The sequence below is a fragment of the Halichoerus grypus genome, chromosome X (assembly GCF_964656455.1).
Source record: "Halichoerus grypus chromosome X, mHalGry1.hap1.1, whole genome shotgun sequence".
In the NCBI taxonomy this organism is placed as follows: Eukaryota; Metazoa; Chordata; class Mammalia; order Carnivora; family Phocidae; genus Halichoerus; species Halichoerus grypus.
In genome coordinates this window covers 12,442,630-12,586,808 of record NC_135727.1, presented here as the reverse complement: position 1 = coordinate 12,586,808, position 144,179 = coordinate 12,442,630, and the positions used below count along the sequence as shown (strand labels likewise).

Sequence of the window (144,179 nt, the reverse complement as noted above, 5' to 3'; positions counted from 1 at the left end):
TTTTCTTAAATAGGCTCTACACCCAGCATGGAGCCCAACGTGGGGCTTGAACTCATGACCCCCGAGATCAAGACCTGAGCTGAGATCAAGAGTCAGATGCTTAACCGACTGGGTCCTCAGGTGCCCCCCCACCTCTTCTTTATCCATTCATCAACGATGGACACTTGGACTGCTTCCATATCTTGGCTATTGTAGATAATCCTGCTATAATCATTAGGGTGCATGTATCCCTTTGAATTAGTGTTTTGTTTCCTTTGGATAAATACCCAGTAGTTCTATTGCTGGATCATGAGGTAGTTCTATTTGTAACTTTTTGAGGAACCTCCATACTGTCTTCCACAGTGGCTGCACCAATTTGCATTCCCACCAACAATGCAACACGGCCCTTTTTTCTCTACATCCTTGTCGGTACCTGTTGTTTCTTGTATTGTTGATTTTAGCCATTCTGACAGGTGTGAGGTGATACCTCATTGTAGTTTTCATTTGTGTTTCCCTGATGATGAGTGATGTTGAGCGTCTTTTCATGTGTCCCCTGGCCATCTGAATGTCTTCTTTGGAGAAATGTCTGTTTATGTCTTCTGCCCATTTTTAATTGGATTACTTAGTTTTGGAGTGTTGATTTGTATTAGCTCTTTATATATTTTGGATACTAACCCTAATTACTAACTAATTATTGGATATGTCATTTGAAAATATCTTCTCCCATCCCATAGGTTGCCCTTTAGTTTTGTTGATTGTTTCTTTCACTGTGCAGAAGCTTTTTATTTTGATGTAGTCCCAGTAGTTTATTTTTGCTTTTATCCCCCTTGCCTCAGGAGCCACATCTAGAAAAAAGTTGCTACAGCCCATGTCAGAGGTTACTGCCTGTGTTTTTTCTAGGATTTTTATGGTTTCAGGTCTCACGTTTAGGTCTTTAATCCATTTTGAATTTATTTATTTTATTTTTTTAATTTAAAAAATTTTTAAAGATTTTATTTATTTGAGAGAGAGAGAGAGAGAGAGCATGAGCAGGGGGGAGGGGCTGAGCAGGGAGTCCGACACAGGGCTCAATCCCAGGACCCAGGTATCATGACCTGAGTGGAAGACAGACACTTAACTGACTAAGCCACCCAGGTGCCCCTATTTTTTTATTATTTTTTAAGGATTTATTTATTTATTTTAGAGAGAAGCACATAGGGGGAGGGGCAAAGGGAGAGGGAGAGAGAGAATCCAAGCAGACGCCCTGCTAAGCAGAGTCCGGTGGGGGGCTTGATCCCAGGACCCCGAGATCATGACCCAAGCCAAAATCAAGAGTTGAACACAACCAATTGAGCCACCCAGTTGCCCCATTTTGAATTTATTTTTGTGTGTGGTGTAAGAAAGTGGTCCAGTTTCTTTCTTTTGCATGTTGCTGTCCAGTTTTTCCAACATTATTGTTGAAAAGACTGTCTTTTCCCCATTGGATATTCTTTCCTGCTTTGTTGAAGATTAGTTGACCATTTAGTTGTGGGTTTATTTTGGGGCTTCCTATTCTGTTCTGTTGACCTATTGTCTATTTTTTGTGCCAGTACATGCTGTTTTGATTACTGCAGCTTTGTAATATAGCTTGTGATGCCTCCCGCTTTGTTTTTCTTTTCAAGATTGCTTTGGCTCTATGGGGTCTTTTGTGGTGCCATACAAATTTTAGAATTGTCTGTTCTAGTTCTGTGAAAAATGCTCATGGTATTTTGATGGGGATTGCATTAAATGTGTAGATTGCTTTGGGTAGTACAAACATTTTGACAATAGTTGTCCTTCTAATCTATGAGCATGGAATGTCTTTCCATTTCTTTGTGTCATCTTTAATTTCTTTCATCAGTGTTTTATAGTTTTCAGAGTACAGATCTTTTACCTTTTTGTTTAGGTTTATTCCTAAGTATCTTATTATTTTTGGTGCAGTTAGAAATGGAATTGACTCCTTAATTGCTCCTTCTGCTGCTTCATTATTGGTGTATAGAAATGCAACAGATTTCTGTACATTGATTTTATATCTTGTGACTTCACTGAATGCATTTATCAGTTCTACCAGTTTTTTTATGGAGTCTTTCAGGTTTTCTTTTTTTAAAATTGTATTTATTTATTTTTAGAGAGAGAGTACACAAGAGCGGGAGGAGGGGCAGAGGAAGAGAGAATCTCAAGCAGACTGCTGAGTACAGAGCCTGACACAGGGCTCAGGTTCACGACCCTGAGATCATGATGGAACCAAAACTAAGAGTTGGATGCTTAACTGACTGAGCCACCCAGGTGCCCCTCAGGTTTTCTATATAGAGTATCATGTCATCTGCAAATAGTGAAATTTTTACTTATTCCTTACCAATTTGGATGCCTTTTATTTCTTTTTGTTGTCTGATTGCCATGGCTAGGACTTCCAGTACTATGTTGAACAAAACTGGTGAGAGTGGACATCTCTGTCTTGTTCCTGACATTCGGGGAAAAGCTCTTCTTTAGATGTTTGGTATCATTCGCCTGTGAAGCCATCTGGTCCTAGATTTTGTTTGTTGGGAGTTTTTTGATTAGTGATTCAATTTCTTTGCTGGTTATTAGTCTATTCAAATCAACTATTTCTATTTCAGTTTTGGTAATTTATATGTTTCTAAGAATTTATCCATTTCTTCTAAGTTGTTCAATTTGTTGGCATATAACTTTTCACAGTATTCTCTTACAATTGCTTGTATATCAGTGGTGTTGGTTGTTATTTCTCCTTTCTCATTTGTGATTTTATTTGAGTCCTTTCTCTTTTTTTCTTGATAAGTCTGGCTAGAGATTTATCAGTTCTACTGATTTTTTTTGAAGAACCAGATCCTGGTTTCATTGATCTGTTCTATTGATTTTTTAAAAAATTTCTGTCATTTATTTCTGCTCTAATATTTATTATTTCCTTCCTTTTGCTGATTTTAGGTTTTGTTGTTCTTTTTCTAGCTCCTTTAGGTGTAAGGTTAGGTTGTTTATTTGAGATTTTTTTTTTGGGGGGGGCTTCTTAGGGTATGCCTGTATTGCTATAAACTTCCCTCTTTGAACCACTTTTGCTGCATCCCAAAGGTTTTGGACCAATTTGTTTTCATTTTCATTTGTTTCCATGTACTTTTTTATTTCTTCTTTTATTTCTTGGTTGACCCATTAATTATTTTGTAACATGTTATTTAACCTCCATGTATTTGTGGTCTTTCCAGATTTTTTCCTGTGGTTGACTTCTGGTTTCATAGTATTATGGTCAGAAAATATGCATGGCATGATTTCAATATTCTTGAATTTGTTGAGGCTTGTTTTGTGGCCTAATATGTGGTCTATTCTGGAGAATGTTCCATGTGCCACTGTAAAGAATGTGTATTCTGTTTTAGGATGGAAAGTTCTGAACATATCTGTTAAATCCATCTATTCAGTGTCTAATTCAAATCCATGGTTTCCTTGTTGATTTTCTGTTTAGATGATCTGTCCATTGATGTTAATGGGGTGTTAAAGTCCCCTACTATTATTCCATTATTATCAATTATATCCTTTATGTTTGTTATTAACTGTTTGTTATTAACTGTTTTATATATTTGGGTGCTTCTGTGTTGGGTGCATAAATATTTACAGTTGTTATATCTTCTTGTTGGATCGTTTGTCCCCTTTATTATTATATAGTGTCCTTCTTTGTCTTGTTAGTCTTTGTTTTAAAGTATACTTTGTCTGATATAAGTATTGCTACTCAGGCTTTCTTTTGACATATGTTTGCATGATAGATGTTTCTACATCCCCTCACTTTCAATCTGCAGGTGTCTTTAGGTCTAAAATGAGTCTCTTGTAGGCAGCATATAGATGGGTCTTGCTTTCTTATTTATTCTGTTACCTTATGTCTTTTGGTTGGAGCATGTAGTCCATTTATATTCAAAGTAATTATTGATAGATATGTATTTATTGTCATTTTATTATTTGCTTTGTGTTGTTTTAGAAGATGTTTTCTGATTTTTCTTGTCTTTCTCTCTTTAATGGTTTTTTTATTTAGTGACATATTTGGATTTCTTTCTCTTTATTCTTTGCATATTTATTGGTGTTTTTTTGATATATGGTTACCATTAGGTTTGTATATAACATCTTCTGCATATTGCAGTCTACATTAAGTTGATGACTGTTAAAGTTTGAACCCATTCTTTCCTCCTCTCCTCCCCACGTTTTAGGTATATGCTGTTATATTTTATATCCTTTTATTTTGTAAGTTTCTTGACTGATTTTTTTTTTTACAGAAGTATTCATTTTTATTGCTTTTGTGTTTCCTATCTTTATACTGTCACTTTTGGTCTCTCCTTTCCAGTCAAAGAGTCTCCTTTATTATTTCTTGCAGGGCTGGTTTAGTGGTCATGAACTCTTTTAGTTTTTGTTTGTCTGGGAAACTTTTATCTCTCCTTCTATTCTGAGTGATTACTTTGCTGGGTAGAATATTCTTGGCTGCAGATTTTTCCCATACAGCACTTTGAATACATCATGCCACTCCCTTCTGGCTTGTAAAGTTTTTGTTGAAAAATCTCCTGCCATCTTTATGGGTTTTCCCTTGTAAGTTACTGTCTTCTTTTGTCTTGCTGCTTTTAAATTTTTTTCTTTATCACTATATTTTGCCCATTTAATTATAACCTGTCTTGGTGTGGGTCTGCTTTTGTTGTTTTTGGTGAAAGTTCTCTGTGCCTCCTGGATGTGGATATCTGTTTCCTTTCCCAGCTTAGGGAAGTTTTCAGCTATTATTTTTTCTTTTTTTTTAAGATTTTACCTATTTATTTATTTGAGAGAGAGAGAGCCAGAGAGAGAGAGAGAGAGCACAAGCAGAGGGGAGGGGCAGAGGGAGAAGCAGACTCCCCACTGAACAGGGAGTCAGACGTGGGGCTCGATCCCAGGATCCTGGGATCATGACCTGAGCTGAAGGCAGACACTTAACCAACTGAGCCACCCAGGCACCCTCAGCTGTTATTTTTTCAAATAAATTTCCTGCCCCCTTTTCCCTCTCTTCTTCTGTGACTCCCATAATATGAATGTTATTACATTTGATGAAGCCATTGAGTTCCCTAAATCTGTTCTCATTTTGCATAATTCTTTTTTCTCTCTTTTGTTCCACTTGATTACTTTCTGTTACTCTGTCTTTTAGATCATTAATTTGTTTCTCTGCTTTTTCCAGCCTGCTGTTCATTCCATCAAGTGCGTTTCTCTTTCATTTATTGTGCTCTTTATCTCTGCTATGTTATCTCCGTGTTAAGGTCTCCCTCATGTCTTCCACTCTTTTCTCAAGCCCAGTGAGTATCCTTATGATCATTACCTTAAATTCTCCATCAGGCATGTTACTTGTATCTGTTTTGCTTAGATCTCTGGCTGTGGCCTTGTCCTGTTCTTTCATTTGGGATAAGTTTCTCTGTTTTCTCATTTTGTCTGTGCCTGTTTCTGTGTGTTAGAAAAGTCAGCTATGTCTCCTGTTCTTGAGGGTAATGGCCTTATGAAGACGAGGTCTTGTAGTGCCCTGCTGTGTAGTGCCCTCTGCTTCCTAGGGCCTGGTGCTTCCAGGAGGGTCTCCAGTGTGTGCTGCGTGTGCTCTGCTGTTGTGTCCTGGCTGCTTTGTCCTTTAGGCCAGTCGTCTGCAGAGGCTCTCTTTGCCTGTTGTGGACAGTGTTAGATCCCTGTTGAATGTGGCATGCTTTAACTAGGTGAGCTCTGGTCTGTTTGTGAAATGAGACCCATCACCACCACTGCTGGAGGTGATGCTCCACAAAACTACCACATTGGGAGACATGGTGTTGGCAGGGGTTTGGGCCAGTCTTCTGGAGGAGGGGGCTGGCCATGCTGGGCCTCAGACAAGCATGAATTGGAAGGGTGGTTCTTCTGGAATTTGGGGGGTGGGGTGGGGGCAAGACTTGGTGTAAACAAGTTAAGTAGTGAGTGTCAGCATTGCGCTGGTCCCCACAGGTGGCCCTGTGCTTATGCTGAGGGGTGGGGGAGGGAAATGACCCTAGCCAGTTCCTTGTTTTGGGGGGGGTCCCTCTGTGAATGCTGTCTCTCTGGGATACACTCAGAGATGAACAAATAACTTACCCACTGTGTGCCCCAGGCTCACTTTAGATCTCTGTCTTCGTGCTGTGTCTCCATGGGCTGTTTGCCCTGCATTTTCTCTGAGAGCAGCCCCAGTGCCTCTGAGCTCTCCCAGAGCCAAGCACGACTGACCTTAGAACCCCAGGCTTTAAGCCCTGCTAGTTGCCAGAACTCAGGAAATTCAGGCCCTTTCACTTTCTAAAACAAATTGCTATGGAGATTCATTTTCCCCATGCACTCCCCTGTGTGCTAGTCTGTCTCTCACCCTTCTCTGTGACCACGGCTCCCTCCCACAGCAGTGGCTATGATCCATTTCCCTCCCAAATCATGTCTTCATACTTCCTACGTTCTTCAATGTGGACTCTTCTCTACATTTAGTTGTAGTTTGTTCTGCTGGTTTTCAGGTCAGTTTCTGGGGCATTTAGGATGATTTGATAGTTATCTAGTTGTATTCTTGGGATGAGGTGAGCCTAGGGTCCTCCTACTCAACCACCATCTTCCTCAACTCCCAGTAGTTATTCATTTTTTATTGCTGAGTATTATTCCACAGCATCACAGTTCCTTTAACCATTCGCCCATTGAAGGACATCTGGGTTGTTTCAAGTTTGGGGCTAGTATAGATAAAGCTGCTGCAAACATTTGATTAAGCATTGTGTGTGAGCACATATTCCATTCTCTGGGATAAATGCCCAGAAGTACAGTTGCTGAGTTTAATGGTAATGGCATGTTCAGCTTTGTAAGAAACTGCCATAGTCTTTTCCAGTGTGGCTGTAGCACTTTATATCCCTACCAGCAATGTATGAATGATCTAGTTTCTCTGTATCCTTGACAGCATTAGGTGATGTCCCTATTTTTTTGACAGCTCATTGTTTTTAATGTGTAATACTTGAGGTACAAGACAATTTCATCTCACATTGTTATAAATAAAAGAGAAATCGGATCAGTCATCAAGGGCTCCTGGGTGAACAGCATCTTCATAACTTCCATGCTTATCATCTTTGCCTCCTGGGTATAACTTAATAAGATCATCAATTCAAAGAATGGTAATTGTAGCTTCCATTGCAATTATACCCATAATTTTTAACCATGGTTGATTCAAATACCCCTGTTTGTTTGTTGTCCAAAGGTTTACCATTGACTAATCAAGACATACCCATTTTAGATTTTTGTGTTCTGGGTTTGGTGTCACATTTTATTATTTTAGCCATTCTGATAGGTGTGCAGTGATATCTTACTGTGGTTTTAATTTGCATTCCTTTGATGGCTAAAGATGTTGAACATCTTTTCATGGCCTTTGTCATCTTCAGTTAAATGTATGTTCATATTTTTTGCTTATTTTGTAATTAGGTTATCTTTTTGGTTTTTTGTTTTACTGTTGAGTTTTGAGAGTTCTAAACTTATTCTTCATCTAAGCCTTTGTTGGATGTGTAGTTTACAAATATTTGCTTCCAATGGGTAGCTTGTGTTTTCACAGTCTTCTCAGAATCTTTTGAAGCATGAAAGTTTTAAATTTTGATGAAGTCAAATTTATTAATTTTTTCTTTTATTGTTCATGCTTTTGATGTCAAATCTAGGAATTGTTTGTCTAACCCTAGGTATCAAAGTTTTTGTCCTATGTTTTTTTCCTCAAAGTTTTATAATTTTATATTTTACATTTAGGTGCATGATCCATTTTGTATTAATGTTTGTATAAGATGTGAGGTTTAGGTCAAAGTTTGTCTTGCCTATGGCAATTCCTTTTTTTGGAGCTTCTAAATTATGAATTTAATTCCTTTAATGGATTATAGGACTATTCCAATTGTTTATTTCATCTCGGTTGAGTTTTCAAAACCATCTGTTCTATTTCCTGAATTTATGAGTGTAAAGTCATTCATTTTCCCTTCTTATCCTTTTACTGGCTGCAAGATCTGTAGTGATATCCCCATGTTTTAGTCCTGATATTGCTGATTTGTATCTTCTCTTTTTGTAATTTACTTTTAGTAGTTTTTTTTAGACAAAGAGAGAAAGTAGAGGTGGAGGGGCAGAGGGAGAGGGAGAGAGAATCCCAAGCAGGCTCCACACCCAGCACAGTGCCCAACACGGGGCTTGATCTCATAATCCTGAGATCATGACCTGAGCTGAAATCAAGCTTCAGACACTTAACCAACTGAGCCACACAGGGGTTCCTAATTTTTTGTTTCTGTTTTTTTGAGAGAGAAAGAGTGCAAGTGGCGGGGGGAGGGGGAGAAGGAGAGGTAGAGAGAGAATCTTAAGCAGGCTTCACGCCAAGCACAGAGCCTGACATGGGGCTCGATCTCACAACCCTGAGATCATGACCTGAGCCGAAATCAAGAGTCGGACACTTAACTGACTGAGCCACACAGGTGCCCCTATCTTCTCTTTTTTTAAAAAACCTAATTAGCCTTGTTAGAGTTTATCAATTTTAATGATTTTTTTAAAGAATCAACTTTTTTCATTAATTTTCTCTATTTTCTTATTTTCAATTTCATTGATTTCTGCATTTGTCTTTATCATTTCATTCTTTCTGTTTGCTCTGTGTTTATTATGCTTTTCTTTTTTCTAGTTTCATGGGGTAGGGACTTAAATTATTGAATTGAGTCCTTTACTTATTTCTAACATAAGCATTTAGTTCTATAAATTGCTCTCTCAGTACTACTTCAGCTGCATTCCACATACTTTAATAGGTTGTATTTTCATTTTATGATGAAAATTGAGAGGGAGGCAAACCATAAGAGCCCCTGAACTCTAGGAAACAAAATGAGGGTTGCTGGAGGGGAGGTTGGTGAGGAGCAGGGGGATGGGGTAATTGGGTGATGGGCATTGAGGAGGGCACTTCATATAATGAGCACTGGATGTTGTATGCAACTGATGAATCACTAAATTCTACCTCTGAAACTAATAATACACTATATGTTAATTAAATTGAATTTAGATTAAAAAAATTTTAAAAAGTGGGATTGCTGGATCATATGGTAGTTCTATTTTTAATTTTTTGAGGAACCTCCATATGGTTTGTCATAGTGGCTGTACCAATTTACATTCCCATCAGCAGTGCATGAGAGTTCCCTTTTCTCCACATCCTTACCAACATTTGTTATCCCTTTTCTTTTCGGTAATATCCACTCTGACAGGTGTGAGATGATATCTCTTTGTGGTTTTGATTTGCATTTTCTTGATTTGCGATGCTGGCCATTTGTCTATCCGCTTTAGAAAAATGTCTATTCAGGTCCTTTACTCATTTTAAAATCAGATTTTTTTGTTTGTTTGTTTTTTACTGTCAAGTTGTAGGAGTTCCTTATATATTTTGGATTTTAACCACTTATCACATATATGATTTGCAAATATTTTCTCCCATTCTGTAAGTTGCCTTTTCATTTTGTTGATCATTTCTTTTGCTGTGCAGAAGGTTTTTAGTTTGCTGTAGACTTACTTGTTTATTTTTGCTTTTGTTGCTTGTGCTTTTGGTGACATATCCAGAAAATCATTGTGAAGACCAATGTGAAGGAACTTTTTTCCTCTTTTCTTCTAGGAGTTCTACAGTTTTAGGTCTTGCATTTAAGTCTTCAACCCAACTTGAGTTAATTTTTGTGAGTGGTATAAGGTAGGGGACCACTTTCATTCTTTTGCATGTGAATATCCAGTCTTCCCAGTGCCATTTATTGAAGAGACTATCTTTTCCAACATTGAGTGTTCTTGACTCCCTTGTCAAATATTAGTTGACTATATATGCGTGGATTTATTTCTGGGCCCTCGATTCTGTTTGTCTATTTCTGCATCTTTTTCTTGAAACAGGGGACAAGCTTATGCTTTTACTATGGTATCAATCTGTTCAGCTATCCAGTTTCAATTTCATCTTAAATTATATTTTTAAAGAATGAAATCTTGTCATTTGCAACAACATGGATGGAGCTAGAGAGTATTATGTTAAGTGAAATAAGTCAGTAAGAGAAAGAAAAATACCATCTGATTTCACTCATATGTGGAATTTAAGGAACAAAACAAATGAGTAAAGGAGAAAAAAAAAGAGAGAGGCAAACCAAGAGACAGACTCTTTTTTTTTTTTTTTTAAAGATTTTATTTATTTATTTAAGACAGAGAATGAGAGAGAGCACATGAGAGGGGTTAGGGTCAGAGGGAGAAGCAGACTCCCTGCCGAGCAGGGAGCCCAATGCGGGACTCGATCCAGGGACTCCAGGATCATGACCTGAGCCGAAGGCAGTCGCTCAACCAACTGAGCCACCCAGGCACCCCCAAGAGACAGACTCTTAACTATAGAGAACCAATTGATGGTTACCAGAGGGGAGGTGGGTGGGGGATGGGTGAAATAGGTGATGGGGATTAAGGAGTGCACTTGTCATGATGGGCACCGGGTGATGTATGTAAGTGTTGAATCACTATACACCTGAAACTAATATTACACTGTATGCGAACTAACTGGAATTTAAATAAAACTTAAAAACAAATAAAAACAAATTCTGAGACATAAAATGTTGAAATTCGGGGTTCTTACTAAAACACATTCCTAAGGGTTCATATTCTATCTCTGGACAATAGTTCCCAAAAATATTCTGATAGGGGACTAGTGGGCTTCCTTCAGGGGAGTGGATGAATGAGGGATATTCCAAGAATTGAAGAGAGTTTGCGAGCCCAAACCAAATTGTACAACTATGGCTCATGGCTGTGGATTCAGGTCCTAGAGCACCAATATCTGAGTCACTTTGGGCAAATCATTTTCCTTCTCAGAGATTCAGGGAAGAGTTTGGTGCTCTTTTTTTCACCTAATAACATGGGATAATAATACTTGCTTTCTTTACAAGGTTGTTTTTATGCACAAAATCATATAACTGAAGTGCTGTGTGCAAAAGCATGTTACTGAAATGTGTGTGTGTGTGTGTGTTCAAATGCTCTCCATATGATGCCTATGTGGTGTGCACACTCAGATTTTCACATCTAGAGTGTAATTGCTATAGCCAAATTGGCTCACAGTGCTTTCTTTTCTTTTCTTTTCTTTTTTCTTTTCTTTTCTTTTTTCTTTCTTTCTTTCTTTCTTTCTTTCTTTCTTTCTTTCTTTCTTTCTTTCTTTCTTTTTCTTTCTTTCTGGCTCACAGTGCTTTATGATACATGAGATTCATGTCACAGAAGGTACCATGTGGCTGTAAGGGGAAAGGGTGGTTGATAGATCCCTGTGAAAGGAAACAGGCCAGTCTGAGTCCTCTTGATAGAGTAGAAATGGCTCTGTAGTCCAGTTGCTTTGGGGAAGTGATATGGAGTATTCCTGCTGTCTCCCCTTGCCATATGACAAGCTTTGTGGAAGTATGCCATTTACTGAAATGCACTGTGGCCTGGGTCTCAGGAATTTCCCACCCCTGCCTTTCTCTGTCTATGTTGTTACTTCTGGGGAAACTGTGTCTGAGATATAATATTGTGCTCTACTTTGGTAATACCAAAGGAACCCAGAAAGAAATTCCAAAGACTCAGAAACAAGATGGTTGGGAGACAGAAACTCCAGCATTGCCTAGGTAGCAGGCTCAAGAAGGCTTTTGTGCACATGGTATGGTTTTAGGGCCATCTGGCCATATAATACTCACTGTCTCCCCTCTTCTGGCAAATACCAATTTCTTTTAATTTTGAGAACACTGAAAAAGACCTTCCTTACACGGAAAAACCCTTCTCTAGCTTTTAACTTTTATGTAAAGTGTTGAATTCCAGTTCCGAATAGGAGTATAGGTGATAGAGAACACTTTTCCCACCAGTACTTTGAAACTCATCTTTTCTTCCACATCTAAACCTTTTCCTCTTATCAACTTACCTTAGACCCTAAACTCTGTGGGGTCACCAGAATTCTCTCCCCTACATTGCTTAATATTGTGAACTTTGAAAAGTATTTTCATTTATATTAACTCATCTGATTCCTAACCCAGAGTGATATAGTTATCCCAAATTTTCTTTTGCTCTAACTTTTGGATTTGTGCCTTCCTATTCATTTCCCACGGCCACTCCTTTCCCCAGATCTTTATCACCTCATTTATATGGGCTCAGTGGCTCCTTTGGGAGGACATTGACCACTGAGATGCAACCATTCTATTCTGAAATCTGACTTTTAGCTATATCTGGAATGGTTCACATCACCTCCTTAGAGGCATCAGGCCTAAAAGTCTGGTTGCCCTTCTCTTCCCTCTGGTATTGCTGACACTTGAGTATACACACACATATATGTAATATTTTCATTCACCAGATGTTCGTACAGAGATTCTGTGATTGTAGAAATGAAAAAGGCTTGAATGGCTAAATCATAACCACAGAGGTGCAGAAGCGAGTATTTTGATTTGAGTTCGGCCATTCTGAACCTTTGGCCTCTGATAGTGGTTCAGTCACTTAGCTGTTTTATGTCTCTCCTTATGCCTGGTCCCATTTCAATTTTGAATTTTCTTAGTATCACTTAACTCACTTCTCTTTAAAAGCTATTTTGTAATAATATGTCATTTATATGTAAACTTATGACTTTTTCTTGTTTTCAATAAAAGAATGCTCATTGGTATGTATCAGCTGAAATATGGTTTTTGTCATTCTACTAAGAGGTAAAGAGTCCCTAATATGGTCTCTAAGTCCTAAAAGACTTTAATACTTCTTTGCTTATCTTTGATCAACTTGGTTATAGAACTCTAATTATATAAAAAAATGTAACTATCATAATGTCAACCACATTTAACCTTCTTGATATCCCATGATTCTTTGCACTAAGGGCACAAGGCCAGGTCTTTGCTGACTGCTTGATAACTGAATGAGTGATTATTCTCCTTGTTAATGGACAATGATATAGAAAACTCTTCCATATGTACAGAATATTAATGAGAAGCTGCACAAGCTGAGATAAGACTATAAGATGCTGCAAGCAATCACTTATAAGAACATTATAAAAAAATATTACTCGTCAAGGATGTAGCCAGACTGGGGGTCTCTGTGTGACGAATGAGGAGGAAAAGGGCAGGGCACACTCTTACCCACATGAATGAGTAATTTGCAAACAACAGTCTTTCTTCCATGATTTCTAATATTGAGTTTTCCATTAAAATTTAAAAAAGTACTTTGTGAGATAGCATTGCAGATTTTGAAATGGGGAGGGGAAACATCTTGCTTCCTTCTCAGCCTCTTTAATGCTTTCTCTGCCAGCTACAGTGTGTCAAGCATTTGTCCTTCATGAAAAATGTCACGAAGAAGACTGCTAAAGAAATTTCGACCAACCCCAAGAAACTGGTCTATCCATTTTGTTTTCATTTTGGGGTATTGTTTCTAATTGGAAAACTTAGGAAAGCCATTCTTCTCATCTGTTTTTTTGGGATGATACACCAAAAAAAAAAAAAGAGGGAATGTTCATTGGATGTTGTTTAATTCTCCACTTCACTTCACTTGGGCTCTGTAAATAAGATCTCTGATTTAGTTCTAATGGATGCATGGGATGTCATAGCCACAAGGGGCTGAGAGACCATCTAAGCCTGTTTTTCTCAATTGAGTAATGTAGAGACCACTTTTAAAAGAGGAAAAATTCTGACTGACCCCCAGTGTCACTTAAATTATTTTTAGAATGCTATTAAAGTAAGAATGTAATAATATAAAGGAAATTGTAGTTTAACATGTAATATATTGATACATATAAATATGTATCTTTGGTAATGCACATAAAACTAGGTATAAACTTAGAACCTGTGTGATAATTGCTTTCTCCCACTCCTTTCTTCTAGTCAAAGGAGGACACCTGCATCATATATAGGGCCTTTGTTTGGCAGGAACATATCTTTTGTCTAACACGCCCACCTTTGTGGAGTTTTTGTCTGGCTTTTAACAATTACAACAACACTCTACTCAGTTACCATTCAACTGCTAACACAAACACATAAATGGGCAGAAAAATAGCATGGCAGTACTTCATTATAAGACTATACCTTTGGAAACTTTAAAATAAATGATCATAGTAATGGAAAAACAAAATTGGAATATTCTAATAGCAACAATCGCCCCTAATACATCTGCAGAGCCTGGTCTGAGAAACATCAACCCAGGCCAGTCGTCTTCTTTTACAAAAGGAGAACTGTTAAGCAAAGTCATAAACAAGCCAGAAGTAGACCTGGAACCAGAATCTAGAACTGAACCAGTTTCCCGACCCTGGTGCAGTAAATTTTCTGCAAAGCAATACTGCTTTTATTTGTATAATTTAAATTTATTGCATCTAAGAGTAAAGTCAGAATAACACCACTTTGCGTTATCTCCCCTGACGCTGGGAGTTTTATATCACTTAGGGACTCACGAAGTTTAGTCTGTTTACTGTTGTTAGCTGCTTCTTACGTGAAGTTGTATTTGTTGTAGCAATAGAATTGATGTCTTATTTTTATGTTGATGCTATTAGTATTCAAAGTATGAGGACCAGGTGATAATAGGAAATGTTTCTGCAAAAAAAACAGGTTAGGAAAAAAAGATCATGGCTTCTGGCTGAGGCATTGTGCACTTGGCCAAAGCAATGAGTTTAGCTAGTTGGAACAGTGACAAGTTCTAAGACTTGTAGATACTCGTTATTATTGAGGTCCTAAATCCCACCTTTGGGTACAAAACATACAGGTCGCTAGATGAGGAGCTAACCACATTTCCTCTCTCGACCTCAGTTTCCCTATGTGTAAGATGAGGCTGTTGGTGAAGTGGTCTTTTAGAACTTTCAGCTCTGCTATTATATGATGATATAAATGAGCAGATTGTTGCTGCCCTGCCCTTTTCAACTGCCCCTGTAATTTGGTTCATATGATATATAGCATATGAAATATGATATATCCAAGCAAAATACAGTTTGCTCTGAGATATTTTCTGATGCCCTTAAAATCAGAGAGATATAAATTGTTTCATGCTTCATGATTAGGTAGATTGATCACAACTTCAAGTGGATTCAATTTTACTTGCTATCCCTCCTATCTTATTTTGGTTTTTAAATTTAATTTAAAGTTTTGAGTGAAGTACTATGTTCTACATGTATAAAGGCAGAAATTACAAGAATAATTTGTTGTTGTCACCATCAAATGAAACACGCAGTGATGTTTATGTGACACCTTGAAGGATGGATAGGATTTGGAAGACCAATAGATAAAAATGGAAGGCATTTGAAATTGGGGAGGAGGCTGGTATATTCGTGAAATACCAAAGAGCAAGGGAGTGGTGGAGAGTAGGGAGAAAGGCAGTAGGGCTTTTGGAGAGGAGCCAGGCTGCTGAGGGCCTTGAATGGCAGGCAGAGGAGTTTGAACTTGATAAGTAGACAAAAGGATTCATCAGGGCTCTCTGCTGCCTGCATATAGATGTTCTCAGAGAAGCTGAGCATTAAATATTAAGTCCTGGTCTAGTGCCGGTCACATCAGTTGGTTTTGTTTATTCTTTGAGGATGATGTGTTTTTTCCCTCCTCTAAAACTCCCTGAGCACTTTGACCCCTCTTGAGGACTGCTTTGGGTGGCCTTAAAAAACTCACTTGGACTTTAGTTTCCTCATCTGTAAAATGAGGGCATGAGAGTAGATCAGATGGTCATGATTCACTCTCAGTCTCTCTGTCTGTGTCTTTGCTAAGCAGCTATCACCTCCCTGTGTGCAGGTGGGAAGATACGTGTCGTTTGGGAAAACAAATCCTGCAGATGATTCTCCTACCAACTTTAAAATCATTAGACTCCATAAATTATAAAAGTTTTTCCCAGCTCTGGCATTTCCGATATACAGTTCTAGTTAATGAAAAAAGCAATCTATTTGGTGACTTTGGAGAGTATAGATAAAAAATGAATCATGTTTTTAAAAGGTATGATCCTTTTGGCTGCAATTAACAGAATACCCATCTAAAAGTGGCTGAAAGAATGAGGACATTTTATTATGTCACATCCAGAGGTAGGTTGTTCTAGAATTACTTAATTCAGTGGCTCAATACTGTCCTCAGAGCTGTGGGTTTTTTTTTTTCAATCTTTCTACTCTTTCAGTCTTTCTACAATCTTTCTGACTCTATGTCATCTTCAGCATCTTCAGGGTGATGGTGTCTCCCCTCTTGGTTGCAAAATGGCTGCAGCAGCTCCAGATATCATATGCAGAAAAAAACTATGTCTGATGAAGGGAAAGAGGGGGCATTTCTTATTTTTTCTTGTATTATGCAGGAAAACCTTCCCTAGCCAACTTCCCTCAGGTTCCATTGGCCAGATAAGCGATAGTCACATACTCATTCTTAGCTGCAAGAGAGGATTAGAATGTGGGTATATAGTGAGAGGTAATTCTGCCTGAATAGGAGAAAGGGGGAGGAAAATGGGTGTTGGGAAAGCAACTAATAGTGACTGCCACATATGTCCTTTTTCCAACACTTATCTTATTACCACCTCCCCCCTTCCTTTATGTAGCCGCTGGCTAATTAAAGCTAGATATTTAGCATAAATCAGAGCTTTTGTGAATTATCTGAATAATTAGAGTCATTGTAAGCCCAGGGCCCTTATTTTATTTCATCTAAAAGTTTAATGATAAATGGGCTTCTGTTGCCCAAAATGAGCTTCTCTGGTGCCGAAACCGGATGTAATTTTTTATTGAATTGGGCTTTAGGAAAATAACTTAAAATGTACAGGGATTGTGATAAAGAACAGCTTAAATTCTCAAAAATTTTTTTTTGCTTTACAAATCTCTATCAGCTACCAAAAATAAGACCAGATTAAAGGGGTATGTGAATATTTAATGTAAAATTAGGAATATGTTGCTAAAAATCAGGACAGAGTTTAGAGCTATGACCATGAATAAATTGTGAAATATCAGCTTACTTCTCTGCTACAACACTGACCTAAAGAAGCTTTTCTGTTTCCCCAGCAACCTCAGAAGGCATTAGCTTGCTTCCCTCAGAGTAAATTAAATGTGATTTTCAAGTACTACACTTCATTATTTCAGAAATCACAATACCTTGCAGAAATAAGAACATTTCATAAATCATGTTGGAGTTTATTTTTAAGCCAGAGCAGATAAAGTATTTATTTGGGAAATTTTTTTTTTTCTTTTAAGTCTACTAAATTTCCAAGAACTTATAAATTATCTCCATGAGGAAGTGGTAAATGGGACATAGTATGTTCAATTTATTTAAAATACATTAGTGATTGCCCAATCATATTTTTTTTAAAAGAGTTTTATTTACCAGGTACACGAGAAAGATAAAAACCACATCTCAAATAACTACCTAACTTTATGATCAAAAGCTCCAGAGGATAAAAATCGTATGAATGCTAACAACCCTTTTCTACAGTCAAGTTCTCTTGTTCATGCATCCTATCACTTGTGAACAGTGTTTCCCCGAATTTAGTGCCTATCTTATGTATGTCTTATACACACATGGGTACACCCACATACACACATTCCATGTAGTGTGTACCCAAAAGTGTTATATTTTAAATTTTGGATAAATGATTATTTTAACATCTGAGCTATCTCTATCCAGGTCAGTTTTTTAAAAATCTTATAACCAACTTATTTTTTAAACTATTTAATAATCAGTTTTTAAAGGGCTTTTGAATTTAACCTGTATCTCTAATACTTATCCCAGTCTGCCTTAGATGGGATTAATCCAGGTACACAATTGGCTCCTTACTAGACTGTGAGTAACTTGAGAATGGGGCGAGTATTCTGTTTATGCACCATCTGTGGAAGCAAGCAAGGTGTCCTGAGACGAGTAAGTCATCAATAATGGTTCTTTAATCAAACTGCTTAGTATGTGGCTAGAGCTAAGACTTTGCTTTCTCCAGAGCAGTGGTCTCCAGAGTGTGTAAGATAATCCATCCAGGAAGTAGAAAAGAAATATTAAAACTTGCATTTATTTTGATCTTAACAAGAAATAAATGGATCTTCAGTAATAGTTAATATGTGATTTGCTAGTAGTCTGAGCTTATAATTTAATATGTATAATGAAATATGCCCATATTGGGAGCACATGCTCAGATTTCATCACTGGTAAGGGTAGAGATTACAGAAGTTTGGAGACCACTGCTTTCATTGTAGAATGTGCAAGTAGGCTAGATTCCTGATGTGGGAGGCACACTGCCCTCCAAACCTTCCTAAACTGCTGACAGATGCCCTGAATTCTTCCACATTACCTCTTTCTTTAGTATAGTCAGGAGTATGGACTGGGGAGTCAGTCACATCTGGACTTGAATTCCAGTGCTGTTACTTAGTGTTATATGACCTTAGATGAAGCAGTTTACTTCTCAGGCTTCTCATCTTTATTTTTTTTTTTAAAGATTTTATTTATTTATTTGACAGAGAGAGAGACAGCAAGAGACGTAACACAAGCAGGGGGAGTGGGAGAGGGGGAAACAAGCTTCCCGCTGAGCGGGAAGCCCGATGCAGGGCTCCATCCCAGGACCCTGAGATCATGACCTGAGCCGAAGGCAGACGCTTAATGACTGAGTCACCCAGGTGCCCCAGGCTTCTCATCTTTAAAATGGGCATAAAAATGGCTATCTTACAGGGTGGTTGTGAAAGTCAATAGATATCAAGTAATTAATATATGGTTAAAACTCAGCAAATTTTAGCTGCTTTCACCATATGTTAAAATGTTAAAACATGTAGGGGCGCCTGGGTGGCTCAGTCGTTAAGCGTCTGCCTTCGGCTCAGGTCATGATCCCAGAGTCCTGGGATCGAGTCCCGCATCGGGCTCCCTGCTCCGTGGGAAGCCTGCTTCTCCCTCTCCCACTCCCCCTGCTTGTGTTCCTGCTCTCACTATCTCTCTCTCTGTCAAATAAATAAATAAAATCTTTAAAAAAAAAATGTTAAAACATGTAAGCTGTTAGATATCAGTCATCAGTACTTTTGCATAAATGAGTTTGGTATTCTTTTTTTTTTAATTGTGATAAAAACACACATAACATAAAATTTACCATTTTAGCCATTTTAAAGTGAAAATTCAGTGACATCATACTCTGAATGTGTCTTCCAAAATTCAGATGTTGAAATTCCAACCCCAAAGATGGTGGTATTAAGTGGTGGGGCCTTTGGGAGGTACTTTCAATCATAAGGATGGAGCCTTCATGAATGCGATTAGTGCTCTCGTAAAAGAGGCTCCAGAGAGATGTCTAGTCCCCTCCGCCATGTGAGGACACAGCGAGAAGGCTATGAACCAGGAAGAGGGCCTTCTTGAAAATACAGCCATGCTGGTGCCTTGAGCTCGGACTTCCAGCCTCCAGAACTGTGAGAAATAAATTTCGGTTGTTTGTAAATTACCCAGTCTGGGATTTTGTTATAGCAGCCTGAATGGACTAAGACAAGCACTGAGTATATTCACAGTGTTGTGCAGCTGTTACCGCTAGCTAATTCCAGAACTATTTTATCACCACAAATGGAAACCCCATACCAACTAAGCAGTCACTTCTTAATCCCTGGCAACCACTAATCTGGTTTGTGTCTATATGGATTTGCCTATTGTGGATATTTCATGTAAGTGGGATCATACAGTATTGTGGTCTTTTATGACTGGCTTCTTTCACTTACATGTTTGCAAGGTTAATTCCTATTGTAGCATGTATCAGGAGTTCATTCCTTTTAATGGCTGAATAATATTCCATTGTATGGATATACTACATTTTGTTTATTCAACCATCAGTTGATGGACATTTGGGTTGTTTCCACCTTTTGACTATTGTAAATAGTACTGCTGTGGACATTTGTGTAGACATTTTTGTGTGGACATATGTTTTCAACATATATATACCTAGAAGTAGAATTGCTGGATCATAGTGGTTGGAGCTTGAACATTCAGTCTGGGGTCTCCACATGGGAGGACATGAGGATCCTCATGTAAGTGGGACAGCCTGGGTAGGAGTGGGAAGAGAAGAGGGGGTGGTCTGGGGACAAGGGGCTGGTGCTCCACTCACTGCCACATTCTGACTCAGCACTCCTAGGAATTTCAGAATTCTGTATATGAAACTGGCCTTCTGTGATGCTGCAGGTGCTGTCCTTTCATTTGACCAGGAATCTCAGGACACATCTTTTTGCGCAGGGCACATCTTCAAGGAGGCTAAGTGTTTCCCTTGTAAGATACTATATCACAAACTCCTTCTAATCCAGGGGAGGAGGTTATCGATGTTCATATTCTACTAGAAGAAGAAGCCTCATCACATTGTTGAGGTGGGTGTTGGGGGAGGATAGGTAGCACCGCCAGGAAGAGACTCATCTCATGTCTCTGCTCTCCTAGTACAGTGAGTTACCATGATCTATTATCTCCACCCGAGCGCAATGGCCTTGAACCAGGAGTTCCCTTGAATTCCAGCCCCAGGATTATTTTTCGGAGACAGGTAGATAAGTTGGACCATTCTACATTATTTTCCAAAAACCTATATATTTTTTCTTAATTGAGTAAAACTGAAAGTCCCACTCTAGGGGCACCTGGGTGGCTTAGTTGGTTAAGCATCTGACTCTTGGTTTTGGCTCAGGTCATGATCTCATGGGTTGTAGGATCAAGCCCTGCATCCGGCTCCCCACTCATTGGGGAGTCTGCTTGAAGATTCTCTCCCTCTACCCCCACAATTCATGCACTCTCCCTCTCTCTCTCTCAAATAAATAAATAAATCTTTAAAAATAAGAATTAAAGAAAGTCTCACTCTAGCTACTATAAAATTAAAACTTCCCTGATAACTTCAAGCTGATATCTGGCTGAAGATAGGGACAGAAGTCTTAATTTGTTCTTCAATCTCCTGAAGTCTTTTTGCTTTTTGTACTCACACTTAGGGTTATTGAAGTCACAGATAACTTTTTGTTATTTTAAAGGAATTTCCTATTATACCAGGTACCCAAACCATGGACTTTACATTTGTAAATGTAAGATGGGATTCCCTTCACCTACTCAGGACTCTTCCTGAGTACTTCCTGCTCCCCTGGGACCTTGAGGAATAATGGGGTTTCTTGGTCAGTGATGAGATGATTTCCTCACAAATCAGCTGAGTTTGTGTGAGTCCTTCCTGGGGCCTGAACTTAGCTAACTAAGCTGGGCTTGAATGATTCCTTTACCTCTGATACTTTCCTAAAGATTGTATTGATCAGTTATTAATGTCAAAGGCATGCATCTTATAAAACAAAACAATGCCAAATACAAAATAAATCACCTCATTTATTCATTCACCATACATGTGTTTGGCCCCAGGCCTCAGCTAGGGGATGGGTATCTAGAAGATGAAGGCATGAGTCTCTGCCTAAACTAGGAAGACCCTGCAAGATTATGTCATTTAACAATTGTGATGCCTATCTTTAAATTTGTAAATGTAAGAATTTACAAGACCTGGAGCAAAACAAGACACAGTGTCTCATCGTTGCTGAACTCTGTGGGGCACCCCAAATGCTTAAAACGTCAAAGGAGGGGGGAACTCCTCCGAAGGTATGAATTTGGTTTAGAGAATATTTGAGAGAGCATATGCTATCAGGGCAGTAAATGGTTTGACTCAAACAGCTACATGGACGCACAATAGTTGTGGATGCCTTCCTGTACAGAGCAGTTGTGTCTGTAACGTCATCATCCACGTGCTTGGGGCTGTTTTGAATCTTTTAATCTTTTAAGTGTGCTGTATAAAATACAGTATTTGTGTGTGCCCTGTTCACAGAACCCCCGGGAAACAGTATTCTAGTGAAGCTTGCTTCTGCTTGCTGATGAACTATTGTTGAAGCCTCATGGAGTGTCAGGAGTGAATTCAGAGAAGAGAGAGAGGTGCTTTCTGGCTGGGATAATTAGGAAAGCTTCATAGACAGGCTGAGATCTGAGCTAGATCTGGAAACCCATTGCACAAGTACAGGATGGAAGAAATGGGCCTAGCAACCCATGTGAAAAGGGGTTGGGGGTTTTTAGTCCATAGTAAGACCATGGTTTAATATATTCCTTAACACTTTAGCATACTTATATTGGGGGAACCGTGCTGGAGATTGGGAGCTGAATTAGGCATGGTAGTGCCCTGGGGGTGCTCACAGTTTAGTTGGGGAAGATATGCTAATAGATAGCTGTTAGAGGTGGGAAACTATCACCTGTCACCGGTAAGTAATTAGAAGGCCTGGAGCATAGGGCTCAATCACTGAGGGCCTTGTCCAACATTATAGGGCTCATGCTTCATCATACATGAGTCGAGAGTGCAAGATGTGATTGCCCAAGAATTTATCCAATTTCCACTGTTTAAAGATGTCATCTCTTGCTTACAACTTGCATCCCTGATCCAAAAAGATCTATGTTGGAAAAGAAAAGTGCTTTACATTAATTGTGTACAGTTACTTCTCAGACATTAAAATGTAAAAACAATACCTCAGAATTGAGGGAATATGTGGTTTGATGTAGGGGTGAATTAATTGAAATTTAGGGTCTGTAATGATAGAGATGGTGCTTGTTGGTGGATCATAATACCCCCGTGTGTCTTTTCTGGTTCATTTTAAAGGGACCATTTGGACAAACTAAGTGCATGGGGAGAAGAGTGACGAGACTAGGGAAGGACTTCAGCATTTCCTAGATGAAAAGGATGCAGGCATCCCCCGTGCTCCTGTGTACTCCACACTTCATCCATCTGCAGCACTCTCTTGCCGCTCTCAAGACCCAAGTTTTATCTGTCTTCTCCACTAGATTCTGAAATTTCACGAGGTAGCGAGTGCTGTTCCCCGCTGTATCCCTAGCACCCAGCACACCGCTTGTGCTGAAATTTGGCATTTAATAGGTGTTGAATGAGTGACTGGGGGAACGAGAGCCTGAGGCGTGGAGGCAGAGACGAGGAGTGCAAACTGCTGGTGGATCTTGGGGAGGCTGGCACGCGGAGCCAGAGAATGAGGCCCAGTAGGTATGGAAAGAAACTGTAGGGAGATAGAGTGGTCTCCAATAAAGAGAATCCTTATCTTCCCAGTCACCTAAAGATAAAACAGTATTTATGTACTGGAGCAGTTTTTAACCTTCTTTGGGGGCAGTCTGATGAAACCTGTGGTCAGTCTTCCCAGAAAAAAAATGCACGTACACATGTACAAGCAAAGCTTGCAGATAATATCAAAGGGTTCAGCCGACTTCCCATAGCCTGTTTGTGGACCCCATGTGAAGAATCCCATTTCCATCACTTCGCAGTTAACAAAACACCTTCATGTACATTATCTCAGGAGTAGTGACACTCTGGGGAAAATAAGGCTGGACAACGAAACCCATAGTGCAGGTGAAGAAAATGAAGCCCAGAGAGGTTAAGCCATTTGCCCAAGGTCACATAGCCAATAGATCCTGGAACAAGGATGTGAGTCTAGGCACATTGGACTCCAGATTCCAGGGGCTCTTGTCTCCGAGTCTCCGAAGCACTCACACAGGCTGCTTAACCTCTTGGCCACCAGAGGTGATGTGAGCATCGACAGAGTGGCTGTGAAACACTTGATGAATGTAGAAAATACTTTACAAGTCAGAGAATACTGGGTGCGCGTTTGCCATCAAAGAGGCTGAAGAGCATGGCAGGAAAGGGGATGGACTCTGGAGACAGACTCTCCAGCCTTGAATCTCATTGTAGCCACTTATTGGATGTGTGATCTTAGGCTATTTAAGCTTCAGTTCCTTTATCTGCCAAATAGGGGTGATAATAATATCTTCCTGTGTTAGTGACAGGCTAAAATGACACAATACGTATACGTGCTTAGTACAGTACCTGGCACTTGGTAAATACCCAATAAACTTTAGCTCTTCTCAATAAATTATAACTAGCGCTGAAGTGGTAACTGAACCACTTACGATTTGAAGTAATTTTTATTTCCGTTCATCTCTAAGGAGGGAATCCTGTCCCTCATGACTGGTACTGTAAGTCATAAGGGAATTTTTCTCTATCTTTCTCTAAACATGAATATGCAGCTTTAACCTTTGCCGCACTGGATACTGGCCTCTTCAAGTTGGGGTTTTTTCTTTTAAGAGTAGGTGTAGGGATAAGAAAAATGAGCAGAAATGATGACCATAATTTTTATGGTTTCAGTTGACAAAGAAACTTATATTTAACATTTGTATTTTGAAAATAAAATAATGTGCCCATATTTTCGCCAATGTAAAGTGGCCTCAAGAAAGAAAGGGCACACAATGCAGTTTCCCCTTCAAAAGTAAGGGTTCCATTAAATTGGTTAAATGTTTAAAATATCTATAGAAGGGGGCGCCTGGGTGGCTCAGTCGTTGAATGTGTGCCTTTGGCTCAGGTCATGATCCCAGGGTCCTGGGATCGAGACCCGCATAGGGCTCCCTGCTCAGTGGGAAGCCTGCTTCTCCCTCTCCCACTCCCCCTGCTTGTGTTCCCTCTCTCGCTGTCTCTCTCTCTGTCAAGTAAATAAAATCTTTTAAAAAAATAAAATATCTATAGAAGGTTTAGAGGTATTTGTAGAATAAGTCAAGAATTGTCACTTTGGGAATGCTGAGCATCAGGAGAAGATAAAGAGTGGGGTAGCAGCCAGTGTGCTGGGAACTGTGTAAAACGCACAACTTCTGACATCCTACAGTAAAACAGAAGAACCATTAGGCCTCCCTTGCTGATTTTGTCCTTGTCACTAATATCTGTAAATTTCCTTTTCTGGCAGATAGTTGTTAGATTTGGAAAGACAGTTGGTTAATAGGCACCTTCAGATTTGTATGGCAGATAACATTTAAATCGGAGTGGGCACAAGGATGTTTTGACAAAGTGTACATTATCTCAGGAGGACGGTTACCACTTTTTCCAGCAATAGTTTTCTAAGCTTTTTTCTTTCCTCCTAATAAAAGCAGTTGGAATGTTGTTTGGTTATGTGTGGTATTTGTAATTACAACCTACTCTATATGTTTTTGTACACTACTGAATTGTATTAGGCAAACTACTGGCAAAATTCATTTGGCTTAAATTCCAACTATCTTTAATTTTATTGGGTTTGAGAACAATTCTTTTAGGTTTTGAATAACATAAACCACCAACCAAGATGTCAAATTTACTAGGTGATACTTTATTTTTTCCTTCCAGACTGCAAGTTTCTTCACTTTTCGAACTTTCTATAGCTCTCGCAAGGGAGACAATCAAAGGCAGAAAATTCATCCATATTTTATAAATGGAGTGGAGACTTAGAACTCCAAGTGTTGGTTATTAAGATGATGGCATAATTTTCATCTTTCTATGTAAAGTGAGGTGGAAAGTTCAGACAATTATCTAAGAGTGGGGAAGTCCCATATTTACCTCAATTATTTTGTTGAAAGGCTGGCTAACTTCCTTCCTTGAATGTCATGATCTGGGCTCCCTTGATCAAGGCCAAGTTTACTTATTCTGAAGTATAAAGTGAAGTATTCAGCTATGCTCTCTGAATTCAGTGTCTTTCCTAGCTTGATTTCAGTGCTTTATCTGTATAGTGGGAATACCAGTGAAGTTCATAATAACTGCCTACATTTCTAGGAAAAATACACAGCAGACATTTAGTATTTTAAAGCAACCTGTACAATGATTCCTTAAAGTTCAAAGTGCTGTTGTTTCTGTTTGGTTTGGTTCTATTCCGTAGCATACAAAATAGTGCAGATATTTAGAATGAAAAGTGCCTGACTGTGGCCTATGTTGGAATCATCCTTGAGGCATCATTGTTAATTAAGGGGACTGACTCTTGAGCTCCTCTATTTCTCAATCTTCATATGAAATAACAGGTGAAATGATGAGTACTCAGGGGCAAATGGACTCTGTGCTTGTTGAGTAGAATAGTGTTTTGTTTACCTGGACTTACTTAATTATTCCTGTCTCTGTTGCAGATATTACACGATAGAATCATTGTCTTATTTTTTCTTTCTCACCCCACCCAAATTTAGTCCAAATATTTTGGACAAACTTTGGTTTGTCTCTTATTTGGACACCAAAGCTGTAGAGTGACGTGGGTTAGGTGGTTTGTCCAGAAGTTTCACATCCCTTTAGGAGATTCTCGGCAAGGACTGAAGTCACGATTTCCTTTTTCCTCAGTTTGAGGGGGAGATGTAGCATAGGTTACTTGATATATAGCTGGGAATCTTGTGGTCTGTTGTGCCATCCAAGTTGGGAGATCAGTTTAATTCACTTCAGCTATAAGTAATTCTGGAGAATGTGCTACCTGTCCACCTCCCATCTGTTTCCCAAGCTCAGCCCTGTGCACAGTAGTGTCTCTTCCCATCCCAGATGCAAAAGACACTTGCCACTTGCTGAGAGAGGGTGTTTGTCACTCTGCAAGGAGAGGGCCAGAGTTGGAGGTGTGTGGGGTGGGAGGTCACTCTTGGGTCAAGATTACCTAAGCATTCTCTGTTTCAAGACTCAGCCAAGGATCCTGATAAGGTGTGGGGGGAAATGTGGTGAAGGAGTTCAGAAAGTCCTCTTGCACTCACCTAGGCTGCTCTCATGGCAGTTGGTGTGGAGCATGGCACAGCTCTTAGAGACTTAAGGTTGGGGGAAAGCCACACGGAGCTGTGGAAAGGGCTTGGGATTTGGGGTCACTGGGCCAGTACCCAAATCCCTCCTGAGTGACTTGAAGCAAGTCACTGCATCTCTCTGAGCCCGCTAACTTCACAGTGCTATGATGAACATCTAATCCAACGATAAACTTCAATGCATTTTTTTAAGATTTTATTTTTAAGTAATCTCTATACCCAAGGTGGGGCTTGAGATCAAGAGTCACATGCTCTACCGACTTAGCCAGCCAGGCACCCCCTGCAAAACCTTTTCTAAAACCACTAAACATTAAACCAATATTAATTTTTTGTGTGAGAGCTCAGGACTGGAAATGTACATTTGAGCCATCAATATAAATGTAAGAATGAAAGCCTGAGGGCAGTCTTATGAGCTTTTTCTGTCATTTTAAATCCTTAGATTATCAGATTTTATAAAACCAGATTTCTTCTATCAGTTTTGCTTCTCGTGTTGTTGACCTTCCTTAACAGTCTTTCCCCTTGACGGTGATTTTGGTCCCTTGCCTTATAAAGCCATAATCCTGGCAGGTAGACTCTACATTTATCAGTTCGAAAAGAGATTTCTGCTGTTTGGCCCTGCCTCTCTGTCCTTTTGCTGTATGAGACACCTCTTCTTGAGCCTGCAAAGTTAAGCTGAGGAACCAGCTAGCCCAGCTGGCCTTCTCTGCCCTGATACCTGAAAGGACTTGCCCAGCAGTGTGGGGCACCAGGGAAAGAAACATAGGCACCAAAGAAGGGCTGGAACTTGAGGGAACTCCCAGTCATTCTTGAGTAAGAGTGGCAGAGAATGCCATCCCACTGAAGGTGGCTCAGGGACTGGGGCTGCAGCTGGGGAAGGGTGGCAGGTGTATAGTCCGCCTGCTGTCCAGGCTGAGAGCAAGAATGAAAATGAGAATGGAGGATTAAGGTTGTAGATTTTGGCTCTTCCTTATTTGGGACTTAAAGCTCATAAATTTTAGTGATTATTTTCAGTGGGTCAAATAAATGATTGGGTGTGGGGGCAGGAGTTGCTGAAAAGTACAAACTACAGCTAGATTAAATTGTCTACAATACATAACTTGAAATGGTCATTTCATTTCAGACTGTGGCTTTTGTCACATAGCAGGCAGTGATTTGTTAAGTTATTTTAATGTTAGCTTTCTGAAAACATCATAAATCGATAATTTAGACTAAGTATTTAAAATTGCTAAGAATCTTCTGTACAACAAAACAAAACAAAACCTGGGACATGCTAGTGAACAGCAAGAAAGGCTATAGCTGTAAGTGTGGATGCTTAGAAGTAAGTTAGAGGAATATCTATTCTATTCCCTGTCATTTTTACGTACTATGAAGATTCAGAGTGGTATTATTTGGCAGGCGGTATTATCTGGAGGCAGGTGTTAGACATGCAATTATCATAAAGACTCTATGAGGAGGATGACCACATGATACAAATTTATCTTTATTCTAATATAGTTTACAGAGTTTTTTTCCTGACAAATTACACTACACTTTATGGAAATGTAACATTTTGTATGAATGGAAAGGATAAGCCTGGTTGCATGCTAATGAGGGAGACAAAGTAGCCTCACTCTTATTTGCAACTGGCCCAGACCTTTCCATTAGCAAATTAAAATCTGTTCAAATTTATTTACTAATATATTAGGAGAAGCTTCAGGCTAACCCCTTGACCTATATTATATAGCAAACAACTGTAGCAGTGAAAATAATTAATAGCATGTAATGCACCTCCTGTTTATTTCTTCTTCATGTCCAGGGGTCAGCTGTATAGTGGGTTTGCCATCTGCATTCGGTTACAAGCGTATATTTACTTAAAAATTATCAATTATAGTTTTAAATGGCTTTCCTTAATTGCAGCCTTCTTATTCAAGTGTGATACATATCATATGTATGCTTTGTGTTTATTTGTATATTATATCACCTGCTCCTGACCAATTCTGAGAGGAGCCTATTCATTTGAAAATAATGTCTCCTGAAGCCTGTTATGTTGTTTGTGTTTACTGCATAATCACAACAGCCATGGCTTTGTTCGTCTTCATTATACCAATACTGAAGCGATTAGTGATGTTCACTTTATATATCTAGGAGAAACCTTCTCTTGATTATTTTGTGGGTCCATATAAGAGAGGTTTGGTCCATTAGCAAATGGACCTGAAATTTGCAATATGAATGTCAGAGTCTGCAAGTCTTTCCAGGGGTAGATGAGCAGACTGGGCTTTGCTGACCTCTGCTGTCTATTTTTAAAGGCAGCGGTAGGTTTTCTTGCTGGAGTTGTTTTGAGGCACTGTTGGGTGTCTCATTCTACCGAGAAGCTGCTGATCACAATTTGGAAAGAAAAAGTGCTGTTGGGATAACAAGCGCATATAGATAGTACCAGAAGGACTACCAGAGCGCATGTAGATAGTATCAGAAGGACATGATCTCGGTCTCACCCGAGAGTCAAGCTCATGCACCTTTCACAAATATCATTCAAAATTTGGGGCCAGGAATTCTCATACAGGCAGTGTTATCCTTTTGTGGCATTTTCCCCAAGATCTTTGTGAGAAAATTTCCCAATATCTCGTTGGTTCAGAATAATATCTATGCTGGGATGGTTTTATGATGAGAGGGTCCTCCAGGTAAAATCAGTCTCAAAGAGAAGAGGCAGACATAGAAGTATAGCTTGTGGGAGTGGCTGGGGTGATTATTCCGATTGAGTAGCTGGGGGACTGCGAGACTTCCGATTTCTGTCTGACAAAGGTGAAAGGTGTATTTCCTTATAGTTATGATCCCAGGGAATTATATTTTCCTTTCTCTCTGAAATTCTCCAGGTGAAGTTTTTTCTGGCTGTAGTCTACTTGCTTGTGAAACTTGGAAGCACTCATAAGTCGGGGTGATGATAAGTCAGGGCAGGTTCTTGGATGAATGCTCTGCAGCGTCCATCATGTCAGTAACCCCCACATTTCCAGATGCCAAGAAGGAGGACTAAGGATGGTTGCTTTTTTTCTTGTCCACAGAAGCAAAATCCTGTCACAGGGTAAGGATAGGTGTGGTTCTTTTTCCTGTTTCTGCCTAACCCAGGCTGGACAGATGCCTTGAATCACAGCAGTCCATTTTGTTGTGTAATATTCCCGGTCTACAGGGATTCCCCAAATACCCTGTGGAGTGTTGGCCGAGGTAGTTATTGGCCTGTTTCACAGGTCGGCGAACAGGTACAGAAATTAAGGGACATGGATAAAAGTCCCTGGATGTAAACCTGCCAGATGTGAAATAGAACCTGAACCCACAACTTCAAAGGTTTCAAAAAGACATTTAGACCTGGGAGGATTCTGAAGTAAGAGATCCTCGGGAAATGCATGTCACACGCTAGTACCATCTCTCTCCCTGGCACCCCTATCCCTTTGTTCCTTTCTTCCCTTACCACCCTCCTACTCTGTCCCCCAAATTTCTAGCCAGTGCCTTTCATCCTGCTTCTCTGTGGCAACCACGACAGGCTCTTCCCTTGACTCTGACTACTCAGAGCCCAGGGAGCCATGACAGGCCCCTTCCAGGTTTGGATCCATACTCTTCCTCTTTTGAGGTGAAATTCAAAGACTTGCTTCTATCCTATGAGAAATGACTCTCTTGATAATTAAAATGCTGTGCTGCTGCCGTAAGTGAAACTACTTTTGCTGTCAGATTTCATCCCCTTTCCCTAATGGCTATCAGCTTCCTCTCTACCTGTAGGATTAAGGTGTCTATTGAGAGGTGGCATAGGAATATAGGCTCTTAGGTTGTTCCTTGACATGTTGCAATCAGTCTTTTGATTATTCTGATTGAGTGCTTTCTCTGCAGTAATGAACTAGAGCATTGGACCTAGTTTGGTGGTTCTTACTCTCGGGGCTATACCAGGCATTTACTGTGGACTGAATAAATATTATCGCAGAAAATAAACATACTATAGTTTTTTTTTTAATGTATATAAGTACTGTCATGCTTAGTTAAATACAAATTGACTTTAAAAAAATATTATTGACTTGGGGCACCTGGGTGGCTCAGTCGGTTGGGTGTCTGCCTTCGGCTTGGGTCGTGATCCCGGAGTCCTGGGATCGAGCCCCGCGTCAGGCTCCCTGCTCAGCGGGAAGCCTGCTTCTCCCTCTCACTCTGCCCCTGCCCCTGCTCCTGCTCTCTTGGTCGCTTGCTCTTTATCTCAAATAAATGAATAGAAATCTTTAAAAAAAATTATTATTGACTTTATAGTAGCAGTCTATCAGTTAAGAGTTTCTAAATGAATCAGTACCACTATTATGTGGAAGACAATGAAACATTTCACTGTTAAAATGACATCCTAATATTAAAAGAGAAACAGAGAGAGAGAGGAGAGAGAAAAGACAGAGAGAGAGAAAATCTAAAGCAAAAAGACGAAAAGAACTGAGCTGGAATTCAGAGGACTCAGTTTCTAATTGTGGTTTAGTTACAAATTCTGGATTCATTATTTTTTTTCTTCCAATTTTTTATTTACTTTCTAGTTAGTTAACATATAGTGCAGTATTGGTTTCAGGAGTAGAATTTAGTGATTCATCCCTTACATAGAACACCCAGTGCTCATCATCACAAGTGCCCTCCTTAATACCCATCCCCCATCTAGCCCATCCCCCACCCACCTCTGTCCAGCAACCCTCAGTTTGTTCTCTATCATTAAGTGTCACTTATGATATGCCTGCCCCTCTCTCCTCTCTTTTTCCCCGCCCTCTGGATCCATCATATACTGAGTGATGTGGAACAAGTGAGTTCTTCTCCAGTCCTATGTTTTCCCAGTCTAATAAAAAAAAATCATTATTAATAGATATTTACTGAGATTCCATTATACTGCTAAAATGTATTCAGTACTTATAAATATGCCATTCATCAGCCTTTGAAATATTCATAGTGGCCCTGTTAGGTGCAGGTATTACTATCTCTTCTTTCATAAAAGGAAAAAGAGGTATATAGAGAAGGTATTTGTTCTTTCCTGTTATTTTAGAATTTTTAGAACAAGATCTTTACTTCATTTACAATTCGCCACGGCATGCAGTTAGGATTTCAGTTAATTTTATTTTTCCAATTAAAGTTGATTCTATGATTACTGTTGACTGAATCCTTTTATCACTGATTTTAAAATCAACCTTTATCATATGCTTAAATTCCTAAATATCCAGGATCTGCTCCTGGACTCTATTCTGGTCCATTGATCTGTCTTCCAGTCCTGTGCCATTTCCCTGTTTCAATGACTAGCTTAAAATGTTTTGATATTTTGTAAGGCATGTGTAATTTATTTTTTCTTACTATTTCTAGAGGTTAAAAAAATACAGGCCATTCTCGCCCATTTTCTCTTCTGGATGAATAATTAGACTGAGATTTTCAAGTTTAATGGGGAAAAATGCATTGAATTAAGATTACTTTGTGGAGAACTGACTTTTCCAGACCATGGTAGATGTCTTCATTTATCCTTATCATCTTTCCTGTCCTTCAGTAAAGTATTATCATTGCATTCATGTATGTCTTAAGCATTTTGTGTTAGGTTTATTTCTGGAGATGACTATTATTGCTATTGTGAATAGATAGAGCTAGCTTTTGAATGGTGGATAAAATTTGGATTTGGGAAGCAAAATTAGCATAACTGACGGTTTACCGAAGCAAATAAACATGTAGTGTCTGGGAAATGTTAAGGGTTAATTATTGGGTGGTAGAACCTATATGGGTGGGTCCCTATTATCTCCAGGATAAATTTTACTGATAATACTTATGTTACCTCCTTGATAGGGCATTTACGAAGGTTCTTGAAATGTGTGATATATATGGAAATTAGTCTAGACTAACGCAAAATTACCAGAATAGTTACTTGAGGACTGTTTAAGTGTTAGATGAGCACATTCTGACACCTTGTGGTCATTTAGGGGTATGTGTGATGTTGTAATTCCATTGGTTGAACTGAAGGCATATGGATTGTCCACAGAATCATATTTAGAGCTAAAAGAGAGGTTTAGAGATAATCTAATCCAATTTTCTTGTTTTACAAATGAGGGAAGTGAGGCCCAGAGAGCAAATAGACTCTTCCCAAGCTCACACATCTGCTTAGTAACAGAGTTGGGATCAATTTTTCTGACCTCTTGCCTATTATTCTTTTTACTATATTATGTTCCATTTGCCGATTTCCTACAATTACAGAAAAAAGGGAAGGAACTAAAATAAAATTATTATAATTTTAAATCCCAGAGATATAGCTCTATATAATTTTGATGTCATCTCTGAGTGATTTAAATAATTTGTGTGTATATGTGTTGGGGTGGCGGTGGTGGTGTTTTCTGAGGTTGAGAGGGAAGAGTAGGACTGGTTTCTGGGTGTTCTTAAAGCTGAGCTGATTGTAAGCCCTGAAAGACTCAGTCATTCCGACACAGTGCAGTGGGTCTATACAACACTTGGAGCATCAGGGACCTAGGATATTTTTCAGGTTATTCACTGGGTTTCCTTAAGGAGGCCTCCATCTTCCAGGAATGGGTCTGCGTTAGTACACCTGCTGTTCTCAGCCATTGGAAGTGTAGTCTCGGCCTAAATGTAGCATTGGCTTCAGAGCATAGCAGCTGGGGCCATTTGTCAGTTTCACTCTCTGGTGATGTGAGTGGTGCATTTTCATGACTGCTGGAGTCCTCCTGTTGCTTCGCCCAAATCTACTTCTCCACACAGTTCAGGGAGAACCTGCCCTATGGTTCTCATGTACTTTTTTCTGAGAACTCAAAAGAGGGAGGTTAGTGGGATAACCTCCAGCCCTACCCACTGCAGCCGATCTTGGGGCCATAACTGTCACTCATCTTCGCCCTCCTCCACTATCCATTCAAAATTCACCTCTTCCTTAGTTATTTCCTCAGCAGATCTTGGTGGCTTACCTGGTGGTGTGAACCAAACCTTCACTCATGAGGGCTCTGAGACCTTGGAAATCACACCCGTCTCAACCTGCACTTGTCCATTCACAGTTATAGTGGGGCAAGGGTACCCAAGGGGATCACGTGAGTTCCACACATAATTCCTCCTGGCCCCCTTGTGTAAAAGCAGTCCTACCTCCTTCTGCCGATAAGGGTCAGTTATCTCTGCCAATATCATGACTCTTCTTGTCTGCTGGTCCTTTGGCACCAGTCCAAAGTGCCCTGGCATCAGCTCTGTCTTGTAGTTCAACAGGACCTTTGCTGTGTTCCCTGGAGTGTGTCCCCTTTGGAAAACAGGACCTCCAACCCTGCAGAGTTCAGAGTTGAGGAAATAGAAAGTACTAAGTTCCCCATTCAGTCACTGGGAGTCATATTAAGTGGGGCCAGACCTGCTTTTACTCCTTAGTTCATGATCCATTTATTCTTCCTAGTGAGGACACAGCACTATATTGAGGTCTTTAATTAATACATACACTGCATTTCTCAGGGTGGCACACCATCCTTTCAGAGCATTGTCTCCAAGCTAGTGTTTCAGCTATGTCTTTAGAAAGCCATTCCAGCGCTCTCTGTGGCTGGCTGCTTTTGAAAAGTATGGTATATTATATAACTGGTAGGTCCCATGGTTATGGGGTCCACTCCCACACTTCCTTCCTTGTGAATTGGGTCTTCTGGTCCATGCCTGTGCATTCTGTAAGCCCCAGGATAGTGGTGCTGGCTGAGGCTCTGCTAGCAGGAATGGAAAACTCATTGCCAGAATAAGTATCTATCCGTGTGAATGTGTATTGTCAACGCTTCCAGGACGGGAGGGTCAGATTATCGTCAATTTAAAACCAAGTGGCTAGTTGCTCTCTTTGAGGAATAGTACCATCGCAGGAGCACAGAGTTGGTCTCTGTTGCTGACAGTCTGGACATTGAGAGGTAGTGATAGCTAGTTTGGCCTTGGTAAGTGGGAGTTCATGTTGCTGGGCCCATACGCAGGCTCTGTCTTTGCACTGTGGTTATTCCGTTCCTGTGCCCATCCTGACAATTCTGGGCTGGCCAGTGACAATGGATAGCTAATGTCAACTGATAAAGTTATTTTTCTACTTAATAAGTGTAGTTTCCTAGTAAATTTTTTAATTGGGAAGTATAAATCCTCCAATTTTGTTCTTTTTCAAGACTGCTTTGCCCATTATGGGTCTGTTACATTTTCATATAAGTTTTGGGGTCAGCTTGTCAGTTTCTGTATTTTAAAAAAAGCCTATTGACATTTTGATAGAGATTGCATTGAATCTATTGGTCAATTTGGGGAGAATTTCCCTTTAATGATACTGTGTCTTCCAATCCATGAAGATTGAATGTTACTTCATTTATTTAGATCTTCTGTAATTTCTCTCAGCATTGTTTTGTAGTTTTTTAAAAAGTTTTTATATATTTATTTAAGAGAGAGAATGAGCGAGAGAGCACAGCAGGGGGAGCAGCAGAGGGAGAGGGAGAAGCAGACTCCCCACTGAGCAGGGAGCCCGACGTGGGGCTCGATCCCAGAACCCTGGGATCATGACCCGAGCCAAAGGCAGATGCTTAACCAACTTGAGCCACCCAGGAGCCCCTCTTTTTTTTTGTAGTTTTTAATGTACAAGTCTTACACTTGTACAAGTGTTTTTATCATGAGGTTTTTTTCTTTTTTTTTTTTCATGGAAGGGTTTTGGATTTTGTTAAATGTTTTTCCTATGTCTGTTGACATGATGTGATTTTTTTCTTTATTCAACTAATATGGTGTATTACATTGACTGATTTTTCCTATTTTGAACCAACTTTCATATCTGGGATAAATCCCATGGCCATGGCAGATAGTCCTTTTTGTGTGCTTCTAGATTCAGTTTGCAAGTATTTTGTTAAGGATTTTTGCATCTATATTTATAAAGGATATTGGTCTGTAGTATTCTTTTCTTATGATGTCTTTGGTTTTGGTATCAGAGTAATATTGGTCTTACAGAATGATTTAGGAAGCGTTTCCTCCTCTTCTAGTTTTTGGAAGAGTTTGTGCAGAATTGCTGTTAATTCTTTCTAAATGTTTGGTGAAATTCACCAGTGAAGCCACATGGAACTGGACTTTTCTTTGTGGGAAGTTTTGGAATTACTAATTCAATCTCTTTTCTGGTAATGGGTTGACTCAAACTTCCTATTAATTCTTTAGTCAATTTCAGTATTTTGTATCTTTCTAGGAATTTTCCCATTTTATCCAAATTTTCTAATCTATTTGCATACAGTTTCTCATAGCATTTTCTCATAATCTTTTAATTTCTCTAAGGTCAGAGGCGATGTCCTCTCTTTCATTCCTGATTTTGGTAATCCACGTCTTCTTTTTTCCCTGTTTAGTCTTACTAACGGTTGCCAATTGTTGTTCATCATTTCAAAGAACCTGTTTTGATTACATTGATTTTCTCTTATCATTTTTCTGTTTCCTATTTCATTGATCTCTACTTTCCTCCTTATTATTTCCTTCTTTTTGCATCCTTTGAGTTTAGTTTTCTCTTCTTTTTTTTAATTGAACTATAATTAACATACAGTGTTATATTAGTTTCAGTTGTACAAGATAATGATTCATCAATTCTATACCTTACTCAGTGCTCAACATGTTAAGTGTACTCTTGATCCCCTTCATCTATTTCATCCATGCCCCCCACCCACTTCCCTTCTGGCAACCACCAGTTCTCTGTATTTAAGAGTGTTTTCTTGTCTCTTTTTTTCTTTATTTGTTTTGTTTCTTAAATCCCATGTATAAGTGAAATCATATGGTATTTGCTTTTCTCTGAATGACTTATTTCACTTAGCATTATACCCTCTAGGTCTATTCATGTTGTTGCAAATGGCAAGATCTCATTCTTTTTTATGGCTGAGTAATTTTCCATTGTACATATATACACCACATCTTTATCCATTCATCTATGGATAGACACTTAGGTTGCTTCCATATGTTGGTTATTGTAAATAATGCTGCAATAAACATGGGGTGCATATATTTTTGAATTTTTTTTTTGTTTTCTTTGGGTAAATACCCAGCAGTGGAATTACTAGATCATAGGGTAATTCTATTTTTAATTTTTTGAGGAACCTCCACCCTGTTTTCTACAGTGGCTGCACCAGTTTGCATTACCACTAACAGTGCAAGAGGGTTCCCATTTCTCCACATTCTTGCCAACACTTGTTGTTTTTTGTGTTTTTGATTTTGGCCATTCTGACAGGTGTGAGGTGTTATTTCATTGTAGTTTTTTTGCATTTCCCCGTGATGAGTGATGCTGAGCATCTTTTCATCTGTCTCTTGGCCATTTGTATGTTTTCTTTGGAGAAATGTCTAGTCAGGTTCTCTGCCTTACTCTTCTCTTTTAATTTGTCAAGGTGGAAACTTACTTTAATGTTTGAGATTTCTCCTTTTCTAATATGATGTTTAAAGCCATAAATTTTTCTCTAAGCACTTTTTTGGCCAGATTCCACACATTTTGATATATTGTGTTTTTGTTCTTGCTCAATTAAAAATATATCCATATTCCCTTACAATTTATGATTTGACATATGACCCGTGGGTTATTTTTAAGTGTATTATTTAATTTCCAAATATTTGTTGATTTCCCAAATTTTCTTCTGTTGTTGGTTTCTAATTTAATTCCATTTAGTTGAAGAACATACTTTGTGTAATTTCAGTCTTTCATTTATTTATTTTTAAAGATTTTGTTTACTTATTTGAGAGAGAAAGAGAACAAGCGGTGAGGAGGACCAGAGGGAGGGAGGGAGAGAGAGAGAGAGAGAGAGAGAAAGCAGACTCCCTACTGAGCAGGGAGCCCAATGCGGGGCTCAATCCCAGGACCTGGAGATCATGACCTGAGCCGAAGGCAGACACTTAACCAACTGAGCCACCCAGGCACCCCAATTTCATCTTTTAAAATGTATTGAAATTTGCTTCATAGTCTAGTATTTGATATGTCCTGGAGAATGTACTGTGTGCACTTAAATTCGGTTTTCATTTCATCTCAACAAACTGCTGTTGTTAGGTGGGGTGTTATAGATACCAGGTCTAATTTATTGATAGTGTTATTCTCATCTTCTATATGCTTGTTAATTTTCTATCAATTATTGAGAGGAAAGGAGGGTACTGAAGTCTCTATTACTATTGAACTGTCTATTTTTCCCTTCAATTCTGTCGTGTATATTGGGTTGTTAGGTATGTATATTTATTTTAATTGTTATAACGTCCTGCTGAATTGACATTTTATTATTATAAAATGTTCCTCTTTATCTCTAGCAATTTTTGTCTTAAAGTTGCTTTTGTATTATATTAGAATAGCCACTCCAGTTCTCTTTTGCTTACTGTATATATGGTATATCTTTTTTTATACTTCTACTTTCAATCTGTTTGTGTCTGAATTTAAAGTGCTTGTCTTGCGGGCACCTGGGTGGCTCAGTCAGTCTTGATTTCGGCTCAGGTCATGATCTCAGGGTCATGAGATCAAGCCCTGCATTGGGCTGTGTGCTTGGCATGGAGTCTGCTTGGGATTCTCTCTCTCCCTGTGCCCCTACCCCCCTCGCTCTCTCAAATAAATAAATAAAATCTTTAAAAAAAGTAAAGTGAATGTCTTGTAGATAGAATACAATTGGGCTGTATTTTTAAAATTCAGTCTGAGAATATGCCTTTTGATTTACGTTTAATCCTTCTGCACTTAATGTAATTATTAATAGGATTGGATTTACCACTGCCATTTTGCTACTGTTTTCCCTATGTCACATATCTTTTTTGTTCTTCTGTCTCCTTTACTATTTTGTTTTGTGTTAAATACTCTCTAGTGTACCATTTTAATTCATTTATTGATTTTTTACTGTATAGTTTGAATTATTTTCTTAATGGTTTCTCTGGGGATTACAGTATGCATCTTAATGTATCACAACCTACTTTAATTAGTGCTAACTTAATTCTAGTAAAATATAAAAATTTTCCTTAATGTTGTTCCATTCCCTCAGTACTCCTTTGTGGTATTTTTTTCATATATATTATTACATCTTTATATGTTATAAACCCAACCATGTAATTTTATAGTTATTATAATTTGGCTGTTAATCTTAAAGTGTTTCCCTATGTGTGATGAGTCTTTTTCTTTTTTTACTGCTTTTAACACTTTGATTATAGGAGGCACCTGGGTGGCTCAGTCAGTTAAGTGTCTGCCTTTGGCTCAGGTCATGATCCTAGAGTCCCGGGATCGAGGCCCCGTGTTGGGCTCCCTGCTAGGTGGGGAGCCTGCTTCTCCCTCTGCCTCTCCTTACCCCCTGCTTGTGCTCTCTCTCTCTCTCGATCATTCTCTCTCAAAAAGCAAAAACAAAAAAACCCCACTTTGATTATGAAGCATTAGTTGTAAATCTCTCTGTTTATCCACTTGGAGTTTATTGAGCTTTGTGGATATGTATCTTCTGAGGGCAAGCAGCCTCATACGTGTATAAAGCCTTCCAGGATACCAGAGATATCTGGTAGCTTATCAAGGCTCACTATGACTATTTTGTTTCTCTTTAAATTTCTGGCTGGCATGTTGCCTGTCCCATGTAGGATTGCAGCCTCGAGCAGCTGTGATAATGGCCTTCCCAGTTGTTTACCACTAAGGTCTGTTATTTTTGTCAGCGCCCCCAGGCTGTGGGCTTATTCTCAAGTTAGTGCCCTCTGGCCACAGGGCAGTAATTCTACAAGAACTGGTTGGGGATAGGAGCTCAACATCCAGGACCCAAAAGTTCAGTGCGTTCTCTTATATAAATGCTTTTCAATCTGTTGTGTGCCTTTGGTCAGTTTACAGAGTTTTGAAATGACTGTTTTTGACAACTTTGTCCAGTTTTATCATTTCCTTTGGGGAGAGGATTTGCTGAGCTCTTCACTGTACCATTCCCACAGTCCTGCTCCCTCCCACATCCCCTTTATTCCTTTTTCTACCAGCTCAAATGTTTCTTTCTTGTCAAATATTGGCCATAGCTTTCTCCAGGCTACTAAAATACCCCCAGTAACATATGTGCACCCACAGGATCCTCACTAGGGTGTTAAATCTTGTGTCTTAAGAAAGTACTCCCAAGTCACTGAATTTCCAATGATTAAGTCTTATATTCCAGCCCCCTGGAACAAATAGCCTCAGAATCCCATCTCAGGAATACACCTCTATGCATCTCATGGATCGTACAGATATATAGAGGCTAAGTTTTGCATCATTTCAGCATATAGTCACATTCCTCACTTGTCAGGCTTGGCACATCATCATCTGGGTTACACTGGAGTTTAACCCCAGCTATTGGTCTCAGGAGGTAGTCAGGAGAGGAGGTGAAGGCAGATCCTTAGCATAGCATCTGTAATCTTGCAAGGAAGAAGCCTCTGCGGCATTTTCTAGCACAGCAGAAGCACCTGCACGTACTAGGGACGGTTAGGCCACCTCTGCAATCCCATGTGTTCAAGGCAGGGGGCTGCAGAGCTGACATCTCCAGGGACTTCCATTCAGAGAGATGCTCTATTTTCGTAGTTCAGTGTCCCAGGTTTTCCCCCCACCAGGTCCCTAACATTTACATAACTGATCTTATCTTGGCCAAGCATCTCTGACCCTGCATCTTTAACAGTTTTTAGTTGTGTTTGCTCTTCACTGCAGGAGCTAACAGCCTCTTTGTGAGCTACTGCTTAGGCTTTGTTCTCACACTTAGCCATTAACTGCTTGTTAGAGGCCCACAGACTCTCATTATCCCTCTAAAGGGCATCAGTAGAACTTATCAGTAACTGGCCAACTCTTCTTTTTTTTTTCTTTAAGATTTATTTATTTGAGAGAGAGAGAGCGCGCATGCAGCCAAGGGAGCCCAGAGGGAGGGGCAGAGGGAGAGAAAGGGAGAGAAAGGGAGAGAGAGAAGCTCTAGCAGACTCCCTGCTGAGGGATTGAGGGGCTCAATCCCAGGGCCCTGAGACCATGACCTGAGCTGAAATCAAGAAATGGCTGCTTAATCAACTGAGCCACTCAGGTGCCCCTCCTCTGTGTAGGCACTATTACACCCGTATCTCTCAAACGCCTGAACCATTACGGCTGCATTTCCCTCCGCTAAGACATTTCTTGGGTCAGCACTGGGGAATCTTCAGGAATTATACCACCACTATCCGTGTTCCGTCTACCAACCCGGATGGTGTCCTCCTCTACTGGGTAGTGAGTGAGCCAGTCCCCAAATCCAAAGCCTCTTGCCTGTTTTCTCAGACCACGCTTGGGACCATTGGTGCAAGTTCAGGTCCCCAAGAAGCAGATGCCCAGATGGGATTAGACAAGCAGAGAATTATTAAGAGGAGGCTGGGAGAGCTGAAAGATCACAATGCAGGTTTCATCCTTATGAAGGAACTTGATTAGGAAAAATGAATGAGAGAATCTTAGACTAAGAACAGTTCTAAGGACGTGTGGCAAGGCCAGTGGGTGGCGATGGGGGTTTTTGAACTAAAGCTGGCTGTCAGAGGTGTTCTGCATCAGTCAGGAATGGGCCTGCCTTGCTCAGTCACTGCCTCGGAGCAGCTTGCAGAAAGTGTGGCTTTGGTGTAAATACAGTGATAGACTGCGGAGCACAACAGATGAGCCATCAGTGAAATGTACTCCCGGTGGTCGGGAGTTCTGAGAGGCACAGTAAGGAGAGATTTCATGACTACCACACCTATTCTTTATGTTCCTTTAAATAACTTTTCCAGCTTTTCATTTTTACTTCATCTCTTCTTTTCAATAGTAATCTTCATTTGCATTTCATAATTAATATTTAGGCAAGGTGTTACTGAGTTACTAGTTGTTAGGAGTAAAAGTGGAAACAAAAAGAGTCAGAAAAAAGTACGGAAAGATAAAGGTGTGAACAGTGGAATTTCAAGGGAATATATGCTAATTGTCAAAAAGGATGCTGAAAATTGAATTTTAAAATTGTTTTCCCACTTTCCTCAAAATTTATAAAGAATATAGAAAAGGTTTTTTTTTAAGATTTATTTTTATTTGGGGCACCTGGTTGGCTTAGTCGGTTAAGCATCTGCCCTCGGCTCAGGTCATGAACCCAGGGTCCTGGGATCGATTCCCATATAGGGCTCCCTGCTCAGTGAGGAGCCTGATTCTCTGTCTGCCCTTCTCCCTACTTGTGCTCTCTCTCTTTCTCAAATAAATAAATTAATTAAATCTTAAGAAAAAGACATTTTTATTTTAGAGAGAGAGAACACGCACGGGGGGCGGGCAGGGGCAGAGGGAGAGAGAGAATCTCCTGCAGACTCCCTGCTGAGGAATTGAGAGGCTTAATCCCAGGACCCTGAGATCAGACCTGAGCCGAAACCAAGAGTCAGACGCCCAATCAACTGTGCCACCCAGGCGTCCCAAGAATGTAGAAAAGTTTTTAACATATGCTAGAAATAACATTTAAAATTTTTTTTCTATAGAGTATGACATGGGCCATCTATTGCAGTAAATATCCATTATCTCTTTGTCTTTTGGGCCCTTTAGTCCTTTTGAATGCCCTTCTTTTTTGTTGTTGCTGTTAAAGATTTTATTTATTTATTTGACAGAGAGAGCGAGAGAGCACAAGCAGGGGGAGCAGCAGAGAGAGAGGGAGAAGCAGATTCATCTCTGAGCAGGGAGCCCGATGCGTGGCTCAATCCCAGGACCCCAGGATCATGACCTGAGCCGAAGGCAGATGCGTACTGACTGAGCCACCCAGGCGCCCCTTGAATGCCCTTCTATGTATGCCTTGAATTATCAGCGGTAACCTGTGCATGACTTCACTACTTAAATGTTTTCACTTTAGATTTTCTTAAACAGGTAACTGGAAATCTTAGAACTTTTACACAATCGGGTTTATATGATCATACTGCATTCCTATTGCTATTAATAATGTAGAATACTTTTATTATGACATGCCTCTAAAATAGGGGTCTTTCACTGGTCTTTCGTTGCATTCACATGTTTTCCCTAACATTCTCTGATGTTGTTTGCACAAGGATGCACTTTGGTGGGCTTGGGTCACATTTCTTCATCAGATCAAAGCAGTTGGCATGGGTGGAAGAGGGGCCCATCTGTGTGTGTTCCTATGTGCAGGAATAACACAACTTCCATATGTCTGTTTATGGGAAATATTTTGTCTAAGGAAACAGTTTGTTCACAGCATCCTGTTTTAGATGTTTAGAATTTCCCTGCAAAATGAAGCAACCCAATAAGCTGTTTCTCCCTCAGTATAACTTGATGAAAACAGTTCTTTTTCTGTAGCTGTGAATATCTTAATATTAATCTTTATTACCTTTAACTGCAATAAATCCCATTTAACATTGTCATTGAAAAATCAGCTTATCATTGCTAGCTTAGCTTTCATGTAAACTTGAATCTGATAACTTAAATTGGTAGCTTTACTACTTGAAAGAACTTTTCTAGCAACTTCTCAGTTTCTGCACTTTACATCTTTGTCTTCCTCGATATCTTCTTCCACCGCTGATAATAGTGTTTTAACATTTCAATAGAGCCAGTTAGGTGGAAGTCTTTCCTCAAACTGTTCATGACAACTAGATACATAAATATATATAAATTTAGGAATAAATTTTAACTGGGAATTATCCTCTTAATCATGTGGCCATTTTACCAGAAGGATGTACAACCATCTGTATGAATCTCTAAGTCTCTTGTGGGTGTGGGTTAGTGGGGAAGGAGGGTAGGAATGGACCTTTAAACCATTATAGTCAGTTCTCAAATTTATGTGCTAAGTAAGAGGGGAGTGGCTCTGATAATCCCAAGGTGTGGATCATCTAACAGCTGTTTCTCATTATTCACTGTTTAAGTGGATAATGGAAATTTTTATTTTTTCCTCACATACTTATGTTCTTAATTCTGTTTGGCTATGTAATAAAAAATATAAATTTTTGACTTAACTTATTTGAGTTCCAAGAACTAGGAGTGGGAGGAGGGCAGGCATTCCAGAAGCATGCTGGTTGGTGGGAAGAATTGAGCCTGTATTAAACCGTTAAAAATACTCAAGAAATTGGGGGGCGCCTGGGTGGCTCAGTCGTTAAGCGCCTGCCTTCGGCTCAGGTCATGGTCCCGGGGTCCTGGGATCGAGCCCCGCATCAGGCTCCCTGCTCAGTGGGAAGCCTGCTTCTCCCTCCCCCACTCCCCCTGCTTGTGTTCCCTCTCTCGCTGTCTCTCTGTCAAATAAATAAAATCTTTAAAAAAAAAAATACTCAAGAAATTGGGTAAGCCAAATAGGAAAACTATAAGAGATTCCTTTAGCTCACCTCCTTATTTGAGCACTGAATGATCAGGGGAATGTTCTTTCAATTTATTTTTTATTTTTATTTTTTAAAGATTTATTTATTTATTTGACAGAGAGAGCGAGCGAGCACAAGTAGGGGGAGGAGCACAAGTAGGGGGAGCGGCAGGCTGAGGGAGGGGGAGAAGCAGGCTCCCCACCGAGTGGGAAGCCCTATGTGGGGCTCGATCCCAGGACCCTGGATTCATGACCAGAGCCGAAGGCAGACGTTTAACGTCTGAGCCACCCAGGCGCCCCCTTCCAATTTAAATGTTAGGGAATTACTTCTGAAAATTTTATATTTATTTTGATATTTGTGCACACTAATGAAATGTACATTTGAATAAATTGAGTCAACGTAGATTGAGATAATCCAGATAGCTAGATAATCAAACTAGATAACTCAGAAACAAACATTCCAGTTACTTTTTGTCAACAGCAGGGTTTCTTTGAGTTTGTTTTCCATTTTATTTTGTCTATATTTGCTTACTTCAAAGTAGTCCTAAAATGGCTACATGAAAAAATAGCTACACTTACATGGCAATATGCTCTGTTTTTTTCTACTTAATTTTAGTTGGACAGATACGATATACATTTTTAATTAATTAATTAATTTTAAGATTTTATTTATTTGACAGAGAGAGAGAGCACGCAGGAGTAGGGGGGACAGGCAGAGGGAGAGGGAGAAGCAGACTCCCTGCTGAGCAGGGATCCCGAGATCATGACCTAGCCGAAGGCAAATGCTTAACTGACTGAGCCACCCAGGTGCTCCTGTGATGTGATTATATTTGAATGCTGGAGTAAGAATCAGAATATGTGGGTTGTATTCAGAGTTCTACCTCTTCCTCCTGGTAATATGAGGAGACATCATGGCTCACTTTTGTCTAATGCTAATTTCAGTTTGATAATACTACTTGAAAGAGCTTGAACTTGGCCACAAGCTTGATATATGCAAACAGTGTGATCTATATTCCAAAAAAAACCCTCCTAATATTATCACAGGCTGAGCTAATAAGAATAAGTATCTAGAGAAAGAGAAGGTGGTCATCCTTTTCTGGTCTGCACTGTTAAGACTTCAGCTGGAATAGTACGTTCATTTCGTGACACCACATTTTGGGTGGGTCATTGGGAAGATGTTCGGCATCTGGACCCATGGCTTTCAAAAATTTTTGACCATGATCCATGATAGGAAATACATTTTATATCACAACTCGTGGTGTGTGTGTGTGTGTGTGTGTGTGTGTGTGTGGTATAACAGAAAAGTATCATAAAATATCTATACATGTTATGGTTTTTTTTTAAAGTTTTATTTATTTAAGTAATCTCTACACCCCACATGGGGCTTGAACTCATGACCCCAAGATCAAGAGTCGCATGGTCGTGCTTCACTGACTGAGTCAGCCAGGTGCCCCAGTGATAACAATTTAATACATGTGATATTTTCCATTCCACTAAGTAATGTTACGTTATGATTCATTTTTAAGCAATTGATATTATGAAACAACTCAGGAGCACATCCCAACATTTTGGAAAACACTAATCTGAAACATTTATTTGACTGTAATAATTTAGTGATTATCATCATCATCATTAGTTGACACTAAGCAGCACCTTAGTTAATATGCAATTGCTTATCGAATAGTGTATACTGTTCAGTATACATTTATATATTGCAAAAAATAGTCAATCCAACTATCAGAGGAAAGTAGGTGGCTAGCTACATACACAATTAAAATGACTTCAGCGAGAGCTAGTCTATGTGGTTCCACTGCTTAAAAGGAAGAAAGTATTGGAGTGCCTGGGTGGCTCAGTCGGTTAAGCATCTGTGTTCAACTGGGGCCATGATCCCGGGGTCCTGGGATCCAGCCCGCATTGGGCTCCCTGCCCAGCAGGGAGTCTGCTTCTCCCTCTCCCTCTGCCCTTCCCCCTGCTTGTGCTCTCTCTCAAATGAATAGATCTTAAAAAAAGAAGAACGTCTCAGAATTTTGTCTTAACTTTGTATATCAGTGATGTATTTGTCAATCATATTGTTATTCCCACAGGGGAAGAGAAGAAAAAATCAGATACACCTAAAAAAATCAGAAATACCATTTTGATTTATTGATGGATGTTATTTATTTGAGAGAGGGAGAGCATTTTAAATAAAAATTTAAAATACCATTTTAAACAAATAAAGAATGGAGACTACATTGCAGTCAGTGTAAACAAATACAAATTAAATTCCCACTTAATGCCTGGCTCCCTTATTTCATGTGCCTCCTGTCCCTAGTCAAAGCACCTCTCTCCTGCATTGTTGAGCATCTGAATTCCTGACTCAGAATGACACTTGCTACAAATTTGGTTGAAAAAACAGCAGCCATACTTTTCTGATTAAATGATGCATTTATTGTTTCAAGTTGTGTAGTGCCATATGAAAGGGGATTACAGGGCACTTTTGGATTGAATTTTACAAATCCGTATTCTCTATATTCCATTTGATGTATCGCTTTGGTATAGCATATGCTATATCATCATCTCTCTGGGTTTTTGTCTCTTTGATAATACTTTCATTTTTCATTCCACCTGAAATGAAAAAAAAACACAGGAATTGCTGTTGGTAAACATTGAACCCAAGAGCAACAGATGAGGTAGCACGTTTTAGCAGCACTTTGGAGGAACCTTACCATAAAGGGACAACAAGTTTACTGGAAACGGGGCATATAGGGGGCACTGAGGGAGGGGGATAATGGCAGATGTGCTGATGGAAGTGATCCAGTAGAGAGGAAAAGGATAATGTGTTGGGGACAGAATTTTGTGCACGGGTGGAAGGGTTGGCCTTAACGTGGCTAGCTCATCTGTGACAACAGGAGGGAAGGCAGAGGATAGGTAGAAGGGGGGGTGGAGCTGTGGGAGCTGGGGAAGTTCTCTCTCTTAGTGAAAGAAAAAAAAAAAAAAACAAGACCGTCACTTGAGTGGGAGGCTGTTGGAAAATATACTAGGGATTTGAGAGGAGAGGAAAATGCATGAGGATTCTAGATCAGGAGAGGAAATGGACTGGGAAAATGGACTAGTATATTTCTTATGAAACAAGTGCTAGAATTTAAACGCTGGGGCAAAAATAGTATGCATTCTTTTCTTTTGAAAGATACAATTTACCTCTATAAAAGTTGGACCCATTTCTACTCTTATAAATATGAGCTCACCTGTTTCCCTGTTCCTTTGCCAACACAGTATATTATCAAACATTTTGATCTCTTTCAATATAATATTTGAAAACTCTTATTTTGGTGTACTTTTAAATTTTAATAGTATACACGAGGTAAGCATCTTTTCATATGATTACAAGTCAAAAGTTACGAGAGACATTTGGATTTTTCTAGGGAACTACCTCTCAATCTTATGAGGCAAACAATTCTACTTTCTGTCTCCATGACTCAACCTACACTGGGACCCCCAGCAGCTCAGGGTAGCAAAGATCTTAGAAGAGGTGTTTGGTTTTGTCTAAGCTCACAAGAAACAAGTAAGTGTCAGAATAAGGACCATAACCCAGTCCAGTTCTGTGCTTGGTGCGTGGGGAAGGCAAAGGTTTTGGAGCAGGCAAGTGGTGAACCATTCACGTGTGAGCTTTAGGAAGATGAACAAGCCTGTGTGTTTGTGATGGATGATGATGGATGAGGAGCAGTGTGGCTTGCTCCTAGCCAGCAGTTAGCGAATACACAAAGGAGAAAGAGAAAGGACACCTTCCAGGAGGGGAGCAAACTGGCAGGCACAGTGGTGGCTTCCTGGCTCTTCGTACTCCGAGTCAAGTGGTCTTCTAGAGTTTCAGGAGAGTAGGCCAAGACAGAAGAGAAACTGCCAGAAGGGCTGCTCTTAGGACTGCTGTGTGTGGTTGTGTAATTTGTGTGCAGCACAAAGGTACCTAGTGGGGGAGAGTGGACAGTAAGGCTTGAAAACCAGCCTGTGTTCTGTCTGCTATGCCAGGAGCCCACAGGGCTATGTAAGTCCGGAGAGGGTTCTCATTTCTTAAATGTCCAACAAGAGGAGGGGTATGTGTGACTCATTCGTTAAACCAGCCACCTTCTCCCAAATCAATTTGTCCTGAAGGGGTACATTTCTCTAATTTGCACAAAAGTGCTGTGTACGCTAGTGGTGGCCACATTGGTGCCCTCTGCAGTCATGCGGCAGTGATCTTGGCGATGGCTGTGGGTCCTCACCCACCCTCCCAGGTCCTCAACTTCCCCTGATGTCCCGAGAGGCAGGGCTCCCAGTTAGAAGGCTGTGGAAGGAGATCTGAGGGAGGTGACAGGTTAGAGATAGGTTTAGGGAGCTTAGGAAATAACTTGGAGTCATAGAAGGAGCCGGAAATGTTTTCCTGTAGCTAAAATGTTAAATGTTAATGAAATTAATGGAATCTACTCCACGTCCAGTAGAATAATTTTACGGTATTTGCAAATATTCACATCAAATATTTGCCATCATTAATAAAGAACAGTAAGGATAGAGTCCTTTTGGTTTCTGGTCTGCTTTATTGTAGGTTAAGAAGCCTCTTCATCAGAAGATAAGAAAATCGGTTTCAGGGAGGGGTCAAGACTAACACTAGTTAAATGTTATTATATCATGTAGATATTATTTACTTTATAAGAAATTGAATCATTTTTGCATGCTGCATATCTCCAACAAATATTCACCTTCAGACTGTACAGATTTTTGGGTATTGATTCCTGTCTTTTGAGATAAACAGAATTCTCACTAGCATTCAAACAAAAAAAAGCAAAGCAAAGCAAAAGACAAATAACTTTAAAGAAAGCTGTACACTTGCAAATCATCTATGTCTGGACTAATATTCTCTGCTCCCAAAATATGTGCATCAAATTACAATTATAGTCATGTTCGTATGGGCAGGTTAGGAATGAAGATTTTGTGTGTGCCAACCAAAAAAAAAAAAAAAAAAAGGAAAGAAAGGAAAGCAGTAACCCCTAAAGAGAATGTTCAGCTTAAAGACACAGAAGATTATAGTATTTAACTTCTGAGCAAATACTCATCTAATTTTTATGACCAAGGCTGATAAGCAATACACAGGCAAAGACAGAATCACATAACATACAAAAGAAGAGTTAGCCTTCATTTTCTTTTGAAATAACTATAATCCCACTGGATGTGAATATCGCATTGATTTGCCTGAGTATTTTGATGTATATTCACTGTCTTCATAGCTTTCATTGTTTTCATTTGGTTCATTTGGCAATCCGTTGAGTTTTATGGGTACTGCAAAATATTTGTGTCTGCTTACTATTTTGACTGCTTACTTTTACCAGGAAAATGTAATTACCCCAAGATACAATTTTACTTCCCCAGTGGCTAGTGTTACTTTTTAAGCTTATTGTTCAGTTAATTTTCACTTACTGGAATAAGACGAGTGTAAATGAAGTTGGCATTCCACTAAAAACACAAAAATAAAAAAATAAAATAACTTCGGCATTTTCTCCATCATTTAAATATTTTAATTCTACTATCAGAAAAAGTTTAACTGTGGTCCAGTTATCTGCCCTTTCTCTATCCTTTGATCAAAGGTGCTCTGCTCCCTTCAGGATTCTGAAGTACAGCCACTACTAATATGAGGTCAGCTCCTATCACCATAATGGTATTACCTCATAGAATCAAGCCAGCCAATGGGGTGCCTGGGAGAATGAAGGGGCAGGCCTAAAGGGTTGCGTAGGGCCTGTGGATATAGGGTAATGAGACTAGACTGTCCTCAGATTATAGTTCAGTAACAGAAGGCAGACAGGTAGCAGTGATAATTCACGATGACACACATCACAAGAATCAGATAGAGGAGGGAGTAGAATGTCAAGAGGATGGATTCTATGCTCAAAATGCCTGGATTCCAATCCTCGTCCCTCACTTATTAGTTGACCTTCCGCTAGCTATTTGCTCTCTGAGTCTCAATTTTCTCATCTATAAAATGTGATAAAAATAGTACCTCCTGCATATGGTTATTGTGATGGTTAAATAAGATAATCCATGTGAAGTTCACAGAGCACTGTCTGACACTGAACACATGTCAGCTGTTTCTATTATATATGGAAATACTTACATGCATAGGAAATCAACAACTCCGTGCACTTTTAACCTCTGAGGTGTTATTCAGAGACCTAAACCCAAGTGGCTACCTCCCAGTTTATTTTGTGGCAACAAATTGGATAATCCCAAAATGTGAAACTGGAAATGAAAAGTGGATGGCACCCAAGGAGGTTGTTGGCCCTTACCCTGGCCCCATCCAGAAGTTCTCATTATGCCCAAAGGAGTTTCAGGCCATGTAGAAGGAAGTGAGCCAGTAGGTCTTTGGACCCTTCCTCCAACACCCCATTCCTGTCTTCTTCCCCTCATTCTCTGGCTGTGAATGACCTATGTGAGGCCTTGGTCCTAACTCTGTGTCTGGCCTGAATTCTCAGAATTACACCTCTGACTCATTCCTTCCACACTGGTTTGCCTTTAGACCTGGACTGATCCTGCTCTTTGTTCCCTTTTGACTTAATCAGTGCATAAGTTAGCATTCTACCAGAGAAACAGATGTCATATATATATATATACATACACACACACACACACGTGTATCTTCTGTCTACATAGGAGATATCACATATATATTTTCTATATCTGTACCTATCTATCTATGAATTGGCTTACGCAGGTGCAATTTTTTCTTCAGAGAAGCCCCAGTTTTGCTCATAAGGCTTTTCAACTGATTGGATGAGGCCCACCCACTTTGTTGAGAATAATCTCTTTTACTTAAAATAAACTGATTGTTAATCATATCTACAAAATACCTGCACAGTAGCACTTAGAGTAGCGTTTGATTAGATAGCTAGGCACTGTAGCTTAGCCAAGTTGACACATAAAGCTAACTAAACATGATACTCAGTTTCTCCAAATTCCTCCAAGGTCCAGTGAGCACCTTGCTCCCCTTAGACTTGGTCCGTCCCTTGGCTTTAATATGCCATGCCCTCAGCCTAGCTGGCTAGCCCTACCTACCTACAAGGATATGACTCTGTATTAATGATATTGACAGAGGGGTAGAGAGAAGCATGGGTTAGAGGGCCATTTGATTCTATTATCTCATTTTATAATCCCTCTGTAGTTAGAAGCAAGGCTTTATTTTTTTAAAAGATTTTATTTATTTGACAGAGAGAGAGAAAGAGAGAGCACAAGCAGGGGAAGTGGCAGGCAGAGGGAGAGGGAGAAGCAGGCTCTCCGCTGAGCAGGGAGCCCGACGCAGGGCTCGATCCCAGGACCCCGAGATCATGACCTGAGCCGAAGGCAGACGCTTAACCGACTGAGCCACACAGGCGCCCCAGAGGTAAGGCTTTAGTAAACAGGCTTGAGATAAAGTAATGCTGTATAGGTGATATATAAAACAGTTCACTGCAGATAATAGTATGTTGGGAATCTTCTAGTCCAGTGATTTCTGAACCTGCCAATACATCCTAATCCTGTAGAGAACTTTAAAATATAGATTCTCCGATACCAACCACCCAAGACCTACTAATTCCATGTCTTTAGGGAGATACTGCATATATGTACTTGAAAAATACTTTTCCTAGTGATTTTGATGCCCCTGATATGGTCTGGCCTCTTTGTGTGACTGATGAGGAAACTCTTAAAATAATCTTTCAACTTATCGGTGCAGCTTATCCATTCTGTCTTTCAAAGCACTTCTCTTATTTCTAGGAAAGGGTTCCCTTTAGGGTAAATTCTCTGCCATAAGATTAATTATGCATTTTCCTTTCCTTCACTCTCTCCAGTTGGGCTACAACCTCCCACAAACAGTCTCAGCTGCATTCCAGATTCGGACCAGTCTGGCCCCCAGAGAGGGTACTAGAAGGGCCTCTGTACCCCTATGCAACACTTGCTAGCTTCAGTACAATTCGGCTTTTGACCATAAATCTTGGCTATTTTAACCGAGCTCCTATCTGTTCTTTGTGCTACTGACTGAATCCATGGCCTGGCTTCACCACCATCAGGAGTAGGGTTTTGCCTTTTTCCTAAAAATTCTTCTTCTTTAACAGAAGTCCTGCCCATGAACTAAAGTCCATATGGCTGGACCTAAACACTACTCTTTCCTTATTCACCTTGCTTCCTTCTTGTTTCCTTACTTTTCTGCTTGTTCGGTCTCTGTCATCTGGCTCCCACCCTCTTTTTGCCACTATTACTCTTATTTCTATGATCTTTGCACCTTCTGTCCTATGGGAGGATAATACTAATTCATACCTGTGCCTCACTAAATTGCTATGAGCAGATTAAGCGTTATAGTCTGGAATTGTTTGGATATGTGCCCAGCTCTCCTGGGTTGTTGGTGTTTTGCCAGGCTGTGGCTGAGCCCACTGTAGTGCATTTGTCTGAAGTGTGGTCCATTCTGCGGCCAGAGGAGGGGGACCATAGGCAAGACACCTGAGCCTGCGGCGTGTAGGAAAGGAGAGACCGCAGGATCTGGCCTAAGACTGAGGCCGGAGATGGAGGAGAGGCATTGGTGGCAAAGAGGAGAGGCATCATCATAGATTGATGAAATAAATCAATTACACTAGTACAAAATGGAGGAAGATAACTGTTTTAACAGAAGGGTATCATGAAAAAGCTCTGGAAATTTGAGTTCAACACAGATCTACTTACGTACGTACAACAGCACAGCTACTAAAAATAGTTTAAGCAATCCTAGGCTACATCGGTTTTCTTTAATCTTTACAACAATTCAATATGGCACAAACATTAATAGGTATCAACTCCCTTTTATAGATGAAGATACCGGTGTTCAGAGAGGTGCAGTGACTTGCCCAAGGCGTGCAAGGTATCCTCAAATACTCCTGTGGTTTTCATTATCATTTATAGGGTGATGACTTCCAGTTTATATCTCTAGTTTGCACCTCTCCTGTGAAACTCTATCCAGCCTTTACGTCTCCAAAAGAACCTCAAATTCAGTATTTCCGAAAGAGAGCTCTTGATTCATACCTTCCTCCCTCAAATCTCTTCCTCCTCCGTCTCCCCATCAATGACCTGGCACCACCATTCACCCAGTTACTTATGTCCATAACTAAGAGTCATCCTACATTTCTTTCTTCCTTTACCTAGATTTTATTTTCCCTTATTACAGTGCTAGCACCCCATTGACTCTGCCTCCAAAATATGTCTTGAATTTGAACTCTTTTCACCACTCCTTCTGCTTCTACCTGAATTGAGCCATCAATATCTTTTGCCTGGACTTTTGAAAGATACTCTTCACAGATCTCCCTGCTTTCACAACTTGCCAAGATATAGTCTGTTCTCAGCACAGTAGCCAAAATTATAATTTAAAAACATAAATCATATCATGCAGTTTCCCTGCTTAAGTCCTTGCAATAGATTCCCATTGCAATTAGATATCTGAATTTATTACCATTTCCATTAGGGTGCTGAGTGATCAGACCCTTGTCCACCTTTTTGGCCTTATTTCCTACCTTTTCCCATCTTTTTGTTCCTGGACATGTCTGGCACATTCATTCTCAGGACGTTTGCATTAGCTCTTCTCTCAGTCCAGAAAACACTTCTACATATAATTTCTTGCTTTACTCCTTACCTTTCAGGTCTCACCTCAATGACACGTTCTCAGAGTGGCCTTTCCTGACCACCCAAGGATGCCCTGTCATGTTATTCTCTTTTATTTTCTTTCTGCCACTCATCATGATCTTATGTTCTTATTATTTGTTTGATTCCTTGTATTGGTTTCTCTTCTCTATTAAACTTGTAAGCTCTTTTGTGGGCATGGACCTTGTCTGCCTGATTTATTGTACCACAGCACCCAGAGCAATGCTTGGCTTTCCCCACTATCCCGTAATATTCTGTCCAGAGAAGAATATTCAACATGGTAAAAAATTTGGAAACTTAATGAGGAACAGGTCATGAAATTTCGGCGTTTAGTCTGGAGAAGGACAGACTGAGGAGAGCCATGTCAGGTTCACCACCAGTGATATTACTCTCTTGTTCATTTCTGCTCTCTTACTTCCTCCCCAATGTTTAGTCATTGATGCTTCTAGTTGGGTTAAGAATAAACTCCAGGGGCGCCTGTGTGGCTCAGTGGTTAAGCATCTGCCTTCCGTTCAGGTCATGATCCCAGGGTCCTGGGATTGAGCCCCGCATCGGGCTCCCTGCTCCGCAGGAAGCCTGCTTCTCCCTCTCCCACTCCCTCTGCTTGTGTTCCCTCTCTCGCTGTGTCTCTCTTTGTCAAACAAATAAATAAAATCTTTAAAAAAAAATAAACTCCAATTCTGGGCCTTCTTTTCTCCTTATAATGAAAACCTTTGAATTCAGATGAAAAGTGCACTTTTGTCTAAATGCTCAGCAGAAGAGTTGAGCTTCCCTATGCAGCCTTCTGTGATTTTATTTATGCTGTACTTGCACTGTATGATCTCATGCTAGAGACTATGTTCTGATAGATGCAAATAACTGGAAAATTCAATTGAATTTCCTTTTATGCAAAAAAGTAGTTAAGTGTATTCTCCTATTTCCTAGGCATTAGGTTGCAAACACCATCATCTTTTCTCATATCTCCTGATTTAAAATAAATTAGAGCCATTTTCATAGCAGTAACGGGTGTGGGAACATCAACAGCACAGGATACAACCTCACTGGAATGTAGTTCCAATTCTGCCAGTCCTTCTCCAGATACTGGTTCCTATTTTTCCACTGAAATATGTCCTGACTAATCCTTGCAGTGGGCGTGGCGAGTGTGGCTCTGTTGCTGAGTCTGTTAGTGTGATCCAAGGGTCAGCTCCAAAGACCCATGTACCTCACACCATGCCGTTGATGACCTGCCTGAACAATCCAGAGTCCAAAATTACTCTCTTGACAATCCTTCCTAAACAGTTTATTTCAAATATTTTGTTTAAATTGGATTGCATTTTAATCAGGAAATGATTTAGATCAGGCCTAGAATAGAGTCACTCCTTTGGTGTAAATATTCTTTGCAGAACTCTCCAGTGAATATATTTATAGCTTACTTGGAAATGGTAACACTCTAGAACACAAGATAAAACTGTAATTTCCCTTTCTCCTGCTATCTGTTCCCAGAGTCGATATCACAATTGTAATACCATAATAAAAGATATTGGGGAGGTTGGGCCTGAGAAGTTATTTTTGTTGTTTAAAAAGAAATTTCTCATCAATCATTCACTGAATGGTTTTGGCAGCTACTGAAAATTGTTGCCTGGATCCACTGTTTTGTTGAGGGTTGCAAAATGATGAGTTTTTTTTCCTAATTTTTTCATTCCTTCCGTATATATTAGCTGGAAATTTGCTTAAAAAATGAGCTTCCCCTTATTAACTACTTGATTTTGTTGAAATGCAGTCCACACAGGAGAGTTAAGATAAATCCTCGAATAGTTCCCTTTAGTTATCAACTTTTAAGAGTAAGGGGATGTTACCTTAGTAACTACCAATGCCGACCAATGATTTGAAGGGGTTAATTATGATTTTTACATATTTGATGCATTGCTGTCATTTCAGGCATTTTTTAATGTTTATTAGGAGCCCCTTCATGGTGGCTTTTGAATGGGTCTGGAAGTTTCCATCAGGTAACCAAGCAGGCAGGTCAAATCAAGAGCTACTACAATGGGATGTCTGGGGGGGAAAAGGGGTGGTTGCTGAGGGCCAACTCTACTTACTTGGCCTGAAGCAATATGTTGGACTCACAATGAAGCCATACAATTTTTTCTTCATGATTTGTTACTCTTTTATTTATGACTGAGTGATTACTTGGGTGCCTATGTTTATCTCTTCATATTTACTCTTCATTTACCTCTCTATGTAATTTTACTACACTGAGCACTGTCCGTACCCCACCCTCCCCCTGGCACAGTGTTGAACAGAAGTTATTAAAGTGGACATCACTCATCATATTTCCAATTTCAGGAAGAAAGCTTTTTGGCATTTCAACAGAATGTATGACTTTTGTGTGCTCTTTCTATGTACACACAACACTACCCCTACCCCAGCCCCCATGCACATTTGTAGATACTTAAAAAAAAATTTTTTTTTTAGAGAGAGACAGTGTATGAAAGTGAGGGGGGCAGGGGCAGAGGGGGAGAGAGAGAGAGAATCTTAAGCAGGCTCCACACCCAGCACACAGCCCGATGCGGGGCTCCATCTCACAACCCTGAGATCATGACCTGAGCCAAAATCAAGAGTTGGACACTTAACTGACTGAGCCACCCAGGGGCCCCTGTAGATACTTTATTGCCAAGCAATGATGAAGGCTTGGTGACAGACAGTGAGCCAAATGGACAGACAGTGTGTTACGAGTACAGCAAAAGCAAGATCAGAAGGTCAGCATGGTGTCAGCTCTACACATACCTGATCCCACAGAATGATAACCAGAGGGACAAGATGACAGATGACAGGAGCAGTGAGGCACTCTATCATGGAGGAGCTGTTTCCGTATTACATCTAGTGGGTTGTATAGCCTGAAGTTGTACCCTAAGGGAGGAAGCAAGGAGGAAAGTCCCATGCCTCACCAAAATTGGGGAGATGGATAAGAAACTCCCTCTTGGCAGCCCCCCACAAAATAGGAAGGTAGTGAGAAACAGTCTTCACAAGACTGCTTGTCTTGCCCTGTTCCAGGGAGGATCCCAGGGCATTTCACCAAAACTTAGGTCAGCTTGCAGCTGAGCTTTGCTGATGGGACCGATATGGAGATGTTCCAGGTTGTTAGGACACCTGAGCAGAGGCATTCCCCTCTAACCAAAGACAAATAATGAAAATTAAGGAAAACTTTTAACTGTATCGATAAACAGTAATAAAATACTTTTACTTTTATTTGTTTATTACAGTAACATTATAGTAATATTTAATGGGTCAGTTGTCAAATTGTGTTCTCTAGAAATCCTTCAATGATGGTAAGTCAGAATTTTACCACTAGATGGCGCATGACAAAATTCATCATCCAGTTGGTCAGTATGGAAAGCTTTCTCTAAATGAGAGATTATAAACAGTTTTTTGTTTGTTTGTTTGTTTTTTAAGATTTTATTTATTTATTTGACAGAAAGAGAGTGAGAGAGAGAGGGAGGGAGCAAGCGCAAGCAGGGGGCAATGGCAGGCAGGGGAGAAGCAGGCTCTCTGCTGAGCAAGGAGCCAGAGGTGAGGCTCAATCCCAGGACCCTGGGATAACCACCCGAGCTGAAGGCAGCTGCTCAACCGACCGAGCCACCCAGATGCCCCTAAATGAGAGATTATAAACCTAATTGTCATTGATTCCAAAATGTATATGAATTTTAACTTTAAATACAATTGTTATGCAATAATAATTTTTTAAAAGATTTATTTGAGAGAGAGAGAGAGAACGAGTTGGGTGGGGGGACAGAGGGACAAGTAGACTCCCTGCTGAGCAGGGAGCCTGACGTGGGGCTTGATCCCAGGACCCTGAGATCATGATCTGAGCCAGAGTCAGATGCTTAACTGACTGAGCCACTCAGGCACCCCTGCAATAATTATTTTTAAAAATATTTTATTTTCCAGGGGCGCTGAGTGGCTCAGTCATTAAGCGTCTGCCTTCGGCTCAGGTCATGATCCCAGGGTCCTGGGATCGAGCCCCACATCGGGCTCCCTGCTCAGTGGGAAGCCTGCTTCTTCCTCTCCCGCTTCCCTGCTTGTGTTCCCTCTCTCGCTGTCTCTCTCTGTCAAATAAATAAATAAAATCTTTAAAAAAAGATCTTAAAAAATTTTTTTTATTTTCTGGATTTTAGACCAAAGAATAATACAGTAAAAACTTGTGTATACTTAACCTAGATTTACCAATTATTAACATATTGCCACATTTGCTTTATCTATCTCTCACTACGATTTTTTCTAAAGCATTTCAGAGTAATTTGTAGACATTATGGCACTTCACCTCTCAGTACTTAACATGTATCTCATGAGAACAGATCCATCCTCCTATATTATTGTACCAAACAACTTTTACATTGATCTAATATTATCTAGTCTGCATTAAAATGTCTCAGTTGTTCCTGAAATGTCTGTTATAGCTGTTTTATTTTCTATACAGGATCTAATCAAAGATCACATAGTGCATTTGGTCATCATACTTTTTTTTTGGCCATATCTTTTTAATCTAGAACAGGTTCCCTTCCCATCCTTTAAAAAATATGACAATTTTATACAGATGGGTGTATATATTTATTTACATATTAAAATACTTAATAGCATATTCAAATATTTAATATGTATTTATTTACTTCCTCCACCCCCTGGGAGTCCAGTATTTTATAGGCAAACAATGTAACAACCCTAATTATAAATGTTACCCAAAATTGATGAAATAGAAAAAATATGTTAATAAAATCTCTCCATTTCTAAAGGCAGCAATTCCATATGTCATGTATGATAAAAACCCATATAGAAGTTTTTGGGGTAGTCGTTCATTAGATTATGAGCTTTTAGAAGGGAACAGACTGTGTTTTATTCATTTTTATAATCTCTGCCCACCACACAGTATGAGACTCAGTACATGTTTGTGGAGTGAATGAATGATTTGCTCTTTTTTATTGTGGTAAAGTATATATAACATAAAATTTAACATTGTAACTATTTTAAGTGTACAGTTCAGTGGCAATAAGTACATTCACATTGTTAGGCATGGTTCTTTTTTTTTTTAAAGATTTTATTTATTTGACAGAGAGAGACATAGCGAGAGAGGGAACGCAAGCAGGGGGGAGTGGGAGAGGGAGAAGCAGGCTTCCCGCGGAGCATGGAGCCCGATTCGGGGCCCAATCCCAGGACCCAGGGATCATGACCCGAGCTGAAGGCAGACGCTTAATGACGGAGCCACCCAGGCACCCCGGGCATGGTTCTTTTTTAATAACCTAAGGGATATGTGTTAATTGCAGAAAAATTATTAAATAGACCACCAAAAAGAAAAATGATCTAAACTCCCATCAAATTCTACCATCCATAGAAAACCCAGACATAATCACTCTTAACATTTTGGTGTAGTATCCTTCCAGACTTTTTTGCGCACATTTATTCCTATCCACATAAGTTATGTGATTGCATTGTACATATTGTATAATAACCTGCCCTCATTTCCTTAACATGTAGTCAATATTTTATCATATTAATGTTAATATTTACAGATAAGTGGGTTTTGATCTAGTTATATTTCATCCACTGTTTTTATGCCATATACCTCTAGTAGCCATGCTGATGGGTGGGAGTCATGATAACAGAGCTAAGGACGCAGGTGAATTCTGAGCATTTTTTTTTTTTTCTGAGCATAGTGGATAATAACACACTGGTTTAGGGCCTGAATTTCTGTGTGTAATTTGGGGATTGCAGAAGGGGTTAGGCATCTTTTGCTGAGGCCCATCTTAAGGTCAGGGGTCTAATGAGAGTATTGCACCAAGGGAGGGCAGAAGAACAGTCTCTGTCATTTGAATGGAATGTCATTCCAATCCAAAATCTTCCTCTGGAGAAATTGTTACTGAAGGCCTGACACTCCTTATTACTTGCCTGGGGAAAACACATACTGAACAACGAAATGCTCCCGGAGACTAGACCTTATCAATGTTCTCTGATGCCTAGTAGGACCACTGCAGAAAAAAAAATATTAATGAGACTGTTGCTAGGAGACAGGAGAGCCAAAAGCCCATGACATTGTAGGGGTTCCACTGGAAATCAAGACAATTTAAGTAGGTTATAGATCAGAGGTTTTGCTATTAAAATCTGTTCTTTGATGAACATGTACTTTTTAGCATGTAACGTTTAATATGATTTTATCCTTTCGGAGGAATTTGAGGATAATTCCAGGGCATTTCATTTCTTTCCATAGAGCGAATCCCTTCTTCAGAGCACAGCTCATTTTCAAGTGGTTGCTGCTCCTTTTCCCCCCTCCCCTTCGGCGCCACGGCCTCAGAGCTGGTGGAGAGGCAGAGCGCAGGCAGCGGTAAGTAGCTGAGAAATCTTTTGTAAAATAGATACCCAAAATGTGCTTTTAAAGTGGCAAGTTTTGATGGAATAGAATAATACAGAACTGTGTAGGAATTCCTGATTCTAATCAGCAGTATTGGGAAAACGAATTAGTTTAAATTCTAAATATTCCATGGTCACTTTACTAGTTTAAAGCTCGTTTCTTAAATGGCAAATGAGTTGCTAGGAGGAAATATAGAGATTTCCCCTTGTGATTCTGGTAAGATATTTCCCAACGCATGACTTGATGAAGATGTTACCAAAATGAGAAAGTGCACTCGGAACAGTATCTCAGCCTTACGATGTTTGAATTAGACTTGATAGAATGGGTTACGATTGAAAATGTGCTCAGATCTGAGTTCCTGTCCCCATATGGAGAGAGCATGAGAAAACTGTTACTTTGCAATGGGAAGGATACCATACCTCATTTTTTTTTTTTTAATGAAGAAAATCATGTGACTGGATGTCTGTACAGGAGAGAAAATGAGGAGGGTAGCCTGTAATGTTCAGCTTAATTGCTTCATGTGAGAGATGAACATGTGTTGAATGGGAAAGATTAAAATTTGGTTTTAGGATGAAAAATCATGAAAAAGAAATAATGAATATTGTGACTGCCTTTATTTTGAATAATTGATTTGTATTCATGGACATCAATTTGTACAGTAAAGGCAGAATATTCTCAGTGCTTCTTTATTTGTAAAGGGCTGTGAGAAGGATAGCAGAGATTCCTATCAGAAAAGCTTTTATGTTTGTTTCTGAAATGTGCCTGAAAATGCGTAAGCTTTTGTGCCCCCTTTCACCTGGAAATCACATTAGTAGATCCATTTCTGCAAGAAATAAAAAGAGCTGAAGTGGTGGTCTTTTTATTTCTTTGAAATTCAGGTTTTTTGTTCCTTCAAGAGGACGGAGAAAAAAAAGGCAGATTTTTGAGTTAGATGACAAACAGCAATCAAGGAGGAAAAATAAGAAGGAAACGCTTAAAAGAAAGCTCACAAGATGGGCCATTTTCCAAGCCAGAAATGTCTACGGGTAGCATGTTTTGCAGGGGGAGTGGAGGAAAGCTTGCTAAATGCAAAGGGAGGGGGAAGTTGAACTGAGCACTGCGGCAAAGAGAGTGACTGACGCATCCAGGGACATGTGACTATTCTCTGGTGTAGTGAAGAAAATTTTCCAGGAGTCCATCTTGTATAAGAAATTCTGTACCTGCTAACATGCAAATAATACTGTAATCTTCATGTAGTACGTACTGAGTTTGCTTTGCTGGGTCCTCCATTGGTACATAGGTACATTTAGGCTGTTTTTATTCTCTTTATTCCTAGACTTTATCTTGCTCCCACTGCTTTTCTAGCACTTATTAAAGTAGCTTCTTAAAAAGGCTATCTTTCCCCTTTATCATAAAAAAAAATCACACATTAATTGTTTAAAATTTGGAAAAATTACTCTCAGTCCCTCTTTCCTGAATACATACAAATAAATGCATAGAAATATATATTTATATACAAAATGAAAATTATATGTACATGTAGTTTTCAGCTTGCTTTAATAATCATTCAACAATATATTGGGAGCAATTCCTCATATTTTTAAGCATTCCACAAGAAGGCAATGTTTCGTGGATGCATAATTTCTGATCATAGAGTTGTCCCACTAAATGTCCAGTTATTGAATGTTTAATATGTGCAGTTTTTGCTGTTATAATTTAAGGAATATCTTTCCATAGAAACCTCTGTGTGCTTTTCTGTTTTTTTTTTTTTTCCCCTAGGATAAATTCGTAGACGTGGAATTTCTGGATCAAATGGTATGAACCAGTTTAAGATTTCTCCTCCACCACCACCTTATACATTATCACCTAATTTATTTATCATATGTGGTAAAAATATTATTTCCCAGTGGTTTGCCTATTGATTTTGTATCATTTATGCTGGTTTTTTTTTTTTTTACATGCTGCAGCTTTACATTTTTAGATATCCACAGCTATCAATTTTTTACTTTATGATTTATTTCTTTCCTTTGATGAGTATATTGACCTGTATTTTTTTCAGTTATTTCATTGCTTCATTTTTTACAATTAACTCTGATTCATCTGGAATTCATTTTGGTATGTGGTATGAATATGAAGTAGGATCTAATTTTGTTTTTTTTCCAAATAGGTCACCAATTGTTTCAGCATCATTTATTGAATAATCCAACCTCCTTCCACTGATTTGAAATGGCAACAACTGCTCTCCCATTAGCTAGGGTATAGTGTCCACAGGTCGGCCATTTTCTTTCTACCCAAGATGGTCACATTCCACAATACCACTCCTACCTTCTTGCAGCTTCTGGCAGCATTCTAAAACATCATGTTCGTGCTCATGCCTTTCAAGAATTCTAGGCACATGCAGTTTAGGGCAGTGGTTTTCAAACAGGATTTTTAAATTTTAAATTTTCCAAAATTGTATTTTTATCAGATGCTTTTTACAAATTAAAATTGAGGAATCCGAATATATAGAATCACTGTTCCAGATGTGCTATTCCTCTTGGACACAGTTGGTATCCTAATTGTGTGTTTAAAACTTCCCCCCGGGGTTAGTGTTACTCCTAAGGTTCCTCCTTCAACCTCTTTTTCTACTTCTCAGGTACTCAGAGAATTAAAGCTGTCTGGACTCATTCCCTGGAATTTTCTAGAATGGTATAAGAAGGAAATGTAAGAAATGTATGAGGAGCAAAAATAAATAATGTTTGCCAGCCTGTTGCTGGCAGTAGTCTGATCTAGGGATTCAAAGAAGGTAGGATGAGTCCCAATCCATGCCATCACTGCCACCATCTCTTGTAGGTAGACACACCCCAGTGGTTCACCTCTGTTCACTGTAGGCGGAAGGCTCCAGCATGAAACACAGACTCTTAGTGGGGGAAGAGTTAAATGTTGCTCACAGAAATCTTTGATTATTAAAATCACCTGCCACCCACTGTTGACCGCCCCACCCCCATCCCCACTCCCAACACAGCCTTCTTTCTCTATTGACTTCGGACTCTGGCCTCTAGGCTTTCCTGATTCAGGAAGAAAAATAGGGGATTTTGGGTGGAAGGATGCCTTGCCCGCCCTTATTGCAAGGGGCTCATTTGGCTCACAACCAGAGCCCCGGTCATTTCTTGACTTGTGCATTTAGGCTGTGATTTGTTTGTGACTGGAGGCTGGTTTCCCTGGCAACAGCAGCTTGCCAGGGCATGCGCATTTGCTCCTCTGCAGTGGCTGAATGTGGCTGTGGCGGCGGCGGTGGGGGGGGGGGCTGTTGTGGGGGCCGACGTCACTGAAGGAGTTCTCCTGCAGTCGTGATGTCAGTTTCTCTGGGCTAAACTGCCATCATTATTGTATATAGAGCATTGTGTTATTTTTTAATACTTGGAAGGCTTTGAGCTACTCCCTTTTCTTCCAAATTCCCTGCTCTCAGTATACCCAGCAGTGACCACGAAGTATTCCCAGTGTTTGAGGCCACTGACACCCCCAGGGCCCGAAGGGAATTCATGATAGTGGGGGCACAGGAAACAAACTGCCTGGTTTCAAACCTCTACCTCTTGCTAGTTGCATGACCATAGTATGTAGTGCTTCCATTTTCTCAGATGTAAAATGGAGATTAATAATAGCACCTTTAGAACAGTGTCTGTTACATAGTAACCACTGTGTAAGTGTTGGTATCATTTGTAGCTATTAAAGGAGAATTTGCCCTGAAACAGACTTGCGCTGCAATGTACAAACGTACCCTCTATTGTCCACTGGTCAAATAACACACACACACACACACACACACACACACAGACTCTACCCATGACACATGGACAAGTACCGCAGCAGAAGGACTTGCCCCAGAGCACACAGACATCCCCCATATCACTCAGATTTACCCAAAGGCACACATATTCTCCGCAAGGCAAAAAGCCTCACCTAAGGGACACAGACCTGCCCCACGTGACACAGACTCACTGTTCCATAAAGACTCTATCCATGACACACACACAGTCCCTGACATCACAGACTGCCCCGATATCACACAGGCCCTTTGCCTAGCACAGTCTCTCTAGCGAATACAGACTCACTTCACACAGACAGGCCCTGCGGGATACAAACCCCCACCATAGAACATGGTCTCTGCCCATGGCATATAGACTCCCCATGGCACACAGATTCTCCCCACAGCACACAGATTTCTCCCAGTGCCCCACTGACTAAACCCATGGCCAAGATTCTCCCCAGGGCACAGACTCCCCTCACATCCCAAAGATACTCCGTAGAGCACGCAGATTCCTACCCCCGCCCAGGGCACACAGCCTTACCCCATAACACATAGATGCACCCTAGAGCACCTGGACTCTCCCCAGAACACAGTTCCTGGCACAGCTTGGAGACCCACACAGAGGGACATACTCTCCCACAACAGACTTGCTTCATGGCACATAGACAAGCACCACAGGACACAGACCATCCCACAAGGACCCAGACTTGCTCCATTGGTTACAGACACTACCTAAATCACACAGACTCACCCCACAAAACACAAACTAAACCCATGGCATAGAGAGTCTCCCCACAACACACAGATTCTCCCCACAGCCAAAAGATTATTCCCATAGAACAGTCTGCCCCACAAACTGAGATGTCCCACAGCACACAGACACTCCCTACAGCATATAAATTTGCCCCACAAACTTTCTCCACGGGACACAGGCCCTCCCCACTTCAGGCAGACTGGTCCCGGGGTGCACAGCTTCTCCCCAAGACACAGACTTGTCCCACAGCACAAGGACTTGCCCCTAAGAACACAGACTCACCCCACAGCTTGAAGACTTACCCCATGGCACACAGATTTAACCTACAGCCCAGACACTCTCCACAGCCCTCAGACAAGCTCACCCCACATCACAGAGATGCAGTGGTATATCTTACAGCACATATATCCCCCCGTGGTGCACAGGAATTGGGCCACAACACCCAAGCTCATCCTACTGTGCACCCGTTCACTTCACAACACATGCAGCTCCCACGCGATATAAATACTTGCCTCGTGGTGCACTCACTTGCCCTCCCGCATCTCGACCTCCACCATGAGACGGTCTCCACACAATGCGCCCTGTGGCCTGGTGTCCACAAAACATGCCCCCAGTTCCTTAGACACGCTGCAATAAATAGACGCCGCCCACGGTGCCCAGCAGCGCACCACAGCATGCACATTGGACAGACTTGCTCTATGACAGACACCCCCATGCCACAGCCGCGCTGAATCTGTCTCCAGAGTGTCCAGATCCGCCCTTCAGGGCACAGTCACGGGCATGATCCAGACTCCGCTCGCTCATTTCACAACACAGATGCAACACACAAACACATCCCACAGCATAGTGCTCCACCCCCACAGTGCACGTAATTGTGTCACAACATGCGTTTGTCCTGCAGATTCATCTCCCAAAACCCACACTCCTTATGGTGGCTGTACGTTGCGAACATGTGCCCCAAACATGTGCAGCCATTTGCTCTACGACCCCCAGAGCTGCCTCAAAGCACGTAGACTAGTTTCACTGCTGCCCATAAACAAGAGATGCTCAAGCTGTGCACAGAATTCCATCAAAATGCACAGCTTCTCGCATTCACATGCATACTTGCCCCGCAATGCACACAAACACCACTGAACACTGAGACTCACCCTAAGTGTGCAGGCAAGCCCTTCAGGGCAGAGACTTGTCCCACAACATAATCACAGTCACAAAACTTACAATTCATGGGCGTGCCTAGAAACACATAGATTTCTTCTGTAGTGCACAGATTTGCATCATAACACGGACTTACTCTAGAATGGAAAACCAACCGTTCACATAAACTTTCCCCAGCATATAGACAGACACACAACACACATATTACCCCTGTAATGCAAGTATTTCCATCATAGTTTACAGACCTACTTTACCATATTATTGAGCTACAACTCTGGCCTGCGACAGAGATACAACTTCTGTAGTGGTTAAGAGCAAGGCCTCTGGACACAGACTACCTGGGTTAGGATCCAGGTTCCACCCCTTTCTAATTGTATCACCTTGGGTAAGTATGTTTCTCTGTTCCTCAGTTTGCTCCTCTGTAAAACAAAGATAACAATAGTACCTACTCAAAAGGGTTGTTGGTGAGGATTAAATGAGTTATGATATGTTAAGTGCTTAGTACAGTGCCTGGCACATAGGAACTCTTGGCAGTTGTTAATTTATATTACTATCACCCCTCCCACCCCACCACCATTACTATTAAAGGGAAAAGGTATTTGATCTACCCCAAATACCTAGAACCTGACAACACAAAGACTCACCACGTGATACATAGACTAGCCCCAGAACACGTACAAATACTCTATAGCACACAGATAGCTCACCACAATCCCCCCCACACCCTACAGAACACAGACAGAACCCTAAGCCAGATGCCACTCACACAAGACAGAACTGTATCACAATCAAGAAATTTGCTATACAGGGCACAGGCTTGCTCCATTTTACACAAACTCATCCCACAATATTCAGATGCACAACACCCAGCCTCACCCTGCAAGGCACGGACACACAATACAACACAACACAATGCAACACACACACAAACACGCATGCATGCATCCTGCAACTCAGTGATGTACCGTATATCACACCAACACACCCTCCCACACTCAGATTTTTGTTTTATAATGTGTGGATATATCTTCTATTCACAAACATGCTCCTAAACTCATGCTCCTAAATTTACAACACTGTGCCATGATCCAAAGACTCCTCTTGCAACACACAGACACAGCCAACAATTCAGGGGTTCCCCATGATGCAGACTCATTACAATACACAGACTCATCCAAAGACACCTAGACATGCTCTACAGTACACAGATTTGCTCCAGAACAGCTCAGCATGTACACATATACCCTATACGATGCATGGAGTCACATTATAACACACAGACTAAACCCACAACATAAGGCCTTTCTATAAACTAAGGCTTGCCTCACGAATCACAAAAACACTCCATGATACAGATTACATAGCCCAAGACACCTAGCGGTGCCTCACAGTGCTCACCATCACATAACACACACCCTCACTCCACAACGCACACACTCATCCCCCCACAACATGCTTGCTGGCCTCTATTGCACAAACATGTTCCACAACATGAAGACACTTCCCATGAGTGCAGAAAGGCCCCAAAATGCATAGATGCATTCCATGAGGACATACCCATGCACGTGCACACACACACACACATTACAACACACAGAGGCATCCAACAACGCACAGACCGCCTCCCCCCCCATGTAGCAATGAGCCTCAGAATACCTGGAGACCCCGACGACATGGACACATTTTGCACAGCGCACATGGTCCCCCCATGACTCACAGAACTTCATTGCCATGTACAAACTTCCCCCATAAAGCAGACTTGAGCAATAACACCCAGACTCACTGCACAAGGCATGGATACGTGCCGTAATCTAGGGACTAGACTCACAAGTAAGCACACCTTTCAAAATAGGTACTCATGCAAACACACAAAATCCTTTGACAATCACAAAATCGCATTCCCTCACAAGTTTCCTTTAAAGCAGAGGCTTGGCATACCACTTACACAGTTGGCCCACAATAGAAAGCCTCTCCACACAGGGCAAACATTAACACTTCGACATCCTAACCATATAAAAGAATGCCCTTTCAACGAGACCATCCCACAATTCACGCACAAGTCCCATATTACTTGGATGAATGTTATAATCCCTAGCCGTTCTGTAACCCAAGACATGCCACCACACCTAGACATACTCCACAAGGCCCAGAGACATGCCACAAGGACAGCGCACCCCCAAACAAAGGGGCGGTACAGATTGTGGTTAAAAGCTTACACTTATGATTCAGATTGCCTGGGTTCCAATCCCACATGTGTTGTTTACTAACTGTGTGACTTTGGCAAGGTTTTGTAACCTCTCTGTGCCTTATTTTTCTCAGGTATAAATTGGAATAGTAATGGTACCTACTTAGTAGGGCTGTTAAGAGTAAGAGAGTGAATGCCTATACAGTGTTTAGAACAATGCCGGCACAGCATTAGTGTTATCAATGTTAGTTGATCTTGTTGTTGCTATTATTGTTGTTGTTTCTACACAAGGACCTGGACTATGATGGTAAGACTTAATCTAAAATCATTAGAATCAACCCACAACACATGGAGTATACCCCCATAAAGCCCAGAATAACACCATAACTCACACTGTCACCGCCCTTTGCTTACAGTTCCCATAATGAGGGCACTTAGCCCACAATACCCAGAAGCAGCCACCACACAGAGTCTCTGCAAAATGCCTAGACTCATCACACAATACCTAGACACACATCGCAGTGCATAAACATACCCATGATACAGACCAATTAGCCACACAAAGACTCATCAGCTGAATGCACCCTACCATATATATATATATATTACATTATTTATATATATATATGTACATTATATATATATATATATACACATTATATACAATATATACATTATATATATATATATATATATATATATATATATATATATATATATATAAACAGGCTCTACAATACACATACTCACGACACAGCACATTGGCCCCTCAACATAAAGAACTCACTTTAAAATCCCTAGAAACAATCCATAATGCATAGACTTCTCCAACACACAGAATTGTATCACGCCATCCCTGTCAAAACCCACAAGTATCACCGGTATACCCCAAATTGCTCACAATGCTCAGACTCACCCCATAATGCAGATTATCTTTCCATAGGATTCAGACCTGCTCCACAACCTACCAGCTTGTGCCTCAGCACACAGATAGCCCCAAATCCCACAAACAGATCTTCTATATGCAGAATCATACGACAAGCAGATGCACCCGGCAATGCCTGTATTAGGCATAGAACTGGCTCCAGTAAATACCTTCATTTCACAATACCTACAACATACGGAAACACACAGAGCCAACACACAATACCTTGACATGCCCTACACTGTACAGACCCAGCATTACAGTGCGGATTCCTCCCACACAGTAGAGAATGGCGTCACAGGGCGCCATCTTGTCCCACTGTGCACTCTAGCACCCGCACAACCCACAGCTCCCCAAGGGAACAATTACATCACAGTGCAAAGGCCCCAAACACTTTCAGTTGTCTCCACATAGTCCCCTGAAAGGTATGCAGGACCCATAAACCTCAAAAACAACCTATAACCACAGACTTATACCACAATCTGCAAACATGTCCCATAATGCATTGATGTCTCCCACAATGCAGATGTCTGCCTGCATGTCCCACGCTCACATCATAACATTCAGAGTCAACTCACTGTTCACAGATTACAACCCACAAACTTGCCCCACAACATACAGACATGCCTCTCAAAGTATGGACATAACCCTAATCCACAAACTCGCCCCCTAATGCACAGAATAGTCACACAGTGCCAAGGTATGCCTCACAAAGCCCACACTGCCACATGATACACATAGGCTTTACACAGCACAGTCATGCACCACAAAACCATGTATAAACCCCAACAAAGTCCAGATAAACCCCACAGTGCATAGGCCTGCCTCATAACACAGGTGTGCCGTGCAACACAGACTCTCTATGCAGAGGTTGGAATCACAGTGCATGGACTCACTCTACACAGCTGATTTGCTCCACAACGTATGCAGTCACTTCACAATGAAAACACTAGAACCACAACACCAAGGCTCACAGCAAAGCATCCTCCCCGCCCCCACTTCTCTACCACATAGAGGCCCTATAATACATAGATAAGCCCCTTAACTCACAGACTTGCCTGTCCACACCTGGACATGCCATACAATGCATAGACATGCCCCACAATCCAGACAGATGTCAGACCACTTCGTATATGACACACACATGCCTCATATAACTTTTAATCCACAATGTGCAGACTCATCCCGTGCAGCGCAGGTCCACCCTCCTCAGTTTGATCTAATATCACAACCCTAGATTTGTCCTCGGACACAAAAACATATCCTAAAGTGCACAGACATGTGTCACAACATCCAGAATCACCTCATGATACCCAGATTCACTCCACAGTACCCAGAAACACCATATCATTAATGCACAGACAGAAATACACAGTATGCAGACTTGCCTCAAAAGCACTTAGCTGGGCAACAGTGCACAGACGTGCCCTACAACAGAGACGTGCCTTACAACATACCCTCACCTTGCCACGAAAACACCTGGCTTACAGGGAGGATAGGAGCAACAGAGCCCCTAGACCTGTTTTACTGGACAAAGACACATCATACAATATGCATCCACAACCCATTACACAGACTTTCTAGCTCCACCAACAACTAGCTCATTGTGCAGCATACAGAATTGCAAAAAACCCAATGCACAGACACAAATGCACAACTCAGACTCTTCCCAAAAAGCACAGAATCATATCACAAAGCACTGATATGCCCCCTACAATGCACAGTATCAAGTCACAATGGGGAGATGCATCTCATGTCCCAAGACTCTTCCTACAATGCAGAAACATGCCCCCCCATGCATCTCTTCCATGACACGGTCATTCAGACATTCTTTACAATTCCTAGATATAAGCCAAGACTCTGCTCACCACTCATAGACCCACACCAAAGCACACAAAACCACCCAGAGTGTATAGATTTGCCATGCGTTGTATAGGGTCAACTCATGACACATAGATGTGTCACACAATACTCAGAGTTGATACAAAATACACACACACACACACACCCCTCAGCAGAAGACGGATCCCAAAACACGTTTGGGGTCAGTGACAAAACTCAACCTCCTCTCCCAGCAAGGCATGGAACAGCATCACAAGACACAATCCATCCTACAATATATAGAACAACCTCACAATTAACACAGTTACTCCATGGTGCAAAGATATGCCCAAGCACTGCACACACATACACTACAACACGTAGACACACCCTACAGTGTGGAGATGTGTCCCAAGATACAGACTTCTCTCACAGCACATAGGATTACATCACAGCACATCAACTCATTATTCAAGATATAGATCAGCGTGACACACTTTTGCCCCACAGCACACTAACCCTACAAACCCCAAACTTGCACCAAAACCCAAATTTGCACAGATTTGACCCATAGCGTTTCAAACTCACAATATGACACACAGATTCTAAAAATAGCTGCCAAATCATATTAAAATATAAAAATATGCCCCCACGGAAACACCCTCACCAAGCCCATGGTTGCCCTGAAATGAATAGAAAGGAACAACGGCACTCAAACTCAGCTCACAATTTTTTGAGTTGTCTCACAATGTACAGAACTGCATCATAATGCACAACCATGACCGACAACTCACAGACCTACCCCAGAGAACGAAGGCTCCCCCATCACACACTTAGCACACAATTTCCAAATTTGTGCCAAACATGCACACTCAGCCCAAAATACACAAACCCACCCTGCATCAAACACCGCATAGCACATAGATTTGCCCTTGCTTAGAGCCAACTGACAGCTCACATTTGTCCCACAATGCCCAGACACACAATACAGTGTATAGACAACAGTCACAGCTTAGATACCCCCCAAGCAATTCACAGAATCCAATAACACTGCAGAGCTTTCCCTATAATGTCCACCTCACAGCACCCCAAATTGCACAGAAACACACACTTGTTCCAAAATGGACAGCTTCTCCCACAGCATACATCCCACAATACACAGATACACCACATAAGATATGGACCCCCCAGAAACACACAGTATTGCATAACAACTTACAAACTTTTCTCAAAACATACATTCCATAATCAGTGGACTCCTTCACAACATCCAGTCACATCCTCAAATGCCTAGACTCAACCCCACCCCCACCAGCATCCTTGTCCAGTAGCCCTAAAACGTACCACAGAAAACAGACTTGACCCACAACTGTATAGAAATTTCTTCAACTTCCAGATTCATCCTACAGTGCACAGACTTTACCCCTACGCATGTCATCCCACAATGCAGACTCAACCACAAAGCAAATAATTAGCCCATCACATACCACAACCGCCAGATATGTGCCCAAACACACAGACGTGTGCCACCGCACCAAGAAACACTCCACAACATGTCTATGAGCCTCACAATACCCAGACTCTCCCACAACCTCCACACTCACCCCTCAATTTTTAGACCAACTTATTATGTCACCCATGCTGTATGACATAAGACTCCTACCACAGCCCCTGGAATTCCAGCACAATGCACAAATTTACCTCACAATGTAGAAATTCTCCAAAAAATGCCAAGACTTACTCCATAGGCATTCAGTATTACCATAACACCTAGATTGGCCTCAAAACTCAGTTTTGCACCATAATACTACAGAAATGCCTCACAATACATACAATGAACTTACAATGAACAGACTTGCACTACAATGCCCAGACTTACCCCATAACGCCAAGACATGCCCTAGAACCCATAGTTAAGTTCCACAATGCAAAAATCTCCCTACAATGCACAGCTTCACTCTACAACATAAAGTTACTCCACTGTGGTAAGAATAGACGGCATACATCCAGCCACACCCCCAAATTCACAGTCTTGCCATACGACACTAAGACATGTTTTACATGTAATGCACAAAATGGCTCCACGATACGTTGATGCAGCTAGCTTCCTATGGACCGATGTACTCTATAACACATAGGTTTCTCCTACAAACACAGAATTGCATTCTGATGTAACACACACACCCCAACACACACACACAGTCACTCCACAAGACAAATACCTCACAAAGGAAAACTATCTCCAAATGCAGAATTGCCCGAGGATACACAGACTTAACTCACAAGATGAAGACATATTCCGCAGTTTTGTTTCTCAACAGACATGCTTTACTACATAGCGTTGCCCCACAAGGCACCCTCGATCCACAACCTAGACACGGTCTATGGTGCACATACTCACCCCCACAACACCTTGGCAAAACCTCCAATGAAAAGATGCATCCTACAATGTACAAAATACCTTGAAAATACACAGACGCTCCCCACAGTCCCACAATGGCCACATTATGCTCAGACTTTATCCCAAATGCAAATTCACTCCTAAACATCTAGAATCAAATCACAGGATACAAATTCAACCCATACCAGGTTTTCCCCACAATGCACTGATATGCCCCATAGCACTCAGATTCTCCTACACACACAAAATCTCATCACAATCTCACATCACCCCACAAAATCAATACATGACCCACAATGCTGCAGATAAACTTTACAATATGCAGACTTGCCCCACACCACTGAGAGACACACCCCATGATACATAGACCTGCCCGCCACACAAACTCACCCCACAAAACAAATCATCACCCAACATAAAAATCTCCAACTCAAGACACACTCAATTACACACTGGCCTACCCCATCACACACAGAAATACATCATAAAGCACATATGCCTTACAGCACATAGAGTAGTCCTACAGCACAAACACAAGCTCCCCCACACCCAGACTTGCCCGTAACAACCCGTACTCTCTTTACAACCCCAGAACACACTCAACACCACATCCGCAATCAGTGTGTATCATACACACTTGCTGCACGATACTCAGCATTGGACCACAACCTATAGAAATGCCATACCATGTACAGACACAACCCCATACCTGAGAGACTCCCCCTGCTTTAAAAAAAAAAAAAACCACACAGATTCCCCATAAGACACAGACGTACCCTACAATGCAAAGACTGGCCCTATGACAAAACAATTTGCTATGAATCTCTAGAATCAACCCATGACACATAGTCTCACCCCATTACTCCAAGATATATCTCAAAATGTACAGACTGCGATGTCTACATCACAACACCTAGACATGCCCTATAATGTAAGGACATGTTCCACAATCCCAACTTTCCTGACAGTACACCCAAAAAAATCACAGCCATGAAATTCAGAACACCCAGAATCACTCCCACAAAGCACAGTTACTCCAAATCAGAAGCTCGGAACTCACAGGACCCATAATTCATAGAGACAACCCATAATCCACTGCTTCACCTCGTCTGCCCTTGCTATGCTTCCCTTAATGTGCACTGAGACCAACCTCCCAGTGCACACATGAATCATACTAGTCGCAGACTGACATCACAAGAAACTCACTCATAGGACCTACAATTTACTAATACTTCACAAAACCCATACACTTGCCCCAACACCTAGACCCACATTCCTTCAGACAGACTCACCCTACAACATAAGACTTATCACCCCCAAACATGTAGCATCCACCCACAGGTACAAAGAGATTTCCCCGTAACAGAAAGATTTTTCTCCACCACACTCAGACTCACTTTACCTCACCAGACTCCCCCCACACCTAGCCTCATGCCATAGCACAGAGACTAGCTATACAACAAGACCCCTAACCCACGATGCATTTCACCACATAACGTCTAGCCTCACAGCACTACCCAGAGACATGCCACCTAACCCAGAAACTAGCCCCGGAACCCTCAGACCTGCCCCACAGTCCTCAGAGACTCAGACCACAACCCGGAGAAGAGCCATATGCAGAGACTCGTAATCCACAACACACGTGTTCACCCCACGACGCCCAGACTTGCCCCAGACTTCACAGACACCTCTAATAATACCCAAACTCACTCCACAGTACTCAGGAGGCCTCACACACCAAGAAGGACAGAGCAATATGTATGCTGACACTAGAACATTGAGCTGCACTTCACGAGGCACATACTTACTCTATCACATTTAGCCTCAACATGTTGCTCCACAGGGTTCGGACAGAGGGCCCATGTGCTCCCACAGAACTCTGGCAAGTGACTTCACTTCTTTGAGTCTGCATACTCACATGTAAACATGGACAGGGCACTTCCTTTGAGGTCATTCCAGGAATTAAATGAGGTCATTTCAAGAAAGAACCAAGGTTTAGAATATAGTATTTGGAGGCAGACGCGCCTATTTACTGGTTGCTGGGACCCGGGCACATTCGATAGTAGAAATGGTCAGTGGTAGAGCAGAAGGGATATGGATTTGGTGTCCATCAGGCCTGGTTTTGAATTCTGCCCCTGCCGTTTGTTGGCCATATGACCTACAGAATGCACTTGAATTCCCCCATCTTCAGCCCTCCTTTGTAAACTGGGGTTGACCCTGGTTCCTGCCTCCCAGGCTGTTGTAAGGATTAAATAACACCAGGTATCTTAATCTGAATTTCTAGCCAAAGCAAAGTAGAATGAGGAAGAAAGTCGGAGTCTTAACTTTGGGGCCCTTTGTCATAGGCAAGCCTGGGGAAGCGGAAGGTGGGATGGAGGCGATATGACGTGGGCTTGGGGCAGCCAGGAGGCAGCGTGGGGGCTCCGGCTGGGGCCAGAGGTGAGAGGGAAGGTAGGTGCAGGCCAGAGTCTTTGACAGAAATGTCTGCAGTGGCAGCAGGATTTGAAGAACTGAGCAGCCACCTGCTTTTTGTCTTCAGATGATAAAAATCCTCTGTGTTATTATACCATAATTACATCTTCAATCAGCAACATTTTCCAAAGAAGCCCATATTTTTTTTTTTTAAAGATTTTATTTATTTATTTGACAGAGAGAGACACAGCGAAAGAGGGAACACAAGCAGGGGGAGTGGGAGAGGGAGAAGCAGGCTTCCCGTGGAGCAGGGAGCCCGATGTGGGGCTTGATCCCAGGACCCTGAGATCACGACCTGAGCCGAAGGCAGACGCTTAACGGCTGAGCCACCCAGGCGCCCCCAAAGAAGCCCATATTTTAATGTTTATTTTCTTGGCTACCTCAAGAGTAGGAAGAAAATCTTGAGCGCCTTTGGCTGTATCATAGAAAAACAGGGGTGGAAATGACCAGAAAAGTCTTTCTGGAACAAAGTGCTCCCATCTACACACATATATTCATCCTAGATAAATATACACTAGAACACCCCCCCACACACACACACAGAGTGCCAGGGATGTTCACACTGACCCAGACCTCCAAATGTATCATAATCCCACAGACCATATATTCTTACAGCCACAGCCAGAGACATAGGTTGGCACAAGTATGAACATAAAACTCAGAGTCCCGACAGGGGTCATTTCATGTACACACAGATACTCATATGCATACACATGGATCCACGCAAGTGCCCACAGTTCTGTATGTAGGCACAGAGCGACACATAGTCATAAATACATAATCCACATTCACACAGACCTAGAGAAGCATGCAGACATATATGTTGACCTGGCTAGCATCCAGAGGATATATTTACTGATTCAGAACCTCAAAGTTGCAAACACACAGATGCACACACATATGCACATACAAAAACTCATAGATGCCTCTAGAGGCTCATGAGGCCTAGACACATTCTCAGGCATCCCCAGACATTTATGTAGACATGTAGACAGGCATTCTTGAACCCACACAAACACATATGTGTTTGCACGTGTGCACACATACCCATAGACAGATGCATAGAGTCATCCATACAAAGACACAGGTGTATGTGTTTTTACTGATAGGCAGACACAGAGGCATTCGCCCAAACACTGGAACATAGAGATTCATTCATAGGTAGATACATGTGTTTTAAACATGTGTTTACTGGCATTTTCCTGCCCAAAGAGTCATATGCCTGTGCACACAGAAGCATAGTTGTTATCAGAACACACAGGCATAAGCACGTTCATGCCTGCACATGCCACATAAGTGCCCCTGCTTACCATGAACATTTAAGTGCGCACACATGCATGACAATGCAGATGAGGGTACACAGAGGAATAGTCATGCATGTGGGTGTGCATATGGAAATCCACAAGCACACAGGTGTGCACATATAAATGCACTTGTACATGGAGAAATATACATGCACACAGATACAAAACAGAGATGGATCCATAAAGAGATTTCTACATGCATCCACACACAGAGATAGTGGTATATGCATTGAGAGAGATGCTTTTATAGAGAAGAGAGATGTGTTCTATATAGATCCAGAGGGAGAGGCAGGGAAGAAACAGTTTAGCAGACATGCTTTTCTATGCAGAAGCATATACCTACCCACAGAGACACAGGCCTAAAGACCCACACAAAAATATATGTGGGCAAACACATCCGCACTCACAAAGGCTCGCTCACATGCACGAGAGGCGCGTGCAGGGCCACACACACATACAGAACCACAAAGAGATGGCTACAGAAGCTTGGGCAGACGCATGCGGAAGCATACATACAGAGCTGCACGCATGCAGGAATTCTACATGGATGTACAGATAGACATGGAGGCCCACAGACACACACCCGAACACAGAGGCACACAGATGTACACAGAAGCATGCATGTCTGGTGATCTGCACAAATAGTCATAGAAATGCATGCACACCCTGGCAGAATCCAGCACACCTTCCAGACACTTGAATGTGTTGCCATGTGTATGCATGTGAACAGATGAGTACGTGAGCCGCAGAAGCGCGCACACAGACATGTACACACAGACGTGCAAAATCCTCATGCAGATGGAGTCCTTGTATTATGCAGCAACATAAACATCTGCACACAGACACGTATGCATTCACCCAGAGAGTCATCCAAAGAAATTCATTCTCATGGAGACGGGTTTATGCAGATACACTCACACGTGCCCCTGTGGACATGCAGATGGTCACACAGACATACACAGAGAAACGGAGGTGGAGGAACTGATGGACGAACACTGAGGCCTGCACGTGTGAATATAGAAGCCCGTAGACACAGCGACGGACATTCAGACATACACACAGACATTATGTCCACACAGACGTACAGACTTGCAGCTACTCACGCAGATGAACCATTGCAAGCAGCAAACATGAGGACTAAACATTTCCACATAGAGAGAGATGCAGAGATCTGCACATGGGAATACAGGTGTAGTTCCACAGACTTACGTATGTAGAGAGGGACATGAGTCCTGCCTCCAAAAAAGGCAAGATTTCACCCACTCAGATGGTGACACACTCCAAACCTCTCTTACAGGCACGTGCACACAGAACTTCGTAAAAGCACTTGCCTATACACATGTATGAGTGCACACGCAGATGTCCACTCAGATGCCAGCTGTACCCGCCAGAAATACACAACATCCTCAGGATATAAAAGGAAGAGACATACACATATATCTACAGACAACACAGACCTAAACATGGTAAAAAAAAATACAGACATATCCACAGGCACACAAAAGCACAGATGTGTACCTTCACATGTCAACATATATACACACTGGCACATGTGTACATACACACAAATGATCTACAGATGTACTCTTATGCCCATGTGGCACTCAATCCTAAATGTACATCAAATATATGAATGATCTGCCAACATAAGCATATAGATGCATACATGGACTTAGTCATGCTGCAAACAGAAACACAGACATATGCACAGACATGGAGACGTAAGCAGAGATTTATACATATGAAAACACAGAGACTCAGGTACTTAAAAAAGCACACACAAATAAACACTTTTCCAAAGGAGGCTGTGACTTTTAATGTACCTTTTTCTTAGCCTCTTCAAGAGAAAATGGAAATTATTGAGTTCCCTATATGGCTGTACAGTATAAAAGCAGATGTAGAGATTTCCAGAAAGAAATCTAAAAGATCTGGGTGCACAGGTGTTTGTGTGTGTGCACCCACACGAAAGCACACACACTTCCACATGCACAGAACCACAGGCATAGAATCACACAGAAGCACAGAAATACAAATGTGCACAGCCAGATACAGGAAGATATGTAGATGCATGCATGCACACGCACACGTGCACGTGTACACACACACACACACACACACACACACCACTGAAACATCACACAGTATAATACTTAAGGGCATGGCTATTAAATTGGGAAAAAAAAAGCCAAGCCTGCATTTTCTTACTAACCCAATGATTTGGGGCCATTTTCCTGCTTTCTCACCTGTAATTTGGGGGTAATATTAGCACCTATCTTTTAGAGTTGTTTGAAGATTCAGTGAAATGAAAGTCGTAGCCTTGTGCTTGGAATGTCATAGATGCTGCTGATGCTTTTTGGTTTTACCAGAGGTGAATTTCTTAGCTGCATAAGGTTTGGGTTTTGTGGTCAAACTGCATGGTTATATCATAGAATGTCTTAACATTATTTGTAAATGGTATTGATGAAGGGTAGATTACCTTCATAAGCAAGGCCATTTCTGAAATTTTCAGAGATGTTAAGGGCTTATTACTGTCCCTGGCAAATGGAAATAAATATTTCTTGCTATTGTTTGTTGTGATTGTCGTTGTTATTCATGTCCTTTTCCCTTTTGCAGGAGGAGATTGGACGATTGAGAGAGCTCTTGGAAGTGGGGAAGAGGGGAAGAGGGCTTCGTTCCCAGTGTGTATTTGTCACCTAGTGACCATAGTGAGTAAGTACAGTGTTTATGGATTGCTCAGAAATATCCCTAAAATTTCACCCATTGCAGGGTTGCCTAACTGCCCTGGCAAATAAGCTAGTATACTTCAACTTATAGTGGTTTCTGGTATATTCAGAAATTAAAAATAGTAATAAAATAAAAGAAATCTTTCTAAATTTCCTTTCCCCCACTTAGTTTTCCTCTGGGCTTCACTGAGACTGTGTTCTATAGCAGTGGTTTTCAAACTTTCTAATTATAGGCCTGCTAAAATCATTTTGAAAACTATCAACTCCATCACCCATCTTGAAGTTGGCATCTGAAATTTCTTACCATAAGTTTGTTTGTAGTTATTATTTCCAGCATATTACACTTATACTTTTAAATAAAATGATTTGATCACATTTGTACATTCATTCAGTGAACTAAAAATACCATAGGATCTTGATACTCATAATTGTTAATTTAAAAGCAAAGAAAAAAAAAAACATGAACAGTCAGAAATTTTCATGATCTTATCTCCTTGAAATCACTGTTCTATTTAAGTCCACTCAGTAATGTATCCTAATGTAATATATTCTTATGTTTAAAAACCTTTCATTGGTCATCCTACTATATATCTCTGTGAAAAGTATATATGGATTGAAATAAGTGTTCCTATAATGCTAAGCCTATTAAATATTAAACTTTTTACCATTAAATTATTAGTAGTATACAGTTTATCAGAACTGTATAAAATATCACATATTTTGATAAGTAATTACTAAAAATGAAAACTCAAATTTGGTTGGAAATGCATCCCTTAAGTGCATATGATTGTTCATTTTCCTCCAAGTCAGTTCATGACTCCGAGGATGACTGTTACTTCTAATGAGATAGTACAGTATAAATTTTATTCCTATTTTTCACTTTTAGAGCCATAAGAACTCAGAAAATTTTGTTCCCATAAATAAGTAGAAGGGAGTGGAATGAATGTCCAAATTGTAAGTCAAAAATCACAGTAACTTGTCACTAAAAATAATTTTTCATGATTTAAATTTTTTAATTAAAATTTAAAATTTGTAATGGACAACTTGATTAGGCTTATCTTTAGTTCCATGAAAGCAAAGAAGCCCCAATTTATGAAAGGATTTCTTACTGAATCATTTATTTCTGAGTTTCTGGTAAGTTTACCAAAATGACTTTATCAAGTTTTAGCAAATGACTATTATATCTATCATACTTGCATTTTGAGGCATTATTTTTAATCCAGTGTACTTACAAAAGGTTGGAAAAATCAAAATACTTAGATCACTATGCCTTAGCCAATACAAACATTTTGATAAAGTGCCTTTGATTTATTATATCCTTTAAATATAAAACTTTGAGGCTGCAGATTTGGATCATTGATTTCATAGAAAATATTTATAACTTAATTGGCAAAGGCAATGTCCATATCAAAATAATCGGCCAAATCAACTGTACCTTCACAAAAAGTGTTCTACTTCATTTTTCACTGGAAAAATGAATTGATATGCATTTTGAGGGGCATTATTAAAACCACAGAGAAATCAATTATGGGACACCTTTTGTTAAATAGTTTACTAACAAAGTAAATAGATTAAAATTATAATGAGATTTTTATCTACTTCAAAATAAATTAAGAGATTAAATGATAATTTTGTTTCTCATGTGATTTTAAATTAAACAATGTAATATGTAGCTAACATTATAATTCGTATATAAAACAAGGAATCTGATGGCAGGCATTATTTCCTTTGGTAAACATGTATGCATGTGTTCTTAGAACTCTGGTATTGGGTTTTTGAAAATAATTAACTAAGAATCATGTACAAAAATTTTAAAATCCATTAATTTTATTAGACCACAGAATCAAACTTTTCAACCGTATTTTATGAAAGAGGTAAGTATGTATAGCTAAAGAATAATTGGTCTGGAAACTACCATATTTTGTTTTTGATAATGGGAGGTAGAAAATATATAATTATTTATAAAGTGAAATGAGGATTGACTTTAATTGGAAAAGATACTTCAAGATACAATCTGAGAAAACAGGTTTTAAGTAGTTTAACTGAATGATGTATCTTATCTGAAAGAAATCACATACAATTTCTATGTATCAGTTTTACCAGTGTAAACGTTTTGTGGTATAGGAAAACATTCTAGTTACACTTAAAAGAATCAGCATCAACAGTATATACTGCCATTAGTTAGGAGGTGCATTTCTTTCCAGTTAATGATGCATTTAAGCGATCAGTATTGAGAATAGTTGCAAAATAATGCTTAATTTTAAGGATGTGGAAAAAAATTTGTTTTTAGCCAGATCAATTATAGTATAGAAGACTCATGAGAGTTAAGAATCTGAGAGTGGATCCCATGCAAACTATCCCTGCTCACATACTCCTTGAAAAGATTTCATGTACCAGTAATCTAGTTTGAAGACCATTGCTCTAGACTATTTTGAGCAGGATTGCTCCAGAACAATGTATTGTTGTCATCGTCGAGATAATTTATCATAGTTCACATGCACAAGAGTGCTGTGGAAATAGCTGCCACTGTTAAATTTCTGCTGAATGCTTCTGTGTTTGAGCAAGATGTTCTGGAAGGGCTTATTTTATTTTGCTGATAAATGTATGTATTGACTAGCCCTATATTTTCCAATATGGGAACCACACGTGGCTACTGAGCATTTGAAATGTGGCTAGTGCGAACTGTGATATATCCTAAGTGTAGAATACAGTATATACCAGATTTCAGAGACAGGGCAAACATAAAGAAAATGTTTCACTAATCTTTTTATATTGATTCCATGTTGAAATAATAGTATTTTGGATATATTGCATTAAGTAACACATATCATTAAAATTAATTTTACCTACTTTTTAAACTTTTTAAAGTGTTGCACATGAAAATTAAAATTACATCTGTAGCTTGCATCATATGTATTATATATGGTAGTGTTGCTCTAGGACCTTATGTTGGAACTCTTGAATTTCCTCTAAAAGCATAACCACAGAAAAAATTGTTTGACATCAGAATACCAATATACTGGACGTAGCCGGGACCTCTTACTAGTGTTTCGGTTTTCAGGTTGGGGAATTTCTAGTTGTAATACAGCAGGAAAAAGTAAAAAAACAAAACAAAACAAAAAACCCTCAATATTCCATTAAGGATATTTAAAAAGTAGTCTTTTATTAGTACCTAGGAATTTTCCCAGTATGAACTTTGGATGGCTTCTAAGTGGGGGCATGTGAAGCTTTTCAAACTCTTCAAAAATGTCAGGGGCATATATTGCCTTCTATTAAAGATATGAAGTGTTTCATCACATTTGAGATGCTTTTTTCTGTAATTATGTTTATGTAACACTAAGAAAGAAGACAAACGCCTCTAAATAAGCTATGATGCAATGCTTTCATATCAATAGGATTGTGATTTTGTACTTACTGAAAGCTCTTTTTGGCTTCTCTTACTGAAAGCTCCTTTTGGCTTCTCTAGATATATATGTTTCTCACATGTCATGATATTACAATAGCCACGCGCAGATTTGAGTGTATGCAGGTGATGACAGCTCCCTTTCAGCTGCCTCACGGCTGAGAGTGACTGTAACATGCACCTGATTATAAGGCGCATTCTGATTTCAGAGATGTGAAAAAGGGAAGAAAAGATACATCTTAGAATTGGGTAAATATGGTAAGTCCTTTGTCAGGAAAAAAGGACCATGGAAGACAGAAAGCAAACCCCAAGACATCAGCCTAGCGAAAACCCCTCTTCTCTGTATTACTGTATTTGTGAAAAAGAAAATGTGGCTCTTATCTAAACATTGATCACAGTGCACTTGAATACCATTGCATTCTACATTTCATCTTAGCTGTTTGATGGTTTTCTTAGCATTCTTTTCTTTGTCTCCTGGCTTGGGGGTGGGAATCGCGATGCGTAGAGTATGGCTGGGGACAGACTGGATCTCTCCAGCCTGAAAAGGTCTAGCAGCTCTGTTGTGAGAACCACTTAGCCCAGTCTTGTGTGAGGCTGTGCCTTCAAAGACATTGTTGGCTCTTCAAAGTAGGCTAACAGAGAGAGCCTTTCTCCTTGTCATGGCTTAGTTTAATTTTAACATGTTCATTGTACCCTTTCTTGACTGAAGGGCTTGAGAGGGGGAGGAATGGCGATTGAGCCATTTTTCTAGTTCTTGTTTTATATAGTATTCAATAGGGTCCGCGAGATGAATCAAAACTCCACAGGAAGTACATTATCTCAAGAATCAATGAAAACAACCCTAGATTTGCCGTCCAGGAATTGTGACACATCTCTGATTCTGATGATACTCTTGAAGATATGAGATTTACAAATGGTAACAAAAAACAGAAGTTTTCATGAAATGAGAAGAATAAGAGAACGGATACATGTTTCCTTCATTGTCCCTACGTTCAACATTATACTAAGACTTTTACATATCTCTTAAGGGCTCCAAAGCAGAGCCAGCTTCACGGACTTGTGACTTGTGAGTCTCATAGGGCTCCCTGCTTGGTTTAATGCTCTGCTGTAATAGTCTTGAAATTCTTAATACATTTTGAAGAAGGGTCCCCACGTTTTCATTTTGCACTAGGCCCTACCAGTTATGTGGCTGATCCTGTTCAAAAGGGGATACTTGCCAGAGAATAATTAACTGAAGTTGCAAAGTTAAATTAGAAGCATTGCTTTTCTAATGTTGTGCACTGAAACTGAATTCTTTCTGTCAGTACTCGTAAACATACCCATAAGCTACTTTTGCTGTTGTTGTTAGGAATGATTCTTGTAGAAGTAGTAATTGCAGTGGTAGTACTACTCAACAGTCCCTTATACTGACTCCCTCATTTATTCATACGACCTGCGGCATCTTCTGTGTCTCTATTTTCTTTTTTTTAATTTTTAAAAGATTTTATTTATTTATTTGAGAGAGAGAGAGAGAGAGCATGAGTGGGGGAAGGGGCAGAGGGAGAAACAGACTCCCTGCTGAGTGCAGAGCCTGATGCGGGGGCTCAATCCCAGGACCCTGGGACCATGACCTGAGCTGAAGGCAGATGCTTAACCGACTGAGCCACCCAGGCGCCCCAAATTTTTTATTTTTTAAATTTTTATTTATTTATTTGAGAGAGAGAGAGAGCACAAGCTGGGGGAGCAGCAGAAGCAGACTCTCTGCAGAGCAGGGAGCCCCATGCGGGGTTCAGTCCTAGGACTCCGGGATCATGACCTGAGCTGAAGGCAGATGCTTAACCGAATGAGCCACCCAGGCACCCCCCCAAATTTTTTATTTTTATTTTATTTCGTTTTAATTCCAGTATAGTTGACATACAGTATTATATTAGTTTCAGGTGTACAATACTGTGATTCAACACTAACATACATCACCTGGTGCTCATCAGGACAAATAAACTCCCTGAATCCCCATCATCTGTTTGACCCATCCCCCCCCCTCCCCTCTGGTAACCATCAGTTTGCTCTCTATAGTTAAGAGTCTGTTTCTTGGTTTGCCTCTCTCTCCTTTTTCCTTTGCTCATTTATTTTGTTTCTTAAATTCCACCTATGAGTGAAATCGTATGGTATTTGTCTTTCTTTGACTGACTTATTTCACTTAGCATTATACACTCTAGCTCCATCCATGTTGTTGCAAATGGCAAGATTCATTCTGTTTTATGGCTGAATAATAGTCCATTATGTATATATACCACCTCTTCTTTATCCATTCCATCTATCGATGGACACTTGGGCTGCTTCCATAATTTGGCTATTGTAAATAATGCTGCAATAAACATAGGGGTGCATGTATCCCTTTGAATTAGTGTTTTTGTATCTTTGGGGTAAATACCCAGTAGTGTGATTACTGGGTCATAGAGTAGATCTATTTTTAACTTTCTGAGGCACCTCCATACTGTTTTCCAGAGTGGCTGCACCAGTTTGCATTCCCACCAACAGTGCCCTAGTGTTCCTTTTTCTCTGCATCCTCGCCAACACCGGTTGTTTCTTGTGTTTTTGATTTTGGCCATCCTGACAGGTGTGAGGTGATAATCTCATTGTGGTTTTGATTTGTATTTCCCTGATGATGAGTGATATTGAGCATCTTTTCATGTGTCTGGTGACCATCTGGATGTTTTCTTTGGAGAAATGTTCATTTCTTCTGCCCATTTTTAATTAGATTATTTGGGGTTTTTTTTTTTTGGTGTTGTCTGAGTTTTTTATGTATTTTGGATACTAACCCTTTATCGCATATGTCATTTGCAAATTCTTCTCCCATTTTGTAGGTCGCCTTTTAGTTTTGTTGATTGTTTCCTTTGCTGTGCAGAAGCTTTTTATTTTATAGTTCCAATAGTTTATTTTTGCTTTTATTTTCTTTGCCTCGGGAGACATATCTAGAAAGAAGATGGTATGGCAGATGTCAGAGACATTACTGCCTGTGAACGTTCTCTTCTAGGATTTTTATGGTTTCGGGTCTCACATTTAGGTCTTTGATCCATTTTGAGTTTATTTTTGTGTGTGGTGTAAGAAAGTGGTCCCTTTTTATTCTTTTGCATGTTGCTGTCCAGTTTTCCCGACACCATTTGTTGAAGAGACTGTCTTTTTCCCATTGGATATTCTTTCCTGCTTTGTCAAAGATTAATTGACCATATAATTGTGCGTTTATTTCTGGATTTTCTATTCTGTTCTATTGATCTATGTGTCTATTTTTATGCCAGTACCATACTCTTTTGATGACTACAGCTTTGTAGTATAGCTTGAAGTCTGAAATTGTGATGCCTCCAGCTTTGCTTTTCTTTTCAAGATTGCTTTGGCTATTCGGAGTCTTTTGTGGTTCCATATAAATTTTAGGATTGTTTCTTCGATGTGTCTCTATTTTTCTCATCTATAAAATGGCAGTGCCATTACATCTGCCCTTCTTAACCCCAGATGAGGCTAATTTAGAATCAGACTGAAATGCCCATGGTGGTACTTGTGAACCATAAAGGCTGAAACAGATGTAAAAGATTATTACCCTCCCCGATATGGAATCTGGGGGGTAACCAGCTGCCTGGGGGTCCTGGAGGCCTGAATTGGGCTCAACAGTGAGGCTGCTCTGGCCCATGACTATAGAACAGGTATCTCAGAGGGGTCCTAAAGCCAGAACATCAATGCCCCTGATATTTCAAGAGCCCAAGCAGCGCATCACCTTGCTGTCCAAAGGGCCGGGTCAAGGCACTTGGATGGAAATCACAGATATGCAACAGGGCTGGAGCGTTGAGACTAGAGGAGAGGTATCATAGCTGGGAAAGATCCTCTGAGCCCCTGGGGCACCTGCAGCTACATCCGGGGTTAGGGAGGGAACAGCCAAGGGTGCTAGCCACCTTGGACTGCCACAGAAGTTTTCTTATTGCCCAGGATGGATGTGAATTCAGAGTTGCCATGACCTGAGTAAGAAAAGGAAACTTTTGTCTCCATTGTGTGAAGGAGCTCATTTTCTCTGATGTAAAGGGGAAAAGTGGCACAGCAAAGACCTTGAGCAGGTCAAGAAATACTGTGTGGCTTTTAAGTATGCAAGAATGCCTGTCAGTGACTCCCATGGGATGTCCTCAGGGTCTTATTTACACAATTGCAGGGTTTTGCTATAGTGCAGTAGAGAGAGGTGAAGCTAGCACTTCAAATGAGGTCACAGAAAATGCCACTCAGAATACCTTGGCAATGTCTCCTGTCACTGATGGGACATGGTGATCAATAGTTTGTCTTATTTCATATATCAGAGATCACTAAAGACTGTCTCTTATGGGGGGCAGAAGCAAGGATAGGCACGTAGCTTTTTAGGAATGAGTGTCCGGGAGAAGGCTGTTTTCTGGCTAAGAGGATACACTGTGTTTGGTTGCACGGTTGGGAAATAAGGGGTTACCGTGTTGTGCCAGAGTGCAGGGGCGAGTGGCTGGGATGTCTTTGCATTACTGTGATTTTTTTTGCATCTGAGTTTGCCCACTAGGTCCGGTCTATAGCAAGGGCCGAAGACCTGGTAAACCAAAAGCAGAGAGCCAATGTCCGGGCTGTGATTGGTTCAGATCTGAGATTTCCAGCTACCTAGCAACTTGGCTTGAGGGTGTCTGTGTAGGTATCCGTAACTGACTTAGATTAAGCTCTACTCAGGTTGGCATAAGAGCACTCTTTTTTTTTTTTTTGGGAGGGAGAGAGAATCTTAAGCAGGTGCTACACCCAGTGCAGAAGCTGATGCAGGCTCCATCTCACAGCCCCGAGATCATGACCTGAGCCAAAATCAAGAGTCGGACGCTTAACTGGCTGAGCCCCCCAGGCCCCCAGAGATAAGAGCTTTTCTGAGCTACCTGTAGCACTGCCTGAAATCCCAGACCAACCAAGAGAGGCCACACCCATTGGCGAAGGTAGGTTGGGAGTTTAGCAAAGATCTCATTTGTAATATAGGAAGATTTCCAGTGTTTCTCTTAGGACCCCACTTGAGGCTGAGGACCAGAGAAGGGAATATGATAATATAGTCTCCGAATTGCAAAGAACCCTTAAAGGCCGTTTAGTGCCGTCCTTATATCTCCATTTTGAAATCTGCAATAAATAGTTTCTTCTGCCTTGGCCTGAACATCTCCAGTAATGGGAAACTCAGGTTTCCTGAGGCAGCCCGTTCAGTCTCTGGCCATCTTTATAGTTCTGCCTCATGTTGGACTGAAATCTGCCTCCCTGGGAAGCACATTCTGACCCTGGGGCAAGTCACTTCCTGCTGACACATGGCTCTTTTGATCATGGAAGACAGTGCCTATCTCATTGAACTCTTCTCTTTGCCTAGGTTAGTCTCTCTCTGCCATTCCCCATTTGACACTTTTGGCCCCTGTTACCCTTTTTTGGCCCCTGTTACCCTTGGATTGTCCTTCTCAACAGGGTACCAAAAGTCAGGGCACCCTCTCACCAGCTGCCGAAGTCTTGCACAGGCTGACCGCTTTCTCCTTAAGCTGAGTATCATCTCTCTAGTGACCACATGACATGTATGGTCAGATTGTTGACTCACTCAGAGTTTCCAGACAGTCTAAACTCACCTTGAAGAGGCCTGAAACCTGCTTCACTAAGGACTATAGGGATAGGGGCGCCTGGGTGGCACAGTCGATTAAGCGTCTGACTCTTGGTTTTGGCTCAGGTCCTGATCACAGGGTCGTGGGATCGAGCCCTGCATGGGGCTCTGCACTCAGCGTGGTCTGCTTGTCTTTCTCCCTCTGCCCCTCCCCCATCTCTCTCTCTCTGTCTCATAAATAAGAATAAAATCTTAAAAAAAAAAAGAACTACAGGGGTAGCCAATGCTTCTGACCAAAATATTTCCCTTATTGAAAATTAGGTCCACAGGGAGGAACAAAGGGAAGGGTAGAAAGTTATCAGGTGTATTGTCTTTTGTTAAGAGCTTTAGTATCTGTTTTTCTTTGACGTATCCCTAATTTATGTATATATCATTTCATAAGGAGTCTGGGAGCCTGGGAAAATAGGGAACAGTGAACCTTAATGGGGTTGAGAAATTGTATTAATCCCATGCATTGCTCACAGTGAAGCAGGAGTGAGCTTGAAACTTCCTTTCTCTCTTTATGTCCCCCTCCCCTGCCACAGTCTTAGGAATGAACAACGTTACCTATAAGTAGAGGAAAAGAGGACTCAGTCACTAAAAAGTAGAGCAATTTGATTTTTTTCTTCCTCTAGATTTTAGCTAATAAGCTCGTTCTAGTGCATGGGCTGAAAAGTGTGATATGTTCTGTATCTAATTAACTCAGTACTAATCCCCAGTAGAATATAAAGAAGGTGTAATGTGGTAGATTCATGCTTCATATAAATGAATAAAAGCAGGATCCAGTGTGATACTACTTTTTGAGAATGTTCAGATTCCTGGTTTATATAATCAGCACACATCACAGTAATCACTCACTTAAAATTATGTAATTAACACTCTATGCAATGGTTATTTTACAACAAGAGGGGTGATAGCTACAAATATATTTATGGACATAGTAGAACACACTATTTAGCATTGGGAATGTTCTGGAAAGAAGAGCCATATGGGTGAAGGCTTTGCTTGCATTGTACCATATTCACAGTGACATATTCTGCACCCCTCACACACCTCCTTGGCATTCACTACATTAACTGTTCTTTCTTCTTCTCTTCTGGGGACTGGAGTTCCTATAGTTTCAAATCTCTTTGCTTGCCTTTGTCCTACCTTAAGTATTCTGAAGAAAACAGCACGTAAGCTTCAAATACCAAACTGTTCATTTTAAAAAGGAAAGATAAATGCATTTTCCCTGCATAGTTTTCTTAGTAGGAGAAATAATCAATACAGTAAGAAAGCTTTATTTAAGTAAAGGGCGGGCTGAGCTGAAATTTGTGTTTTTTCAAAGTTTGGAAATCTCTGGCCCACTGAGTAAAGAATTATGTTGGAATGCTTCGAATCTTGGCCTGACTTTAGATGCATGGTGAGCCTGTGAAAGCAGGTGTATCGACTTGGATTGATCGAGAGCTGACATAGAGGAACATAAAGCATTAACTTCCACTCCCAAAGAAACCACTTCACTTTTCGTTTTAACGAAACTTGACTAAAGCTATGAGCTTCAAATTTAAATATGCAGAAACCTATGTTTCTTGTGTAGAGAAAGTGAAGCCATGAGGCAGCAAAATATTTCATTTAGTTGCAATTTAATGGCAGCAGGAGAGCCTTTGATCTGGGAGGGGTACAGATCTCGTCCTCTGTACGTTGAGCCTCCTTCTCTTCCCGCAGCCTATCAGTTAAGGGCCAGTTCCCTGAGGTAATTCTATCCAGTTTATCCAGATGATGAACGTCTTTATTATTGAATGCCAGAGAATTACAGTTTACCCCAGTAGTATTTACTGGCAACACCCATGTTGAACAGGAAGGCAGGAAACTTGGATTCATCATCTCCACTACCTACTGGTTGGGTAATCTTTATCTCATTACCAGTTTTCTCATCTGTAAAATAAGAAGAACAAGAATAGTTGCTCTGCCTACCTCACAGGGTTGTTGGGAATACAGGCGAGAAAATACATATAAACACATAAATTTAATGTGATATACAGTTGTGAAGTATTGTTAATTGTAATAAGCATAGATAACTTTTCAGATGTGGAAAACAATACTTAACATATTTAATAGGGGTGGCTTTTACTGCCCCAGCAAAGTGACTAAAGCTGGAGATTTTAGTGTGTACTTCCATTTCTTAGATAGAATTTGCAGACATCTTTTGATATATTTTATAAAGATAAAGATAATTCAACTGAGTTAGATGCCAACCTATTTCTTAGAATCGGTCCCTTTTCTTGGATGTATACGAAAAGGTGGTTTCCCCAATTCTCAGATGACAAGCCTAGAACATGTCAGACAAGAGGCAATAGTCCCTGTGATATCTCCCGAGTGGCCACAGTTATAGGAATATAAAACTTTTTTTGTCACTGAGAGTTTCCTAAAATTCTCTAATTATCCTGGGTAACAGGGATGGGAGAGTCTTTGTGATGCATTTTATTTACCCCTGGCTCAAAGAGAAGCAAATTGGCACACTTTGTAAAATAATGGAAATTAGGGCAAGAGGTATTGCAGCTTGCAGGGGAAAACGGGTGGGTTCTAAGCACACAGGTACCCATGCCTGGAACTTGAGATCAGTTCCCCGGAGGAAGACTTGAGGAGCCAGAATACAAGAGCAATTTGAGGCTGAGTGAATGATCCAGACACAAAAGAAGAGGGAGACGCACAGTAGTCAGTGTGTGCCCAGGTGGACCGGAAGTGGACCCCAGAGTGTCTATAAATTACAGGAAGACATGGGAGAGGAGGAAAGAGAAATCATATCGGTGGGTAACGACTTGGAAAGTATTTTAAGTTTCGCAGCTTAAAAACTGCAAAGCTGCCAAACTTAAAAATGACTATTGATAGAGGACTGTTCAATCCACAAAATCATCACTGTGAGTCCAAAGGGAGATGCGTGTGAAGTAAAATAAGATCTGAAAACCTCAACTGGTTTGCCGGTGAGCAGAATAAATTTTGAAGAGGCTTCAGTTTCTTTCCACGGCTGGATGAACAATTTGCTGAGGTGGAGTTTCAGAGGAAACAAGAAGATTAGCTTTGTATTTGATGCAGAGTATTAAGGGCTTCCTAAAGAGATTAAATCAAAACCTGATTACAGTCCACTAATGCTTTATTAATGTAGCATTTTTTGCTTTTCAAGTCTTTCATTTAAACTTGTGTTTGTGAATATTATTAAATTTCTTGGGATTAAGGACTTTTAAAGCCCCTCCTTTACAAAGCCCTATTATTCAGTTCTCTGCGGGGGCTCAGAGAGCCCTCTACACACTCACCCCACAGCCAGTCATTATCTTGGGGGGGGGCTTAGGAAAGACAAAGGGGAACCCAAACAGCTTTGGCAGAGGAACTGGGCCCGGGGAAGAGACGTTTGTGGCTGTTGTGGCTGTTCCTTCACCTTTGCCATACCATCCCCTCGTCCTCTCTCTCATTCCTGGCTGCTGCTGATTCTGGGGACGGGGCTCAGCCTCTTGAATGGGCTTGCCAGGGCTCCTGATCTGGAAGTGCAGGCTTTTCTCCCGCCCTTCCTTGGCATGCCTAGAAGGCTCCTCTTCCTCCATTTGGCTTCAGACTCATCCCCTCCTTCAAGGCTCATCTCAAATGCATCCTTCTTGTCCCTTCCACCACAAACAAGAAACAAAATCTTCAGTGGTCTTCGGCCTTCCCGGCTCTGCCTGCCCAGTGGCAAAACTTAAACATCTTATCAGCTCCAAGGTCGAGAGGAGGAGGAAGTGGTGAGCAAAGGTCCCCGGCTTTCTTGTGGGGAAAGGCTTCTCTGTCCCTAACGTCAGCAGTCCTTCCCAGGCACGGCCAATGGCTTGTGTCTTCCTCCTCTGGCTCATGAACACTGGCAGGTTAGCTGGGCTCTGTGCAAGCCCCGTAATGAGGACTTTCTTGCTTACTCTGTGCAAATACTTGAATGTCTTGTAAGTGTACCACTGACTGCGAAGGCTGTCTTTCCCATTTTTGGTAAAAATTCAAGCCCAACTCTTCTAGGGTACTGTCAAGTTGGACAAGCAAGAACGCATTACTTTTCTGGGTAAATGGGGATTTTCTCACCACTGTGTAATTAAAGCAGAATAAAGGGGAAAAAAAAATTGCTGTGGAAGCCAAAACTGTAGCTTTCATCCTTAAGGGCTGATTTCAAGCGTTGGAGTTTATCAAAACGGCCTGTCTCTTCATCCTGCCTCATCTGTGTGTCCCTTTCTTATTTTGACAGATGTAGTCAAAATGATCAAAAAACAAATTATTCAGATATAGATCTATAAAAAGATGTGCCTCCCATTGCATATGCATGTCTTTGAGCACTTAAGAGTTTTTGATATAGTTCAGCTATTTTTATATTCCCTTCTCATACATGTAAGCATCTTGAGGGTAGAAGGTGTATCTCCTTTACCTTTGTGTCCCTTGCAGGGCCTAGTACAGTGCCTTATATAGGGGTGCTCAGTCAACAATCGAATGTGTGAAGGACAGAATCAGTGTGCATGTGTCTGTTTGTATCTACGGGTTGGCTCTTTGCTCAGCTATGAGCTGTAACAGTGACAAGCCATTGAGAAGCCAGTACTGAATGGGGCAGAACTGTCTCCGGGTTAAGCCTAACCTAAACCACGGAAGAGAAAATTAAAGGAACAAAAAAAGACCCAAACACATTGACCCATGGCTCTCTCTGGTATACACAACTGCATATTAGGGAAACGCATGCTGATAGTTACTAGGCATCTTTTTTGGGGGGAAACACTGCAGTTACTACACACTCCTGAATTTTAGGCAGTTTACTATTAGTATTAAAGTAACTTTTACTGACTCTTGTTTCCTTAAAGAACAGATGAAAGACTAAGGAGGTTTGTGTAACCAACAAGTGGCCTTTAACACCCCTGATAACGTTTTGTTGAACTCAGGTCTGTTAATGAGGCTTCTGATTGCTCCGGCCAGATGTGTGGATTGTTTCAGAAATCAGTCTATTCAGCTGGGAACCTCTTGAGTTAATTTGGCCCTGTGTGTGCTGAAATTGACAGTTGAGGAGGCATCAAATAAGCTGTCCAAAGCCTGCTGTACCAAAATTAAGAAAAAAAAAAATCCCAACAAAGTGAAAATTCTGTATTTGAATTTCTAACATAAAATGAAAAGCTTCTGATGAATTTGTTTTATTGAGCATTAGAGAAAATACTTCTTTGCTAATCAAGAAAAAGGAGAATTAGGACAGATGCCACCTTTTCAACTACCAGTCTTTTTCAGGATAGAGAAAACGGCCAAAGATTGCAGAGCCTTTGTGCTATAACAAATTATCAGGACCACCTGGTACAAACCTTCCCACCTTGGGCCTTAATCACTGTTACTACGTAAAGGAGTTGGACCAAATATTGACTGGCTCTTCTAGCTCTGGCCCTTCCAGTGACTCTGTAGATGAAACATTGTTTTATGACTTTATATAGTAACCATCCTGGAATGGTAGCCAACAGGGAGGTAGAAACCATAGCCGTTTGAACTTACTCACTTGTAGCTGTGCTGTCTAGGACACAGCATATACTCTATGTATAAAATACCCAGCACACTTCCAGGATTTAGAATGGAAAAAAAATATTCCATTATTTTTTTATATCGATTCCATGTTGAAATGACAATATTTTGGATATATTTGGTTATATAAAGTATATTAATTTCCCTGTTACTTTCTACTTTCTTCTTTGTATTATCTAAACCATTTACAATTATATCCATGACTCATATTATATTTCTCTTGGACAGTCCTGGCCTAGAGAGTTCCTCCTTCTCCATGGGACCTGAGTTCCAGTTACTTAGAAAAACCTCCCACGGTTGAAACCATCTAACCTTGTTGTTCTCAGCCTTGAGCTCACTTTAGAATCACGTGGGGATCTTTTAAAAAATACTGACCACCCCTCGCCAACTTATGATTCTGATTCACCTGATACAACTCATAGGGATCTTTCTTATATGCTCGGAATTCCTTCCTTAAGGCTACAGGTGGTGTTGTCATAGAGGTGGACTCTGTTAGTTGAGTGCCAGAGACACGTATGACCCCAGGCTGGACAGCTGCTGGATGAAGGGGGACGCAACACTGAAACAGCCTTCGCTCAGACCCTCAGCTAGTTGTTAAGAGCAAAAGGGCCTTCTCCTTAGCCCTTCAGTTGTTAAAAATCAAGCAAACAGGTGCGCCTGGGTGGCTTAGTCGTTAAGCATCTGCCTTCAGCTCAGGTCATGATCCCAGGGTCCTGGGATCGAGCCCCACATCGGGCTCCCTGCTCAGCGGGAAGCCTGCTTCTCCCTCTCCCACTCCCCCTGCTTGTGTTCCCTCTCTCGCTGTGTCTCTCTCTGTCAAGTAAATAAAATCTTTAAAAAAAAATCAAGCAAACAGACACAAAACAGGAACTCGAATTCATTCTGTCTTAGCTGCTGCTGCTTATTTGAGGTTCTGAAAATCAGCTTATAACATTCCATCTGGCCTCCCAGGGAGATACTTGGCTTTGCTTGGTCTGTTCTCAGAGAGGAAAATGGGGCTCAAGGAGTATGACCATCTCTTTGGTTAAGAGAATTCCTCCTGCCAAATTTTGGCTATTTTGTTTTATTTTTGTTTTAGTGAGGAGATTTTTTTTGGGGGGGGGGGACCCTTAGGGGTCTAAGGAAGGGAACATAGAAAAGGCAATTTCATGGACTTAGGCTGCCCTCTAGAATGGAGCAAGCGGCCATCAAGTTCTTGTTGATTCCTAGTATCATACGCTGCATTTTCTAGCCTGACCCTCAAATTCTGTGAGTTGCCTTCCCTGGTCTTGTCAACCCTGAGTGCTCATTAGAGTCTCAGTTCTTTGTGGCGAGGCCCCGGCTTTTAAATCAGACTCTACTGAATTGTCTCTTGGGGTCTGGGGAAGTCACAGTACTTCCTTACTCTAGGGCTGCTTGAAAAAGAGGTGCTGAGCCCCTGGGATCATGAATGGCCAAATGTGGCGCCGCCGACAGTGGTGGTGATGCCGGAGAGTTAATAAGAGAAAAGTTCCGGTCAATAATCCCGTGTGTCCACGGTACCCTGAGGCTTGACCATTCCTCTCTCTGCCTAGGGGTTTTGATTAAATACCACTTCCCAGACTTAAGATTAAGTTAAAGGTGTCTATGTTGTCCGAGTTATTTTGGAGTGACTCTGCCACTTACCAGCTATGTGACGTTGGGCAAATAACTTCTCTAAGCTCCGCTGTACGGTAGGACTCATCACAGTACCTACCTCGTATTCCTGTGAAGATTTAGTGAGTCACTCTGCGTATCTCCAGCACCTGGCACCGTGACGTGCCCAAAAGAGCAGCTGAGGAAAGGTTTGTGGGGTGAATAGATGAATGAATTTACAAATATGAATATTACAGTCAAAGTACATGCTTACAGAGATGCCCTCTTTTTGGATCAGTCTACAAGTACCAGGGTTTAGTCTGCTAAACTAATTACTAATGCCCGGTCACCTTCTCTATCAAATATTTAGACTCAGTGTACCTCCATTCCCCTGGCATTTCCATACAGTAGATTCTAGACATAGATGGAGAGCTAGAGAAAGCATCTTTAAAAAAAAAAAAAAAAAAAAAAAAAAACGTGGTTTGACAGATTTTGTTTTTAAGATTTTATTTATTTACTTGACAGAGAGAGAGAGAACAAGTGGGGGGAGCGGCAGACAGAGGAAGTAGAAGGCTCCCTGCTGAGCAGGGAGCCCGATGTGGGGCTCGATCCCAGGACCCTGGGATCATGGCCTGAGCCGAAGGCAGATCACCCAGGCGCCCCTAGAGAAAGCATCTTCTGCCATCAGCTTTGAGGCTCACACTGGCCAGGGTACATGTTCTATGTTACAGAGATATTTTAGGGGATCAAATTGTTCTCAGATGTGAAAAATGATAAAGACAGGTATTTTATAGCCAAATATAAGTAAATTCTACTAAATAAGGAGCTATTGAAATGGACAAGCATTGAATTCGATTGGTAACCAGGAATTATATATTACATTGAAACATGTACATTTTAGTGCTTGAAGAAGAAAGTGGGATTCTCTGAACTGCTTGTATAACCTCTGCCCCCCCAAATAGAGCAAGTGGGTAACTAGTAGCCCAACTTTTTCTTTTCAAGAACAGCTGTAAGAGGATAGTGATATTAACTTAACAAAGAGATATTACATGGACCCAGGCATTTAGATTTTTTAATGTCAGGTGTGGTTTGAAAAGATAACATCATGCTTTTTTACTGAGGATAGATTTTCTGAAAGTTCATCTTCTTGCTATAGTCATAACCTAAATGACACTTGAATGAGACTTTGGAAAGAATAAGATTGGAAACCTCTTGGATTAAGAGATCGTTGTGGCCACAATGAGTAAAAGTGACATGTTTTGAAGTTAGCTCCAGTTTAGAGAATGTCAACCCTGATGTAATTAATTGGAATTCCAATTTTATTTATTTATTTATTTATTTATTTTTTTTTTTGAGGGGGTTTCGCAGAGGGAGAGGGAGAGAGAGAATCTCAAGCAGGCTCTACACCCAGCATGGTGCACAACGCAGGGCTCGATCTCACGATCCTGAGATCATGACCCATCAAGAGTCGGATGCTTAACCGACTAAGCCACCCAGGCGCCCCTGGAATTTTAAAGCCAGATCACCTCCATGGCTTCATTTTATTTTTTTTTTAATTTTATTTATTTATTGGACAGAGAGAGAGAAAGAGAGAGCGAGCGCACAAGTAGGCAGAGTGGCAGGCAGAGGGAGAGGTATAAGCAGACTCCCCGCTGAGCAGGGAGCCCGATGCGGGGCTCGATCCCAGGATCCCGGGATCATGACCTGAGCTGAAGGCAGACGTTTAACCAACTGAGCCACCCAGGCACCCCTCCACGGCACCATTTTAATTTTTCTTAATCCCATAGATCATTTTCTTTTGGTGTCTCCACCATAGGAGCTCTACGGAGTGGGGGATGGGAGCAGAGAACATTAGGTCCTCCCACATGTGCAGGGACAAAGTGAGAAAGAGAGAAAACAGGTGCGACTAGAGTGAGGGAGGCTGGATGTATGGCCGGCTCAATGGGCATTGCAGGGAACCGGGTCACAAAGTGAGATGGGGCCCTCCCCTAGCCCCTGTGCCTGGGTGAACATAAGGAAATATGCATTTACCATGCCATTATTTTATTTTCAATTTTGTTAACAGCTTTTTAAGTCAACATGATATTTTATAGCAATTAACTGTAATTACAAATCTTAAAAACATTTTTGTGGATAATTACATGCTTAATTGTTGTTCCTTCATTTTCATTTAATTCTAAAAGAAATTAACTCTGCCATTTTGACAAGTGCTTACTGTTTTTAAAACTGACTATGAATACTCTATTCCTGAAATTTGTAGTTATACATCCTCACAAACTTTCCCCCAGTCTGAAACTGTCGATAACTGTTTGCTGTCTGTCCCCCATCGCCATGTCGGTTGCATACTACTCTAACACCCAGGATTGCCTGGAAGGGACTGTCACCGCTCCACTCCAGCAGTGGCAGACTAGAGAAGAATAGGACGCCAGGTTTTCTGATGGTGGTCGTTTGGCCACTTGGCAGCAGGCCACCAAGTGAGTTATTGATCCATTGTAGCTCAGCCTATTTGGATCGCCAGGATTGGCTTTCTGTCATCAGGCTACTAAAACTGTGTGTTTGGGGAAGAAGAAGAAAATGTAAAAGCACTAGTAGGCTGTGTAAATTAACAGGCTTACACACTACCTCAAGGAAAAGATCATAGGCATTGACAATAGGGTATCTACCAATAGGGCATCTATGGGAGAAATCCTGACCCCTTGGACTTAGATGGGTTGAATGAATCTCTGCAATTCAATTAACTGGCCCAGATAGCATCTGAAATGTTGTTTGTGGTGGGGAGGGATAAAGTTAAACAGTACTGATGAGGAATGTCAGTAAGTGTTATATTTGCACCAAATTCTTAGTAGGAGGGGCAGAATAAAGGTGAGGACATAGAACACGTGTGACCAAATTTCAATTCAGATGCTTACTAGCTATGCGACCTTCCACGATTTTGTTCAGACCGATAAATTAGATAATGTGGGTAAAAGCATTGAGGATAGTACTCGACACCTAGAAGGTTCTTAGCAAATGTTCTTTTTCTTTCTTTTCTTAAATCTTAGAGTTGTGTCATTCTATGAAGAACTCAGCTTTGAAGATTACTTCATTCTGAGATATTTTATTTTTCACTTATTTATCAGTTGATGGCATAAAGATGACCCATTATTAACCTGTAGACCCATACAATTTTTTATGATATTTCAACACTTTCCTACCATTGCATTATAATACAAGCTTTTTAATTTATTATTTTCCTTATCTTATGGTGCTAAGATGGTGTTTTTAATCATGTGAAAGAATACCAGCTAGGATTGGAATATCATCACACTGGCAAATGGATGCATAACTTTTTAAAAGATTTTATTTATTTATTTGACAGAGAGAGAGAGAGAGTAGAAGCAGGGGGAGCAGCAGAGGGAGAGGGAGAAGCAGGGGTCCCACCGAGCGGGGAGCCCGATGTGGGACTCAATCCCAGGACCCCAGGATCATGACCTGAGCCAAAGGCAGACGCTTCACCGACTGAGCCTCCCAGGCGCCCCTGGATGCATAATGGTTTCACAGAATGTATACAGGTGTTGTATGAACCTGAAAATAGTTTTTACTTTATGGGTTTTTATCACTTTGTCCTATTCTCTTGGAGGATGTTGATGCTTGTTTTCCTAATATCTCCAGTAGCAAAGCAAAGAATAATGAATTGCCTTTAACGTCAGTACTGACAGTGATAAATGATGGCTGCTAGTTTGTGTGGGTGTGAGTGACCAGTCCCGTAGCTCATTGCCCTTCCATCACACACAGCTCACCTCAGCCTTCATGGCTGAGTCCCATCCAGTTCTGCCTTCTTCTTCTTCTTCTTCTTTTTTAAGATTTATTTACCTATTTGAGAGAGAGAGAGAAAAAGAGAATGAGTGGGGGGAGGGGCAGAGGGAGAGGAGAGAGACTTTTTTTAACTTTTAATGTATTGTTTCAGGGGTACAGGTCTGTGACTCATCAGTCTTAACACAATTCACAGCACTCACCATAGCACATACCCTCCCCACTGTCCATCACCAGCCACCCCATCCCTCCCACCCCCCACCACTCCAGCAACCCTCAGTTTGTTTCCTGAGATTAAGAGTCTCTTATGGTTTTTCTCCCTCTGGTTTTGTTTTGTTTCATTTTTTCCCTCCCTTCCCCTATGATCCAGAGAGAGAGAATCTTAAGCAGACTCTGGGCTGAATGCGGAGCCCGACATAGGGCTCAGTCTCATGACCCTGAGATCACGACCTGAGCTGAAACCAAGAGTCAGACACTTAACTGACTGCACCACCCAGGTGCTCCAACCTTCTTTCACTTATTCTTTGGGACCACCTGTGAGCCCATCATTAAGGCTCTCCATTCATTGTGATGAGTCATTCATTCAGAAAATATTTATTGAGTTCATTCAGTGGACCAGGAATTATTCTAAGTGATGGAACCATGGAGATGTCTTATAAGAACAAGGAGCTATTGGTGTTCAATTGGGAGAATTCAGGAAGGGTTTCACTCATTCACTCATTCATTCATTCATTCAACAAGCAAATGAACAAGAGCTTGTGCTAGGCTGAGGTTACAGAGACAAAGAAAACACTGTCTGCCCTCAGGGAGTTTACCTTCTAGGGGGCAGATACCCAGACTAATGATAGCACCCTGGAGTAAGGTTAAGTATTCTAGACAATTAAGGTAAGAACAAAGTGCTGAGGGAACCTATGAGTTAATATATTTGGGGAGCCAAGGAGTCATGGATGAAGCAGAGGTTGAGCTGGGTTTTCTTTAGTGAGTTTATAGTCTAGTGAATGTGACTGCTATGCATGTGAATAATTCTCATACCAGGTAAAAGGTGCCAAGTGCCCTAGGAGAACTTCACACAAAGGGCTGTGAGGGAGGATAGAGGGGTGAATGTGTTTACTTCTAGCCAGGGCCTCAGAGGTCGAGGGGCGCCTGGGTGGCTCAGTGGGTTAAGCGTCTGCCTTCGGCTCAGGTCCTGATCTCAGGGTCCTGGGATCGAGCCCCGCATCGGGCTCCCTGCTCAGCGGGGAGTCTCCTTCTCCCTCTCACTCTCTCTCTCTGTGCGCTCGCTCGCTCTCTCTCTCACACACTCTCTCAAATAAATAAAATCTTTTAAAAAAAGAGGTCAAATTGCAGCTGGGCCTTAATGGATGAGTAGACGTTCAACAGGGGAAGGGGTGAGAGAGGGGAGGAGACAGCAGGAAGAGCATGAATGCAGGCATGGCCTGTTACTGGGAAGGCCTTTGGAGTGGCAAGAGTGGACGAGGCTGGGCGAGGGCACGGTGCGAGGAAAACAGGAGATGCGGCTAGACCGTGGACGGTAGGGAATGCTGCGCTGGGTCACTGGACTTCATTGAGTAGGCAGGGTGTCTTTTCTTCTTCTGACTCTGCTTTGGGATTGGGGCAACATTAACTAAAGCTAGGGCTCTGGAGTCGGGCTGGTGGGGTTCAAATATTGCCGCATCCTTCAGTCCTTCACATTCAAGCCTACTAGAGAAACTGAGCAAGTCTCTTAGTGTCCCTGGGCCTTGGTTTGAACATCCGTACAACGGGGATGACAGTAATACTGTACCCCACAGCTACAGTCCATGGGGATTGGTTTAGCTCGTGCATAGCAGGAGCGCACACTGCATGTGTGGCTTGTTGGCGGCCGCAGGGGTAACCAGCACAGCCGTGATAGAAACAGGAGCAACTTTAGCGAGTTCTCGTGCTGCGAACTTGTAGGGACATACCTAGGATGACCTGACTTGCTGGAAGAAACCAGTAGGGATCCTCAGGGGCTGTTCAAGAATGATCGATACTGTCCTCTTGGCATAATTGTTAAGGTATACCTTCATTCAGCCGTGTGCTAGCCACATATATAACCAGGCCTCAGCAGTTTAAAATGGCCCAACCAGAATGTTAGCTTCCAGAACAATGGGGGCAACCAACAAAACAGGTCCAGGACCATGTCCAGGGCAGAGCTGCAGAGAGCTCCTCTATCTCTGATACAAATCACAGCGTCAGCAGAGCTTGCAAACAGTAGGGATTACCTGTCGTTAAACTGAAGGCGGTGCTGGGGCGCCTGCGTGGCTCAGTTGGTTGGGCGTCTGACTCTTGGTTTGGGCTCAGGTCGTGATCTCAGGGTCAGGGGATCGAGCCCCACATCGGGCTCTGTGTTCAACGGGGAGTCTGCTTGAGAGTCTCTCTCTCTCTCCCTCCGCCCCTCCCCCCGCTCATGCTCTCTCTTTCTCTAAAATAGGTCAATAAATCCTTTAGAAAAAGTGAAGGTGGTGAGAAAGTCTGGCAGTCAAAGAATTGAACGCCTATGTCCCAGGTGCCTTAGTTTTCATACTCCTACCTCAAGCTGAAATTTTAGTATGAAATTGTGGCTATTTGCAAGTAATCCTACAGTGTTCCCACTGGGAGCAGGCTCACAAGAAACAGGCGCAGCCTGAGAACCATGATCTGCAAAGTTGTGGAAACTGTTCTTTCTCGTGTTGACACTTGGTGCATTTTTGGACACACTCGGCAGTACAGCTGCATTTAGCAGGTGGCCTGGGATTTCGTATATTCCCACTGTGTGTCTAACTGCAGATCCAGCAGATGGATGTCATCGTAAATGTGACTCTTAGGGGGTTGCCCTAAACTTTGGTTATTGAATCTGGTTCCTGGTCATCACTAAGCGCATGGGCTGCTGTTGTAAGACAGAAGCACTTTAGTAACTCCTGGAAGAGCCCACAAATCTCCCTTCTCAAATGAGCTTTAGCAGAGAAGGCTCAAAATTTCCTTTGCAGATTCACAACAAGCCTCTGGAAGTTCCTGATACACAGAGCAATTAAAATGGATCTCTTTTTGAGACCTCTGTGTCTTACACTCTCAAAGCTCTATGCAAACATCATTTTGTAGACCTAAAAGTAAGGGAATCGTATTGCACTGGAAAAGTTATGAGTATAGGTCTTAATCAAAATGGATTTAAAGTTGGCCGGTGGCAGTTATCAACAGCCAGCCCTCCGAGGGTCAAGCAATGAGTGCTTCTGCCCAGTTTTTGCACCTTCCATTAGAATATGGGTCTTGACTCATACCCTGTTTTTGATAAACACTAATTAAAAATTTGCCTGGAAAAGAGTTGTATGTGCCTCCTTTGAATTTTTTTTTTTTTGAGAAGGGATATTTTGGATGGCTCATGTTTGTTTAAAAACACTATCCATGGAAGTTTCCTAAAATAAATGTACTTGTGGCAAATAGACTTTCAAAATCATTCATAGAGTAGAGCTAGACATGTAGAAACAAGGGAACTTAAGTTCAGAGGAGTTCAGTTTAGCAAACAGAACATGGCACTTGGGTTTGAGCCACCTGTATGACCCTGAGTAAGCTAATGTGCAGACTCGGTTTCTTCATCAGAAAAATAAGGCAAAGGTCTGCTTAGAACACAGCCCTTGTCCTGAAAGAGGATTAATTACAATACTGTATGGGGAAATGCTTTGTAAATCACAAGCTGCTCTTCAAGTGTAAGGAATTACTATTATCATCACCATTCAAGGTCCTACCCCTTACAGCTAGTTAAGTCAGTTTGTCTAAATAAATAAATAATCATTCACTCTTGCCTTTCCCCACTAGATGGCAGGCGAGTCACTTGGTAAAATACTGTTCAGGTTAGGGATCTATGAAGCACCGCAGTATTCCAGCAGTGCAGCAATGGACAAAGGCTGAATTAGAACTTGTGAAGAGCGGAGACCACATGTATTGTGAAAACAAATCTCATTCAAACGCCACTGGTTTTCAGTTCACCAAAATTTTGTATCTATGAAAACACGATCCTTTTGACTAATGAGAAAAAAGACAGCTAAGCGAATAATTGCTGTAAATAAGGAAGTGTTTAGCCCACTCAGAGTTATAGCTACCAGACTTAATGATTATTTATAACCTTTACAGGTAATGGTTTCATCCATATCAGGAGTCGACAAACTGCTTCTGTAAAGGGCCGGAGAGTAAATATTTCCGGCTTTGCGTGTCGATCCATTTCTGTTGCATGGACTCGACTTTGCCTTTGCAGGCTACAAGCCCGAAGACAGACTGAGACGATAAGAAAATGAGTGGGCTTGGCTGGGTTGCAATAAATTTTAATTATGGATGCTGAATTTTGAAATTCATATAACTTTTACTTACCACAAAATACTATTCTTCTTTTGATTCTTTTGACCATTTAAAAATGTAAAAACCATTCTTAGCTCAAAGACCATACAGAAAACGGCAACAGGCCTGATTTGTTTCCCAGGGAGTCGTTTGTAGCTCCCTGGATTAATACCTTAATAGTCATAATTATCAGATTGACAGTCTCCTCAGTTAACGTAAATAAACTTTTTACTGCTTTCATGATAAATATTTCAATGTGGCTTATTATTTTTTTTTTTGCGTGTACAAATTCCTGAGAATGCTTGTGATATTTTTGCATACCTATCCATATAGCCTTGTGTCTTGTTTGTTAGACTGACTATAAAAAAAAGAATTCAAGTAGTGGATGCATTGTTCTTAGAGTTGCCAGAAAAAAAACAGGACGCCGCGTTAAATTTGAATTTCAGCTAAACAACGAATAATTTTAACATAAAGTTTGTTCCCTGTATTGCATAGGGCATACATCTATTAACAAAGTATTTGTTGTTTATCCGAGATTTCAGTTTTAACTGCATGACCTGTTTTTTTATTGGTAAATCTGGCATTTCTTGTACTTATGGATTTTGTCCATCACTCATTTACTAAGGCCTGAAAAATAACCAGAGATCTGAAGGCAGGATTCCTGAAGTGAAATAGGTCTTTAGAGAGTTGAGGGAAATGTGCATCTCACCCCCCCCCCCCCCCGTTGCGTTCAGCATACCTTAACACATTCCAACAACCGTGCGGCATTAACACGTTTCTCACATCCATTTTCCAGGAGTATTTGTTTCCATTCCGAGTGCCAGTCTCCTTGAACAAGACATTTTAATTGCTTCGTAAGAAACCCAAGTAACCTGTAAACAGACACTTGCGAAGAGCTTCAGAGAAATTTGAGGTCTTATAAAAGGGTTGCGTGGGAACAACAAATCCAGTCCTCCCAGGCTGGTGTTCTAGGGGACTGGGCTTACTTCCGGCCAGTTCCGCGCAGAAACCCCACCCTTGTCTAAGCACGTTTTCGTACCTCTTGATGGAAATTTCAAGTGTGCACAAGGCAGCGATGGGTAGAGCTTGCTTTAGACGTCTTGTTTTTGTTCTTGCGTATGCACCTGTTAGGATGCACTTCTGTACCAGCTGTTGACACGTATTTCATTTGCTTGCTGACTTTTCACGAAAAGACATCGACTGCTAAATCCTGCCCTCAGATTAGCCGCCTGCCCAAGCGGTCAGGCGGATCAGCGACTTTGACCGCCGTGGAATAACGACCCTTTGCGGAGGTTCATCACTTCGGCCTTGACGTGGCTAATGGAGAGTGCCTTTCGGCTGCCGCCGCTGGAACGGGCCGGGCCGCGGGGCAGGGGGTGGACGGAACGGTGTAACACACGCGGCGACCGGGGCGGGTGGGGAGTGACCGCACGCGGCCTCCCATCCCTGCGTGGGGACGGGCCCCCCTGGCGCGGAGGGAGGGGACGTCGGGCGGGCGACAGGACGCGGCGGGAGGCCGCTGGGGGCAGGCCTCTCCCCGGGGGCAGCCGGTTGGTAAAGGCGGCGCCGGAGGGCACGGCTTCGGTGGGCGCAGTGCGAGGACGAGACGCATCGTCCCCGCGGGGGAGCAAGCGGATCTATCTTGGCGGTTAGGAGAGGAGCTTGGGGGGTTGGGGGGGGGGGCTGGAGCAGCCAGAGCCTGGTAAAGCAGCGTCCTTTCGGCATTCCCGCTTTCACCAGGGGCTGCCACAGATGACCCGTCCGCGCGCCGCCAGCCCAAGCCCGCCTCTTGGGCCTCCCGCTGCCCCGGAACCGCGGCGCCCGGGGCTTCGGCTCCCACCGCCTGCGCCTGCCCGGGGCGGTCGTTTACCCCGTTTCTAGCTGCAAAATTAAAGCCCTCACGTATCCCTCACTCCAATCCCCGAGCCTGGGCTTAGGGCAAATCTAGTGAGGCACCTCGGGCGCAAAATTTAAGGCGCGCGCGGGGGGTGGGGGTGGGGGCGCACCAAGACACCCAGTAATTAAGATAAAAAATTAATGCAATATCTTTAAAAATTCAAAGTTAATGCAAAAAACATTACATGATGAACAAAACATGAAAATGTGAAATAAAGACATGATCTGACCCTGCTGTGACACCACTTAGCCACACTGACCTCATCCTAATCCCAGGCTCTGCAAATCAACCCTGAAGTGATTCCCTCCTCTCTCTGCTCCCAAGGCCTGGACCTCTGTCCTACTTCTCATTGGCTCTTTCTCTGCAATGAGTTGGGTTTTCATTGTGTACATCCCTCCCTGGCTGGGCAGCAGGAAGGAGACCCAGCTGCCTCACCACCCTGTGCCTCCAGGAGCGAAGCCCGGTTCTTGGCTCACTGAGGCCATGGGAACAGTATGGAGTTTGGAGGAGACCGAAGGTAAGAGCTTATGCAGGAGCCCCAGGTTGCAAAGCTCTGCACTGGAGGCACCAAGACCCCACAGAAGTAAGGCACAAGAGGAAGCTGTGCTCCCTTAACTAGGGCTTAGGAACCCATTCAGAATTGGGTTGAATATAAATGTTTTAAAGGAACCACAAGTAGTGGGGAAGGACTTTGGGAATTATTTTGCAGAAAGAGGGATCCAAAGTGCTTGGGGACACCTTGTTCCTCTCCAGCAGGCCATGAGCGTTTCCTGGCATTGCAATTCAGTCTGAATTTGCAATGTACGGGCACCTTTAATGAGGATGACACCCCATACTTTACAGTGCATCTCCCCTTTATTATACCTCATTCAACTCTCTCAGCCGGCAGCCAGGCACAGTGCTGGGTGCTGGCTCAAAGGGCTTTCAATTGTCATTATCCCCTAGAACCGTTTTTATGCTGACCTTGTGTTGTTTGCTGTCCTCATGGCTGAGAGAGGGACAAAGGGCACATCTGGCCCAGGCTGAGGAGATGGCCTAGTTATATTTCAGGTTGGGACATGGAAGGCCACTAGGTCTGACTGCTGGATTCCTTAAAGGGTTCCTCCCTCTTGTCTTACACAGGCCAGTGAAAATGAGGTAGAGAGGAAGAGCAAATGAAGGAGATTAGGAAACTATTGTTCATATTTATGTACCTTTTCTTAAAAAAAAATCTTTGGAAGCTTTGGGTGTCTCCAGTCCCTCAAAAGACCAGGGAAAAAGGGGAATTTGTCGGATTACTTGCCCAATTCCTGGCCATTTGAGACGAGTTTGCTTACCTCGAGGAGCTACTGAGTCAACATTCTGCTTAATACAAAGGGGAAGAAACTGAGGAAGTGCGGACTCCGGGGGCCTTGTCCTGCAGGACGCATGGCTGACCACCTTGGCGGTTGCGTTCCTTCCCTGTCCCGGTGTAGCTATACCACGCTATAGCCAGCAGAGGGCTCTGTCGCTATACAGAATCCGTTTGACTTCTTGGGGCGGGGAGAATTTTGAGATCTATAAAAAATACTTGGATCCAGTAAGAAACATGCATGATTTTCCATGAAATATTAATGTGAAAAATACATTATTATTAAGAACTTGTGGATGTCTATTTGATTAATGACCCATCGAACCATGGAAGGAAAGAAGATGTTTCATAACTGTCGTTATCAAACATTAAAATAGCAAGAAAAAATAGCAATGTGATAATAAATATCATCATGATATACCTAAATTATTTAGGACACAAATAGGACTTTTTCTTCTGGGAATGTGTGTGCTGAGACCCAGTAACAAGGAAGAACAGATCTGCTTTATCCGAAACATCTTCTTTTTGATTTTTTTTTATTTATTACAAACAAACCCTTTCATTAATAGCAGGACAGTTAAACGTTAACTCCATCTCACCAACAAAATCTGCCATCTGAGGCCTTCTGTGATTTGCCTCAACAGACTTTTCAACTTTGTGCTTTACTATCCACTTCAGCCACCCTGTCTTTCGGCCTCATCTCATTTTGCCAGCATTTTCCTGCCTCTACCATGGCCTCTTCTTACTTCCCACGCATGTGCCCTCTTCTTCACACACTGGAAATCCTGCCCATTCTTCAAGGTCCAATTCAAATCCTGACTTCTGTGAGTGCTGCCAAGGCATTCACAAACGATGGAACACGGGGAACCAGATGGCACTACAGTGAAATGTCATAAAGAAATCAGAATAAGTACAGGAAGGAGGTTCTGAGAGCTCTAGTCAGGACTTCAGAGCCAGCCAGTGCTTTGGATATAGCCAGAGAGATCAGGGAAAGCTTCCCGGAAGAGGTGGTGCTTGAACTAGTGTTGAAGGTTAAGGAAATCTGGAGGATTGAAATCGCCCCTTATCTGGCTACCGTGTCGATGATGTCGTGAAAGATCAGCCTGGGAAAGTAGGCAGGCACCATCATACTGAGGGAGGTTGGACGTTCTTCGATAAGCCACCGAGACTCCTGGTGCGGTTTAAAATGGAGGCAGTATTGGATTAGACCCGTAGTTTAGAAAGGTTGCTTGGGGGGCAGTGCGGTCCCTAGGTTTGAATGGCAGGCAGACGACTTGCGAAGCTACACCATTCTTCAGATGAGGAAAGAGAAGGGCCTGAACCAGGGCAGATGAAGTAGAAATGGACAAAAGGGGGAGGATTAGGCCCCAATAACACATTGTTTGCAATTCTTATGGAATGTGTGGCTTTTTACCTTCTATTGTGTTATATTTGCCTTCCCTGGGAGACTAAGTTCCTTGAGATCAGGGTTTTTTTCTCAGTTCATTTCTTTATTCCTCATCTCACATGGCCTTATACATGATCAGCATGAGTTGACTGAGGAGAAAATGTCTGAAATTTTTTATCATGAGGGTTTGCTTTTGAAATGCTCGATTTGGGCTCCTTGGGCTCAAAAGTCATCGGCGTGACAGCTCTGCTTATCATCTTAGCAAACGCCTTGTGGGTAGTTTATACATTTTGAGAGAAAATAAGATTTCTCCTGGACCTCTCACCGTTGGCTACCTTTTATGGGTATGAGACTTGAAAAGGTTAAATGATTCAGAGGGTCTGCACTTTTTGAGCTCGCCGCTTGAGTGTGTGTGTTAAGATTTGTGAAGGGGGAAACCGATCGCTCTGCGCAGCTTGTATGACAGCAAACCCTTGAGACCAAACGTCCTTTCAAAGCAGAGGCTGTGATGAACTCACCCCGGGTTGTCCAGACAAATCCTCACAGGGCGGGGCCTGTCGAGAAAGTCTTCCTTCTCTGTTGAAATGCCGCCGACAGAAAAAAACATCCTGAGATCCTCCTGCCCTTTTGGGCACCTGAGCAGTGTGCACCTCAACTCAAAGCTCCATCAGCTAGGCTTTATTTCTCCTGAGAGAACATGCCGGGCATCCTTGGACTCACGAGGGCTAGAAGAACGACGTGACACCCTCAACCCTTGAGATACATGTACTTGAGAAGGGGTTCACGTGATTGTGTCACTATTTAATAGCATCCTAACAGCTTCCGGGCTCTGTACGGCTCGCAGAACTGAAAGGTAACAGGACATTTATTTCAGAGGCTTTACTCTTCACACTAGCTTGATGCCAGCATCTTACTAAAGTGACATATCCTTAGAAAGGGCACAGAACACAAGGTGAAACTCTGACCCAAAGTGAATGTTGTGGGCAGAAGGCACATTTTATCCTTTGAAAGTTGGTTGAATGAAGTTTTACCCAGGGATTTAGTTAAACATATAGTAGTCATTCCTCCTGCCCTGGGTGATCTGTTTTTATGCTCTTGTTTGCTCCTTATTTCCTTTCATACATCTCCATCTCTTTTTAAAAAGATTTTATTTATTTATTTATTTATTTATTTATTTATTTATTTGAGAGAGCGAGAGCGAGAGCACGTGCACATGAGTGGGGGTAGGGGCAGAGGGAGAGGGAGAGAGAATCTTCAAGCAGAGATTCCCTGCTGAGCACGGAGCCCAACGCAGAGCTCAATCCCACAACACTGAGATCACAACCTGAGCCAAAACCAAGAGTCAGACACTCAACTGAGCCACCCAGGCGTCCCCATCTCCATCTCCTGTATGGTATAGAAGAGAGCTGTTATTAGTATAATAAAGTTAAACAGTCCCCAGGTTCAGGTAATCTGGTTTTGGATAAAATTGCTATTAAATCTTCTGTTCAAGTTTGGTAGAGAAGAAGGAGACTTGGAAATTGAGTCTCATATCTTTAAATTGATATTGGGATTCAGGCTTCGTGATGCCTTAGTATTTAATCTATTGATTTCAAGCGAGGAAAATATTGTATTTAAAGTGATTTCGCTCCAGTGATCAGTTGTTCTTTAGTTGTAATTCTGAATCTTGTATTTCACCTGAAAAGCCACTGACACCTATGTGATAGTGCCCAAAATGTACCCATGAGGCATGGGATTATTACCTCATGCACACATGTGCGCACACACACACGCACACACACTTTTTATTATGAGAATGTTCAAATCTACAGAGAAGTGAGATAGTGAGATGCATGCTCACCTACCACCCACCTGGATCGAACAATGGTTAACATTTTTTCATAAAATAAGTGACTAGTTATATGTGTATTTGCTTCAGCTCTCCCCCTCCCCCCCAAAAAAGTATTTGCCGACATTACCACAGTTCTGTTATTGTACCTAATGGAGTTAACAATAATCACCTATTCTCACCCAGCAGCCTACTCATATCCAAGTTTCTCCAGTTGTGCCAAAACTGTGAGTGACTAGTAATTCTTAGTGAAGCCACTATCGGAAGGTCAGAGATCTGAGAACTGGATATTTTCCCTCAGTTGACAGAAGGCAGGAGTATAGACTGGTAGCAGAACAGAACTTAAGCCAGCAAAATGTATAGTAATGATTCATTTGGAAACACTCCCCTCCTCGAGCTATACTGACCTCCAGAGAACATTGAGCCATCAGCTGGAATCAACTTGAGCCTCCAACTTGGTCATCTTGGGGCTCTGACTCTACCAGAGCCCCTGTCTCTAGTATGGAGGGGAAATGCCATTGAGAGAGGCCTTCTGACACTCTTGTAGATGGACGCTCAGTTATTCCAAACACCGTTCACTGAGTAGTCCATCCTTTCCTCATATCTTGAAATAATACCACAGAGCTGTAAAAATAATGAAGGAAAATATGTGAACATATTTTTATCATCTTAGGGAGGGGAAGCCTTTTCAAAGCAAGGCATGAAACATTTGACTACATAGAACATTTGAACCATCTTTATGGCACAAGACAAAGTTAAAAAGTAAATGACAGGCTCGGATAAAACGTTTGCAACATAGAGTTAAAAATAAGAGTTCCCTAATATGCTGATAGTGCCTACAAATCAGCAAGAAAAACATTCTAATGTGGGCAAAGGATATAAAAAGACAATTTAAAGATGAAGAAATAGAAATGACTCACCATATGGAAAGATGATTAAAGAAATGAAAATTAAACAAAAATGAGCTACCTTGTTATTCACCTTCTGTTTGGCACAAATTACAAAGATCGGTAATATTTCATGTTGGTGAACATATGGGAGAAAAGACTCTCATCCACTGTTAGCGAGCATACAAATTGGTACAGCCTTTGTAAGGGCGATTTGGCATATATTATTATTCTTCCAAATTTCTGTTTCCTCGCTAATGTGAAAGCTACTCAGGCAGTCTGCCTCTGTTCCGCGCTTCATTTCCTATTTTTGTGTCTGCTTTCTTCTAGATGGTGATATTTGTGCTTCTCAGCTCAGCCTGGTGGCCTGACCTTAACTCCCGAGTTCCGTGGTCCTGTCACAACTGCAAGTCATTCTCATACAAACGTTGAGTTGACCTAGTGTGCACCTTTGAGAGTTTTGGAACAATATGCAAGTTTAAGTCACCATCATGTCATCTTGCTGACGATCTCATGGGACAAGACCAACACTGGGGTTGCTTGCTTCTGCCCTTGGTCTTCCACCTGTTCTTCCCTCTGCTGCCATTGATCGCACACACGTGTTGTCATACAAAAGCTGTTTTGCTTTTCTTTTTTGTCTTGTGAATGTTGTCCTTGGCTTCGTATACATCACAGATTAGTGTCGTGTGCTGCACAGTGATCTAAAAACTTTCAATACTTGTAAATTTGCATAAGTTTGGGTAAGAATGGCATCCAAGCAGCAAAGCAAGAATACAGACAATAGAAATGCAAGAAGAGCAACAAGGGCAAGAAAAGGGATGTCTATAGCAAACAAAATGAAAGTTCTTGAAATGCTTGATAATGGTGAAACTGAGACCTCTGTAGGATGTTTTTGGGGTGTTAATAGATCTATAATTTGCACAGTAAAGAAAAATGAGAAAGCTATTGGGGCCAGTGTATTGAGGGGCACACCAGAATCATTGAGAAAATCATACATAGCTTGAAATGTCAAAGGAGAGACAATGGAAAAATTGGACATGGGTGGCTTCTAACGCAGAGAAAGCTGAATAGGCCTCCTCCTGTATGCATCATCTGCCAGTGAGCATCCCACAAATGCAAGTTTCAGTTTCGATCTGGACCAAACATTGTAACATTCATCGCCAGTAATGGGTGGTTGGATAGCTTTGAGAAACGCTGTGGTCTGTGTGACAAGAAATGGCTGGCAGAGGAAGCGGGTCGTGAAGCTGCCACCAAGTATCCTGAATACCTGAAGAAGCTGAGGAAAATGGCTGTGTCTTCAGCGCCGATGAGCCGGCCCCGCACTGGAAGGGCGTGCCTACTTGCACATCTATTGCAAAGGATGAAAAAAAGACCAGAGGCTTCCAGCCCAGAGAAGACAAGCTCAAAGTTCTGTTTCGTTCCAGTGCTTCTGGCGACTTTTCGGATTAAATCCATGTTGCTTCACAGATTCCGAAATCCTTGCCCTCTTCAAAAAGAATGCTAAAGACACTTTTCTGTTTACATGGAGGGAAACCATAAAATACGGGCCACTGAGAAACTCTTTTTCGGACTGGTTTTTGAAGTGTTTTGTTCCTGAGGTTAAACTCTATTTAAACTGAAAAAATCATGAATTCAAAATGTCGCTGATTCCAGACACGGCTCCCACTGACAAAAGTGCAATAGTAAATGCTGATCCTCGTGTTCCAGTCATCTCCATTCCCCCAGGTACGACTCCACTCCTTCATCCCGTGCATCTGGGAGTGCTAAAAATTGTTCAAGATGTCCTGGACTTGGCGTACATTTGATTTCCTCGCAGATCAGATGAGAGAGATCCCGGAACTTACTGTGAAAGTAGCTTGGCAAAATTTCTCCATTTGTAATGCTTTAACGATAGTAGAAGAATTGGTGAGAGAAATAACACAGTCACCCCCTAATGGAGCCAGGCAGCAACTTCAGAACGAGGTTGTAACGGACTGTGAAAGTTTTCTTCCGTTGGTAGAAGAAATTGAAAGTGTTGTAGCATCTGCAAAGCATTTGGGGGGGGGGGTGTAGGATTTGAAGACATTGAATGAAGTGACATTTTGCTGAACTGTTAGATTCTCACCCTCAGAAGACAGTTGAGACATTTTTCCAAGATATGATCATATCAAAAAATGATAGAAGAGGTCAGCTTAGGGTAACATCCAGAACTCGAAGAATGTTGAAGCAGCCCCTCTGCACATCAAATGGCTGTAGTGATTCAGAGGAAGGCGAGCCTTCGACGGAGTATTTATTGACCCACAGGCAAGATTTAAATGATTACCCACAACCCTATAAAGCAGTAATAAGAAACCTTCAAATGAAGGCCAATAAGTCCTTTCTCTCTGTTTGCTTCAACAGGGGAGAAGAGGCTGGACCTTCGGACCTCGTCATTCCAACCCTTTCCACAAACAGCCGGCAGAAAGGTGGAAGATGAAAGTAGTGCAGAAGACTGAGCTTACTTATCTCCAGACAAAACCCAAGTGTCTTGATTCTTCCCCCATATCTGCGTTTGCATTGACGCCATGATTGTCCTCACCTTGAGGTCAGAGAGAAATAGAAATTAATTGCCTAGTAATCACTACTGCTAATGTAAAATTAGGAAAATACCAACAAGCTTCAGTTTACTTGGTGTTTTATTTGAGGGAACAAACCAATTGTCTGGGCTGTCTTAATACTCCCTTGCCTGCCCCAGTTTTCCCCGAAAGCTTGTGAATCCCTCCCACACAAATTCCTCTACTTCGAGGGTTTCAGGAACTCAACTCTCATACCTAGGGAGGGGAGCTACTCTACTTGGCTGTACAATTTGGCTTTGTACTCTTGATCCTGAACTTTATTTTAATTCTGATTCAGCCTAACTTGTATTTCAACAGAAAGAATCCAGACCCTTGCCTTTTACCTGGTTTGGTATCAGTGCACTTGCTTTGCAGTGCTTGTGTGAAGTAGCTATTGGTCAGTCCCGAGGGGCAGTGCATTTAGAATGGACTCCTGCATTTACTTTGGTATCTAATCAAGGAGCTTGTAGAAGCTGCTAGAGTTCATTTCCATAGATCTTGTCTGTTCTTATATCTGGTCTTTGCGGGGATCTGAACATTTGACTATCCTCTGGGAAAGCGATTCTGACTGAAACTTCTTCCCTAAAGGTGGTGGAAATCAGTAATCCACCCCACCCCTAGCCTGGAGGTCTGAATGATGGGTTACCTATACCTGAGTTTGACGTGATCAGAGGAAAGGGGAAAAAATACAAAAGTTAAAAGGCCTTGCTTGCATAGTTACAGTTGAGATGACAGACATTCCTCAACAGGTTCAAAAGAGGCAGATGAGAGTCAAAAACTCATTTTCGGGTGCTGTGGATCTAGTGACCCCCCCCCCCACACACACACACAGTGCCAGAGAAGCTTACACGCTTGCTATAAGCCATAGTAGTTCTCAATGCATCCAGATCAGGTTGGGGAGCTTTAAAAATTACAGATTTCTGGGACCTGCCCCTGGATGTGCTGAATCAGGGATGGGGTCAGCATCTGTTTATTTTGAAAGCTCCTCAACTGATTTTTTCATACAGCCGTAGTTGCCAACTGCTGTTCTAAGTCTAAACAGAATTGTACTAGAAAATACAATGCAAATGGTAGTGGGCCCAGGAGCTAGGAAACCTTGATTCCAAATTTTGACTCCACCACCAGCTCAATGGATGGTCTTATTCAAAGCACGCTACTCTTTCCTTATCCGTCAAATGAGAGATTAGGACCACTTGGTCTCTAAGGTCCCTCTATCTCTGACACTGTTACTTTCAGAGAAAGCTGCATCAGTCTCATTGGTTGACTTTGAGTGTACCTGAGCCCTTTCACAGAGACCAAGGTAAGTAGTATTGTTGCTGCGCTGTGTTCTTGATATTTTAAATATTGTGCTTCTGGTTCAAGTTTGACCATGGTTTAGTCCCTTCCAGAAAAGCGAGTTAGGCACAGAAAAAAAGAGAAACAAACATAGCATCAATTTCCTGAAAAGAAAGACAGAGGGGACCTCCTGTGAGCTTCTTATTTGTAATAATTGCTACTTTTCTTCTGAGTTACAGGGCTTGGGGCAAATAATAGATATTATGAGGAAAACACCTTAACATGTTGTATCTATTGTTTTCATAAACCAAAGCAGAAAGAACTCTGTCAGGGTTGCTGTTCCAAGGTTCCAAGGATAATTGGTGTATTCTTAATCATATCTAGAGGTAAATAGTTTTAAGTCAATGATTGTTTTACCAGTATAATCAGTGGTTCCATATGCCTTTAGAGAATGTGGTTTCCTGATAATTTTACCATTCATTGAGATTACTGCCTTGGCACTTTTTTCTCTTAATTTGACCAGAATTAGAGAAAGCAAATTTAAGTTGAAGAGCAGCAACCGGGAACCATTAATAGAAAACGCTACAATGGGTAACTGACTATTATATGAGTTTAGTTGTCATAGGAATGCCTAGACTTTGGCTTGATAAGATGCAAACGTTTGCCTAGGGCCCAGGCCATTTGAAATAAATTATTGAGATAAATCTAATTCTTATTTAAGGTAATATCCAGTTAAAGTAGTCTAAGAAGTATCATCGATGAGGGTAAAAGCCAGAAAATTTCAATATGGCTGAATTTAACAAGTGAGCAGAACTTACAGGCAGATTTGAAAGTTGGTATGGGCTAAGTGGTAGAAATAGAAGTGCATGGCAACATGGCCATGTAACTGGGTGTTTCTTTTTTTCTTTTTCAAATTAAGAATAGTCCCCAAAATTGACAAGCTGAAATTTCTTTTAGAAGATTTTACACACAGTTTGAGTGAGAAGAATCTTCCTGTTGTCAAATGGTTCAGGTAAATTCTTGTGTTCAGTATTATGAAGGTCATGGCAGTTTCCTTCTTTACAGACATATTTAACCACTGGCAAAAAGAAAAGAAAGGAAAAGTAGGTGGGGAGAAAGAACAGCCCAAGTTGCTGAATTTTGTAGAGAATATTAGAAAACCGGTATTACATTTAAAAAGAGGCTTTTGTTTGTTTAAGATCTTTTAAGTTCAAAATGCAGAGAAGTCTCTTTAAACCACACATTTGGATTACAGAGCTGCCACCACCTGAATGCTAATAAAGGGCTTCGAGGAGAGTGTGTATAGTGGAAAGGAGTGTGTGAACCATGTTTGTGCTATGGAATACACTGATCACTGAACTTTACGTGGAGTTACCTTTTAATGGTCTCGATGTCAATGTGCTATGCTTGTTTACCTAAGAATCCAAAAATAAATTGTGGTACGAACAGAGTGTATATGTTCTTGGGAGCCATAAAATCCAATAGAAAATAGATGAAAGGCTAAACAGTACATGTCATTACCATGAACAATGAATGTTGAGGAATTACATATGAATCTAGTTGTGCTCGAGACATTGCACTTCATCTTTCTTGCATTACTATGTAAAGCCAGTGATATAATTAACCCATTTTTGCAAACACCTAGAGTTGGCTCTTGGTCACTTGGCAGTGATGTGATGAGGACCATAATGAGAAGAACATGGGACTTAGGTAAGGGGGCTTTGCTACTTCTTGTCTGCTCTGGGCGGGGCACTCCCTCTCTTTGCGTGAGTGGTGCTTAGTCCTGGCAGGATAACCCTTGCGTTGTTGGGGTGTGACAAGTCAGCCTAGGGCCGAGGCTGTGGAATCAGACCTGCTTTCAGTCCTGTCCCTGCCAGCTACCAGCCATGTGACTGGGGACATGCCTCTTAACCATTTCAGACTTGAGTTTCTAATCTGTAAAACGGGGTCAAAAATACCTGCATTATAGGATTGCTATGAGATTATAAGAAACGCTTAGTACAGTGCCTGGCACATAGCAAGCGCTCAATAAATTGTTGCTATTATTATCATTATTATTATTATTAGCATCATAGAGCTAAATATGATAGTTTACTCCTGTCTTTGCAAAATTTTAATATTTTGATATTTTACCTAATTTCCCTCAAAAAATGGTAGCATGATGGTTTTAAGAAGAGAGAAGGAATAAAAATGGATTTTCAGTATTTTTCTTTGCTTGTGAAAGAGACCTGAAACAGTAATTCCTTTGTCCCTATGTTACTCTTTGACCTACAGCTTCATTTATATGTGATTTACTTAGAATGCAGTTATCATTGCATGCTATTTATTTATATAGTGGTTACTTTTAATGACTTTTTTCACATGGATGTATTCCTATTCTCTAGAAAATAATCCATCCACTTGGTTCCACTTTCGAGATAATGAGGTCACACTGTGTTAATAGGAGCTAAAGATAAAACTATGCAGGACCTACTTTGCTTAAACCACCAAGTTACTAGCTTAGCTGCCTTTGAGAGAAAATTGGGATATCCAAGCAGTGTTACTAGGTGAGGACAATTCCTCATAACTAGCTTCTGAACATCTTTGTTATTTCATGTATTCTGATAGCATTCAAGAAGTTTAAAATCATGCTTTTCAGCATGCTGAGTACTCATCATCATCCCAATGCTGGATCTGTAGAGAAATAGGGCTGTCACTGCCTTATCCCTGGGCCCCCATTACCACTTCACCTGGATGATCACGGTGGCCTCATAACTCACATCCCAACCCTTTTACTGTTTTAACTGGGAGACTTTCATGTCCTAGTGTGTATGTAGGTGTGTGTGTATATATATATATATATATATATATATCTGGTAGTCTTCAGCACTTTGCTGCTTGACAAACATTCCTTGTTTAGAGTTCTGATTCTGGTACTTGCTTGTTCAAAAATCTTCAGTGGCTGCCCATTGTCTGTGTATTCCACTACTTAACCTTTAAATCATGACCTGGTCCCAGTGCGCCAGAACCGGTTTTGTCTGCCAGTGTTCTCTTTCATAGAATATATGTGATAGTCTGTGTGTTCCTCGGCCCCATCTGACTAAGCACTAAGGATCTTCAGCCTACAACTCAACCCTGATCTCTTAAGTTTCTCACTTAAGCTCTGGTGGGTAAGAACAGAAATTAAACTTCTTACCTGAAGCCAGAGTGCCTGAGATGAGACTACAAAGCTGTAGTCTCCTTCCTCTTCTCCTCCATCATTACAGACACCTAGAGGTGGCTCTTGATTAGTTGGCAGTGGTATGAGGAGTGCCCTGATGAGAAGAACACGGGAAATAGAGTAAGGGCTTTGCTACTTCTTGTCTGCCCTGGACTGGGGACTCCCTCTCTTTGGGTGAGTGGTGCTTAGTCCTGGAAGGATAGCCCCAATCTGAAAAAGTGCCTTTCTTCTTTGGTTTTCTTTTTAAGTTTCCAGCCTACCAAATTAGGGTATCCGCACTGAACCCTAGCCCCCCTTGCCTGGGGTCCTGGATGCTACCCATTTAATTTTGGCTCTGAATACAAATATCCTTATTGGGTCCCTGAAACAAGTAAGTGGAGACCTAAACTCTGTTCTTAGGTTCTTGCTAGCCTCATGTCCTGAGCATCATCACATACATAGTATGTTTATTTACCACTGGGCTTCAAAGTACTCTATCCATTCTTTTGCATGTGAATGCTAGCCTGGAATGTACTTAATATACTTACTATACCCTAGATTTGGCATAAAGAGCTGGGCCTGGCAAACTAGGGCCCTTGGTTAAAATCTGGTCCAACTGTTTTTTTTTTTAACAAAACCATACCCACTCATTTATGTATTGTCTATGGCTACACTATAATGACAGAGTTGGATAGTTCTTCCAACAACTCCAGGTCTTCCAATAGAAACCATATGGCCTTTAAAAACTTAACTATTAATAGAAAACATTTGCTGACTCCTAGCTAAAGCTAAGTAGTTCTCCAAGCCTTGATATTGCTTATTCTTTGATAATTCATCGTTTCCATCCTGTCAAACAATATGGACCTAGAAAGCTAGTTCATTGAGACCATGAAAATAGGTTCCAACCCATTCAAACTACTTGCTTTTATTTGAATTTCCTGCTTCCTCTTTGTTGTCTTCCTAAAATGTCTTTTCTCTGTGTTTTGCTTTTTAGGGAAAGAGATGTCATAGGCATAAAGACTATTGGAGTAGCCTTATGATAGGTCTTTAAATGTCATACCAGGGCCTAACATGAAAGTCTTTCAACATCGCCAGTATCTGTCAACATGACCTTCTAGCATCTCTAAGATTAAGCCTTTCAATTCTTTAGTGTCTCTAACATCAGGTTTTCTGAGCGCCATAGCTTCCAACATCTCCAATTGCCAGATCTTCTAAATGTTAAAACACCCAATGTCTTCCACTCTCTGGCCTGAAGCATCTCCAATGCAGGTTTTCTAATCTCGATATGGGGGAAATTAAAAGTCTAGGTCTTCTACTTTCTCCAACAATCAATCTTCAAGATCCGGGTCTTGTCTTTCTGGGTCCAGAGTTCTAAGTTCTGATTTTTCCATGTTCCCAATCTTCCAGTGTCTCCTATATGCAGGTCTTCTAGAGTTTATGTGTTTCATTGTGTCCAAGTCCAGCTCTTCTAGTATCTTCTAGTGCTTACATCATTCAGTTTGTACAACCTTCAGTGTCTCCTAAATTCTGGTTTTATAGTGTCTCATTATCACCAGTTCTACCATCCAAGTCTTTCAATATCTCCAAGAACTGGTCTTCCAATGGTTAGGTGTTCCAACATCCCCAGTGTCTGAATGACTAGGTCTTTTAACATCCTGACATCTTAATGTCCAAGTTTCCTAATGTCCAGCGCTGCCAACACCCTTGACTTACAGCATCATGAAAATTTCAACTTCCAAATTTTATGTCTTAACACAAATGTGTCAATACCCAGGTTTTCCAAATGTCTCCCAATATCCAGGGCTTCTGACTTAGGGTTTCTAAATGTTTAGATCTTCTGTTGTCTATATCTTCCAATGTTTAAGGCTTCCAGGGTACAGGACTTACAATGTCTCTAGTATTCAGGGCTTCCAATACCCATGAATTCCAACATTCAGGGTCTCCAAAGTCTCCAATGTCCAGAATAACCAATGTCCACCAAATCCAAGGCTTCCAATGTCTCCAACATCCTGTGCTTCCAATGTCTCTAATGTCCAGGGTTTCCAATGGCGCCAGTGTCAAGGTCTTCCAACAACTCCAGGTCTTCCAGCAACTCCAAGTCTTCCAACAAATTCCAAGTCTTCCAACAGCATCAAGGTCTTCCAGCTAATCCTTGTCTTCCAGAAAATTCACGTCTTCCAGATAATCCACGTCTTCCAGTAATTATAGGTCTTCCACAAAATCTGTATCTTCCAGGAAAATCCATGTCTTCCAGAAAATCTATGTCTTCCAATGGTTTCAAGGTCTTCCAGACAATCCACGTCTTCCAGCAATTTCAAGGTCTTCCAGCCAATCCACGTCTTCCAGAAAAAACTATGTCTTCCACCAAATCCAAGTCTTCCAATCAATCCAAGTCTTCCAGCTAATTTATGTCTTCCGGAAAAATCCAGGTCTTCCAGGCAATCGACGTCTTCCAGAAAGAAATCCAGGTCTTCCACTCAGTCCACGTCTTCCAGAAAAATCTATGTCTTCCACCAAATCCATATCTTCCGGAGAAATCCAGGTCTTCCAACCAATCCATGTCTTCCACCAATCCAGTCTTCCAGTCAGTCCACGTCTTCCAGACAAAATTTATGTCTTCCACTAAGTAAATCCAGGTCTTCCAGTAAAGCCACGTCTTCCAGAAAATTTATGTCTTCCACTAAATCCAGGTCTTCCAACAAATATACGTCTTCCTAGAGATCCACGTCTTCCGGAAAATCCATGTCTTCCAGTAACCTCCAGGTCTTCCAGCAAATCTACGTCTTCCAAACAATCCAGGTCTTCTGGACAATTCGGGTCTTCCTGAAAATCCACGTCTTCCAGAAAAGCCATGTCTTCCAGGAAATCCATGTCTTCCAATGACCTCCAAGTCTTCCAGAAAATCCATGTCTTCCATCAAATCCATGGCTTCCAGAAAATCCACGTCTTCCAGCAAATCCTTGTCTTCCAACAAAGCTGTGTGTCTTCCATCAAATTCATGTCTTCCAGCCTACCCACGTCTTCCAACAAATTTACGTCTTCCAGAAAAATCCACGTCTTCCAGAAAAATCCACGTCTTCCAACTAAGCCACGTCTTCCAGAAAATCCTTGTCTTCCTACATCTCCAGGGCTTCCAGCATCTCCAGGGCTTCCAGCATCTGCTCGTCTTCCGGCATCTCTGCATCTTCCGGCATCTCTGCGTCTTCCGGCATCTCTGCGTCTTCCGGCATCTCTGCATCTTCCGGCATCTCTGCGTCTTCCGGCATCTCTGAGTCTTCCGGCATCCCTGCGTCTTCCAGAATCTGCTCGTCTTCCTGCATCTGCTCGTCTTCCGGCATCTCTGCGTCTTCCAACAACTACCCAGTCTTCCAACAGCGGGCTCAATATCCACGTCTTCCAGCGTCTCCAGGGTACCGGTCTTCTAACATTCAGGTCTTCCAGTGTCTACGATATCCAGGTATTCTAACATGTTCCATAGTCCAGGTCTTCTGACCTTTCCCCAGGTCCAGACCTTTTTAAAAGGAGTCTTCCCAAGTCCGAGCCTTTCCATGTTCAGATCTTTCCACAGACAGGTCTTCCAACACAAATAATCCTGCTTCCAATAGAATTAGCCTCAAAAAATTTAATAAGGCATTCCTTCTTATAAACCAGATTCTATGGATCAACTGTATTGCAGCTTAATAGTGTTTTTTTGCTATTAGGATTTGTGTGTTTATTTACAACTTTTTAAGGTGGTGTACACAAAACATCTATAAAATAAACACATCGATGGGATTACTGTGATAAATTTTGCTACTTTGCTAATGCTTATAGTGTTTATATAATCAACTATGATTAGGTACAAATGAAATTCTTATTTTAATGAAAAAAATTCATTTAGAGACTATTTATTATTTTAGATAATGTTAATACAGTGTATTTATCCATTTCTTATACTGCCAATTTTTGTTTGGTCTTATGTGACTAGTTAATAATAATAATAATAATAATAACAACAATAACAACAACACTTAACATAGCATTTGCTACATCCAGGCACTGTTCTAAGGTCTTTACATGCATCACCTCATTTAATCTTCACAAGAACCCACTGAGGTGTAGGTACTATCATCTCCGTTTTACAGATGATGAAACTAACACAGAGGGGAAGTAACTTGTCCAAAGGACACAACTAATAAATGAGAGAGCTAGCTAGCCTGTTGAACACAGCTAGCCTGTTGCCAGAGCCCATGATCCTAACCACTGGGCTATAATATCTGCTGTTGAAAGTCAAGTTGAGAATTATGGGATCCAAAGCTTGATTGCTCCTACTTTATGTGCAAACTATTATCAGATCTGACGTACAAATGGTCTTACTTTATCCTGTCACTATCAGAACCTATTTGTATTCACAGATCTCATTCCTCCACTAGCTACTATTATTCCCTTGCCTGTGTATATGGAACTAGACACAAACACTTCCTAATACGATTTTCAGTTTGGGCAGAAATAATATAAGGAAGCACTGAGTTCAAGTACCATTTGCTTTAGAATCATTTTCACAACTCCATGCTTTGAGTACTGGTGCTTGGAATTTGACTCTCCCATCTACTTTAATCCCTTATCACTGACCATTCTCCACTTTGCACCTTATTATCTAGACCAATAAACATTAGTTTGTTTCTGACCTCTAGGATTCACCTGTTTCTTCAAATATCACTGACCTCCTAGATTCCTGACCACTGCCTTGCATTCAGCGAATGGTAACTACAATTCCCTAACTCCCAGCATGCTGACCTAGAGAACTACTTGGTTCTCCAAGTCTCAGCTCCTACCAGGTGCTTCCAGCAACATGGCTACCATGCCTCTGGCTGGCATGACAAACATCAAAGCTACATAATGAAATTATGGTTAGACAAGGAATCTCTAAAGATACAGAATCATCTACATAGTAATACAAATGAATCATCATAATAATAATTAAAATTGAAATATCTCCCAAATGTCTAGTGACTTATTTTGCAAAGTGCTGTCATTTTATCCGTCATTCATCTACTCATTCATTCAACAAGTATTTATTGAGCGCCAGCTATGTGCCAGGCATATTGCAAAGGAGCTTAAAATCACCTAGGGAAAACTGACAGTGTACAAATAATTGAACAATTATTTATCAGTTGTTGCAAGACCATGAAGGAAAAGTAGGTATAGGATGCCGTGAGAGTCTAGAAAGTGAAGGAGAGCATTCCTGAGGAAGAAACATTTATGGTGACTGAAGGATCTCTTTTCTTATTTGATTATTAAGATGGATGTTTTTATATCAGTTTTACCTAATCAGGTTAAACAGCAAGTACTAACAATGGGCATGAGATCCATGTATTTTGACTTCTTTTTTTTTTCCCTACCACTCCATGCTGCCTTAAAATATATAGTAAGTACGGTTTGGACAATATATATGAAAGGATATAGAAATGTTGGTACTCTTTGACTTAGTATTTTCACTTCAGTGAATATGTTCAAGGAAATCATCTAAAATGTGGATAATTCATGCACAAAGATGTTCCTCACATAGTTATTTGGTATAGAGAAAAACGGAGAAGCCTAGGGGTCTAACTTTATGGGCATGATTAAGTAAATGTGCTATTTCCATGTGATGGAATATTCTTTCATTAAAATATTTATGGTATGTTGGTATTATATAATGTTAAGTGAAAAATCAGCATACAAGATTATATAAAGTGTGATTGCAATTATCTTAAATATATATAATCAGAGACAAATGACTAGAAATAAACACATTAGAGATTGTGAACTAATTATCTCTAGGTGGGTAAGATTATGTGTGATTTTTGTTTACTTCTTGGTGTTCCTTTTTTTCTTCCAAAGTTCTTACAGTGTGAAAATATATTCAGGAAAAATATTTAAATGATTGTGCATAAAAAGTTCATTATTTATTCACCTTATTATAATGTAATCAAGTTTTACTGTTGAAAACACTTCAAAATAAAAGCAAGCAAAGTGAAAAAATTAAAATCTCAAATAAACTCAATACTTAGAGATAATTGCTATAAAGTTTTTGGTGTATGTGTTTCCACCCTCTTTCACAGACATGTTTATTCTCTTTTACGAAATGGAATTGTACTGCCATTTAACCTGTTCTTTCCACTTAACAATAAATTGTAAACATCTTTCCATGTCAGTAGCTGTGAGTCTACGTTCTAATTTTAATACATAACTTATTTACTTTAGCTCCTTTGGTGGGCATTAGGTTCTTCCGAGTTTTTTTGTATTCTAAAAACTGCTGTGATGAGCACATACACTACACAAGTTGTGCAGAGCACAGACCGTGTCGTCCTGCATGGTGAGCCTGCCCATGACTGCGTGCAAATTTGGTCAGCTATTACTTTTTTTTAAAAGATTTTATTTATTTATTAGGGAGAGAGAGAGAGATCACAAGCAGGGGGGGAAAGGTAGAGGGAGAAGCAGACTCCCCGCTGAGCAGGGAGCCTGACACGGGGCTCGCTCCCAGGACCCCAGGATCATGACCTGAGCTGAAGGCAGACGCTTAACGACTGAGCCACCCAGGCGCCCCTAGTCAGCTATTACTTAGGATAAATTCTTAGAGGAGAGTTGCTGAGTCAAGGGATATGTGCATCATGATGCTTATCAGAGCAAAAAAATTATAAGCAATCCAGACGTCCAACAATTGGGGATGGTTAAATAAAATTATGTGGTAACTATATGATGGAATACTATGCAGCCATTTAAGTTTATACCACAGAAGAATATTTACCAAAATGGGAATATGTCCATAAGATCCCATTAGTGAGAGGAACAGGTCACATGAAAGTATGTATTATAATATTCAAATTTTTAAAAATGAAACTATATAAATGTCCTCAGAAGAATATACACTAATATGTTAATAGTGAAAGTCCCAAAAGGAAAATGGCTAAATTGTGGTATATTTAGACAATGTAATATTATACAACAGTGAAATGAATGAACTACTGCTAAACATAATCTGGGTGGATTGTACTTCTATAATGTTAAATTAAGGTATCAAGTCCCAGAAGACTACATATAATAGGATATCCTTTCTATATTACTCAAAAACAAGTAAAACTAAATGTTACATTATTTAGGTGTACATATATATTTGGGATTAAAATATTTTATTAAAAAGCAAAGGAGAATCAAAAAATTCAGGATAATGGTCACTGGGGCTTCAGAAAGGGGCTTGGAATAGGAGGGGATCATGGAAATGGATTGAAGTTCTTGTCTATATTCTAGTGCTCAGGTGCAGTGGGTGGGTGGGTGTTCATTATATAATTTATAATTTTAATAAATTAAAAGCATGCCATTGACTATTAATAATTGTATGAGTATTATGAAAATTAACTAAAATAATTTAATGGATAAAAATAAAAGAGGGCCATGCATAGATCAATGAGACTGTGTGCGTGATCTATGACAGTGTGCGTGGATTACTCATAATACAATTCAGTGCACTCAAATTTCATGAAATTTTCTTAAGCAGTTATCTTCTGGTGGTTGGAGTGCATGGGCTTTTTATTCTCCTGTGGCTCTTTATTCTCTAAATTTTCTATAGGGAAAATACAATATTATATTAATTGAAAAACAAGCCCTAAATTACATAGAGTAAGATCTCAAATACATTAAACATGCATAACAGGGACTGAAAAAGTATTGACATGTTAATAACAATTGCCTTTGTGTAGTGAGATTTCACATCATTTTTTTTATGCTTTCTTATACTTGTTTTTTAATCCAAATGTTATGGAGTAAGCTTACTTTTTTGTTGCTACAAAAGTAGCATATATTTATTATAAAAGTAAAAAGTGCAGTAGTATATAAAGTAACAAGTGAAAGTATCCCTCTCCCAGTCCCGCTGTCCAGAGAGAGCCATGCTTATTTGTTTGCTTTGTATCTTCCAAGTACTTTTTCTCTCTATGTGCTTGTGTCCTTGGTGTGTTTTACAAAATGAAACCATCCTATACATAGTATTCTACAACTTGCCCTCCCCACCCCCTGCTCCATAGAAAGTCATTGTTGTAATAGCTAGTAGAATGCCATAGTAAAGTGTACTATATAATTTACCCAACTCTTTCCACGTGATAAATCTTTAGATTGTTAACAGTGTGTTTACTATTACAGATAATGCTATAAAAAGCATTCTTTTTAATCTATCTTTTGCTCATTTAGAACTATTTTTACAGGCTGATACTGTAGAAATGTAACAGCTAGATCAAAGGATTTGAGCTAAATTGCCCTCCTGGCATGGTGGACACTATCATTCTTTTTAATTTGTCAGCATTTTGGATGAAAAATCCAATCTCATTCCATTAAGTTATTTTCCCCTAATCACTAGTAAAGTCAAGTACCTTTTAATGTATTTATTAGCTATTTGTATTTGTTCTGTTGGAGAATGCTTGTTCATGTCCTTTGCCTGTTTTTCTGTTGAATCATTTGTCTTTTTTCTTGATTTGTAGGAGGTCTCTGGATATTAGAGCTGGTATCCTTTTTTCTGCTCTCTGCCACAGATGTCTGTCATCTGTCTTTTTAAAAGTTTATTTATGGTAGTATTGCCCTAAAGATCTAATTATGGAAATAGACAAACATATTAATCTTTCTTTTGTAGTTTCTTGGTTTTGTCTCATACTTAGGTAGGCACCTGTATTTCAACATTTTAAAAATGCTATTTTTTTGAATATGTTATATATTTTTTATTGCTTAGTGCTTTAATCCATATGTCCATATGGCATTGATTTGTGTGTGTGTGTGTGTGTGTGTGTGTGTGTGTGTGTGTGTGTGGTGGAAAGCAGCGACCTATGTGTTGTTTTTTTTTTTTCTCAGAAGAGATAGATAGTTTTCCTAATTTATTTACTGTATTTACTCTATTATATCTGCACTAATTTGGAATTCTTTTTGAATCATAAATTATATGGGTATGCCTATGTTTCTTTTCTGTTCAGTTTTGTCTTTTACTGAGCTACTTACCTCACTGCTTTAATTACTCGAATGTTGTAATGTGTTTTAAAATCTGATGGGACTGCTCTTCCCCCTTCATTGTTCTTTTTATTTTTCAGAATTTACTTGGCTATTCTTGTGCATTTCTTTTTTCAGATGAATTTTAAAATCAACTCGTCACTTCTATTAAAAAAAAATCCCTTGAATTGCCTCCGACCTTTTGTGTCAAGAACTGACATCTTTACGATACAGAGTTTTGTGTTTGTCTTGTATCCAGGCCTCATATTAAACTCTGTTCTTAGCTCTGTTATTTTTCTAGTTAATTAGCCTGAAGTCCTAGGTACACAGTCATGTCAGTTATAAATAATGGAACATTTGTCTTTTCTTTGCTAATGTTTGTATCTATTTTTTTCCTTCTACTACATTGATAAAGATCTTATGACTTATAGGACAGTGCAGATTTATATTGATTAATAAAGAGCAGGCATCCTTCTCTTGTTTTTGACTTTAACACAAATACCCTTTTTCACTTTAAAATATGATGATTGCCATTAAAAAAATTGATGATCGCCATTGTTTCAGATGGATAACCTTTTTCGAGTTACAAGAATACCCTTCTAGTCTTGATTCCTGATTGACTTATAGTTTTGTCAGGAACAGATATAGAGTGGTATAAATGTCTTTTTTTTTTTGGCATCTGCCAGGGTGATAACATGGTTATTCTCTTTAATCCATTAATGTGGCTAATGACACTATTAGGTTTCCTAATGTTGAGATATGCTTGCATTCTTGGAATAACATTGAGTTGTTAGTGGTGTTTTGACTATGTCGATCTTTGATTTAGGATATAAAACCCTATATTAACAAGTGCCTAGAGCAGTGCCTCCTTGCCTTTTTCACATCGTGGCAAACTGGGGTAAATGGGCAGGATTGCTGAGGGCAGAGGCGGCTGGCTTCTCAGGCTCTGCATGTTTGCCCCCAAGGCCTTGGGAGATAAATGACACCTACACCCCATCCACAGCACACTTGTTGGGAAACTCTCATTTATAGTTTTCCTCTGTGTAATGTCCTTTTCCTGATTTAGTATCATGATTGTGTGTACTTGTGAACAAACCTGAAATTTTTTTTCTTATTTTACAGTGTAACTTAGACACAAGCTGTTCCTTTGAAAAGTTGGTAATACCCATAAAACCATTTTGTCCTGGTGCTTGTTTGGGGAGAGGGAGAGTAGAAATATAGATCTTTCAGTTTCTTTTTTATGTGTGTGAATTTTTATTCTTAAAATTTCATTTATATTTTTTACTGAAGAATAATTAACACACAGTTCATATTAGTTTCAAGTGTACAATATAATGATTCAACAATTCTGTACATGTCTCAGTGATCATTAAGATAAGTGCACTTTTAATCCCCTTTATCTATTTCACCCATCCCCCCAACCACCTGCCTCTGGCAACCAGTCTGTTCTCTGTATTTAAGAGTCTCTTTTATGCTTTGATGATCAGTTTATGTAAGTTTTCCACCTCTCCTTGGGTCAGTTTGTAAAACTCTTCCATATCATTTGGATTTTCAAATGTATTGATTAGAAATTGTACATAATATTTCCTAATGTGTCTCAATTTGCATATATGTGACTATATTCTCCTTTTTTTCTTTTCCTTAGTTCGACTGTTCATAGATTTATATATTTCATTTTCAGTTAACTATTTTTACAAGTTGTTTTTAAAATATCACTTCCTGCTTTTGTTAATACTTCTTTTTATATTCTTTGGTTCTGTTTGATTTCCTTTTAGATTAATTAGGTGAATGCTTAGTTTATTTATCAGTCTTTCTTATTTTAGGCTTAATGCATTTAATGGATAAACTTCCCTCTGGATACGTGTTTGACCGTATCCCCTAGTTTCCACCTGCAGTGCTGCCATAATCCTTGTTTTGTCACTTCATCTGTAGTTTTGTTTTCCTTTTTAATCCAAGAGTTATTTAGAAGTATTTATATATTTCAGCACAGTCAGGTTTTAGTTGATGTTTTTTCTATCCCTTTTTCCCCCCTTGTTACTACTTACACTGTCTCATGGATGGAGAATATTTCCTGCATGGATTATACATTTTGGAATCTTTTGGTGTCCTAATGTAATAAACTTTTATAAATATTCCATGGGCAGTTAAAGCAAATGTATATTTTCTTTTTGTTTGGGTAATAGTATATCATATTTCTATATACTAAATCAAAGTTGTTGTTACTCAGCTTTTCCCCTTTTATCTGCTTGATCTAAATTTTTGACGCAAGTATGTAAAATCTCCCACTTGTTTTATCATAGTCTCTTATTTCTAGCCTTTTTCTTTACATACTTGAAATTCTTTTTCAGTGCATTAAATTTCGTGATTATCTTATTGGATTGTTTTAGTTCGCAACGTAAAGATACCTTCTTTGACCCATTTGATGCTTTTTGCCTTGATATTTCTTTACCACCTTTACTTGATTTTCATTAGCATTTGTCTGGTGTATCTTTATCCATTTCAATATTTTCAGTTTTTCCATGCTGTTTTGTTTAGGCGTATCTTTTCAAAACAGTACGTGATTTTTTTTTTTTTTACTCCGTATGGAATGTCTGCCTTTTAATTCATAATTAAAACTTTCACATTTATTACAATTCTGTAATATTTATTTATAATTCTGTCATTTTTTTTCTCTTGCTAGATTTGTCAAGGTGCATGTCTTCCTTTCCTATAGTAGTTTAGGAGTTTGAAATATTCTTCTTCTTCTTCTTTTTTTTTTTTTTAAGTAGGCTCCATGCCCAGCGTGGAGCCCAACGCAAGGCTTGAACTCACGACCCTGAGATTAAGACCTGAGCTGAGATCAAGAGTTGGACACTTAACTGACTGATCCACACAGGCGCCTCTGAAATATCACTTCTAATGGTGGTGGCACATATATAAATATATATGTATTTTTTTTACCTTTTATACTTTTGTATCATTAAAACTTTTAAAGTGAGCACATAACACCTTTGTAATAAAAAAAAATAAAGCAAAGCCATCTGCTTTTAAATGTGCCTAGTATTTGTTCATTCCTTACCAGTCTCCTGCCCCTTGCTCAGGCTCTCATCATGGAGATTTTATATCCTTCCACTCCTGTCCATCCTGTTTATTGCTGCCAGGTTATCTTCTTAAAATCATTTTCTTCATATAACTCAGTTCCTAATTAAATCTAAACTTCTCCACCTGACATCCAAGTCCTCCATGACTTGCCTACATACCCATTCCTGTTCTCTACTTGCCTGCACATCTACTCCGGTCAGACTGGTTATCTTCACTCCCTCGCGTGTCAGCTTTTGTTCCTTCCTTTACTTTTATTTTGTTCTCTACTGTTTTCCTAGATCTCCTGAGTCCTACCCAACCACGAAGACTCTAGATACCTGTCCTACAAAATAAGTTCTTCTTCTGTCCTAATAGTTTTCCATTACAGGACTGTGTGCATCTTCAGGGAGCAGAAACATTTCCAGTCACAAAACTGTGGGAAGAGACTTCATTTTTGACCATGAAACCCTAAAGCATTTGTTTACTGAAAAGGGACATTTGGACCATGTCCTAAAATGACTTAACTTTGAGATTGATATTAACCCCTCACCCCAAATCAAAGGTTTCTTTATATATACTGTTTCCTTAATGGCAGTGCTGGTCAACCTCACCTCAATTTTAAAACCTTTCCCCAGTTTCTGAATCCTCTCTAGCAAAGGATAGTCAATCTTCTGTTTCCTTGAGAATTGTTGGGGGCCTATCAAAATTTAGTCTGTGACCTTGAGCTCCTCTGGAAGTTTCTAGAAGCTGCTCTAGGCCTGATGCCTCAACAGAGCCTTTGCTTGCATTTCAGTCAGCGTGGCCATTCTTAGTGTAGACTCCAGTCTTAGACTCAAGCTAGGAGTGGGACGCAAGAACTCTAGGCACTAAAGAAACATATTTTCTTATCAATGCCAAGAAATAATCAGTTATCTACTGCACTCCTACCCCAACAAGACAAGGTCTTTAGCCTGCTTTTTATTTCCCCTACCACCTCTTCCAGATAACTCTGCCCCCAGAGTTCCTAGAAGGGAGTACATCTGCAAGCAGTATTTTCCTCTTGAGATGGAGTTCTGCTGGATCAACAAAGCTGAATTCTTGATGAACCACTGCCCCTTGTCTAGACTTCAAAATACTTTTGGATGCTTACACTATGCTGTTCCTATTTTATTGAGACAATATGTTTGCCTGGTTTCATGGTTAGCACCAGGTCTTCTCCCTTCTTGCATACATTTCTTGTTTTTAGCAAATAAAACATGTCCCCCCCCCCCCCCCCCCCGCCAAGTGTGGTATAGAGTCTCAGTTTTTTCATATCTCAGCAAAGCTTCTCTTGGGTATGTAGGATCCCTGGGAGCAGGTAGCTACAAAATTCCACTACAGGATGGGGTCTGGACACATCGAAGCTCACTGTACTGCCACCTTTTTATATGTGGGTATTTTATATGTGGGTATTTACCGCCTATTTATATTGAGGATAAACTCACCAAAACATGTGCCTCCATTTTGAACCAAACTCAGTATCAAAAAGGTCCCGTCCTCTTCAGCGATGTGCTGGGCCCAGATGCTCGTGCTGTGTCTGCCCCCAAGTTCCTGGTAGGTGAGAGACACCAATCTGATTTAACATCCAGACTCAGTTGGTCCTGATCCTGAGAATTGCAGTCACATATGTATTTTACACAACTTGTTTCTTGCTCACTTTATGTTGTCCCTTTTGAGCATCATCACAGACATTTGGCCTTTTATAGACTTCACTGGTTCTAGGGGACCATAATCACTTTTTTAACGTTCAAATTTTCATAGACCAGTAGGAGTGATTTTATGTTGACTCATGTCACAACTGAGGCATCTTTGAAGGTGTCCCTCGCTGCCTTAAAGAACAGGATGTTCCAGGCAGGTCTGAAAGTATGCTGCTCTCTAAGGACCCCAGTTTCTTTTTAGTGAAAAATTGAGAGACCAATCTCAGGATGCTAGGAGTGGAAATTAGTTCACAAGAATGCTTGAGGTGGAACAGGATAGCTACTATCCACTTTCATGAAGAATCGAGAGGATTACTTTTTTTAAACTATACCGCAGGTTCACATTATTGCTTTTAAGTCACTGTTTCTTTTTACCAGGTTTAATGAGGGCTTTATTAATCCAAATTTTCATTTGTGTTTTTGTGCAGCCAATTTTTTTGTCCTTTTCTACTGACGTTATTAAACCGTGCGATGTATGAAACCATACCACATGTTCAAATTACAGCTAGCCTCAGTCCCAATTTAGCAGCCTTCATTTTTCTTTCTAGTAGCATATGTTTCTTCAAAATGGCTGTAAGTTGTATAGCTTCAAACAATCTCCATCAGTATTCCTCAAACCCCAGCTGTCTACAAAGAAAAATCTCTATCCAGGGAATTAAAAAATGTAGGACATAAGTAGTTCAAAGTGGATATTGGGCAGTTATGTGAAAATTATCATTAATGCTTTATTTTTATAGGAACTAATGTTTTTTTCTGTTGTTGAGAGCAGCTTTAATGTTGAACCCCAGTTTATTAAAGGCCTTTAGATAAATATAGATATTTATTATCTTAGTACTGTACCAGTTTACCTTTGCAAATAGCAATTAAGAATAAGAATATCTGAAAATGTAGCCAATGTCAAAAGTAGTCAGACTTAAATTTTTATCCATGAAGTTCGGGTGGGTTTATTTCTGTACACATGTATAATTCATATTTAGTTGGTTTACCATAAGCACCAACACAAAACACCAGAAAACTAAGATAACAAACTTCAATTGTAATTTTATGTTCATTACATTTCCTTACTGTTCTTTTTCTCACCCTTCCCCTCTCCACTAATCCAGGGACTGGTATTATTTGCATGTTTTCTTATTTATAAAAGGATAAAACAGCCATTTAAAGTCTTAGATCAAAGATCAACATGGATTAAGATGTCCCATCTCTGTGAGCCCAAGTTTGAATTTAGTGGTAATTTAATGACTGCCCTAATAAAGATACACAAAGTCACCTTCTTCTAGATTACTTTGTTGATAGGGCCTTATGCTGCTTCCATATTTTGGTGTGATGAACCACTTCAAAATTCAGTGGTTTAAGTCAATAACCTTTTATTATCATGAGCCTATGAGTTAGCTGGGTATTTCTTCTCATTTTTTGCTAGACTCGTTTATGAGTCTGCAGTTAGCTATGGGTTAGTTAGGAAGCTGTGGTGATCTTGGGTGGCTCTCTCACATATTTGGGGGTTTGCTGGGATAACCAGGCTCTCAATCATTCATCAGACTAGCCCAGGCATGTTCTCATAGCATGGCAGAGTTCCAAGAGGGAGAGTAGAAGCGTGCAAAGCTTCTCAAGGCCTATGGATGGAACTGGCACATTATCACTTATTCCACATTCAGCTGGCCAGAGTAAGTCACAATGGGTCCCAGATTAAAGATGTGGGGGAACAAAAACATCACCCTTTAATGGGAAGAACTGCAAAGTCACCTTGCTACAGGTATGGATATAGGGAATCCATTAATGATGGCCATCAGCTGTGGATCAGGTACATAGCTATGCTGCTCTTGACTGTGCTTTCTCCCATCTTTGGGGGTCACTAGCACTATCCTACCCTAGGATGGCCCCAGCTGGGACAGTTGGGGTCTGTTCCACATGTTTTTTTGCTTTCTAGCAGCCTTATTCTTATGACATAGCAGGAATTGAAGAGATGATTAGAAGGGACCAAACCCTTGAGGCCTAGAGATAGAACTGGCCCCTCATCACCTCTTCCACATTCTGTTGGCCAGAACAAATTATAGGGTGCTACAGAATGAATGTCTGTCTCTCCCAAAATTCATATGTTGAAACCGAATCTCCAACGTGAGGGTATTTGGAGGTAGGGCATTTGGGAAATGATTAGGTCATGAGGGTGGAGCCCTCGTCAATGAATATTTCCAATTCAGAGACTATTTTCAAATAGTCTCTGAGTTACTGAAATTTGTCTCTACTCTCATGTTGGCAAGATGGCAAATTAGGAAGTCCCAATGCTCATCTCTCCTACAAAAACAATGAATAAACAACTATATGCCAATGAGAATAACTCTAGGAGAGCTCCAGAGTATAATAGAGAAGTACAATAAAGAGTACAACAAAGACAAACAAAACAACAAAATGGCAACAGTAAGTTCTCACTTATCAATGATTACTTTGAATGTCAATGCATTAAACTTATTAACAAAAAGGCATAGAATGAATAAATAAACATGATCTAGTGATATGCTGCCTATAAGAGAGACTCACTTTAGAATTAAACACACATAGGCTGAGAGTGAAGGGACAGAAAAAGACATTTCATGCAAATAGTAACCATGAGAAAGCAGAGGTGGTTCTATTTATATCAGACAAAATGGACTTTTAAGTCTAAAACCGTCTCTAGAGACAAAGGTCATTATATAATGATAAAAGGGTCAATTCAACAAGAAGATGTAATAATTACATCCACACCCAACATCAGAGCATCTAAATGTATATTTATGTTTTATATATAACATATATAATACTTATATATAAAAAACAGATCTGAAGGCAGAAATTGACAGCAATAAATAATAGGAAGGGACTTCAATACCCCCACTTACAATAATGGATAGAAAATCCAGACAGAAAGCCAATGAAGAAACAGCTGACTTGAATAACACTACAGACCACATGGCTGGGGGTTGGCTGGGTGTTGTCTTGATGACAAGTGTGACTGGATCTCAAGCCAGCCGAATAGCCTGAACTTACATGGCAGTCAGGGGTTTCAGGAATAGCAAGAGAGCAAGCCCTGATGTGCAAGTGCTTTTAAAGTCTCTGCTAATCATTGCTAATATCCCAGTAGCCAAAGCAAACCACATGGCCAACCCAGAGAGAAAGGAGTGGCAGTATAGAGTCCACTTCTTGATGGGAGGATCTGTGATACCACATTGCAGGAGCAAGCATGCAGAAAGGGGAATAACATTTTTATAATTTACCACACTCCTCCTCTCATGTCATCCTCTACCCCTCCTCTCAGCACTTACTCTACTCCAGACAAACCGACCTCCTTGTTTTTCCTTAGAATGGCAGACATTCTCTCCCCTCAGCACATGCTGATCTCTTGGCCTGAAATATTCTTCCATCAGATATCCACATAGCTAGTGCCTTTGGCTCTTTCAGGTTAGTGGGTTAACAATTTTTCTGTTCTTGGCTGGAATCACTCATGTGTCTGTGATAATCTGGTAGCTCAGCTGGGTGCTAGGAAGGCTTCAGCTGTAATGGCTTGTGTCTGCCCCACATTACTTCTCACCCACTAGCAGACCAGACTGGGCTTGTTCACATAGTAATCATAAGGTTGATTCCAAGCAAACATAGAAGCACGGTCAAGGCCTCTTGAGACTTAGTTTGGAACCAGCACAATGTTACTTCCATCACATTCTGTTGGCCAAAGTGAGTCAGAAGGCCACATTATCAGATTCAAGGGGTGGGGAAATAGGTTCCACTCCTCAATGGGAGGAGTTCAAAGGCATTGCGAAGGGGCAGGAATACAGGGAGGGGAATAATCGTGGCCATTCTTGCAAGCAATACATCATAAATTGCCATTTTTCAGTATTTTTCTTCAAAACAATAGTCTTCAGCTTAAAGGAGTGTATCTTTCGTTACTCCTGCAATTATATTTTCCTATCTCTCCTTTCTCTTCTTCACCACTTGGAAATTCTCTCAGACAGACATTGACTCACCTCTATCTATGCTCCATCCCTCACAGCGTTTCTTTCCTAGCTTTGCTCTCTCTCCCTCCACTCCTCCCCAATATGTTCTAAAAGTGTACTTTAATGTCATCTTCCAGACACCTAATTTGATTTCCTGCTGTGTTCCTTCTGCTACTTAGACTTCTGTTTGAGGGATTTTTTTTTTTTAATCTGGCAATTATATTTACAATGTTCACAAACTGTTTCTTTTACAATTATACTTTTTTATTCCACAGTAGCTTGTTCTATTCCTTTATGGATACAAAATCCTCTTTTTTTTTTTTTTTTAGTTTCAAGTTTTAGTTTAAATTCCTGTTAGTTAACATACAGTGAAAAATTAGTTTCAGGTGTAGAATTTAGTGATTCAGCACTTACATACAACAATCGGTGCTCATCACAAGTGCCCTCCTTAATACCAGTCACCCATTTAGCTCAACCCATGTCCACCTCCCCTCCAGTAACCCTCAGTCTGTTCTCTATAGTTAAGAGTCTCTTTTCTGGTTTGCCTCACTTTTTTTCTCCCCACGTTCATTTGTTTTCTTTCTTAAATTCCACATATGAGAGTGAAATCATATAGTATTTGTCTTTCTCTGACTTATTTCACTTAGCATAATACAGTCTGCCTCCATCCACATCATTGCAAATGTCAAGATTTCATTCTTTTTGATGGCTGAGTAATATTCCTGTGTGTGTGTGTGTGTACATACCTCTTCTTTATTCATTCATCAGTCAGTGGACATTTGGGCTCTTTCCATAATTTGGCTATTGTTGATGCTGCTGCTATAAACATTGGGGTACATATATCCCTTTGAATCAGTATTTTTGTATCTTTTGGGGTAAATACCTAGCAGTGCAATTGCTGGGTCATAGGGTAGTTCTATTTTTAACTTTTTGAGGAACCTCCATACATTTTCCAGAGTGGCTGCACCAGTCTGCATTCCCACCAACAGTGCAAGAGGGTTCCCCTTTCTCCACATCCTCGCCAACATCTGTTGTTGCTTGTGTTGTTCATTTTCAAAATCCTCTTGAATCTCTCTCTGAGGACTTTTCCCCAAAGTTTTCTTGTTGCCTGCATTAAGCCTTGGGAGTTAGTTCCTCTATTCGGCTTTGCTTCACTTTTTCATGCTGTTCATCATCTTCAGATAATGGGCAATTATTTTTCAGCTGGCCTCTTCTGAGCTGTTCCAGTTAATTATTAATGATCATAATGTGACTACTATCCTTGTTACTCTGGATCACATAATATTGAGTTATCTATTTGAGAAAAAATTCAGTAAAAAATCAGTGCCCGTAATTTGGAGTATTGTAATTTGGAGCATCTGCTCTTGTGACTTTCAAACAGGGGCTTCTGTTTAAGCACTGTGTGATTTTTGTCTCCTTGGCATCTTAATGCATATGGGAGGGCTTTCCTGATTAGCAGTGACAAAGGGCTGTCACTGAACCTCTGCTTTAGCTGCTTTGAAGCAGATTTTTGTGAGGGTTAACCTTCTGACCCCCAAAGTGAAACTCCTGTATTTCAAATAGCCTATTTTTTGAGCCAGGCTATTCTAAGCATACCTTAACAAATTTGGTGAAAATTCATTCAACCATTTTCTTGTGATAGTGATATGTGTTTATAAAAATATTCAACACTGTATTGTTCATAATTTCAAGTAATTGAAAACCTATTTGAAAATCATTTGGCATATTATATAGCATATATTCTGATATATGTGTGGTGGAAAGATGCACCATTATACTGTTTGAATTTTCTAACCATGTAAAGCTTTTAAAAAAAGGTCATCTGGTGTTAACTGGTAGTAGAGTTACATGGAATTTTTGTTTCCTTCCTTATACATTTTATTTATTTATTTATTTATTTATTTATTTATTTATTTATTTATTTTAATTTAGATTCAATTAGCCAGCATATAGTACATCATTAGTTTTTGGTGTAGTGTTCAATGATTCGTTAGTTGCATATAACACCCAGTGCTCATCACATCACGTGGCCTCCTTAATGCCCATCACCCAGTTACCCCATCCCTCCACCACTTCCCTTTCCACAACCCTCAGTTTGTTTCCCAGAGTCAAGAGTTTCTCATGGTTTGGCTCCCTCTCTGATTTCTTCCCATTCAGATTTTCCTCCCTTCCTCTATGATCCTCTGCTCTATTTCTTATATTCCACTTTATGAGTGAAACATATGATATGCTTTCTTATACATTTTAAATTAAGAGAAAAGAAATTATTTAAAAAGCCAATTTTGCAATATTAGCTCAACAATGTAAAAACGCATAGAAAAAAATGGGAGAAAAAATGTCAGGTCTCTCCTCTGAACTCTTAGAAGGCTTATTGTGCAATATTACTCATTAAGCACATGTTCTTCAACATTCCCAACTAAGTGGTGTTATGGGGAAGGGCTTCATGTCTTAAAAGTATTGTATTGTTTAGAATGCCTAGTGCAAAACTGTCCTTAAGTAAATACATGATGGTTGATGAAAAAAGTGACATAGCTTATTTTATGACACTGAGTGGACTGGTTATTTCACAGGTAAGCTTGCTCTTTTGCTGTCATGGAGGCTTACATAGTAATGGATAATATGAAGAAATCAATGCACAGAAAGGTTATATACCTTGCCCAAGATCATGTAGCTCATAAGTGAGACGTTTGGGATTTGTACTCAGGTGATCTTGCTCTGGAGCTTGGGGTGTTTACCAATACACACTATGTCAAATGGCTTGATAGATTCATCTGGTAAAAAAACAATCAGCCCATGTACATTTTAACAGTGTACTACTTACATAGACAGCAAAAGCAAGATCTTTATACTGTCAGCTCCCCATATCACTTGTCCCACAGGGGGACACTGAAATCAAAGGGGCCTGATGAAAGGCAATATGAGTAGTAAGATACCTTGTTCCTGAGGGGCCAATTCCACACCATAGCTAAGAAGTTTTATAGCCTGCAGCTCTCCCTTAAGGGGGTTGGCATGGAGCAAGCCTTAAAACTCTACTATCTAGCTAAAAATCTGGCAAGTGGGCAAGGAAGTCAGCTCATTTGAGTAAGTGGGAGATGTAAACAAGGAAATAGCAACAAGCTTCAGGTTTTAGTTGAAAAGGCTAAGAGGCAAAATGCCCTGATGATGTGGGTGAGGAGCTTGATCTTGGTTTACTGAGCATCATGTAAAGTCTTAAGGATTATACAAGGCTGAGGTGTCCTTTAAGGACAGCATTGTGTCAGAATAGCTGTTGAACCCAAATCAGGGAAAAAGTTTAAATGGTTATTATAGGATCACATCATTTGCTCTTGAGAGTTTAGGAGGATATATTGTGGCAATGGGTTTCTATGAAGTCACTAAAAAGACCCATGCCCTTATTGCTTTGAAATTGCATTTTTGAGATGATTTTTCCACTTACTTAGTTTCTTAGTTTGCCTAAAATAAATTAACTGGTCCAATTATCTTTAGAATGCTAGAATGATTCTGTAGATAATTTCTTAATATGTAACATTTTAATATAAATCTAAGAAGCCACATATGAAAAATTATGTTCATAAATAATAGAAAATGCCTGTAATGTGGAAGTTCTCCCAGATTATACTTCTTTTTCTTCCAAATATGAATGTCATGGCTGAAGACATAACATAAGTTAATATTCATAAATGTTAATATTCATAAATGGGAAATTCTTGCAATGAAGCCTGGTTAGATAATGATTTGCTTCAGAGAAAAACCTTGGAATTAACCAATCTCAAACAGGGAAAATATATACTGAAATGCGCACACACACACACACACACAAGATCCTAAATTTGGAAAAGCATTGGACAAGGATCTGGAAAACTCCTGACTCCAAGACTAACTCACTGATCTGAAACATTTCCTTGCCTTTGTGGCTTAACTGCACAATCTCTAAGAGATTTTTAATTTTGACATACTGAATCTAACATTCTCATAATGTACCATGGCTCATTAACTTGTTTTTTTCTAATAATGTCCTACTGATATCTCACTGTTGAACTGTAATTGTTTATTATTCTGATAGTGTCAATTATTGAGGATAATGAAACCCATAGAAGGAAATGCATGATTTGTACAATTCACACGCTTGGACAGATCTCAATTACTGCTTCCTAAGAAGCAATAATGGTTGTGACAAACTAATAGGACTTTAGTCCAAACAGAGAATCATGGTCCATAATGAAATTATAAAAAGACTCCAATTAATGAGTTTGCTTTTGGACATTTCCTGTTTACAAATGTTAGCTCGCTGGGTTTTTATATAAATATAAAGTAAGTGCAAATTTGAGAAGTGCATTTTAGGAGGCACCTCCAAATCTCTGCGTTTTTGCTTTTCAACAAATGGATCTTATAAGGGCTCCCTGGCTATTAGGAATATAGCATATGGATGCACAATCTTGACTTTCAGAAATGTCTTTTTAAAAACTATAAGGCCAAGCTCTTCACTTATTTTTTTTTAATTGTCAAAGGAATTAAGAAGCAATTTCTGGTTTTATACTTCATTGCCTCTGAGCTGGCTTTCCTGTTTAATTCCTGTGCTGTATACATTCCTAATAATTTAATATTTGAAGTATAATAAAGCTAAAAAGATGCAGACATCCTGATATGGGAAATCAAAATTGCAATTAAACTATCGTCTGAGTCACTCATCAGGGAGAGATCTTTTGAAGTGTTATTGTAAGTAATAAAATTGCCTTGGGGGTTTCTTACAACAGGTTCAGTTTATTTGACTACAAAGGTGTTGTATTTGCCTACAAAGGCATGCCTTTTGACTACAAAGACATTGTAACTGCTATTTGACTGAAATATTTGTGTCCCCTCAAAATTCCTGTGTTGAAACCTAATCTCCAATGTGAAGGTATTTGAGGGTGGAGTCTTTGGGAGGTGATGAGGTCATGAAGGTGGAACCCTCATGAATGGTAATAGTGCTCTTCTTATAAAAGAGGCCCCAGAGATCTCCCTTGACCCTTCTGCTATGTGAGGACACCTTGAAACGGTTGCAGTCCATGAACTGGGAAATGAGTGACACTGAATCTGCTGGCACCTTGATCTTGGACTTCCCAGCCTCCAGAGCTGTGAGAAATAAATATCTGTTGTTTAAATAGCCAAACTATGGAGAGAGCCCAAATGTCCATTGACTGATGAATGGATAAAGAAGATGTGGTATATATACACAATGGAATATTACTCAGCCATCCAAAAGAATGAAATCTTGCCATTTGCAACAACATGGATGGAGCTAGAGTGTATTTATGCTAAGTGAAATAAGTCAGAAAAAGACAAATACAATATGATCTCACTCATATGTGCAATTTAAGAATAAAACAGATGAACCTATGAGAAGGGGGAAAAGAAAAAAGGGAGAGAGGGAAAGAAGCCATAAGTGACTCTTAATGATAGAGAACAAACTGAGGGGTGGATGGAGGGAGGTGGGTCGGGGATGGGCATTAAGGAGGGCACTTGTGATGAGCACCGGGTGTTGTATGTAAGTGATGAATCACGGAATTCTACTTCAGAAATCAATACTGCACTGTATGTAACTAACAAAATTTAAATTAAAAAAAATCTGTTGTTTATAAGCCACCCAGTCTATGGTATTTTGTTACAGCAGCCTGAACAGACAGTAACAAAAGGAAATATTAATCTTGTGACTTAATTTAGCCACATGAGCGAGAGAAACATATTGGTAAAATAAGCAATATCGATGATGGTGAGAACCACAGTCTCACACATAACACATGATTCTGGTGTGCCAAGTACACAATCTACTTTTTTTTTTTTTAAAGAATGCTCTTAAATTTATTTGGTCACTGCATTTTTTTAAAGTAGGCTCCACACCCAAGGTGGGGCCCAAAGTCATGACGCTGAGATCAAGAGTCACATGCTCTAAGGACTGAGCCAGCCAGGTGTCCCCCCCCAATTACTTTGTTAGGGCAAATATCATCTTCATGAGTATAATTTTTTTCAAGATCATATATAATAAATTTCTCACAAGATCTATTTGAAACTGAACCTTAGGAAGGCGGAAAGGCAGCTGGTAAGGAGAGCGGTGACTTGGCTTCTCTTTCTAACTCTGCCACGTTTTAAAAATTATTACCTTGGTCAAGTCCTATCCGTGCCATGGTCCTCAGTTACCTCGTTTGTAACTTGAGTAGGTTAGATTGGAAGCCTTTAAAGGATTCTCAAAACATGATCCCAGGCCTACTGCATGGCAGTAAGTTTTCACCTGATGGGTTATAAAAGAATATAAAAGTATGAGTCCTTTTCTTGGTTTTTGCAGGCAAAAAACACATAATTCCAGAGACCATCATTTTATGTTCAATGAGGAGAACTTACTTTCTTGCTTAACACTCACATAGAGCTTACTCTATGCCCTAAGAAAATTTTAAATACTGGTTAAGTGTGTTTAACCCTCATAACAACACTGTAGATAGAAGACGCTTTTATTGTCCCCATCTCATGGATGGAAAACTGAGGTACAGAAAAGTTGGGTAATTTGCCCAAGGACATACAGCTAGTAAGTGTCAGAGTTGGGATTCAAATCTAGACAATCTGGGGTGCCTGGCTGGCTCAGTCAGAAGAGCATGTGACTCTTGATTTCAGGGTCATGGGTTCAAGCTCCACGTTGGGGGTAGAAATTACTTTAAAATAAATAAACAAATAAACAAACAAATCTAGACAATCTGCCTCCAGAGTCCATGCTCTTGAACATTATTATGTACTACCAACTTATGAAGAGAGTGATTAAACGTTTCTAAAACTTGATATTCGTAAGCTAAAATCAGCACATTGCTTAAGTTTATTGACAATTCAAATTCAGGATTGTAAGGCTCCCACAGTGCATGTTCACACACAGCTTGCTGCTGGACCTCTCGTGGTTTCAGGAAGGATATTTAAATAGCAACCCATTTTCAAAGTTGTCTTGAGTGGCTTGTATTTACCATGGCCATTTCCTTGCATTTTAATTTTAAATTACCATTGGTGTGCTCTGGTGAATATTTTCATCAGGAGTGTGCCTTCCTCCATTCTCAGCTTTCATATCATTCCTCCTCAGGCTCACCAGCAGTAAGAAAGAGGCCCACTGCTGAGCCATGTAGGTCTTGATGTCCTCTCTCTCAGCTATCAAAGACTTAAAGCTTTGAGATTACTTACTTCTTGCAAGGCCTCAGATTAGTGCTCTCATTCCCTTTAGGTCCTGTATTGGCAGAGTGAGGAGGATAGGGGAGGTGTTTATTCTTCCAGTTTCAACTTATTCCTCCAGTTACTTGTAGGCAAATTCAGGAAGACCTTGTACAGTGGAAGGTAGGCTGAGGAGGTTAATTATATGGTGCCGTATTTTCACTGCTCAAAAAACAATGCAGGTTGCTATTTGAAATCCAGTTTCTAATTTTAGTGATAGAAAAAGAAATATGATTCAGTTTATGCTTTTTGTTTTTCTAACCATTACAAAATTCTTTACAAATCTATGACTTTTTACAACAAAATTTGTAGTTCCTATGAAACTACATGTTTGAGATTTAGGGACATGCGGCAGGTACAGAAATGAAATATTGATGTATCTAGTAAGTCTCAAATTAGAACAATTTCCATGACAACTTATTCAGTCTTCTTTAATAAAACATTTGCACAGTTCATATACAGAATAAACATTCTGTTGTTTGGCTCCCAGTATATTATTTTGTGTGTGAGATGTCATATGTTTCAATTATGGTATCACATGCTGATATTTTTAGATGTAACAAAATAATGCTATTACTTGACTATAAAATAACTGTTGAGTGCCAGTCTCAGCCTATTGGTAATCAGTGTTGTGGCTGGACCGGCCCTTGTGGTTTTTATTATGATTGTAAGATATCCTGAGCAATAACCACTATGAAACCTTGAAAAAAAAAAAAAAGGTTTATTACCTACAGGTCCTAGAAATTACATTGCACACTTAGGGCCACACAGCAAGGATGAGGGGTGTTGAGAATGGGGTGTGGAGTTCTACTTTTATTGGGGTTGAGGGTGGGGCCTTAGGATTTTGCTGTTTCATTCTTTATTGGTGAATATAAAACAAAAGGGCAGGAATTTAAATTTTGGAAGAGTTTACAAGACACCCAAATGGTCAGTTATTGAAATCAACCAAGATCTCTCTAAAACAAAGGAGTTTGTGAGGGAGAGGGGAGGACTGCCTCTTTATCTAGGCCTGTGGCTGGCAATGTGTTTATTCAAGATCGTCATCTTTAAAGGGGATTGTCATCTAAAGATCGTCATCTTTAAAGTGGATGCCTCAGCAATCAAAGCTTCAGTCAGGCCCTTGCATTACAAAAAAGAAAAACACAATTGTCAGGGCTTGCACTATAGTAACTCATAAGGAAATTAGGTCATTGGTCTTATCATTAACAAAAATACACACATAGATTAATTCGCTTATGTATGTCCATTGATATCATCATCAAAACAACAAATATAAATTATGCCCCTACTATAAGCACTCATACAATGAGGTATGCCATATGGACCCTTGAGGGCCAAGGAAGTGCCATCCAGTTGGAAAAAGAGGATACGTATGTGAAGCAAGACGGAAATACCCAGGGTCCAAAGCTCCTTTACCATTAATGGTAAAGGAGTTCAGAGAGCTCAGAGAAG

The 144,179-nt window shown here is 40.6% G+C and overlaps 1 long non-coding RNA gene across 8 annotated transcripts; it reads left to right on the top strand.

Annotated features, from left to right (window-relative positions):
• The first annotated feature begins 59,350 nt into the window (after positions 1-59,350).
• On the top strand, positions 59,351-123,968 carry LOC144380570 (uncharacterized). 8 transcript variants are annotated; one of them, XR_013444766.1, is made up of 11 exons: positions 59,351-59,379; positions 59,520-59,633; positions 61,419-61,454; positions 61,807-61,910; positions 62,275-62,424; positions 65,572-65,720; positions 79,057-79,152; positions 111,095-113,047; positions 113,144-113,327; positions 116,258-116,322; positions 119,828-123,968. It is a non-coding gene; the product is annotated as an uncharacterized LOC144380570 (long non-coding RNA). The 8 variants fall into 8 exon arrangements; XR_013444770.1 differs by having other exon boundaries at positions 111,095-112,489; positions 113,144-116,322; XR_013444765.1 differs by lacking the exon at positions 116,258-116,322.
• Positions 123,969-144,179: the final 20,211 nt, after the last annotated feature.